The following is a 124,636-nucleotide window of genomic DNA, read 5'->3' as shown; positions in this document are numbered from 1 at the left end:
GGTACAGGCAACCGGAGGCGGAACCATCGTCGAGTGTCAGATGGAGGAGATCAGCCAGACCACGCAAGAGCACCAGAAGTCTGTGACAAAGAAGAGACGGGTAACGTATAAACAAGGACCTAGACTAACCCCCCATTGACCCACAGACCATAGCTCAAATATTGCGAGGATGGCGATATCACTGCTCACCTTAAATGTCGGAAGCTTGAAGGAAAGGAACAGACGGGCCAGCAAAATGAGCTTTCTGGCAGAGCACAGCTGTGATGTGTGCTTTGCTCAGGAGTATGGAATACTTCTTTATTTTATTTTATTGTTCATTTGCTGTATGACTGGTTGTGAGGAATTCGACCATCTACATGGGGAGTGTGCACTCGGCTGGGTTGTTTTGATATTTTTTTAAAGAAATAGAATGATGGGAGATCATCCTCAGAAAATGTGTGAGGCTAATCCGCACACATTTCCCAGTGCTCATTGCACAACAAACACATTGTCAAGTGTACTTTGGGGGACACAGACTACCTGCACAGTCCTCCTGTCATGTTCAGCTGGAAAGTGACAGCAACAGGCACATCAAAGCATCTCAAGAAGGGGGGAAGGCAACACCTTTCTCCAGGCATGGCCAGCCTAATTAAAATATCAAAGGCTCCATGGAACTTCCCTGCCTATTGTTAAGTTCTGTGTGGTGGCAGCGCATACTGATGAGAGTTAATTGAAGCAAGTCTGTGAAGAGGCCTGTTCATAGAACTAACAAAGGGCGGGAAACCCCAAAACCTTTTTGATATGCAATGTGTCAGCCTGAAGCTAGCTCCCACCCCTCTGTATGAAGGGCAGTGAATATCATGTCTGGGACAACTGTTTACAGTAGGCAACCCTTGCAGGTAACACCCTTTCAGAGGGAAAAAGTATGTGATTGGATGGAGACAGAAAGTCTGTTCTCGCCACAAACTTCAAGGGAGACCTTCACTTTGATCAGGAGTCACAGAGAGCTCAATTAACCAGAGAGACACTTTTATCCATAACAGACAGGAAGATGGGTGGGACCTAGTAGTACATGTTGTCACTCCTTTCCTTTTCTGTTGCAAAGCACTCTGGTTATGAACTCACGCATAACAGAAGACTGTTGGTGGGGAACCAGGATTGGTTCATTAAGGTAGGGTTGGCCTGCACAAATCACAGGGGCCCATTTGGATTTAAAAGAGATTGAGCCCCTCTTTTGGCAGATCATCCGATGACTTTGAAAGGAGTAAGAAGAGGACTAATTTCGACCCTGGCTGAAGGTAAAGTCTGCCTTACAGCTTCTGCCAGTGAAGGAATGCCATGATTTCCAAGAGGCAAGCAAGATCCCTCCCCTAAACATCTCCCAGGGAACAGAGGAGATACCGGACTCAGAGGACCCATCCAGCAGCTCCAGAACCGGTACCCAGCCAGCACACAGTGTGCCCTGCTAGGTCCTGCCAGCAAGTTTCCTAGGTGGGAAGTGCCAGAGAGTCTCTGAACAAAGGACAAGGATGTTGCCTAAAAACACTCTCCTCAACTTTGGGCCATCTGCCTTAAAGGACAACACAAACAAGCCCTGCAAAGAAGCTAGGAGGAGTACCACAACAAGCATCAACCAGCATCCATCTTTTAAAGACATTTTAGAGGCAGTCGAGCCCTGGAACCCCGACTGGCTGCACCACTGACTGTTGTCACGCTGCAGTTACTATAGCCGTCTGAGACGCCTCGAACAGCGTTCCAGATCCGCCAACCAGCACAGAGACAATGATTCTTGACAACGAGTCTCTGTGTAGGGCAGCCTGCAGCTACGTCAAGTCTCGCTTGCTGAACTGCCTGCCGCCTCATACCCGCAGCTGTCTCCCATCTTGAACTCTGTCGAAGGAACTGCAAAGCGTCCTGGAACAGACTCAACGCTGTTGAGCATCAAGATAATTTCCAGCACCAGGTACATTGTGTACATACAGCGACCACAGAGCACTTATAGAAGATAATTGCATCAGAGAGGCTGACGAACTGTCAAAGAGTTCCCCCCTTCTCACCTGGGTCCGTTCTTTGCTGGAGTCCTTGGTCTCTGCCTTCTTGCGGATGGACCTGGTTTTGAACAAGGCTGCCCGAGTCTCTTCAGACTCCAGAATGCGTTCAGTTTCCAGGACGCGGGTCCAGGAATCCAGGGAACTAGGAAAGGTGTAACTAGTACACGAGTCCAGGAAAATAAGAGGAAAGGAAGGGGCAAGGAACGGGTAGATAGACAGGTACAAGGAAACAATACCACGAGCTACGGGACACACGTCGGATCGCTACTTTGCAATAGCATTGAGACGCACGGAGCCGTGGAAGGCGTGGTCTTTTAATAGAATACGTTACGTCCAGCGCATGGAGCGAGAAAGGGGTTTCACGCTGGACGACCATGTTGGGGTATTATGGAGTGCAAGCCCCATTGTGACAAGGACCATGAAGTCCAAAAGGGGCGTGTTCTGTAGTTCATGACAGCATGCCTCCTCTGAAGACCCTTTCCTCCAGGTTTGCCGGTGTGTATGAGATGAAATCTTCTGAGCAACCGAGGGGCCTTGATATTAAAAATAGGTTCCCAGGTTCTTTCACTAGGAGGGTATCCTTTCCATTCAACCAGGTATTGAAGCTGTCCCCGTTTATACCTGGAATCGCAAATCCAGGATACCTCATATTCCAGTTGGTTGTCGACCAGCAGAGGAGGAGGGCTACATGATTTCCGGGAGGATGGAATGTAGGGTTTCAATAAGGAGGTATGAAAAACTAGATGAATTTTCTTCCAGGAGTCTGGTAGCCTCATTACACGGACGGCAGTAACCATGGCGCTATTAGCGCCATGGTTGCCGCCGGTATTTTACCGAGTCCGCCCTGGTGAATGGCGGAATTACCGTCCTATTCCAAGGTGTGTGGGGGCAGTAATTCCCCATTCACCATGGCCCTTCCCCATTCCCATTTTTGCCCCCAAATTGCGGTACTGTAATTATCTCCTAGGTCCCTTTGCGGGTCCCATCCTTAACGGCTGGTAAAACCAGCCGTTAAGGTAGGGTCCCACAAAGGGACCTCATAGTAAGGCGGTAAGGGTTTACCGGCACTGGTACCCTTACCGGTACCGGTAAACCCTTACCGCCGTCTGTGTAATAAGGCCCTGGTAGTTTGATCCGGTATGAGACGGGGTTAATAATTTCCTTGATGGGAAATGGACCATAGTACAGGGGGGCCAATTTGTTTGGTCGTAGATGTCGGGGTAGTAATTTTGATGACAACCATACTTGGTCACTGACTGCATAAGAGGGGCCTGGCCTTCTCTTGGAATCTGCATATCTCTTGGTCTGCGTTCTGGCCTTCTCTAAGTATTCCTTGGCCTCCTGGTGTATTGTTGATGAGGGTTTCGATCCAGGAGTCAACAGTAGGTACCGGTGTAAAATGAGGAAGAACAGAGGGTAAAACCGATGGATGGAACCCTTGACTAAGATGAAAAGGACTGGTTTTGAGCGCTGAATGTTCGGAGTTGTTGTAGGCGAATTCAGCTACGGGTATCAGGAGTGACCAGTAATCCTGGACCTTGATGGCAAAACATCGAAGATACTGTTCCAGGGTCTGATTCGCACGTTCTGTGGCTCTGTTGGTTTGGGGGTGATACCCTGAAGAGAGGGCACGTTGAATTCCCAGAATTCGACAGAGATGTTTCCAGAATTATGAGACGTATTGAGGTCCTCTATCAGATATGATCTTGGAAGGAAGTCCATGCAGGTGGAATATGTGTTCTAGATAGATTCCAGCTAGTTTGGAGGAGGATGGTAGTTTACTGAGGGGCGTAAAATGAGCCATATGAGTGAACAAGTCTATGGTAACCATGATAGTAGTGTATCCTCGAGATGGTGGTAGTTCCAAATGAAGTCTGTAGCAATGAATTCCCATGGCCTAGTTGGTTGCAGTAGAAGACCCGCTGGTCTCTTGTTATCATGCTTATTTTGAGCACAGACAATGCAAGCTTGGACGTAGTGCTGTACGTCAGTCTTCATCTTAGGCCACCAGAACTGTCTCTGTATAAGACGGAGGGTATTGGTGATGCCACGATGCCCAGAGTGAAGTGTGTCATGACAGAGGTTTATTATTTTCTGTTGTAATTTCTGTGTAGGAATGAGTAGTGCATTGTCCTTGAATAAATATTCCTCCTTGGCTCTTAGATTCCATTGATTTTTCCTTGACATATCCTTCCATAACTCAGAGGATTGGGTTTGCGCTCGGATTTCTTCCAGGAGGTTGACTGCTTGAGCTACGAAGATCTTGGGGGAAAACATCTTAGGATATGCCTTATCTTCAGTGGTTATGTAGTCAGGACGTTGAGACAAGGCGTCAGCAATCAGGTTATGTGATTCGGGGACATGAGTGATGTGGAACTGGTACGGGGCAAAAAAGTAGGCCCAACGCGCCTGACGACTATTTCTACATTCCAATGACTGTAGAATCTGAAGATTCCGATGGTCCGTACGGACTTGGACTGGATGTCTAGCTCCCAGAAGTAGATGCCGCCATTCAGTGAAGGCTTGGCGGATGGCTAACAATTCCTTTTCCAGGACAGAGTAGTGTGTTTCACTCGGAGTCAGGGTTTGTGAAAGATAAGCAATGGGGTGTTCCAGCTTATCTTCTAATTTCTGTTTCAACACTGCTCCTATGGCGTAATTAGAGGCATCAGTTTCCACTAGAAATGGTCGGCTTATGTCTGGTTGGGCTAAGATAGGAGCTTGTGTAAACTCGGTCTTCAAATGCTGGAACGCTGTGTCTTGCTGTGTGGACCAGATAAAAGGGGTATCCTTCTTTAAGAGAGCAACGATCAGTTGAACAATCTCAGAAAAGGTGGATATGAACTTTCGATAGAAATTGTCAAGCCCCAGGAAGGATTGAACTTGTTTCACGGATGTAGGAGCAGGCCATGCCAGAATGGCCTTTACCTTTGAAGGGTCCATACCAATTCCCTCTGGGCTAAGGATAAATCCTAGGTAGTGAACAGAGGTAACGTGAAATAAGCATTTTTCGGGTTTGGCCAAGAGTTGGTGTTCGCGGAGTCTTTGTAGTGCTGCCTTTACGTGTTCTTCATGCTTTTGAGGGTCTTTGGAAAATATGTTATCCAGATATACAATGACGAAGAGGAACAACATGTCAGAGAACACCCTATCCATGAAACATTGGAAGACTGCTGGGGCATTAGCTAGTCCAAAGGGCATGACCAGGTATTCGTAATGGCCAAAGGGTGTTCTAAAGGCGGTTTTCCACTCGTCTCCTTCCCGTATACGGATCAAATGATAGGCACCCTGGAGATCCAACTTGGTGAATATTACCGCACCTCTTACGGCTTCCAGGATATCTGAAATCAAGGGTAGTGGGTCTCGGTCTTTGAGGGTGCATTGATTTAGGCTACGATAATCGAGGCAGGGTCTGAGTTCCTGGGTATCCTTTTTGTGAACAAAGAATAACAAAGCTCCTGCTGGAGATTTTGAAGGTTTTATGATGCCATTTTCAAGGTTGGCATCCAGGTATTCTTTGAGGGCCTTTTTTTCGGGTTCAGAAAGGATGAACATTCTGCCGAAGGGAATCACTGCTGAGGGTTCTGTTTCTATTGCACAGTCTTCAGGCCTGTGTGGGGGTAAGGGCTGGACTATGGCGGTTGAAAACACATCAGAGTAACCTTGGTAGGCCTCAGGGACTTGTATGATATTGGAAACCATGGGTGGTATTTCTTGGTCTTTATGCGGTTCCTTAGGGGGTGTTAATGAAGGTTCCAGGAATAGGCAGTGAGACATTCAAAACTCTGACCCTAGGAATAGTGATCCTGCTGTCCAGTTGATATACAGATTGTGTTTTTGTAACCAGGGCATACCCAGTACCATGGGGTAGTGGGCTGACTTAATGATGTCGAACCTATTCAGCTCTTGATGGTGATTTATTGACAGCTGGATCTCCTTGGTCTGCAGGCTTATGGGCCCTGAAGTGAGGGGTCTTCCGTCGATGGCTTCCACAGGCTGCAAGGTACTTCGTGTCTCGTACAGAATCTGGTGACTAGCAACCCAATCGTGATCAATGAAGATCCCCATAGCTCCGCAGTCTACCAAGGCCAAAATGGGATAGGTCTTTCTCTTGGAGGGTGATAGAAATGCCTGTAGTATGACCAATTTGTTTTGTCCAGGAGAGTTCAAGGATGGAATTGATGTGGAGCAAACATCTCTCTCCCGAAGCTCTGCTCCATCTAGGATCGGGAGCTGGCGTTTCCCGAACGCCGAGGGGGGGCTAGAGGACATTCCCTAACCAAATGTTTGTCCGAAGCACAATACATACACAACCCCGTATTAATCCTTCTCATCCTTTCTTGCGGGGATATGGTTCCACGGAAGGCTCCTATCTGCATGGGTTCTGGTTCTGTGACTGAACCTGGGTTTGTGTCCGTTCTGACGGTGCTCTCAAAGGACACCTTCGAAGAATTTCCCCTGGATTTCTTCTTTTCAGCCTTTCTTTCCTGGATACAGAAGTCTATTTGCATGGCAAGGTCCATTAGTGCCTGGAATGAGTTTGGTCAAGCCACTCTGGCCAACTCATCCTTAATCTCATCATTCAGTCCTCTCCTGACCAGGATGAAACTCGCCTCAGAGGACCAATCAGCTTCCTTGGCCAATTGTTTGAATCGGGTCACATAAGTTAGCATATCCTGGGAACCCTGCTGAAAGTCTAACAGACGTTCCTGGGCCCTAAAGACCTGCTCAGGGCGATCAAACATGTTCTTAAGGGCCTGTATGAACCCATCATAGTCATCTAGGAGGGCATCGCCGGAGTTAACGAGGGGTGTAGCCCAGGTTAAGGCATTACCGGAAAGGTGGGAAATTATGAACCCCACCTTAGTCCTGGGAGTCGAGAAGTAATAAGGCTTGAATGTAAAGTGGACCAAACATGAATCCAGGAATCCACGAAGGGTTTTTGCCGACCCATCGTATTTATCAACAATGCCGCCCCACAAGACGCTTTCTTTTGTGGCCGAATCCCGGGATAGGACTAATTGTTTGAGTGCAGCGTTTTCCGCCTTTAGGTTTTGGACCTCGGTTGATAGTTCTTGCATGCGACGCATCAGGTCCTGAACAGCGGCTTCCATGTCGGTATCGAGTTCGGTCGGGTGGCGTCTCAAACTGTCAAGGAGTTCCCCCCTTCTCACCTGGATCCCTTCTTTGCTGGAGTCCTTGGTCGCTGCCTTCTTGCAGATGGACCTGGTTTTGAACAAGACTGCCCAAGTCTCTTCCGACTCCAGAGTGCGTTCAGTTTCCGGGACGCGGGTCCAGGAATCCGGGGAACCAGGAAAGATGTAACTAGCACATGAGTCCAGGAAAATAAGAGGAAAGGAAGGGGCAAGGAACGGGTAGATAGACAGGTACAAGGAAACAATACCGTGAGCTACGGGACACACGTCGAATCGCTACTTTGCAATAGCATTGAGACGCGCGGAGCCGCAGAAGGCGTGGTCTATTAATAGAATACGTTACGTCCAGCGTGTGGAGCGAGAAAGGGGTTTCACGCTGGACGACCATGTTGGGAGTATTATGGAGTGCAAGCCCCGTAGTGACAAGGACCAGGAAGTCCAAAAGGGGCGTGTTCTGTAGTTCATGACACGAACAAGCACAAAGACATTGCCTGGATGGCCGTCCAGGGGGATCTGACGGTGCGAGCCTTCATGCACGCCAGAGGACTGAACCGCTTCATGAACTGCTTGAGGGGATGCACAGCAGACCAGACTGAATACCACCTCTTCTGGGACTGCACCTATGCCGGAGAACTGATGACGGACTTATCCACGCATCTGGGGGGCCTGATCTCTACAACAAATATCACTGCTGAGTCAGTGTTGTACAGTTTGTTCCCTTGACCCATGCACAGCGAGATATCCAGGCCTCCTGGAGAATCCTGTGCTACGTTAAAGATATGTTCCTCTTTTCCAGGAACCACTTGATGGTGGGGAAGAAGGAAACTTCGACCGAATCCTGCCGACAGATGAGGCGTAAAATTGACCAGATCCTCCTGGCGGAAGCTCCACAGCCTCCTGAGGGGACCAGCGGTGGAATAGAAGGTGACAGAGACAAGGAGGGGTGAGTAATGTACACTTTCATTACTGTTTGTGTGTTTTCTCTTCCAGGACCCACCTAAGGGTGGCGAAGAAAGAAACATCAACTGCTCTTTCGGTGTTAAGATGAGGATGTGTAAGTAATGTACACCTAACATAACAAGACCTTTTTCTTTCACAGGCAAAAGGTCAACAGATTAGGCTTGTTCACATGTTTTCTTGACTATTCTTGAGACTGATGAATAAAGTGGGCGATTCTGAAAGTGACGATTTACCATATCTGAACGGAACGTTGACCCCAGACAAAAATAAAATGTGCAGTAAAAGAGAAGTGCAGACTATATGGAGGAAGGGAAGTGCCTGCTATGGTGGCAGGGCCTGTGAGAAAAGCAATTGCTGGGGGGAAGCCAGGTGGACAGAGCCAGGGGAAAGAAGAGAGTGCAAGGAAAGGAAGGTCCATGAGCTAAGTGTGAGTTAATGGGCTGGAAGGGCTACAAAGGTGTGGGCCCAGCTAGGCTTGTTGTGCAGGGGGAGGGGCCCAGAAGGGCAAGTGCAGGTTGAGGGAGGGTGGGTCAGGGTTGACCAAGCGCAGGGGTAGACTAGATATTGAGGGGCCAGGTGCCCTGTAAGACTCTGAAGGAACCAGGCAGCCAGTCAAGAAGCAGACATGGACATAAGCAGGGAAGGGAGTGAGGGAAGGAAGAAGAGAAAAGGAAGGTTTTGAGAAGCTTCCGTAACTTAAGGAGTTCCGGCTCAAGTCTGAGAGGGGCAGGGAGGCCATTCCAGAGTGAGGCACCTGCAGAGGAGTGAGATTGTCCCCCCACTCTCTGCTTGGAAAACCATCTGATCTGCAGAGAGTTAGAGCTAGATGACCAAAGGGTTCTAACAGGGAGGTATTTAGTGAGAGAGAGTTGGACGTAGAGGGGGCCCAGACCCCAGAAAGGATTTGTGGATAATGCAGAGGTCTTGAACTTGATCCCCACAGCAACCAGGAGCCAGTGAGGAGATTTTAGGGCTGGAGAGATGCGATCCCTGGGCTTGATGCCAATGATAAGTCTTGAGGTCCTATTCTGGATTAGTTGTAGGGGGCAAAGGGAGGAGTTAGGTAGATTAAGGAAGAGGCTGTTGTAGTAGTGCAGCCTGGAGAGAACCAGAGCTTAAGGGAGCATACCTCTGAGGAGGTGTAGCTGAAAGTGGGCCTTCTTGGCAACGTCCGTGATGTGAGTAGAGAAGGAGAGAGGCATCGAAAATGATATCAAAGTTTTTTGCCTCACAGGAGGGTGAGGAGAGGAGACCCATGGGGCAGCCAGAGTGTGGGAGGAAAAGAAGGAGCAGTGGTCCCAATGAGAAGGACCTCTGTCTTACTAGCAGTAAGGCACAGATCAATTTAAGTATTTATACACTTGCAATGCGGACACCACAAACAAATTGCAAATACATGCTGTGATGCCTCAATTATATGTGGTAATCTTCATTTATACATGCAATCTAGGCTTTATATCCTAGTCACTTCCAGCACCCACACCCTCACAGAAGAGGGCATACCTTACATCAGGGGTGACTCATAAGTGAATGACATAGCAGGGCTAACCCTTACTGAAGCCCCCCAAAATGTGACATTCATCACATGTTATGCCTCCCAAATAATTACACAATCTTTCTGATTTGAATACACATGGTCACTTTATTGGAGTCATCATAACAAGCAGTCCTTCCATTCTAGCGAGAACTGCCAGGCCAGTCACTCCCATAAACTTGTATGGAGCGAGTCCAGGGCCACTCAAATCAGTTGTTGAGGAGTCCCAACAGTCCCTAATGGTCTCAGTGCCCGTCGAACCCCATCCTGGCTCATGCAGCCAGCGGGTATAGCTCACGGCAGCATCTGCAGCGTACCTCCTTCTCTAGGACCGCCCTTGTAACTCCACCTGTGACAGAAAGAAGCATCTTAGAAACACTGCAAAACATCTCTATTTGAAAAGAAAATTCTGTTAATGCATGCAACAAACAATCCTGCTCAACCTTCATTACCTGTAACACTCAGCTGGGAGGGAGGGAAGGTGGCTGCTGCTGCCCGGCTGCAAAAAGGGTGACCTCCTGCAGCCCGGGCCTTTTTAAGTGCCTTCCCAGGGCCTGCTGGTTCCAGCTAGATACTGGGGGCATGACCCTTCCGCCTCTCTCAGAAGAGGGGATGCAAGCTGGATACAAGGGGTCAGAGTTGAAGCCCTCATTGACAACTGTCCCTCTAGCACCCCCTGCGTGGGCTGAGGCAACTGCTTAGCAGGGCTGGCCCCTACTGAAGCCCCCAACGCTTAACATTCATCACATGTAATACCACCCAAATAATTACACAGACGCCAATTTTCCATATTGGAATAAATATGGTCACTTTATTGGTGTCATCCTAACGGGCGATCCTAGCCTACTCAGCCCACAAGTGTGCCTGGCATACAAAACACCTCCCAGGGTTGGCCCTCGCCATTCTCAAGTTCTCACAAACAGGTGAGCCCTCCTAAGTGCGGTTTGTCACATTTTTCCGGGTGACACGGTCACTTCCAGTTTCCGGTCTAGCGAGAACGGCCCATCTCTGGTTTGCCAACTGCCAGGCTAGTCACTCCCATAACAGTGTATGCATCATGTCCCGGGCCACTGCAATCAGTTGTTCAGGAGTCCCAACTGTCCCATATGGTGTCATTGCCCATAGAACCGCATCCTGACTCATGCCGAAAGTGGGTATGGCTCGCTATAGCATCCGCAGTGTACCTCCTTCTCTAGGACTGCCCTTGCAACTCCACCATGCTTTTGGGGGGGGGGTGGCCCACTCGCGACCCACAATGCCTCCACCTAATTCCATCCAATCTACTCACCATAGCTCCTTAGGCACATCCTGACACTTTTAGTGCTGCAAACATATCCAAGAGAAAACATTGTGCCCCTTGTCAGACAAGTGAACCCTGTCGATAGCAAAATATACTGATTCTTTTTCGAACAACATCATGTGCCTGATGCAACCCAATCCTTCCATGTGCATAAACTTCTCCCTATTTCTGTTCACCCTCTTTCTATATTTCTCTGTGGCCGAATTGGTCCATGCACTTTGCCACACGTTCTGCGGCAGTACCTCTAACCTGAAAATCTCAGTCTTTGGAAGCATGTGCCCCAAGCCCTTGACGCCCTCCTGCACTTCCTTTATTAACCGTCCTCTTCCCAGGTCAGTGAGGTTGTCACCCCCAGAGTGTACTATCATTAGCCTTGGTCCAACGATCCACACTAACTGCCTGCGCACAAGGGGCAGTAATGCATGCCTGTATGCCCGGCATATACAGCCATACCACCTCGGTGCTCCCCAGCCACATGTTATAACACATACCTGCCGCAATAATGGTCACCCACCAGCTATAAAACGGTCACTCCATCTAATAGTCAATTTACGGGCGATCCCTGCACCACCTGTTACCCATGAACAGGCTGTAAGCCATTGCTTCCGGGTGACCCTTTGTCATTCCTGTTCATCCACTGCCAGGGACACCTGTCACTTCCACCTTACCTACTCCCAGGTGGCACTTACCATTCCCGGGAGGTTACTCCCATTAACTATATGGAGCACAGCCCCGGGCCACTTAGCAGTCATTGAGGAGTCCAACTGCTCCCTATTGTTAAAAGTGCGTGTCCCTTATCCTGTACTCACTTCTGGGTGGCCCTCGCAGCCCATCGCTAATCTTATCGTCTACAGACCCCCACCTTCGAGAACGTAATGCTGCTACGCTGGTACCTGGACCTAGCTAAAGGTCCCAGAGCCTCTGGTCCACGTCACCAGCTGCCACCATTCCATCTTGAACTGCTCCCTTGTCTCCCAACTCTCAGGATAGACTTCTGGAATTTCTCTATGCAATATGCATCTCTCACCTGGAAACTACAAATAGACCCTTCTTTGCAGTGAGCATTGTTCACCTGGACCATGCAGATATCTTAATGTAACCTGCTATTACAGCATACATGGGCCCCTTCTCCACACATGCGAACCCACCATACCTGGGCCACTCAGCACGTGCTCTCATCAATCGTCCACTGGGCTGTTACCTGAAACAGAACCTTTGTTTGCCGATGCTCTCGCTGGTCCTTGGTTCCTGTGGCATAACCGACAAAATTAGCAGTTTAGTCATTACATTCACAACCTCAATCCCATTGACCAGGTCATGCTGCTATTCACCGTTTTACAGGGGGCGTTCCCACACTTCACAAGTTCCCTCACTTCACAAATTTCACCTGGAAAATCACCATCAACCAGTTCCTGGACTGGTACGGTCCTTATGCCCAGTGACGCAATTCACAAAAAACATGCGCACATTATCATCACTCTTATGTGCTCCCGAACTCGGCACGGGTAAACCGATGCATCGGCTGCCGCCCTTTCACTGCAACCAAGTTCCTTTAATTAGTGTAATTATATAATTCATACACAACTTTTTGCCAATTCAATATAGACCATTTCTCTCTACACAGACTATTATACAATCAAAATCGGTATTTATTGTCTACTTTGGCAAAATGTAAGGCTGAGTCAGCCGTGCCCGTGATGTTCTTTTTCTTTTTTTCATTTCTGTTATTGGTTATTTATAATGGGCCTATACATCACATGGTGTTTCAAGGCACAACAAGACAAGGGGTTGGGGGGGACAGGGACAAAAACAGAAACGGCCCTACTAGGCCTTGAGTCATTTGGATCGTGCACGTGCTGTAATAAGTACAGGGGAGGGGGTACGTGAAGTGCAAGGGAACAGGGGCAACACAGCGCAAGGCTGGCAAGGTAGAAACATTGGAGTGAGTGCATAATTGGGAACGCCTCACCTCGGGGTGCAGGGGGCAACATCAATATGCAGGGAGAGGCGGGTTAGATGCAGAATTGGAAAGTCAACCTCAGTGAAGGGGCAGCAACAATATGCATGGACATGTAGGTTGGATGCAGGGTTGGAATGCCAAGCCCAGCGAAGGGGCCACATCACGTGCAGGGACAGGTAAGTTAAATGCAGAATTGGAAAGCCAACCTCAGTGAAGTGAGAGTCAAAGCAGCGGTAGCATGTTCAAACCTGTGACCTTGAAGTCACACATGGATTTCAGTTCCACGGTTTTAACTTGCTGAGCTACCTTACCAGGAAATTTGCCATGCAACACTACAGGAACTTTAGGCAATCCCCCCAATATGTACACATTCTCCATTGACAAACCGGCATTCCAACATGTGCTCCTGTGAGTGGTCTTACTTCCTGACAAACGCGTTCATGTTGCCCTGAGCTCTCCCGTGGCCCTGAAACTCGGGCATTCCCCCTACACCATTTTAAAGCACTCCTTTCCTGGACTCTGACCCCCCACCCCCCATCCCCTCCCGTCGAAAGGCAAATTGCTCGGCAATCCTTCACTTACCATGGTTTCACTTATACCTGCCCACACATTAACACCATCGACAATACAATCAGGCTATCCCCATAATCCCGTTTCAGTGATGAGACCCAACCGCTCCTAGTATAATACACGTCTTTTGTTATTAACTGCAATGGGCGTCCTGCAATTATAGTTGCCAAAGCTGTTACTGCCATTCAAGTGAACCTATAAGCACGCAGATTTACTGCTCACATTTTAGAAAAGGTATTTACCTATTTCCGCCCTCTCTTTAACCTTGATGCCACTGCTGCGACCTACAACACAAAAGGGTACACGCTTCTGTCCCCGAAATCATTAAATGTGACCCAATGTCAGTGTGTTTACCCCCTCGTTAGCACTTAACCGCCTACAAGCACCCCCCTGCCCGCAGCTACTTCAGTGTGAGAAATCGCAATAAGGCTACAGAGTGAAGCAGGAGTTTAACCGACTGCGCCACTGACGCGCTTGCCGTCAGACCTTCCGAACGTTATGTATTGCCCCAAATATTTTCATTTCTATTTCCAGCCCTATCCTAATGCTTCCTAAAGCTTCCTTGCCACATACCCAATCGTGGTAACGTGATAACCTGTAAATCCGTATTGATAACACGCTCTGCTAAAATAACACCCGTGCAGCTTTTTTTTTAAACATACTGAAAAGAAAACTACGTGTCCCAAAATGTAAAGTCCTGCACACCTGACACATTTATAAACCTGCACTGTCTACCTTTGAGCAGTGGCGTAACACAAAATGTGGGGGCCCCCCTGCGAACCATGCTGAGGGGGCCCCCCCATCTCGGCAACAAATCACGGTCGTGCCACACTCTGGGCCGGCCTAGATTATCACGCTTGCACAATACGCATGAACGTGCTGCTGAAGGGTATGACGCACACTGTCCTAGGAGAAAGATATAAATATGTGTTTTAATGCAATATACAGCACACTTTCTGAGAATAATTGGCCAAAAAGCCAGAGTGTTTGCAATTGTTTTGTAGGGTAACACCAATCCAATATATGCAGGTCACCAACGGTGCACAGGAACATTAATGTTTTGCTATTAAAAATGCCATGCCACATTGAAAACATATCCCACTGGCTGCACAATGTAGACCAGTGTAGACGCGTTATGAAATTACAGTAAAGCATGCCAGGCCACATTTATACAGACCTAGACTCGATGCACAAAAATGCCAGTCGAAGCAATAACACTCATCAAGAAGAGAGCACACATCGAAGCCCGGGTCTCTGCTGCGTCGAACAACACGGCCAAACTCTTAAAAATCTTCTCTGAACTGGTCAATCCTGTTGCGGTCTCCACCTCTCCGGTTCCCTCCCAGGCCCTCTGTATGGCTCTGGCCTCTCACTTCTCAGCTAAAACTCAGGACATCCTGTCCACTATCTCCTCTTCCTCCCCCTCCTCCTCTCTCGGCCCCCCTTTGGCCATCTCTACCTCTCCTCCTCCTTTCACCTCTTTCTCTCTGACAACACCTGACAAGGTTTCTAGACAAGTCCGATCCATGAAAGTGTCGTCCAAACAGGTGCTCCCCTGCTCCTCCAGAACCATCAAGGGCCATATTGACTCCCTCGCTGCACCTAGGCCAATTTCTGTAATCACTCTTTCACCACTGTAACGTTCCCCTCTCCCCTTAAGCACTCCCTTGTGCACCCACTCCTCAAGAAGCAGTCTGCCGATCCTACCTGTCTGGCAAACTATCGCCCAATCTCCATCACACCTTTCCTGGGAAAACTATTGGAAAAAAGCTGGCCATCTCCCAGCTTACTCTCCATGTTGAATCTGTTGGTTTTCTCCATGACCATAAGTCTAGCTCCAGAGCTGCCAGAGGCACAGAAACATCTCTCCTGAATACCTGTGATGATCTGCTCTCTAACCTTGATTCCAGCATTCCTTCTGTCCTAATCCTCCGTGATCTTTCCTCGACTTTCGACACAGTCAACCACGCCATCCTGATCAATCGACTCTGTGAGAACCTGGGCATCACGGATCAGGGTCTGGAGTGGCTGACCTCCTTCCTCTTGGACTGCCCCTCCCAGGTCCAACTTGGTCCCTTTTTTTCCATCACCTCTCTCTCTCTACTTGTGGCATTTCCCAGGGCTCTATCCTCTCACCCTGGTTTTTCAACCTCTACTTGGCCCCTTTTTCCCACCTGATCTCTACCTTTTCCTCTAACTTTCAGTGTTATGCAAATGGCACTCAGCTTTCCTTCAGGCTCCTCTCATCTCTTGCTCATTCCTGACTGTCTATCCGTGATTCAGGATTGGTGGACCTCCAACGATATCGACGTTAGTGCCATTAAGACTGAGATCCTTCTCATTGGGATCCCTGCCCCTGCTTTCCCTCTCTCACTCTGGCCACCCACCTTGGGCCCTCTTCCCTCGCCTTCCTGCTAGGTAAAAAACCTTTTGTGTCATCTTCAACTCTACTCTCTCTTTCTCTCCTCGCATCTCGGAAGTCGCCAAGAGGTCAAACTACCTACCAGCTGCTCCTCCTCAAAGGGACCCTTCCCTTTCTCAATTTCCCCAGAAGCTCACTGTGTTCAGAGCCCTGTTTCTCTCTAGGCTGGACTACTGCAACAGCCTCTTTCTCAAGCTACCTTCCTCTACTCTCCGCCCTCTGCAACTTATCCGGAACAGGACAGAGAGACTTGTCCTTGGCCACAAGCCCAGGGATCATATCTCTACAGCCCTGAAATCTCTCCACTGGCTCTCGGTGGTTGCAAGAATAAAGTTCAAGGCCCTTTGCATTGTCCACAAGGCTTTCTGGGGTCGGGCCCACACTACAACCAACTCTCTCTTCCAAAACACCTTTTTTCTCTAGCCCTTCAACCGGCTACCTCCAACTCTCTAAGGGCTAGATGCTTCTTCAGGCAGGGAGTGGGGGTGGTAGATCTCTCTCCTCTGCAGATGCCTCCCTCTGGAATGGCCTCCCTGCCCCTCTCAAACTTTAGCGGACCACTTGATGTCCGGAAGCAGCTCAAAACATTCCTCTTCTCCTCTGCTTTTGCTCTCTTCCTCCCCTGCTGACCTACCTGACCTCCCTGACCTACCTGTCTGATGTACCGACTGGTTGCTTGGCTACCCTCAGAGTCTCACTGAGTCCAGGCTCTTTCTTGATCAGTCACCCTTGCACTGCCGATGGCCTACCACGCACTTAGTGACTGTAACTGTAACCCTACAGTCCCTTGTTCTCCTTGCACTACCTAGAGCTGCACTGTCCTGGCTGCACATACTCAGAGCATTACAGCCCTGTTTTCCCCGCCCTTCTTCCTTGCACTCCCCCCTCCATTTCCCCTTGCATTACTCATTCTCGCACTTGCACGATTTGAATGACACAAGGCCTAGTAAGATCATTTGTCTTGTCACTCCCTCTATCTTCACTCCATTGCTTGTCGCGCCAAGAATCACTTGTGTACAGGCGTGTTATAATAGACTTCTATCATATCATTTTATCACAGATGCTCAAAAAAATATACAATGCTGCAGTAAGGAATGGCTAGACTGGCAGCACCCAAATGACAATCTAGCCATGTAATTACACTTAGCAGGACTGCTTTATCAGAAATGCACAGTTAAAAAAAGGTCATACCAAATTGAAGAATAACTAGACTAGCTGCACCAAAATGCCCCTCTAGCCACTAATACCACATATCATGCCTGCTTAGCCTGGACATGGACAACCATTATGATTTATCGCACAATCCCACCTCCCACACATGCCCTCTCCCTCCAATGCCCTACCCCAACCTCCAAAATCAGTTCCTTGGCCCAGAATTACCTTCACGTCCCTCATCCTTGTCCTAGAGCTTACGTTTGAGGCTCCTGGCCTCATAGGTAAGTACTGGGATGAGAAAGAGTGGGATTAGGAGTAATGAAGATACAGGTAGCTAAATCAGGCATTACCTCCATGTACGTCTACCTCATCCCAGTGCTTGTGTATGAGGCAAGTACTGCCTCATACACAATTACAGAGACAAGGAAGAATAGGGCTAGGAGTAATGACGATTACCAATAATTAAGGCAATAAACACAAGTAGGGTCTTAACAATATTCAGTTGAATGGGCTGCAACACTCGCCCCCAGTAATTTTGGGCTATGTTGACTCAACCTGGCTGACCTTCAGAGCAGTTGCCGGACAGAACAGGACACCAATGTTAAACGGCACCTGGGTTAACAAGGGCCAAGCAGTTACTAACGTAAAGCATTTCACTGTTAGTACCTGCATTCAAATGCCAAATCTTTTAGGCAATTGAAATTGTGATGTGTGTTTAGCACTTTCATGGCAGGGAAGTGATTGGAAGTGTAGAAATGGAACAGGAGACCATTCATTCTCACAACAGTTCATAAGTGGGTGCTTTCACACTTAAAGGAGAGAGTTAACTGCTTGTAACATTGAAGCTGCACTAGAATAGTCTAATTAAAATGCGTAAAGAAATTAGATGACCCCACACAAAAAAGTTTGCCCCCCCCACCACCCGTGAAGTTAGCGCCTCCCCCAACATTTGAAGCATCAGCCCCCTGAAATGTAGGTTTTGTTGCGCCCCTGAGCACAAGCACAAACACCATTCACCGTATACACGCATGCACACCAGCCATCCTTACATTTAAGTGTGCACCCTTTCACCATACACTCACACGTCATAGGGTTGAGGGGAGCCCTATTACTTCAAAAAGAAATTGGGCCTCAGTATAAGTTTGCCGGTTCGGTAACAACGGTACCGGTAAGCTTGCCGGTACTGTTGTTACCAGACCGGCAAACTAGGAGTTCTGCTTGTGGGTGCCTTCCCGCCTGCCAGGTCTGACCTGGCGGGCGTACCGGCACCCGTGAGCAGAGCATGTCGGGTGCACCGGCACCATTCTGAATGGTGCCGGTGCATCCGATCTCCTCATTCCCATTGAACCCTATGGGGATCAAATGGGAATGGGGAGCATTTTTTTTTCCGCTGCCCGCAAATAGGCAATTACCAGGTCCAGCGGGGCCGTAACGACCCGGTAATTGCCCATTCGCGGATGCTGGAAAAAAGCGCAAGTTTGGCGGCAGCCTGGCGGTTTTACCGGCAAGTCTACAGCCAAACTTGTAATGAGGCTGATTGTTTCTTTTTGAAGTCACTCTGACTTCATAAAGACATTATTTCTGTTACAGCAATAATTTCTTTATGAAGGCAAAGTGATTTAAAAAAGAAATGAAAAAAAAAAGATTTGGAAAAAATATTTTTTTTCATTTTTTTTCAAGTGGGGCCCCCTCCCAGGACATGTGCTAGCGGGCCCCCCCCGCACCGCGGGGGCTGCGGGGGCCCCTGTAGACGCGCACTGACAGATGTTTTGCACTAAACTCAGTCCTGTACGGATATTGCCCGGCTTCATTTTTCATCATGCTCCTTCTTTCCACGAGGATGCAGCAATGGCACCACATCCCCGTAGCAGTAGTGGTGCCTTTAGGATACAATGCCCCATTGACAACCACCTGTGTGCTGGAGAGAGGGATCAGAACATGAACCGGTGACCTTGTGGTGGCCCCCCTCACCCCACCACATTTAAACATTGAGCTACACCCCCACCATCTGATGTTTTTAAAATGTGTCCTTTGGAGCTCTCGCCATACAAGCTGCCCTTGCTGCCGCCCCCAGGGGGCAAACCGAGGTGCCATCTCCTCCCTTCCCCTTTACCAATTGATCCCCACCGCCACCCCTGGCTGATAAAGGGATGTGTATCTGTGGGCGAGGCGCGTGTCAATATTCATCCAATGGTACGTTCGTGAACTATTCGAAAGGGGTGCTTATGCCAGACCCTAAGAACTCCTCTTACGTTGGAGGCTTGCCCAAACGTCATTAGCCGTACACTGTGACAGACACACAATTGCATTTCCCTTTCAATTCACCAACGCTGCGCCTTCAGCAAACACCTGAGACAGGCTTAAATTGTTATGCGCAGGGACGTGCCCGTGTTAGGTCACCATTGTATAAACTACATGCACCTGCCAACTCTATCACGCCCTTCGTTGCCAGCAAATGGTTGGCGCTAATCAATCTGTGCTGACCGCAATGAGATGAGAAAACTCTGTCACACCCTAGGGGAAGGAGGCCCTCGATTTACCACAAGCCTTGCCTACAAGGCCAACGCAACAGCGCCCCTATACTAGTTGTCCAAACGTAGTGTGACTGGCCATACCTTAACTGAACTAAGTCACATATTCACTTACACAAACCAAGCCCCCTGTAATACCAGTGAGAGGCATAATTATTGTAACACATTCATTGCAACCATTGCTGGGTGGACGAGAGCCACCAAGCTTTCTATAGACACACATATTGTTGTGTGAACAATAACCCGTACAACTATCTCTGCACCGCCCCGCAGGTCCTAGTTCAAATCCACATCAGCTTATTGGGCATTAAACATAAACAATATTTCAATGGTGAGGTACCCAGTTAGTGCGCAATTAGGCAACACACGATCCTAGCGGATATATTTAAGGACACCCTTACCCACGCAATCAATGCCATTGCCCCTCTTGAAGATAAGAAAGAAAAGAAGTCCTCCCCTCTAATTCCTGGTGCACAGAAGACCTGAAAACCCTACGCAATAACAAGCGACTGGCGCTCAAAAATTGGCAGGCAAACCCCTGTAACACCACTGAAGACAATTTTAAAGTCACGGCCAAAAAAAACAAAGACGCCATATTCAATGCCAAATCTGAAGCATATAATCGCCGAATATTGGAAGCCAACTCTCAATCCAAAGACCTCTTTTCCAACTTTAATGAACTTACAGATCCGCCGATTTCCACTAACGAGATCGTTAAAGATGAAGCTTGGTGCAATAGAATTCAAGCTACCATGCTCCATAAAATAGACCTCCTACAAAACAAAATCCGAGACCAGTACAATGCCTTACTGAACCAAAACCAGCCTATACAGACCCATCACATCAAGGAAAATATCAACAGCTCCAAATTCACCTTTAAACACATCTCTGAGTCAGAAGTCATAGACATCCTCAGACATCTGAAACCATCGTGATGTATGCCCCCCTAAAATCATCAAGGAGTGTGCCAAGCCACTTGCTCCACTACTGACCACCTTCATCAACTCTTCCTTTAAAACAGGCATTGTCTTAGTCAGCCTTAAAGAGACATGGGTGCGTCCCCTCTTAAAAAAGCCTACCCTAGACCCCTCCCAGCCGAACAACTATCGGCCCATAACAACCATCCCATTTCTTCTCAAATTACTGGACAAGGCTGCTCACTGCCAGATCCAACTCTACCTAGAAACCAACTCCATCCTAGGCAAAAGACAGTCGGGATTCCGTAAAGGGCACGGAACCGAAACCGCCTTGCTGGATCTAAAAAAACAAATCACCAAAATCCTTGACAATGGCAAGCCTGTACTCCTCCTCCTCCTCCTAGACCTCTCAGCAGCGTTCGATCTTGTGGATCACAAAACACTCACCACACACCTCACGCATGCAGCACACTTTTCCGACCAAGCAGCTTCCTGGATCACTTCCTTCCTAGAAGGAAGAGCAATGAAAGTCTTCTCTAACACAGCCAATGCAGCTCCCACCATCATCCACTGTGGTGTCCCACAAGGATCATGCATGGCTCCCACACTATATAATCTCTTCAAAAAGCCCCTTTTTGATAAACTCGATACACTTGGGATCGCATACACAAATTATGCTGATGATACCCAAAAGCTCCTTCCCTTAACCGCTGAATATCACCAAGACGTTAAAGCCTTAAGGCAAATTTACTCCACTATCCAAGCGTCGATGGCCACTTACGGCCTATGCCTTAACGGGGACAAGACAGAGATTCTCATTCTTGGTCAAAAGGCCACTCTAGCCAAGCTAGACTGTCTTTACTCCAATTTCAGCATTGAGAACTGCATCATCCTAGTCTTATCCTCAGTTAAAACTTCAGGGGTACACATTAACGTTACCATGTCTATGAACAAACAAGTCAACGCCATCGTCTCTGCCTCCACCCTAAGTACTAAACTTCTTGCGCCTTGAAACACTTGTGTATAGGCGCGTTACAAATGCCATATCATATCATATCATAACTTATCAACGCCATTAAACCCTCCTTAACTAAGGAAAACTGCCTCTCCATAGCTAGAGCCACCACAGGGGCTAAGCTCGACTATTGCAACGCGCTCCTAGCTGGCACCTCCATAAAAAATTTAAACCGACTCCAAATCACCCAAAATAACTCCCTAAGAACTGCATTAAGTATTCCCAAGAGAGACCGCATTTCACAAGTAAGAAAGTCGGTTCACTGGCTCCCAGTCAAAGACCGCATCACATTCAAAATCCTCACGACCACTCATAAATGCATTAACTACACAGCACCACCCTATCTCTCAGACACGCTATCCAGATCCATCTCAAGCAGGCCTACTAGATCAAGCTACACCAACCTACTCACTGTACCGCGCATTAACAGGGCCAAAGCAGGAGGGATAGGCTTCACATACATAGCACCTAACCTCTGGAATGCACTCCCCACTGCCATCAGAGCAGAAACCTCTCTCCCTGCCTTTCGAAGAAACCTTAAAACTGCTCTTTTCAATTAACCTGCCTCTTCTTTCCCACTCCTCACCCCTCCACCCCTTCTACCTGCTCTCATAAACTGTTCCATGCAAAGTTTATATCAACTGTGCCTGTATGTTTCTGATATGTAACTAAGTGATGTTCATTCAAAGCGCCACAATGGCCCTGGCCTGTTGTGCGCTCTACAAATATGAATAAATAAATAAATAAATCATCCTTAAAAGACCCCAACTTTAACATTAAAGTAGTACACAACCCATATATGGGTGGCTCCTCCACTCTAAGGACCCCATTCGTAGAAAAGTGTGCATTGATCCCGAAAGTCCCCATGCTGAAAATTAATTTGTGCATCCTTTTGCGCAAAGTTTTCTATGAGCGCTCCGCGTATTCATGGATCCCAAAGTGCAAATCAACCGGACCCCCAAAGAAAACCAAGCTACGTGAGGAACGCCAACAACACGCCCTTATGCATACCAAAACCCGAGCCATAGATAAACCTTTGTGCAAACCTCCGCGTCTGCCACTAACCGACCATCCAGAACCTAGGTGGCACTGCACGCTGTCCACTTTAAGTCAAGGCAGAACCCCTGTGAATCTGAGCAAGGTCCTCCGTAAGTAATGGCTGCACCCCAGCGAAACTGCGTGAACTCCCCCGTAAGCATCGGCTGCACCACTGCAAAAATGCACGAGGTCGCCGCTAAGTAACAGCTGAACCCATGCAAATCTGTGCAAGGTCTCACTTAAGTAACAGCAGCACCCCTGAGAAACTGTGCAAGCTCCCCTGTAAATAATGAATGCACTCATGCAAAACTGTGCAAGGTCCCCCTAAGTAACGGCTGCACCCCTGAAAATCTGCGCAAGGTCCTCCGTAAGTAACGTCTGCACCCCAGCGATTCTGCGAGAGGTCCCCCGTAAGTAACGGCTGAACCCCTGCTAAACTGCGCAAGCTAACCCATAAGTAACGGCTGCACCACTGCGAAAATGCGTGAGGTTGTCCCCAAGTAATGGCATCACCCTTCAAATCTGCACAACGTATGCCCTAAGTAACAGCTGCGCCCCTTCAAAACTGTGAGAGCTCCCCCATAAATAATGGATGCACTCATGCAAAACTGTGCAAAGTGCCCCCTAAGTAACTGCTGCACCCCTGCAAATTTGTGCAAGGTTTCCCCGTAAGTAATGTCTGCATCCCGATGATTCTGCACAAGGTCCCCCGTTAGAAATGGCAGCACCCCAGTGAAACTGCTGAGCTTAGAGCCCTTTGGATAGCATGCATGGAATGGATGGGATGCAGAATAACTCTGACACCAAATAATCAAACCAACTCAGGAAGATGGCAAAGTATTTCTCTTTTATTAGCAACTCTCTCTAAAACAGGGAGTTGCAACGGACATCAATGGACGTTCGCTGAAACTCACAGTACATTTTACAAAAAATCACATCTTTATACTAAAAATGTGTCATAAGTGACGTCATACTACGTGGCAAATTAGAAAATGAGAAAAACCTACGAGGAGTTTTGATAGGCTCAAGAGGAATATCTAAGTATACATTCTATAAGGGGTGAGGTTGTGATTGGATGTCTACTGTCAGGTGGACAATTTATGCCTACCTCTAGTGCAAGTCATCTTCAACACTGTATATCATTGGCTCTCAAACTACAAGGCCCTTCATCATATGACCCTCTACAATTGGTTGGCACGCTCGTTCCATGTCTGGAATATTCGGTTCACTTAGCAGCACATAAGCTAATACCCAGGTGCCAGGAGGTGGACTCAACTTTACCCCCTCATCCAATTAGCCCAACGTCTCTCATCACCTATGCCTTCTGCCATGAAGATTGCCTTTGAACTTGGCCTTGCAAAGTATTCTTGTCTCGGGGAATATAATGGAGTGCGATCACACAATATCGCTGTTTTAGAACTCCAAGCTCAACTTTATTTCCATCCTTGGCTCACGTGACAGGAGACCACAATTTGGTCCATTTTGTAGCATTTAAATGTCTTAATTGAATAAAACTTGGAACAATTGGTGTTCTTTCTTTGCACCTAACAAGGGATGTTTCAGCGTTTCACATTCACTGCCTTGAGAATAGATAACCGGCCTTGGCTTGCTCCAATTTTGATACCAGGCCAGACAGCTTTGCCATTTAAGTCTGCGATTTCAGCTAGTTCTTGCTGCGAGACAGCTCTCAGCCTTTCTTCTCCGTGGGTCAGGGCTTACTAAATTCATGACACCGATGTCCAGCTTCTATACAATGGTGGCTTCACCTGGAGTCTATTCACTATGTATAGCTAGCTCCTATTATCACTTAGTCTACTTGCGTTGCTGCATCTCTACTGTTATTGAATGGCTTACATTTTCTGCAATGCATTACACGTGCACAATCGTCTCTCTGCTTATGAAAGTTTACTTGATTCTTTACTTCGTCATCAGTTTCTATACGGTCCAAACATTCTCTTCAACCAGTCTTCTCAAGGCGTCACTTTTGTCTTTTGTGATGTCACTAGCTCCTCTTTTGCTCTTTTTCATATTCCTTTAGGGGGAGCTCCGCCCTCAGATTGTCGTCTCTTTGGGAATACATTTGGTAGGGCTTCCTCAGAGGGTACCTTTTTTCGAATATTCGTCATGCTATGGTCACAACTGCTGGTGTCAAGCATGGCACAATCTCTGGCTTCCAACATACAGGAGGTAGGGGGGGCAGGATTTCTTGCATAGGCATGCAGCTGCTCCTCTCTACTCCCCCCTCTGGTTGAGTCATTGACCAACTCTTCACCAGTTTCCACATCTTGATATTTTCTCTTGAATAAGTACTTCTTTGGAGTCCAGATCTTCATCACCCCCCTCAGGGTGCTGGCTGATTTAACATGTTCATCCACACTCCAGATCATATAGCTGCACTGTCGATTCTGGTTAAAATAAACCCATCATCCCACATACTTTTTATGATTCTTCAGATACAGGAACTTTGTTCCTTCAGGTGCCACATTGCTGGCCTCTATGTATTTTCTGACATCTTCAGCAGTCAACTCATTGGGTCCAAACCATGATTGGACATCGATCATGATCTTCATTCGTACTGCTTTCTTTGTGGTCTTCTTACATTGGGCAATTATTATCTTGATCGCACAGAATCCAAACATCTCCATCACTAATACTGCTCCAAGAAACTTGAAGATGTTTGCCATCCACTGGGCAATCCATGAAAATATGGACGCAAATCACAACTGTCATCTGCAATGTCCTCTGTTTCATCTTCCATCTGGTTATGCAGTTTTGTCAACAGCGTTATGGCTTCTCTCAAGGTCACATTCTCTGCATCATGAGAAGGTATGAATATGCAACATGATGGCCCAATTTTGGCACAAACTCCTCCTTCCATCACCGTGATCATGTCAAAGACATATCTTTTCTGTAGGATCATCAGTCGTACAGCCCTCAGCTCTTCCGTGATTTAAGGTGGTGTTGATTGTTTGCAGAAGCTCCCATCTGTTAATTTGCAACCATTTGGCATTGGCCATCGTCTGGATCCTAGGCATGAAGATAGTCGTGAATATTGAGGCAGTCTTGCCAAACAATCTGTGTTCATACGGAATGGATTCAAAGGCTTCTATAGACTTGGCTGAGAAATAGTTCTCCCTTCTGGTTCGATTGAGAAATTCAAGTGCTCTTCTCTTTCTCAAATGGGCATCTACTTTCGGAAATTCTCCAATGTTCAAGTCACTCTGAGAAATCACTAATGCTGTAACATGAATAAGCACCAAGGAACACGTTCCACCCCAATCCTTTGGCAGTTTCATGTAGGCTCTAGGCCCGCAAGCCCAATAACGATCCATCAGGATGGCTGTCCCTGCTCCCATCCTGGAAACATCAACTGTAGTTTTGCAGCCTTTATCATCTCCCACACGAGTTCTTCCTTCTCTTCGGAAGCACAATGTCGCATTCGCCAATGGAATCATAATCATTGGACCCAATTCGTCTTTTACCTATGTCAACAGTTTGGCATGCTTAGCCCATGACTTCAAACATCCGTTGTTTACTCTCTGTACCACTTGTACATATTCTGACTTCAGTAGATGAGCTGCACAGGACATCAGCCCTCCTTCCCATACCTTCTTGGACTTCACTTGTCCATAGATTAAGACTTGAGTTCATTCCCAACATCCAGGTGATCCAGCTATCTCCGTTATATCAGGACATTCCATTCTCTTCATGTCTTTCACAACTGCCTCTTCCTGTCCTTCTGCAGGATACACATGCATCTTGCTCTCCCATCCAGGTTGCTTTTCCATCTGTGAAGTCTTGGTATAATCATCTTGAAACGAAAATGACCATTTCGATCTCCATCGCAAAGTAGCCCAACTTCCCTGGAATTGTCCTCTGGTCATACATGCTGCAAAATGAACGTGGCATCTTGCATCGTGTTCTATAACTTCTGTAGAGATAAGTTTGCGCTGCATTCATGGCATGAGAGCACAGACGTAGAAACTCTCCTTAGATGTCTTTTCTCCCACATTTTTCATGTGCTGATACCACATGTTATTACCCAAGTGTGCTGCATTTTCTAGACAGGTATTTATCCCCTCATTATCTTCCTCTGCACTTTTTTTATATATCTTCCAAATGTAAACGTTGTGTAATACTCCTGAAGCAAGTCAAAAGCAGTTCTCCTAATGGGGGAACCTGAGGGGCCTCTGTGTTGAAGTAAATAAATCAAAAGCAGTTACTGTGGTTGGGGGAACTATAAGGGCCTCTGCCTCAGTGGGAGTAGTAGTATGATAAAGACTGTAAATGCAGAATTGGAAAGCCAGTCTCAGTGAAGGGGCTACAACAATATGCATGGACAAGTAGGTTACATGCAGGATTGGAATGCCAAGCTCAGTGAATGGGCTGCATCAAAGTGCAGCGACAGGTGATTTAAATAGCAGCTTTAGAAAGCCAACCTCAGTGAAGTGAGAGTCTAAGCAGTAGTAGCATATTCATACCTGTGACTGTTAAGTCCCACATGGATTTCAGTTCCACGGTTTTAACTTGCTGAGCTACCTTACCAGGAAATTTGGCATGCAACACTGCAGGAACTTTAGGCAATCGCCCCCAATCTGTACATATTCTCCATTGGCAAACCAGCATTCCAACATGTGCTGCTGTGACTGGACTTACTTCCTGACAAACGCGTTCATGTTGCCCTGGGCTCTCCTTTGGCCCTGAAACTCGGGCGTTCCCCAACACCATTTTCAACAACTCCTTTCCTGGCTCCGACCCCCCCACCCCACGCCCCAAGGGCAAATTGCTTGTCCATCCTTCACTTACCATGGTGTCACTTATACCTGCTGACACATTAACACCATCGACGTCAACAATACAATCAGATTTACTGCTCACATTTTAGAAAAAGGTATTTACCCATTTCCGCCCACTCTTAGCCTTGATGGCACTGCTGTGACCTTCAACACAAAAGGGTACCCGGTTCTGTCCCCGAAATCATTAAATGTGACCCAATGTCGGTGTGTTTTTCCCCTCGTTAGCACTTAATCACCTACAAGCAGCTACTTCAGTGTGAGAAATCGCAATAAGGCTAAACAGTGAAGCAGGAGTCTAACCGACTGCGCCACTGACGCGCTTGCCGTCAGACCTTCCAAACGTTACTTGCCACACATATTTACCTTTCCATTTCCAGCCCTATCCTAATGCTTCCTAAAGCGTCCTTGCCACATCCCCAATCGTGGCAACTTGATAACCTTTACATCCGCATTGATAACATGTTCTGCTAAAATAACACCCGGTAGCTTTGTTTTAAACATACTGAAAAGAAAACTACGTGTCCCAAAATGCAAAATCCTGCACACCTGCCACATTTATAAACCCACTGAACTGTCCACCTTTGAGACACGCACTGACTGATGTTTTGCACTAAACTCAGTCCTGTACGGATATTGCCCGGCTTCATTTTTCATCATGCTCCTTCTTTCCACGAGGATGCAGCAATGGCACCACACCAGGGACGTTATTTAGGGGTCGCACCTGCAACCCCCAGGTCTCCCTTGCTACCCCTGTGGTCTCCCTTGCTACCCTTAAAGAAAAAAATAAATTAAACTGAGGATCCTGGGCTGTGGCCAGCAGCATGTGGCTCTTTGTTTCTGGAGTGGCTGGTTTTCTGATAGCAATAGCTAGTAAGATAGCTCAGCGTGTTGAGCACTCGCTGCTGCAATGTGTGTGTGATCGGTTAAACCCCCGACAAGGTCAACTCAGCCTTTCATCCTGCTGAGGTTGATAATTTAGTACCAACACAGGTTGGGTGATATTGAATGTATATTTGTTCTATATGAAGCACTTAAGCGTAAGTTCTACATAATAACACATCATTATCGTTTGGTTTTGGACGTCTGCTTGCGTTCACAGTAATTTGGTAATATGGGCCTATACGCTCTTATATTAATGATACATATGGTGATCCATTCTTGCATACATTCATATCACTTTGCAGTGCTATCGTAACCATATTTTCCAAAGTGTACTTAGAAACAATGCTTTGTGATGCCAATTCATGTTTTGTCACGAGGTGAAAGGTTGTGTTCCATCGCTTCCAGTGATGTCACTCCGGACTGAGGTCAAATTACATCACTTCCTGTGATGTCATCAGGGGGTCAAGGGTCGTGTGATGTCACTCCCGCTATCCCTGGCATTTTGGTGAAATGACGTCCCTGCACCACATTCCCTTAACAGTAGTTGTGCCGTTATAATACAATGCCACATTGATAACCACCTGTGTGTTGTGCGAAAATACTTTAAGATGGGAACCAGGACATGAACCAGTGACCTTGTGGTGCCCCCCCCCCCCCCGCCACATTTAAACATTGAGCTACACCCCCACCTTCTGATGTTTTTAAAATGTGTCCTTTGGAGCTCTCGCCATACAAGCTGCCCTTGCTGCCGCCCCCAGGGAGCAAACCGAGGTGCCATCACCTCCCTTCCCTTTTACCAATTGATCCCCACCGCCACCCCCGGCTGATAAAGGGATGTGTATCTGTGGGCGAGGCGCGTGTCAATATTCATCCAATGGTACGTTCGTGAACTATTCGAAAAGGGTGCTTATGCCAGACCCTAAGAACTCCTCTTACGTTAGCGGCTTGCCCAAACGTCATTAGCCGTACACTGTGACAGACACACAATTGCATTTCCCGTTCAATTCACCAACGCTGCGCCTTCAGCAAACACCTGAGATCAGCTTAAATTGCTATGGCAGGGAATCGGCCGTGTAAGATCACCATCGTATAAACTACATGCACCTGCCAACTCTATCACATCCTTCGTTGCCAGGAAATGTTTGGCGCGAATCAATCTGTGCTGGCCGCAACGAGATGATAAAACTCTGTCACACCCTAGGGGAAGGAGGCCGTCAACTTCCCACAAGCAGTGCTTTAAGTGTGCCGGGGCTAGCTGGGGCCAGGCCAGGCATTCTATAAAAAGTGGGACTGAGCCGGGGCCCTCCGTGCCCCCCCCCTCCCACCATCATTTTGGCAGGACGCATTATCCCGCCACAACCGCGACGGGAGATGCGTCCGCCATAATGTCAGGCAAGCTGGGTGGCACTTCTGTCAGTCACGGTAACTTCCTCTGGTGACCCCTTGCGTGAGGAGTCACCAGAGGAAGTTACTGTCCCTTTGTTTCCCCAAGTCGCAGAGGGAACCTGGGTATTCCTTTAAATATTTCGAGGTTTATAAAACCTTCTTTTATAAAGCTTGCCAACGGACAAAGACGCCTCAGGCTTTGTCCGTCGTCAAAGCTTTATAAAAGATGGCTTGAATTGTGCACTTTTCAAGCCATATATTATAAACATGGAAATGTTTAAAAAAGATGGCTTGAAAAGTATGCAAACCATAAGGTACGCACACAAATATATAAATAAATGTTATATATTTGTGTGGGTATCTTACTATGGTTTGTAAAGTTTTCAAGCCATCTCGAAGTACACAAAACATAGTAAGGCACGTAAACAAAATATAAATGTAAGCATTTATACATTTATGTGCGTACCTTACTATGGTTTGTGTACTTTGCAAGCCATCTTTTATAAACAGATATTTATAAAGGATGACTTGCATAGTACACAAACCATAGTAAGGTATGCATACAAATATATACCTGCTTGCAGGCATTTAAATATTTGTTTGCGTACCTTGCTATGGTTTGTGTGCTTGTTTAGGCCACGCCCATCCCATAAGCCACGCCCCCAAATGAGGGCCCCTCTTGATTTCTTAACGACTTAAAGCCCTGCCCAGAAGCCATGCCTGCAAGGCGAAAGCAATAGCGCCCCTATACTAGTACAATGGTGTGACTGGCCATACCTTAACTGAACTAAGTCACATATTCACTTAAACAACCCAAGCTGCCTGTAATACCAGTGAGAGGCATAACTATTGTAACACCTTCATTGCAACCGTTGCTGGGTGGACAAGAGCCACCAAGCTTTCTATAGACACACATATTGTTGCATGAACAATAACCCGTTGAACTGTCTCTGCACTGCTACTGATAATCACAGAAAATTGGGCAGGCAGTGTGCGCTACATGCGGCAAAACAATACATTTATACAAGGCAGATGCCGTAGCGCCGACCACAGGCCCAGTCCAAATGCACATCAGCGTAAGTCTGATCACATTAGTAATGCCAGAAGGGAGCTTCATTGGCTCAAAGTGGAAGACCGGGTCCTGTTCAAGGCCATGACGCTGGTCCACAAATGCCTTGATGGGAAAGCACCGGAATATCTCAAAATGTCCATATATGTTGCAGGGCGCCCAATAAGATCTGAACACAGTGGCCAAATCACAGGAGCCACTCACAAGAGATCCAACGGAATGGGTAAACCCTTCCCCATACCCGCAGCTGTCAAATGCAATAGTCTGCCTGTAGACCTAAGACTAGAAACCAACCTTCTGAGCTTCAGAAAAAAGCTGAAAACCTTCTCCTTTAAATAACTCCCAGAAGTGACTTAATTCACAGTTCCCAACCATTTTGTTCTTTTCTACACTGTCCCGTCTCCACGCTAGTCTCTTTGTGTCTTTCGTGTCTTCATGTAGCGCCCTGATGTCTGCGGGCGACCGGCGCATTATAAATAAATAAATAATGGTGAGGTACCCAATTAGTGTGCAACTATGCAACACGCAATCATCCTTAAGAGACCCAACTTTAACATTAAAGTAGTACACCACCCATATATTGTTGGCTCCTGCACACTAAAGGCCCCATTCATAGAAAAGTGTGCATTGATCCTGATAGTCCCCATGCAGAAAATTACTTTGCGCATCCCTATGCGCAAAGTTTCCTGTGTGCGCTCCACATATTCATGGATCCGAAAGCGCAACTCAACCCGACCCGCAAAGAAAACCAAGCTGCGCGAGGAACGCCCACAATGCGCCCCTTCGCAACCCAAAACCAGAGCCATAGACAAACCTTTGTGCAAACCTTCGCGTCTACCACTAACCCACCATCCAGAACCCCGGTAACACTACACGCGGTTCCCTGTAAGTCAAGGCAGCACCCCTGCAAATCTGTGCAAGGTCCTCCGTAAGTAATGGCTGCACCCCAGCGAAACTGCATGATCTCCCCCGTAAGTAACGGCAGCACCACTGCAACAATGCATGAGGTCGCCCCTAAGTAATGGCTCCACCCTTGCGAATCTGCGCAAGGTACCCCCTAAGTAATGGCTGCACCCCAGCAAAACTGCACACGCTCCCCTGTAAATAATGGATGCACTCATGCCAAACTGTGCGAGGTCCTCCTTAAGTAAAGGCTGCACCCCTGCAAATTTGCACAAGGTCCTCTCTAAGTAACGTCTGCACCCCAGGGATTCTGCATGAGGTCCCCCGTAAGTAACAGCTGCACCCCTGCAAAACTGTGCAAGCTCCCCCATAAGAAATGGCTGCACCACTGCAAAACTGCAAGAGCTCCCCTGTAAATAATGGATGCACTCATTCAAAACTTTCCGAGGTCCCCCCTAAGTAACTGCTGCACCCCTGCAAATCTGCATGAGGTCCCCCGTAAGTAATGTCTGCACCCCGGCGAAACTGCACACCATCCCCCCTACTCCCAAGGCACCCAAACTGCTGGCCTATACCCCTACTGCACAGCAGCCCCCTCAAGCCCCGACACCACCCACCAGCACCCCTCACCTCCGACACTACTCCAGGCAGCCCCCCAAGCCCAGACACCACCCACCAGCACCCCTCACCTCTGCCAATACCCCCAGGCAGCCCCCTCAAGCCCAGCCACCACCCACCAGTCCCCCTCACCTCTGCCACCACTCTAGGCAGCCCACTCAAGCCCAGACACCACCCATCATCTCCCTCCCACCTCTGCCAATACCACAGGCAGCCCCCTCAAGCCCAGACACCACCCACCAGCCCCCCTCACCTCTGCCAATTTCCCCAGGCAGCCCCCTCAAGCCCAGACACCACCCACCAGCCCCAGTCACCTCTGCCAATTTCCCCAGGCAGCCCCCTCAAGCCCAGACACCACCCACCAGTACCCCTCACCTCTGCCAATACCCCCAGGCAGCCCCCTCAAGCCCAGACACCAGCACCCCTCACCAACAACACTACTCCAGGCATCCCCCTTAAGCCCAGACACAACCCACCAGTCCCCACGACCTCTGCCAATACCCCTAGGCAGCCTTCTGAAGCCCAGACACCACCCAGCAGCCCCCCTCACCTCTGCCAATACCCTCAGGCAGCCGCCTCAAGCCCAAACACCACCACAGCATCCCTCACCTCCACAAATTCCCCCCAGGCAGCCCCCTGACAGTCTGCAACCCTACCAGTCCAATGTGCAGATGCAACTCACCTGAACCTCTGTGGTCTGCCTCAACCATGAAGCAGACCTCCAACCTGTCCACCACCAACACGATTAACTGGTAGCACTTGTATTGAATCCAGGACCAGAGAATCTCCTGTCACTCCCTGGCAGACCTGAATCTGCACCAGCTCAACAGGACAGCACAATATTGCACAACCAACACTGTGGCCACCCCATCTACATGTGACATGTGACTGCAATGCAAAGTGGCATGTGCACATTGGCCATGTGTCATTGCAAAGGCCTCAAAGCACAGCAAGTGAATGCCTGTTGAGAACAAAAGCACACAGAATCATAGATTGGGCATATACACGAATAATGACTGGGTGCATTACAGCCTGTGCATAAGTAGCACGGGCGGTAGGGTTGGCAAAGTCGCTGTCAGGAATGAAAACATGACAGGCCTGTGCATGGGTGATGGGAAGCCAGTGAGAGAGTGTTTGACTCAGTGAGACAGGAAATGTGTGCTGCCACCCAGAAACAGCAAACATCAGACACAACTGCATTCCAGTGGCAGAGGTGGAGCATGACATGAGAGCAGGCAGTGTGTGACTGCAGATGTTGGTGGGTGTGTGAGCATGACATGGGAGTGACATAGCAATTAAATATCAAATGCACAAGTGATGTGTCCACCCCACCCATCCACAGTGAACTCACTTCCCACCATAGAACCTACAATGATAAATACACACTACAGTGAATAGAGTTTGGGCACATACACAATCCCAAGCATGAGCAAAGGGGCCACATGAACAACAGTGGACCTGAAATGAAAACAATGCAAAGGCGTGCAAATACACATGAACAAGCGGCAATCAATCACCAATGAAAGTCAACAAAAAATATCATAAGACACCCACACATCACCACAACCATATGCATATGTACATTCTCACACACGCCAACCACATTGACACACTGATGGCAAACACGCAGTGACACTGCAAACGGAATGGAAAATGAAAATCATCCAGTGCAGCCTTAAGTCGTCTGATGGCCTCATCTCCACATGTCAGGCACATGTGCACCCCTCCACCTGCAAACATCACAGCATCAACACACAGTAACACCACAACACACATGATCTGCAATGAACAGATGCAGTGGGAGAAATTCAAACAATCAAATGCGTAGACAGACAAATGAAATGCATGAAGCGTGGAATGATCTAATGGAAAACCTGTATTGGACATAACTATATGCATGAAAAACAGGTAACAAATGTCTTTGAAGTCCAGGGAAAAAGAAAAAACTGAAATGAAACCTATTCCTATATAACTAGATACAAAGGCAGCAGGATAGTCCTCTCCAATTTCTGACAACATGTCCACCATGGCTGAGTCACAGGCCATGTACTCCTCCCTCAGGCGGCCTCCGTTATTGCCTGGAGGTCTTGCAGGGTGGCCACCAACTTATGCTCTGCCTCCTGTGCCAACCTGCAAGTTACCTCCAGGATGGCAGCCCACCTCCGCGCCCTCCACAGCGCTGCTTCAGCCCTGGCTACCATCACTTGTACCTCCCGTGACTGCTGCCTCTCTGCAATCAGCTCCCTCTGATATCACTGGAACATGGAATACACAGCCTGCAAGGCCACCCTATCTTCCCCCTGCCTCATATGTGCCACCTACCACCTCAGGGTGGTTTTCCCTATCAGAGTCTGCCTCCTCACAGTTGTCATCTGCTGCCACCATGCCCAGTGCAGGCTGTGTTGGTACGCCCTCCGACGTGATGACAATGCACTGCCCTGAGGTGCCTGCTGACCCTCCATTGCCTGTGGCTGCGTTGGTGCCTGGGTAGGCATAGTGACCACCTCATCCTTTGTTGATGGGACTCCCACCTCGGACCGGGACATTAGCTCATAGTAGAAGACAGGAAACATCATAATTTGTTTTGAAAGTGGATGGCATATGTGCATCATGTGCACCATAATTAATTTGTGTATTGTTCCACTTTTTAGTATTTTAAATTGTGTTTTTTGAATAAAATGTGTCAAAATTGTCACTGACCTTGTTGGTCTGCTTAGCAATGTGAAGTAGCCCTATTTTGTACTGACTCAGTGCCCAAATTCAGAGTGTGAAAAAGCAAGGTGGCTTTTTGTGGAATCTGTTTGCTTAGTAAAAACACAGTCCATGAAGCTTTCGTTACATGCTGGCCAAGAATGGCAAATGGCCTGGAGGAAAGGAAGCTCATATTTGCACATATGAAGATTCCCTCTTTTTTAATGGACTATAACTTATGCCTTTTTCTCAGCAACCATAAGTTGTACTGCCTTTATTTCTGTGTCACTTTTTAGATAGTTTCCAGTTTGTTGAAATAAAATTCCTCCACCTGCGACTTAGGTAATTGTAATGACTAGCTAAAAGGTGTTCCTGGCTGCTCTGAACATGTTCCTAATTTGAGAGTTGGCGAACTGCTGGAGGTTAAAATTAGGAATGTGGGGAGTAAATTGCATGTTCCGAACGATTATGCGTTTTGTAAAAACTGCGGAAAACTGCCAAATGCCCGTACCAAATGATGTAGACCCAGTTGTCATTTTATTTAATTCCCCATGATTAGCTGATTCGCAAAATATATACATTATGGCAGTTACTAGTAAAGCCCAAAGTTTTGCCACATAACTATTTTTTTTGTCAAAAAGTTGACATGGAAACACAAGGGGATTTCAAATGGTAGTTGCCATATGTATGTTCCGGACTCCTAAACCAATCCTTAGAGATAGGCTGCATTTGGAAGGTGAGAGAAGGGTAATTGTCCAATCCTGGTTCTGAGAACCTTTGCAGGGCACTGCCCAATATTGAAATGTTAATGGTGTCATCACTGGTATATAAAGTGGATGCACTATGAGAAAAGGGACAGAGCTGCTGAAAATTACCACCTGACAGGTGCAAGGAAACACCAGAGGAGATTGCTAAGATTATATCTGGGTGGAGCTGGCTATTGCTGGGGAGGCCTAAAAAAGCTGACTGGGCCCTATGGTGAAGATCTGGGGACCATCCTTGAGAGTGGAGTGACCAGGCCCCTGCCCTGTCCTCCAAGAGGGTCCTGAAATTAAGCTGGTTTTCCTGAACTTTAAACAAATACCTTCAATGTGACTAGAATTGAGCTAATTGAGACCAAAGGTTGGGAAGTCTGCTTGCCTTAAATCCTTTCCCTTTATAGTGGACAGGGTGGGGGGGGGGGGGTGAGGGGTCACAACTGTGTAGATCCTTAGCCTATTTAACAAAACATATGAATTTATTTAATTTCCCTTGGCAGAACACCACAGGGTGATTTTTGTTGAAATTCAAAATTAACAAAGCTCATTCCCAGTGTGCGCTGAAAACTATAGACTGTAATTTAATTGGGTAATCACATTGGTCCAGCTTCCCCAACACAGGCCTTAAAGTGGAGGGGGGTCTGAACTCCAAAATACTCAAATCATCCAATGTTCTTCTGTCCAGCGTGCCCAACACATGTCTTTAAGTGGAGAGGGTCTGAAATACAAAATTCTTTAATCATCCCAATTTTTCTCTCCACCTTCCCCAACACACACCAAAGGGAGGGGGCTCTGAAGAACAAACTGTTGAATCACCCTGTATTTATTTAAAAGCAAAAGTTTGGGTGAAATAATAATTGCCATATGCATTTGTCCCAATCTGTAAACCAAACTGCTAGCCCTTCAAGCACGCAGGAAAAAGGAAATTGCACAGCAATGCATATGTAATTTATTTTGTTCATTGAACAATTTGATTGTTTCTTGAAGTGAAATCTGTAGAAAGTCAAGAATTGTGATTTGTATTTTTCCCAACCAACTTGTGACTTATTTGTGTAACAAGAAGTTTAATTGTGAGCCACAAAGAAGGGGGCGTGTGTAGTTTAGTGCGATCTCTATTACCTATCATTAAAATAAATACAAATATATTTCCTGTACACCAGCCTGGTTCTTGGCTCATTGGGAGTTCAGGGGGAGAGATACAAGGGGTATTAGATGAAGCAGAAATAGGGCTGAACAAAGAACTGACATTCATTTATTTATTTGTACATTTATAAAGCAGTGCATAAAACCTGTAGGCATCCAGGAGCTGGTTGCATAGAATAAAGAGGAAACAGAGAGGGGGAATAGGTAGGGGAGAGGACCATTTGATAGGCATTGAAAGGAGATGGACGAAAAATGGGGGGCAGTTACAAAGGTGTGGAATGTCAATTGAACAAGAATGTTTTAAGGTTCTTCCTGAAGCAGTTGTAGGAAGGCTCTCATCACAGGTGGGGGAAGCGCATTCGAGAGGGGTAGACTCGCACTGGGACACTGGTGCCCCCCGCTTTTTTGGTGGACTCATGGTGAAGTGAGGCGATGAACATAGGCAGATCTTACTGGCCTTGTCACAGAGTGCTTCTTTATTTTGTGGGAGAGGTAAGGGGGAGCATCATTCGATAGGCATCGATGGGTGATGGACAGAATCTTGAAGTGAATTCTGTCCTTGACAGGGAGCCAATGGGCAGATTTTCTGGCTTGTGAGATGTGTTCCTGTCTGCCAATGTCAAGGGCAGCCCGGAGGGCATTGTTTTGTATGACTTGTAGTTTGTGCAAATTCTTTTCAGTGGTGCCCCATAGGAGTTACAGTAATCAAGTTTGGTTCCTATGAGGGCACGTGCTACTTCAAGCCATTTCTTGGGTGAAAGGAAGGGTTTGCTGGCGTTAATGAAATTAGTGGCGTAACCTGAAAAAGCCACAATGTGGTTGACTTGGCGGGTCATGTTTAGTGCGGAGTCCAGGTAAACACCCAGAGTCTTGATAGTGGCAGCTACTGGGATGGTATGGCCTTCGATGGTGAAGGCTTTGTAGGCTTGATCGAGTTTTGAGAGGCAGGCTGGTGGGCTGATAAGAAGGAGCTCCGTTTTTTTGTTGTTGAGACAAAGGCTGTGTTTGGCCATCCAAGGTTGAATGGCTACGTAGATAGAGAATATTCTGAGCGAATCAGATAAATAAATTGAACCATTTGTTGTGTTAATTAAACCATTTGTTGCGTGACACCTAGATTGGGGAGGGAAGGAAGTCCCTGTGTTGAAGGTGGCCTCTCAAACCATTACAAATCGGGGGCTCATGCCGTGATTTGGCCTTCTATTTTTGATTCATGACAAGTGCATTGTGACAGACCATACCATTTTGATATAATTGCATTAAGGTGCAGGGAAGGTCATATTTGCTTTGTTAAAGTGGCAGAAGGACTTGACCCCTGAGTTCCAGGGCGTTGTATAGGTGAAAAATTAAGATTGAGTAAGAATTGATTTGGGATTGTGAATGGAAATTAAGTGGGAACAGGGTGATGTTGCCCCTGCGCAAAGGAAATTCTACAATAATTGAAAAAAGGCAATTTTTAAAAAGGAATGCAAATGAATTAGATGATGCCAGGAGACAGTGCTTTAAGTGGGCCGGGGCCTGGCGGGGCCGGGCCCCGGCAGTCTCCAAAAAGTGGGGCTGAGCCGGGGCCCTGCCGGGGCCCCCCGGCCTCACCACGCCATGGCAGGACGCATTATCCCGCCGCGGCCGCAGCCGCGACGGGAGATGCGCCCGCCACTTTAACGTCAGGCAAGCTGACGGAAGTGCCAGTCAGGCACAGCGTTGCTGTGACTGGCTGGCACTTCCGTCAGTCACTGTAACTTTCTCTGATGACCCCTCATCTGAGGGGCCATCAGAGGAAGCTAGAGTCCCTTAGTTTTCCCTCGTCAGGTCACTGACCCTCAGCGAACCCGCGGGCTCCGTGATCTAATCTGCAGATTAGATCACGGAGCCCGCGGGTTCGCAGAGGGTGAAAGACACCTCGGGCTCGGTGATCTCTGCTCTAAGCAGAGATCACCGAGCCCGAGGCGCCTTTCTGCTTTGGCAAGGCTTTATAAAAGATGCCTTCAACTGTGTACGTTTAAGCCATCTTTTATAAACGTAGACATATTTCTATGTTTATAACAGACGGCTTGAATCGTACACAATTCAAGGCATCTTTTATATAGCTTTGTCGACGGACAAATCCACCTTGGGTTTTGTCCGTCCTCAACGCTTTATAAAAGATGGCTACGTTTCAAGCCGTCTTTTATAAACATAGACATATGTTACAAATGTCTATGTTTTTAAAAGGCAGCTTGAAAAGTACACAAACCATAGTAAGGTAAGCACACAAGTGTGCGTAACTTACTATGGTTTGTGCACTTACAAGCCACCTTGTATAAACATAGAAATATGTAACATTGCTATGTATATAAAAGAAGGCTTGAAAAATCACAAACCATAGTAGTACGCAAACAAATATTTAAATGCTCAAATACATTTATATATTTGTTTGCGCACCTTACTATGATTTGTGCACTTTTAGGCCACGCCTGCAATGGAAGCCACGCCCCCAAACGAGGGCCCCCCCTCAATTTTTTACCCCACTTAAAGCACTGCCAGGAGACATTTCCTTACTAAGCCGTTCAATTGTGGTGAGTGGACAGAGGCAGATGAAGGGAGCTGGCAAGCTATAAGATGTTACATCAGAAGGAATTGGCATCTGGTGTGAAGGTGGGATATGGCACAAACCATTAGAGGCCTTTTATGTGACCTGAAATGCTCAAGAAGAACTGAGTCAGATGGCTCAGCTCACATCTTAGCTATACTTCCACTTGGAGTTCGTGGAAGAGCGAGTGCAGAAGAGTGAGGCCTGTGCGCAGAGTCAGACTGAGATCCTAAATGAGGCCCAGAAAGAATTAAAACAGTTAGAAGATCAAGCACAGCAGAGACATAATTCCAAGTTAAAACATGAAAGCTTCATGGAAAAACTCGAAAAATGAGTTAAAACCCCCCCAGGAAGAGAGTGCAGAGCATGAAAAACACAGTTCTCTGCACTGCAGGATGCACATAATGAGACTGAGGAAAATATGTGCACACTGCAACATAAGGTCAATGATAAGACTAGTTATAATAGAGGGCTACAACACAACTGAACTATGAATGGCTACTGGTGCCCTTTCAGAAGCCTTGCGCCAGTGCAAGTCGCGCTTCCCACAAACATCAGTATAACCCGGAATTAGCAGGCAAAAAGAAGACACTAAGGGCAACCATACGATCACTGAAAAAAATCGTCTATCCTGGAAATCTACTAAAAATCAAAAAAGCCAATCAATCCTATATTAATTCGAAGAAATCACATTTAATCAAGATGGAACAAAACAATGCTGAATTGATGCTGGCAACGTTCAGAAATCGTAACCTGAGAGATCTCTGGTCCCTGCTGAACAATAATGCTCAATACCAACACCAGCTAGTCTCAAATGTCTCAGAAGAGAAATGGATTGCTCACTTGGCTACCATATATAAAAAAGAACCAAGGGATGTGGATGAACCAAACCAGTTACAAAATTGGAAACTTGAATGGGCAATTGATGATATCATTGAAACAATACAGCGCCTGAAAGGGTCACGGTCCCCTGGACCTGACGGCCTGTCTAATGCAGCCTTAAAACAGGATCCTGTAGCTTGGGCAAACATGATGGTGCAAATCCTGAGGCTGATTAACAAATTACACCAGATCTCGTAATCATGTAACAAAGCGACCCTGATCCCTATCTTCAAACAAGGCTCACGTGACAAACCAGCAAATTATCGGCCTATAGCCCTATTGGACCATTTGGGCAAACTATTTGTGTCATTCCTCCTGAAGAAATTACAGGTCTGGGCCAAAGAATCCCACCGCCTGGCAATAAGGCAGACAGGCTTCACAGCAAATGTAGGCACCAACATTAATCTTTTGACATTAAATCTCATTAAGCACAAAGCTATTACATCAAAGACTGTGGTCCATGCAATCTTTGTCGATCTCACAATGGCATTTGATTCCATAAATAGGCAGAAACTGTGGTCCAAATTGACAGTGTGGAAGTGTCCGGCAGATATAATGGAACCCAACAAGCTGCTGTATACAAACACATCAGTAACAGTAAGACTGTCAAAAAATGGGGTAAAATCTGCGGCAATTGAAACATGGAATGGCCTGAAACAGGGGTGCCCATTGGCAGCCACATTGTACAGTCTATTCACAGGGGACCTTGAGGACAACATCAGCGATCCCGCTCTCAACCCCCAAAAATTATTTGATCCCAACACCGATCCTAATTTACGCAGATGACATTATATTGATGGAGAAAACAAGTTCCAGTATGAAAGTCAGCCTCCGAATATTGGAAGACTATGGGCCTCATTCCGAGATTGGAGGTAGCCATGGCACTATTTGCGCCATGGCTGCCTCCAATACCGGGTCCGGCACCGGTCTGGTTGAATGGGGACTTACCAGGTCATTCCGACCCTGGAGGACCCGGTAAGTCCCAATTCACCAAACCAGTCCCCATTCCCATTTGAGTCCCTATAGGGCTCAATGGGAATGAGGCAGGCACTCATAACGGGCCCGCGAATAGCAGGCCTGTTATTAGCGCCCTGGTCCTTTAGCGGGACCCGTAAAGGACGTGTGGTCAGACCACACGTCCTTTACGGTTGCCGCTAAGGGACCTCGGAATTGGGGGGTAAGGGATTACCGGCACCGGTCTTCTTACTGTTGCCCAGTATCCCTTACCGCCCACCTCGGAATGAGGCCCTATATGTCCTCCAATGGATTAAAAGTCAATCCAAGAAAAACTAAATGCATGCCTTTGGCAAAGCAGCAGCCAAGGAAGAAAAAGCACTGTAAATTCTTAATTGATGATAATATAGTGGAGGAAGTTTCCACATTTAAATACTTAGGGGTCCTAAATAACCAGTTTAAGAACGAGAAGGAATGGGCAGCTGATATCGAAGGAAAAATGCAGTCGTTGGCCCGTCAAGGGTGTCTGCTCCTAAGAAAATGTGGCATATTTTCAATGAAACCAGTGATCACCTTCTATCGTCAAAAGGTGATCCCTATTTTTTTTTTTTGTGTTTAACTGTGTCAACAATTTTTACAAAAGAAGACGTTTCCTCGTTAGCTTTGCATTATTTCTTCGTTTTGTTTCTTTAGGTTGGTTTGCGAGGGCTAAGTCCTTTAGTATTGCGTCTTCTAAGATAGGGAATCCAACTCGAGGCTGTGCAGGAAGTTTCCCATTGCTATGACTGGTCTTCGACTTAGCCTGTTCATCAGGAACGTCCACCAGTAATCTTCATCCAACCTTGAAAATTCTGAATAGAGATGGCCAAGATGGGTTTCTCTGTTGGAGATTAGACCTGGGCACTCAATGATCAGGTGTTTCAAGCTTTCAATTGTGTCAGGCGTCGCACAAAAGCGACAGGAATTAACCTCTGTTTTACCACGAATTCCCAGTATCTCATTTGTTTTCAGGATGTTTAATCTTGCTCTCAAGAACGTTGAGCATGTTTTCTTGTTTGGGAATTTCAGTAGTTAACTGATGGGCTCATTTATTTTCTGCGCAAAGGGGGTAAATGAGCTGCAGACTTATAGCTCAGTGCCTTTGAGTGTGTATCACACCAGTCTGTTTCTTTGAATTTTTTTTGCAGTCTTCGTTGGATTGTTCAGGAGTTCCTATTATCAGCTATGGGAGTGAAACCATGCTAGGTGCAGACACCGTAAATTGGCAAAAATTGGAAGCCATATTTTGGAGAAAAATTCTGCAACCGCCAAAGAACTTTCCAATGCCTTGAATAAGGCATGAAATTGCAACCCAATCCCTGGACTCCATGGTTTGTTGGAAACAATTCGACCTGTTGCGGAAAGTGCTGACTGATGAAGCAACACCAGCCATCCAATTACTACGAAGCTCGAAGGATTCTCTGAATAACACGAAACTGAAGTTATGGATCAAACAAATGAAGTCTAAACTAACAAAGGAAGATATCGCTTTAGACATGCTACTATATCGTCCACAACACGCAAAAATAAAGATGCAAAGGAATGATTGGATGGAAACTTGTCAAGACAAATCGAGATACGCCATGAACATGCATTGTGATGCTGATTTAAGAGCTATCAACGAACCACCACTTATGCCTATTTCCAGATCCAAAAGTCTGAGATTTATTCTTAAGGATCAGACTGAATCTAATCCCGACCCGCGAAAGATGAATTGAAATCAGACAACTTGCACCTAAAGAAGGCTGCTGCCGGTTTTGTATGAATCCAGAGATGCCAGAAACATTGGGCCTCATTCCGAGATTGGAGGCAGCCATGGCGCTAACAGCACCATGGCTGCCTCCAATAATGGTACCGAGTCTGCCCTCATTCAATGGGGACTTACCGGTCTAGTTGGACCTTTGCGGGACTGGTAACTCCTCATTGAAAATACCATTCCCCATTCCCATTTGAGCCCCCATAGGGCTCAATGGGAATGGGGAAGGTGCAAATAACGGTACCCCAATTTGCGGTACCGTTATTTGCTCCCTGGACCCTTTGCAGCTCCCGCTAAGGCCGCCTGGTAAAGCCAGGCGGCCTTAGCGGAACACGCAAAGGGACCTCGGAATAGGGCGCAAAGGGATTACCGGCACCAATGTCCTTAACAGTGCCCGGTATCCCTTTGTGCCCACCTCGGAATGAGGCCCATTGTATCATCTAATTATGATATGCACAGCATTAAATGAGAAGTGAGCTCTGTTCAGATCCTTGTTTGGAATTGGAACGTATCAATTAGAGCCTGCTGCAAGATGGGCCCGATTGATGATTGGGCTCGATAAAAAATCTATCTTTACGCTCACGCAATTCATTGGTAACATACTGGACTAGGACACGAATGAATCAAATGTGGCTAAAAGTCTATTTATACAGCAAAATCGCGATAATGATGTAGAGCTGATTCTCTTGCACCTTTTTATTTTTTTCGTGTTTTCGTTTATTTATTTATTTATTTATTTATTTATTTATTTATTCTTTTCCTTTTTTTAGGTAGGAAGTACTTCCGAGGATAATTAATTTCTTGTTTAATTATTTTATGACATGTAAGGTAATGAATGGATAAATGAAAAGTTTATTGTAAACTATATAATTTAAAATAAAAAATAAAAATAAAAATAAAAAATAATAGAGGGCTGTTAGATGAATTTATGGCCTTTCAATTAAAAATGAAGGAGTTGAAAATTAAAACAGTCAGTTAATTATAAAAGGGGTTGATTACCACAATGACTTTGATCAGATATAGCACAAGGTACATTCTTTAAAACAACAGAAAGTTTGAGACCACCGGGGCGCGGAGCATGCAGGACGTGTAAGCATCGCGCTCCTGAAAGCACAGCAGGGCCTAGTGGACTTTCCTAGTCCCCAGCCTGGAGTATGAGTCTGAGCCAGAGAAGACCTGTCCCCTGATCAGAGGGCCCTACCCTGAGAGTACCGCCGCAGTGAGGGCCGGGCCCTGGCTCTAGAGGTGTCCTGAGAAAGTGCACACGAGCGACACCGGACACCGCCGCCCCCACAGCCCCGCGAAGAGGCCCCACCCCCCCTGTCCCAGAAGCATATTTCACAGAGGTGTGCTGAGGGACTCACCGCACCGTGGGGGACCTGCAGTGGGGCGTTTGCAGACGCGCCCCCCACGGACACAGTGAATCCTACGAGAGCCGAGTACCAAGGAGGACACGGCCCGGGCTCCCCTCCCGCTATCAGCGCAGCGCAACGGGTGCAGCACAGAGGGGCGCCCACCAATATACCGGGGCCTTGAGCTCGTTCCTGGCTCACACCCAGCGCACGGAGGCCCCCTGCGACCGGCATCGGCCCCGTGGACACCCCAGAAGCGCCTTGGCCTACTCAGCGGAGCCCTGCACAGTGACGGGGAGAAGTTGGAGGTGAGGAGAACGTGGGGGGGCAGGGACAATCGAGTGGATGAGCCACCTGGGGGCAGCCCCCCAGGGCCTTCTCCTTGGTTGCATGCAGATACGCCACCCGGGGCGCGACGAAAAGAGCACGGGCCGCCCGAACTCGATGGATTCTACTAGGCCCATTACCGCCAAGACTCTTCCCAGATCAACAGGCCCCACCTAGGGCACAGCGCTACTCACGGACGCACGTGCCCTCACCGTCCGAGTATCCAGTGGCCCGGCCACTGTGGGGGCCCTGGACCTTCGACCCCGACACCGGCCCTCATAAGGGGTATAGCGGCACCGCCCTGAGGTGCACTAGAAGGCTCGGACCCTGGAGCGACCCCCAGTACCCAGGGCGATCTCATCTCTCCAGCGCTTCCGCCGACCACTCGTGGCCACGGGTGCGGCCCCCAGGGACGCCATAACCACCATGCCAGCGGGTGGCGATCCCCCTCCCGCAGCACTCACCAAAGAGGATCTCAAGGACATTCTCCAAGAGATTAAGGTGATTCGTACGGACATTCAAGCCTCCATAGTGGATCTCAAGGGGAGGGTGGAGACCCTGGAGGATAAAATGGAAGGCATGGAAAATAATCACCTCCAGGCAGACCTGCTCGACATGAAATATGAGGCTAGGCTAACAGACTTGGAAATGAGATAGGAGGACATCATTTTGAAGATGGATGATCTTGAAAACAGAGAACGCCGAAACAACCTGCGCATCATGGGTGTGACTCAAGAGAGAGGTGAAACTGCGGCGGACGTGGGGAGGAAGGTCCAGGGCCTGATAAATCAGCTTTTTACTTTGGAGGGCGGCAAGGAAGTCCAGCTGGAAAGAGCGCATCGAGGTGGAGGGGGTGCGGGCGGGGGACCGAGGTCCATTGTGGTGCGGTTCCTCCGTTATAGAGAGGAAATGGAGGTCTTGGAGAAGGCAAAAAGACTGGGGAGCTTTATCTTTGAAGGCGACACAATTAAGATATTCCAGGACCTATCCTCCCTCACGCTCACCCGCAGAAGAGACTGTCGTCCATTCACCCAGTGGCTCACAATCCAAGACATAAGATACAGATGGTCCTTCCCCTTCGCCCTTTCCATTGAACGGGCTGGGGTAGACTATCGAGTGATCAGTGGCAAAGAAGCCTCACAAGTGCTACAAGTGCTCAAGGGGGAAGCCCTGGGAGGGGGAAATATGATGGAGACCCAAGAAACAGGCGATACGGTGAGAGAACCGGCGGGTCCCTGGTCCACGAAGAAGAAAACAAAGGGCAGGAGAAAATTCAGGAAACCTAACACGCCGACGTCAGAGGCTGAAAGGGACTAGGAGTGTAAAGATAGTTTAACGGAAAAATTAAGTCTGGCTCGTAGGCGACCCCGGCTTGGGACACAGGGCTTATTAAGAGAACTGCGGTGCAGGAACATGCACACACCCTGGTGGCTTGCCCGTTGGCAGGCGTCTTGGACAAAGGAGGGAGGAGGAAGGGGGGAGGGAGGGGAATTGATGTTCATGGGCTCGGGACACAATATCCACCGCACTTCAAACGGGCTCAGGGCAGCCCCGACATGACCGGGAAGACAGGATACGCAAGAAGGGAAAGCAATGGCAGTCAATGAAAAAAGGGGCTGGGTCGAGTCACTCAGGGTGGGCTCGCTCAACGTCAAGGGGCTCAACTCGCCGACGAAGCGCTCCCTTCTCGGGAGGGAAATGAAAAATGGAAAGCTGGACATCTTGTTTGTTCAAGAAACCAGAACAGTGAGGGGGGAGGAGAGGGCCATTCCAGGATCTCACGTTGGTCAGACCTTTTGGGAATCAGGTCGTGTAAAGAAAGGCAGAGTGGGCATCCTACGCCAAAGGAACCAGAAACTGACGGAGGTGTCCTGGTGGGAGAGGGAGGATGGCAGAGCCTTCGTAGTGTCCGGCAACCTACATAACTCCAGAGTCAGCCTAGCAGTGATATACTGCCCTAACGTGGGCCAGAGGGAATTTGCTCAAGTGGCCCTGGAGGAGGTGATGGCTAAAACGGAAGCGCTCTTGATCCTGGGCGGGGACTTCAATATGTGGGCAGATCGAGAGCTGGACCATAGTGGGAGTTCGGCCACATCAGGCAACAGAGGAGCTGATCCCTGTGGTGGGTTGCGGGAATTAATGTGGGAGCAGGGATTGGTAGACATATGGAGGGAGCTGCACCCTAGACGTAGGGGATACACCTTCTACTCCGCAGTCCATGGCACCAGAACCAGGATAGATGACCTTTTCATGGGGAGTCAGCACATGAGCAGCATAGAGGCCTGTGACATCCGCCCGGTCAGCTGGACAGACCATGACATGGTCTGGTCAGATGTCAGCATAGCGGGGCTGAAACCCAGGGAGTCTCTTTGGAAGTGCAATGACTTCCTGCTGAGGGACGCGGTCTTCAAGGAAGAAATGTCCGCCGCAATTAAAGAATTCTTTGAGCTAAATGACACAGGAGAGGTGAGCCGGGAGTTGGTGTGGGAGGCGGCTAAAGCGACTTGGAGGGGAAGGTTGATCAGCGAAGGGGCATCCAAAAAAAGAACTAGGACCCTCTTGACCCATAGGTTGAGATCTGAAATAATCCACCTAGAAAGCTCGGAGGGGAAAGTGGAGACAGAGAAAGAAAGGGATCTGAGCATAGCGAGGGAGAAGAGACTAGAATTGAGGGAAATGGAGATGGGGAAAATTGTAGCGGGGCTCCAACATCTATGTCAGAAATACTATGAGAAGGAAGACAAGGCTGACGCTATGCTGGCAGAAAAATTGCGAGGCCAAAGGGCTGATAGATGGGTGGCAAGAGTGGTTAGCGCTGAAGAGGGGGAAAGATCGGATCCGGAAGGGATAGTCAAGAGTTTCGCTTCTTTCTATGAGAAGCTCTACGGGAGAGAAGGGGAGACTGAGAAGGAAGAGAGAGAGGTCTATCTCAACGGGGTCACCCTCCCCTCCCTCGATCCCTTAGAAGTGTCGGCCCTAGATGCCCCCATAACTGAGGAGGAGGTCCTTAGAGCCATATCGGGACTTAAACTGGGCAGTGCCCAGGGGGAGGACGGGTTCTCGGCAGGTTTCTATAAGGCTTTTTCGGACCTCCTGGCGGGGTTCCTTGCAGACCTTTTCTCGAATATTATGAGAACGGGGAGGGCACCCCCCTCCTTTGGCAAAGTGCTGATCACGGTGATTCCGAAGGAGGGGAAAGACCCTGCGATTGCCGCTCCTACAGACCCATCTTCCTCCTGAATGTAGATGCGAAGCTATTTACCAGGATTATCGCCTCGAGACTGGAAAGCTACATGCCGAGGCTAATCCACTCAGATCAGGTGGGTTTCATACGGGGAAGGCAAGGTGCAGATACACTGCGCAAGATGTTGGACCTGATGAGAGAGGCAGCACCGAAGGGTGAGAACCCCGTCCTGGTGTCCATTGATGCTGAGAAGGCATTCGATCGGGTTGACTGGGGGTTCCTTCAGGGGGTAATCAAGAAGCTGGGCTTCGGGGTGGGGATTAAACAAGCCGTCAAGGCCCTATATGTGTCCCCCACCACCAGAGTTACAGTCAACGGACTCCTGTCACAAGTCTTTCATCTCCAGAGAGGTACGAGGCAGGGTTGCCCCCTTTCCCCTCTCCTCTTCGCCATGACAATGGAGATTCTTGCGGAGTACCTCAGAGGGGCCTCAATGGTGAGAGGAATTGAGGTGGGCGAACGCACCTTCAAATTAGGCCTCTATGCAGACGACATCCTGCTCCACCTGCGGGATCCGGCAAGATCGGTCCCAGCCGCTTTGCAGGTGATTCAACAGTTTGGCCACTTCTCCAGGTTCAAGGTAAATGTCAGCAAGTCCATGATCTTTCCCTTCGCACCTGATGCAGATAGAGACCTTGCGGTACTCGTCCCACTGGGCCTCCGAATCTGTTCAGAGGAGATAAAATACTTGGGGATCAACATAGTCCGTCCCGACGGGGATCTAGGCCAGGCAAACTACCCCCCGCTCTTTGACAAACTATTCAGGGACATGTAGGCTTGGGGGAAGGGGCAGATCTCCTGGATGGGAAGAATAAACGCCATAAAAATGAATTTGCTCCCCAGGGTGTTGTACGTCTTCCAAATGCTCCCCTTGGAGGCTCCTGAATCATACCTTAGAGAAGCCAAGAGGCGCATAGTGAAGTTCATATGGGAGGGCCAGAGACATAGGATTGGGTACGAGACTCTCACCCTCCCCAAGGATAGAGGAAGGGTTGCCCTCCCGGACCTTAATGCCTACCATAGAGCAGCCCAATTTAGGGCCCTGGCTCCCCACCTTAGAGAGGACACAAATAAACAATGGGTATACATTGAAAATTTCTACCTACGCCCGGTCACGGTGGGGGAATGGCTATCGGTCCCACTGAAAAAGCTCCCCAAAAGAATTAGGGACCACCCAATACTGGGCACAATGTGGAAGGCACTAGCAGGGAAAGGCTCTAGCGAGAAAGTCACCACATGCCCCTCTCCTCTGAGCCACATCTGGTCAACGCCAGTCCTCGAAGAAATTCCGGGCCACGAACACTATCAGACATGGTTTGATGCGGGCCTGTGTAGAGTAGGCCAATTGGTAAGGGAAGACACTTTCATAAGTATCAAGGAACTCGAAGCGGCTCTGGGAATCGCAGGCTCTCCCCGCTCCTATACCTGCGCCTTAAGGGCGTCCTAATGAAACCTAGACTAAAATCATGCTTACAAAGAGGGCTGACCCTGGTTGAGAAAATCTTAGACTCCCACACGGAAATGAAGGGCCTCATCTCCCTCCTTTACAGAGCACTGTTGACCTCCCGCGAGGGAACGACTAAGAGCCTTAGAGGGAAATGGGAGAGGGACTTGGGCAGTACCATCGGGGATGGGCTCTGGGGGAGGCTATGTAGCAGGGCATTTAAGACTTCTATCTCATGCCAGTACAAGTCCCATGCCATCAAGATTCTCCACAGATGGCAGTACGACCCGATCTCCCTCTCTAGGATGTTCCCAGACACTGTCCCGTTGTGTTGGCACGGATGTGGGGAAAGAGCCGACTACTGGCATATGTGGTGGTCCTGCAGGAAAGTACAAGTCTATTGGTCAGAAGTGCTCAGCTGGCTCGAGGAGGCGGGGGAGGGGGTTTACCCATCAGACCTATTATTATTGATATTTGGTCTCCGCTACAGGGGCGACCACTCGGAGAAACTCCCAGACCTGACACACTTTTTGCTATTGGCAGCCAGAGCTGTACGGGCCAGGACTTGGAAGAGAGCATCTCTCCCCTCGAAGAGGGAATGGGTGTTGGTGGCCAAAGACATTTATTTCATGGAGAGACTAACATCAGCATTACACGGCTCCTGCACGCAGGTTGAGACTGATTGACTGCAATTTATGGAAGCGTTCGCCAATGTTGTGGACGATACGGGAGCCTAGCGGAGGTACCCCACCCGGCCCGAAAACTGGTTGTGGTAGGAGACTTTTTGCACTTCCTCAAGTAAAGTCCATTTATGTGAATTCCTTGTATGCCCGGTTGGAGCTGCCCGAAACGTTTACTCATGGAGATGTGGATCGTGTGCCTCATCGTTAGGGGTCTTGTGCGGGAGGGGGGAGGTAGGGTGTATACAGCAGATGTTTTCTAATCGAAGTTGGCTCCGGCCGGTGCCCAGTTGCCATTGTTTGTATTAATGCTTTGTTGCCTCGAAAAACCAATAAAATCGAATAAAAAAAAAAAAAAACAACAGAAAGTTCAACTGGTGATGGAAAAATACCTCTTGAACCAGGAGAATAGTGTCCTTGCACAGGAGGTGAATCAGTTGAAAAAGGATGCTGAGAAGAGTCAGGAACTGACTGGAAATAGCCAAGAAAATGTAGAATTCATGGAGTGTGTGAGGCAAGCTGAAACTGACCTGTTACAGGCAGCGCAGTGTAGAAACATGCAAGAGAAAGAGATTGGTCTTTTGAAAGAAAACCGCTTTGAATAAAATGCATGCAGCAAAAAACATAAATGAGTCAAGTCTGAATGAAATCCGGGAATTGAAAGATCAATTAATGGCCCAGAGTAAAGTGCTTGAGGCCAATCAGGCCCTGGTGTCAGAGTTAAAAAGCCAGCTATCTGAACACCATCAAGAAATAAGGACACAGAGAAGTAGGCGTGTGAGTTTGACAAATGAAATTGAAAATTACAAACAGAGAATGAGGCACCCTGACCAATCAGGGTATGGGAATGGGCCCTCTGATCCAGCGGTGATGCCCTCCCCATCAGGAACCTCTTGCCAATTAACCACAACTTCCTATGGCCCGAATGCGAGTGACCTCATGCTTTCCACCGACAAAGCCCAAAAAACATGAGGTACCTAGACTTACCCATGACTAGCCAAACTGATCCAGAATGCCAGTCCTCATCTGAGATTGAGGAGTTCTCACCTCTATCACACAGAAGGGAAGGAGGCCGGACAAGTGTGTCCTGGGAAGTTAAGAATAATCCAGTGAGTACTTCAGAGCATGAAAACTCCCTTGATGAGAAAATGAGGGAACTGGACTTAAAAAAACTTAGATTGCATAGGGACCACCTAGCTCGCTTCGCTGGAGAAGAACATTCACAGCTTCAGACCAGGAGGGGCATATGAAAAACCTCCTTAACATTTAGGGGAATGGGTGCATTTCCCAAAACTATCTGCGAGGGGGAGACTGCACAGTTGAGTCAGTCTGAGGAAGAGACTGAGCATTATACTGTTCCAAAAGGTGACTACAGGGGATATGACACTGAGGATTCCCAGCAGCACAGGCAAGAGTAGTCCTGACCATGTGGTTCTGGGTGGTATTCCCAGCCTCTTACAGATACGGAGCACCTGAAATATAGGGAATGGAAGCCTAGAAAATGCCTCCAGAAATACTATGCCCCCTAAAGGTGGGGAACCAAATAAAAGCGAGGAATCTGTGCCACACGAGGTAAAAATATCTAAAAGAAAAGAAAAAAACTAAGAAGAAAAAACCGGAGTGCCGCTAAAGCCTCAAATGTGTCCTCACGGAAGTTCCTGCGTTGCATGGATCTACATGAAGACATCGAGGATTATCAAAAAGGATGATAACCTTGATATTTTAAAACGTGGGAAGCCTATTAAAAACCTAGACTCTCATGTGGCTAAACCGCTACAAGGTGGAAAGCTCGATGTGAACACCATGAAGCAGGGTTAATATTCTGAGGGTTCCATAAGTCTTTCTGACACATTAAAACATAAAGAAACTACTGCAAGAATTGATAGGAACCTCAAACTGATGGAAAGTGGGGTTCTTGATATCTTTGATATATTCAAGAACCCAAATGCACCGTCTCACTGCAATACCCCGACATCTGTTGGTCCTGAAGTTACTATACCATCCACCAACCTAAATGATAGAACAGTAATTTGTTTGGATGATTTTAAACCTCTTGCTGAGACAAGTAATATAATGAATATTGGTGATAAAGGAGTTCATTCTGTGCAATCCTGCTCTCCGGTCACAATTGTAAATGATCTCAGCAATAGGTTAACAGCTCCAAATGAAGGAAAGAAGGTACCGTTGGCCCTTGGTGAAATAGCAAATGGGTTATCAGAGGCTTCAGTAATTCAGGCATTCTGATTGAAAACATCCTGAATAAAAAATGTCAAGAGACAAAACTTCATATACCAGGAAATGAGGCCTTACAGGTGGGTTTGTGAAAAATTATGAAAACCCTATATTGACCAGAACGGAGGCATGTGTCATGGATAATAATATTCATAGGGCAAATAATCAACATGGTGGTGGTACTGTGTGCAGAGATCCAAACACTAAAGAAGGAAGTGTATTTAACCATCGTTCAGTGATGCTTCCAAGTAATAGGGAAGGACTGGTTGAGTGTTTGAGGGCACCTGTCTTTCCTAATGAGGAAAGCCGAATACTATATTATGTGTTTGAGGAAGGGGGCCCCAGGGCACTCAATAGGCCATATATCTTAAATATGTTTGGCGACATTAAAGAACTTAGCCCGATTACCTCGGCGGATATACAATTGGTGGATTTTATTCATAATTATAGGTATGATTATGTTAGGCTGGTAATCTTTTCCCCCTTGGTTAAGGCTCTAATTATGAAGGAGGCTGGATCTTAACAAAAGAGGGGGTTTGACATAAGTTCATATCCATATAATACAAGCAAGAAACATGAAAGCAATGGGAATATGGTAAATACAATTAGGCAAGAAGTATTAATCCCCAAACAGGATGAGGGATCTTCAATTGTAGCTGACGCAAGAACACAATTAAAAGACATGCAGGAATGGCGATGGTTGGCTCTCTCTTTGAGAGAGTCAAATGAGCAGCTAAAATTAGTAAATAAACCTCTTTAGCGCTGATTGTTAATACTGGCTTGCATGCTGGAATTCAAGGGGTTGTATGCAAATTGTATCAAACAGTAAACTATGTAAAGCTTTTGACCAGTTCGATTTTATTCTGTTGCAAGAAACCTGGGCCATAGGCAGCTTGATGATGGATGGTTTTAGTTGTATTTGTTTACCAGCTGGAAAGGGGGCAAAGGGAAGACCAAGAGGCGGTTTGGTCTTAGCATATCAAAATGATACCTCTATTGTGTTGCAGAATAAATCTATGATCATGTATTGCACTATTGCTGACAGCTTTAAAATTAACAGTAAAGACACCACTATACCTATTCTGATATTTAATATACATTGGAACGCTGCTGAATTATCTGATGCACCACTATCAAACTTGTTTGATAGGTTAAACCTACGGATAAATACATGGCTGGATATTAATCCAACTGGGGCTATCTTGCTGGCTGGGCACTTTCATCTGACGCTATGTAGTGGCTCTTGGCTACCTATCGGTCTTCATTACAGGCAGTAATGAACAAAAGATATAGAGGGAGTATATGGCTGGAATTTGGTGCGAGTTGGGGGTTGCATCCAATGTTTAGCATAATACCTAGCTGGCATGCAAGAGGAATAAGCTCTATAATAGTTCACATTTTTGGGAGTGAACATCTGGAGGGTGGCATGAGCAATCTGAAAGTAGAGTGTCTTCCTGAAAGTGATCATGCATTGTTGTCTATTTGTTTACCATGGGAAAAGTTTGTAAAATATGTGGTTTGGTTTACGGAGAATGTAGAAGTGAATAGTTCTGGTACACGTGTCAAATGGACTTCTCATAAACTTGCGTATCTTAATTCTACGATGTTACATGATTTTAATTCATGCCCTTTTGAAACTAAGTCAGAGGGTTACTCAGTAAAATCTTTTAATGCTTATTTAGACTCAACCTTGCAACAATGTAGATTACTAAATTGTTCCCAATTGGGTGCGAGGAAAATTCACAAGCACGTATTTGATGTAGATATAAGAAATAGGAAGACCAAACTTAGAAAATATGTTCGTCGGTTGATGTATGGGCAAGATATTACACCTGAAATAATCAATAAGGTTAAACAATGCAAACAATCCTATAAAAACTGGGTTGTAGCCTATAGAGCAGTAATTGCCCAAAAAGATGGTGAACAAATGATTTGGGCGATGAAAAGGTCTACCTCTCGTGAATATTGGTCCATCATAAGTAGTATGGAAACAAGTCAGATTCAACTGATGACGAATCCGATTGATCCAATAGTATGGACAGATTACTTTGAGAGTTTATATAAGAAGTCGTTGGCTGAGTTTAAAAGAACTCAAGACAACTATTTATTATGGTCTCTAGATACCTCTGTATCTAATATCTTACGTTACATTCGAAAATCTAAATCGACTATCACCCGAGGTCCAAATCACCTATCATTTGCAAATTTTAAAAATAACGCTAATATGTGGGCCATTCTCCTTCACATATTGTTTACGGATATCTGTAAAATTAGGAGGACACCAGAGTAGTGGAAAATGTCATATGTGCTGCTAATATTTAAGAAGGGCAACCGACAGTGTCCAAAGAAATATTGCTCCATTACACTGATGAATGTGGAGTCTAAAACATTTGCGGCAATTGTCTTGGAGAATTTGTCCTTATGGATTGATGAGTACTCCATTTTAGACTGCAGACAGATTGGTTTTCGGAGAGCAATGAGGGGGCTATTGATGTCCCAATTACAGAGTTTAGCTAAAACACAACTGGCAGAGCCTTTATATGTAGCCTCAATGGATTTAATGATGGCGTTTGATCTGGTTGATAGGCCCACCTTATGGAAAACCATGTGTTATTTGGGAATTGATAGAGGTCTGGTTGACATAATAATATATCTGTCCTCGGACACAGTGATGAGATTGAGGTTGAACAATAAGGGTCTCTTATCAAATGTAATAACAACGTACAATGGTTTGAAGCAAGGGTGTAGACTTGCGGCTACCCTTTTTAACCTATATGTTTACCAAGCTGGCATTGTATTAAATAAGAGTGGTTTACTTTCCCCTAAAATTGGAGGATTGTTTGTAAAATGGGTTGCCTATGCAGACGATTTCTTGCTATTCATTTGCACGAAGATTGCTCTCCAAAGACTGATTGTATCATTTGAGAAATTTATTGTGGAAAGAAAACTGACCATAAATCCTAGTAAAACAGTTATATATTGTGTTGGTCAGAAAACTATTAGACCCTCAACTCTTTCATGGGGGTGTGGGGGCCATAAAATCAAAAATGAAGCTGTACTACATTACCTAGGATATGTATTTACCAATTCTCAATCGCATGTATTTATCAAAAATATTCTTTTAATGAAAGCTAAGGAATCAGTAAACCAAATTAGGGCAATTGAAAGGAAATATGGGAAATTTACATTGGCTCCCTGTTTTCAATTTTACCGCTTAAAGGTGATACCTAGATTATCTCATGGTTTAGAGTTCTTACCTGATGCCCTGACGCCATGCCGGAAAACACTAGAAACTCTAATTTGGCGAAACATATTGTATTTTATTCCAAAATGTATTCCGTTTGAGAGGCAGACCCCTTTTCTTACTGGGCCCAGTTGCCCCCTCGGGCCCGCTGCTCTCCTCCCTCGCCGGGAGCCACCGGTCGCCGTTCCCCATTCCGGCTCCGGATTCCCCCGGAAAGGGATCTTAGTGTCCCCATGGTCTTCCCCCACTCGCTGAAACCCCCCCTTTTGCCCCCTCAAAAGCAGAGTGGGTGGGATGGGAACAGACTCTGGGGTGGTTTGGAGTGCTCCTAGGTGGTTGTGCAGGAATGGCAGCGACAGTCAAGCAGGACGAGGCACAGACTATGCTCTCTTCATCCTCCAGGGGCTCTACTTAAGCCCCCATGACTGGCAGCATAACGCCCGCTCCTGCCGCCAAAGCCCACGGAAAACTGCCTTGCCAGTCCCCGCTAGGAGCCAACTTAAACCAGGCATCTGCCTGCTCCTTCTCCCCTGGCCGCCCCCTGCCCGCCCAACCCGGCAACCCTCTAATAACAGGGTTTTGCCTTTGTTAGTTTGTTTGTTTGTTTTGTTTGTTTATTTGTTTATTGAATTTCTAATGCGCACCATACCCAGAGGTAACAGGGCGGCGCAGCAAAAAGAATGTGCAAAGCTTACAAGTTACATAGTGAGAATCACAGTGACATGATAGTAAATATAGAAGACATAAAGGTAGGTGCATTTGCAAAGTAGATACAATGGTTACAATCATAGTTTTAGTTAGAGAAAAAGTAGAATATCATATTTACAAAGGCAAACAAGTAGAGTGATCAGATACAGACGGTTATGCAGTAGTTACATAGGCAGTAATGCCTTTTGGTTGAGAATGCCACGAATCTTAGTGGATTTGAATCTGGGTACCACAAGACAATTGGCATTGATGGTTCTAGTGGGCCTGGTGGAGGATCTTCTCGACAGTTTGTCAATTAGGTAGATAGGGGCAGCATTATGTAAAACTTTGTGAGTTAAGGAGGCAATTTGTAGTTGTATCTTGTCTTGTGTGGAGAGCCATTTGTGTTGGTGTCTAATGGAGGTCATATGTACTCTTTTGTTGATGCCTAATGCTGCTCTGAGAGCATTATTTTGTAAGATTTGGAGTTTATGGATGTTGGTTTTGTTGGTACCACAGTAGAGCGCATTACAATAATCGAGTCTTGATAAGATTAATGCTCTAGCCAGAATAATGCAGTTGTCATTGGACAAGAAAGGCTTGCTCGCTCTGATCAACTTGCATGTGTATGCTGTAGTTGAGGCCAGGGATTTCACTTGTCTATTGAAGGACATAGTTGCATCCAGATAGAATCCCAAGGTTTTTACTTCGTTAGAGACTTTGATATTATTGCCATCAATGATGAATGAGGTGTATGCACGACCTAGTTTGATGATATTGGAAGGGGTACCCATAATGATCAACTCTGTCTTATCATAATTCAGGCAGAGGCCGTGAGTGGCCATCCATGCCTGAATGATGAGATAGATTCGATTCACCAGTGCCACGTCCTTGTCATGATCCCCAGAAAGCTGGAGGAGAATCTGTGTATCATTAGCATAGTTAGTGTAGGTGATACCCAGAAGGTCCAGATCGTCGAACAGAGGCTTGGTGAATATGTTGTAGAGGGTAGGTGACACGCAGGAGCCCTGAAGCACCCCACAGGTGATCGGGGACGGGTCAGCCTCTGCTGATGGGGAGAACACTCTTATTGTTCTGTCGCTCAGGAATGATTCTATCCACCCAACTGCTTCGGCGGAGAAGTGGGCTGCTGAGTCCAGATGCCTGCAGAGGACCTTGTGGTCCACCAGGTCGAATGCCGCTGAGAGGTCTAGTAATAGGATAAGGGCAGTTTTCCCACTGACTCTCAGCTCATTGATTTGGGTTTTTGGGTCTATCAGCGCCGTTTGCATCCAGTGTAACAGTCAGAAGCCTGATTGTCTAACCCCTAGGAGATTATGGAGCTCAAGGTATTTTTGTATCTGCACGTAGGCAGCTTTGTCCAGGATTTTTAGGAGAAATAGTGCCGTTGTGATAGGGCGATAGTTAGTAGCGATGAGAGGGTCTAGTGTTTGCTTTTTCAGAAGTGGGAGTACCCAGGATTGTTTGAGGTTGGCTGGGACAATTCCAGTAGAGAATGAGCTATTAATAAGTTTAGAAATTAATGGGTAGAGGTCTCTGGCCGCATCTTTTATAATGTGTGCTGGGCAGACATCACCCTTGCAGTTCGAGGGTTTAAGTGATAGAATGATTTTTTCTACCTCTAGAACAGATATTTCAGTGAAACGGAAGCTGTTATTTTGTGCCGGTGTTGTGCCATTAGGTGGCAAGGAGTTAGTCGGCTGTGCTAGTTTTAGATCATCCTTTTTGGCTTTTATTTTATTTTGTAAGGTTCTTATTTTGTTAGTAAGGGCTTGTTGAATCTCAGAACACCAGTTTTTATTTTTAGTGCATACATCAGGTGTTGGAATGGGTGACTCCAATTCTTTTAATATGGCAAATAGTTCTTTCATACTCGAGTTGGCGTTGGCCATTCGTTCATTGTAAAAATTTCTTTTTGCCAGATATATTTCATTTTTGTATTGTGTATAGATTGAGGATAGCTTGTATTTGTTCTCGCTAGATGGGCAGAGTCTCCAGGTGTTTTCACACTTTCTTTTCAGTGTGCGTAAGTCCTTTAGTTTAGGCGTAAACCACTTGTTGAGGTGTGCTTTATTTTTGCTCAGTCTCTATTTAAGTGGGGCAATTTTGTCTAAGGTGGTCCACATGATATTATTGTATTCCTGTACTAGGGTACTTGGGTCAAGGTTGTCTGGCAAGGCGTTTAAAGTTGGAAGAATATTGGGTAGCAAGTTGTCTACAGTGATAGTTATTTTGTTTCTGGTCAGACAAGGTGGCACTGTTTGTGAGCCCAGTGGTTGAGGTCTAGTGGGTGATAGTGTGATAGATACAAGGGAGCGATCTGTCCAAGATTAGGGGGCGATGGAGGTAATCGCCACTGTGCAATTGTAATTGGCTACCCAGTCTAAGGTTCTACCCTTCATGTGAGTGGGCTTGTTTACTTTTTGAGATAGTCCCAGGGTTTCCAGGGCGTTGGCAATTTCCTGGGCATGTTTATCTGCTGGGTCATTGAGACCTAAATTAAAGTCGCCTAGCAACAGAAGTTGGGAGGTAGGCTTGAGGTTATTTGCGAGAATATTATTCAAATCCTCCTCAAATGAGCCTAAGGGACCAGGAGGTCTACAGATTACGTGCATGGTAAGTGATTGGGAGTTCTTTAATGGTACTTTGGCAGAGAGGATTTCACAGAAAATAATAGTTTGATTAGGGATTCTTCTGATAGAGAGGTTTTCTTTAGATATAATGGCAATTCCTCCGCCATGGGCATCCTCCCTATCTCGTCTAGAGATGGTATAGCCTTCTGGGATGGCAGTCGTGAGCGCTGGTCCGGCGGCTTTATGCAGCCAGGAGTCAGTGATGGCCAGGAAATCCAGGTCATTTTCAGTGATTAGGTCAGATATATCAATGGCATGTGCTATGAGGGATCTCACATTGAGTAAAGCTCCTTTAATGTGGTGATCCTCTGGGGCTTTAGTCGAATATGTAATGTGGGTCTTCGGGGTCAGATGTGTCATCGGGGCTATATCTGATGGCGTGGCCTGATTGCATAGTGCAGATGGTGGGGGGATCTATTGGTGGAGTTAGGAAATCCACCATCAAGAAGGTTTGTTTTCTTGTTTGTAGGTGGAAGGGACCTAGTTAGGGGTTCGTACAGTTTAGGAAGTCTGGCACGCAATTTGAGGTTTCTCATAGCTGTGGTGGAAGGGGCTGAGGTATAATGTCCAGTGTCCGTGCACATAACCATGTAGGTATTGGTGGCCATGATTCGGTTGTTATATGGGGCTGCACTGGAGATCTCTATTGTGTGTCCCTTAGAGTTTTTTATGAGACTAAAGATCAGGAGTAGTAGTGCAGCGAAGGTATGGTAGATGAGACTTGGGCCTGTCATGGTCTAGCAATAAAGAAAATGCAGGCTCTAGATAGGTATAAGATAGAATGCCAAGGCTGTCAATGATCAAGCGGCTGACTCAAATAAACTGCAAACTTCAGCACAGGATAGATAAGTAACAGCGGTGCAACCACAGTGGGCTAAAAGCGGTGCAATCACAATGGGCTGAAAGCGGTGTAATCACAATGGGCTAGATTCAGTGCAATCACAATTGGCTAAACGCGATGCAATCACAATGGGCTAGAAGCAGTGCAATCACAAAGGGCTAGATGCAGTGCAATCATCTCCTCCCATAGCGTCAATACTTACTGCACCCATGAGGCGAATTTAGTACTCTGTATGTGTACCCACTGGCCCTATCACTGGAGTCACATTTAGCCACTCATGGCTTCTTTTGTTATGTCATCAGCACTTTGCCTAATGGGATGACTTGTAATTTAACTTTATTGCATTATAAATTTAAGCCTAAACACCCCATCATTCAGAGTTTTGTTGGATAAAAAGTAGAGAATTAAAAGTTCGCTGATGACATGAGGCCGGCAGCTGGCAATTACGGAACACAGCATAATCCAACATAAATCCTTGCTTCTGAATCTGCCAGTGGAGTGGATTGTGTAAAGCGGATACATAGGCCCCGATTCATGGAAATATTTGTGCGGAAAATCAGGGACTTGTACACGGAATCGCACGCAAGTCACCATTCGTTGATTCATGGAACACAATGCACGGGGCTTACCTGGGACTTTGAAGCAATCCCTGCAGGTCCAACACGTCACTGCGACACCACGAAGGCTGTGCGCGAGTCTCCCAGTGAAGGGCTGGCTGGGCCTGCACAGGCACCTAAAAAGGGGGCGAAACATGTGGAAGGAGGAAGAATATGTGAAAATGTGGGCGTTATGAGGGACGTTCCACAGTCAAACAATCGTACCGCCCATACACGTGCAAAAAAAAACATATTCATGGAATTGAACAAGGCTCGCCCACGTGCAAAGAAATACATGCAAATCCTGAAACACCTACGTCACGCGATAGCAGGCGTAAACATCAACGCGCACACAAACAAATGCATAAAAAGCATGCACGATCAACAAACACACGTATACAGCCATGATGAATTCACCATTTGTTGCAGCAGTCATCCTGGGACACCGCAGGAGGAGGAGGATGGTCAGGGCCCAGAACTTCCACCCAAGGACCTGCCATTTTGGGATGCCTGATAACCAGGTCTATGGCAGGTATAGGCTCCCCCCCATATCATCCTAGACCTGGTCACAGAGTGGGAAGATGACCTCACATCACCCACCCTGTGCTCCCAAGCACTGGGCTCCTTGCAAAAGGGGCACACTATACTGCTTTTATTGGCCACTAGCTCATTCCAGCAGACCACTGCCATTGTTGGAGTTATTTCACAAGCCACACAGTCACGCTGCCTACAACAGCTGTTGGCAATAATAACAGCACGTCCTTCTGTGTGCTGGTATATCCATATGCCCAGAACACCTTTGGAATGGCAAGCAGTGGTCCAGGATTTTTATGGGGTGGCGCACATCCCAAAAGTGCTAGGTGCCATTGATTGCACCCATGTTGCTTTACGTCCACCTCGAGCAACAGAGCACATCTAACGCAACCGGAAATACTGGCACTCCATCAATGTTCAGGTTGTGTTTGATGCCAAGGGCATCATTACTTCAGTCTATGCAAACTATCTTGGCAGCACCCATGATAATTACATCTTTACGATGTCCCCCCTACACCGGGCCCTGGAAGCTGGGAAGCATCGCAACATGTGGCTCATCAGTGAGTAGAAATGTGCATGCGCATGCATGCATGCATGTTGCACACAGATAAATAGACACCATAACAAATGACAATGACAACTATTCTCACCTCTACAGGGGACAGTGCCTAGCCTCTCAGCACATACATGACGACGCCAATACGCAACCCCAAGACACCTGCCCAGTTAAGATACAACACTGCCCATATTGCAACTCGGGGCATAGTAGAGCGCACATTCTGAGTGCTCAAGTCGCGTTTCCGCTCCGTTGACCCCTCTGGTGGTGTGGTGCTATATGCACCACCAGTAGTATGCAGGATCATTGTGGCAGCATGTGTCCTGCACAATGTTGCAACACAGCATGGCGTCCCGTTGGTGTAAGTGATTTCAATCTGGCACACACCCAAGTCAATGCCTAGCGTGTAATGCACAACTGAAATCCTTATTTATTTTTGTCTAAAAGTTATTTTATTCTGAACGATGTACCACTCATATCAGGCCCCTCTGCTGGAACTCCCCCGGTCACACTGAACCAGGAATCAGGCTGGTTTGCAAAGTTAAAATATTTATTTATGTATTCACAATTCAATCACACTATGTTTTAATGGGTACACAATAATCACCAATGAGGTGACGTAACTCTAGATAATCTTTTTAATACACAAGGAGTAATAGAGAGCTAAACAATTCAGCACAGAAATAATACGTTTGTGTGTGTGTTCAGAACAAATAGCAGTGTGGTTACTATTTCCCCCTGGATACCCCTCAACCCCCCAATAGGCAATGTAAAGAGATAGGGAGAGAGAGCAGGTATTCAGGAATGGCAGAATTCAAACAAAATATCAATCCCAATTTCCCCCCAACAACACAAGAGAAAAACAGAATTGATTGGTAAGCGGTCAGAATGGTTTTAAAGTTATTTTGAGAATGGATTGGGTAGAAACACTAAATATGGTTTAAATTGCTGAAATTGTTTAAATTCTTATGGGAGCCGCTTTGGATAGTTGCACACAAACATTAGCAATGATTTGATACTAAGAAACAATTTGAAATCTTAAAATTAAGGTCGGAAGCAATCAAAAGCTGTTTTACACGTGTCAGAATGTACCCAAAATGAAATTCGCTGCAAACCTTTCAGTGTGCGGTAATCACGATTACGGGATAACCGTATGGATCTGGGACGCAGTTTTAGATGTGAATTAAAGCTGTGGGTGTTAACTACAAGCAGACGTTTAACCTTTGTTTCTAGCACACGAATTGAGGACGATATGGATGTTTTAGTGGAGGTCATTTTTCTCAGATAGGCACAAGAATGGGAAACAAGAATGCACTTTTAAAAGACAAATGGGATTTCTTACACTAGATTATGACTATAGAAAAATAGAATGCCACACATGAATCTCCACAGTTCCTGGCCAGGGAAGCCTTCATGTGGTGGATACTCAATTTCTTTCTGGGATTCACTTTATTTACTTACAACACTACTGACTTGTGATTTTAGAAAACAAATAAGAGAAACTCAGCGCATGAAAAGTTCTGACAATTCAACAATACTCCTAACAATATCAGGTTCTGAAGACAAGATAGGGTGGGTTTAAGATAGGGATTAACTATGCACAGTACATATGGTAGTGATAGAGGTCTATCTATAGATACTCACTAGATATGTTTTGAAACAGAACCGTCAGGATTCTGGTCCATCAAGATTTCTGGTTAGGGAAGGGAATCTGGTTCTGGGATAGACAGCTGGGCACATCGGATTGGACTGGGTATATTCACAGCACAGCACCGGACTGGATCGGATCTGCAATGGCTCTGGTCACAGCGCGGCACAGGACTGGATTGGATCTTTTGGTTCTGATGATAATTAGTTCATCAGGCAAGCAGTACAGCACAGCCCAGCTGTATTTTTTGATGCTTCTCTTAGGTTTCTGGGGTTGGTTCTGGTTCTGGAAATGTAAGGCCTAGCTGAGAATGGGTCAGCTATGCAATGGGCCTTTCTGCTTTGCCAAGTTTCTGGAATCTGGAGCAAGTAAGATGGATAGTTCTGCAGCAGCGTGCTCTGCTAGCATTTGGATAGTGGGTGAATCTGTCTGTCTTTTTCTGCCCTCTGCTGTCTCTATTTATGCTTATGATAAATGGGTGTGTTTGCTGATTTATCCTAAGCTCGCCCCTTTGACAGGGATTGGGCAAGGCCTCCTCTCTTCCTTGATAGGAGGAGTAAAACAGGGTGTCACCTTTATGGTGTGGGTTTATGAGGCCTAGAGTCCACCCCTAGCCTCTTTGGATACAATACATATTTCCACATGTGCAACCTCTATAACAACCATATATACAGATTACATATTTTGTGTAGCAGATACTCCTTCAAGCCTCGTCGCTGTGGGATCTTGTGTCTGCTTTCCACAGAATTTTGCCCTTTTCATCCGGAACACAATGTCCAATGTAGGCGCAAATTTCTACAAATGTGCGCGTTGAACATGGGCATACATGTATAAAGTTTCATACTTCTATCAGAAATACATTTTGTGTAATATCACATTTTCCCCCGTTTGCTCCCAGAACATGTCACAGAGTTCTGGCGCCTTTTCACCCGTGCATCCAGAAATTACATTAACAATGCCGTTATTTCTATATTTTGCACAATTTTACATAGTAAGTTATCAGTCTTTTTAAAATGTGTCTTTTGTCCTTGTTAAGCGGCAAATGGTTGTTGAGCTCCACCCCTTTGGTCTCTCCCTGGGACCCAGGAGCATCTCCTCCCTGTTTCTCCTGGGCAGAGGCCATTTACGACCCTTCACGCCTCGCATTTCCTTTAGCTGGAGGATGTCCATTGTCTTCTTCCCCACTTCAGACCAAATTCTTCCCCCACCCTATAATCATCACATAGGTGTGATTTCCTGGTGGAGAGGACTTGAGGGAGAGGCCTTGACTGTGTGGGGAAAGCTGTTATTCCAGTTTGCATGGCTTTTACCGAGGCTTAAATTTAAATGTTAATTCTGTTGCATTTTTTCTTAGCTTACAACAAACTTGTGGTTTCAAACTAGCAGCTAGAACACTTATTCCAGATTCTAAACCATTGGCTCAAACAATTACAACATAGGTTACTCTCAGGAACAGGCTACTTAGATTGCAACATTTGATTTCAGTTTAAACAGGTTAAAGTGTATCATGCCAGCTTCTGACAGCTGTCATTGAGGCGGCCGAGGGTACTGCGCTTAGATTTTGACAGATTCCACAGGCAGGCAAATTTTGCTATGGATGTTTCTTTATACTCTCAGCTTTTCAGGATATTAAGTTCACAATGATTTCTTGAACTAAGTGAATTGTAGCACCCACCAAGCAATAATTCTGGATGTTTAAGGGTGCTTTCTACTGGCATTCTGCAGTTTCAGCAACCAAGAAAAAGGATTTAAAGCAAGATTTTGGGGTTTCCTTTAGCAGAGCCCTGCTTTTCCCTCTGTACTCCGTTTTCATTTGTGGTGGAGCCCAGTGATATGTTCCAGGAGTGAGATCTCTGTTCCACCACTGACAACATGCGTGGTAGATTGGGCAGCCATCTTTTTGTGCTTTGCATAGCACGATTTTCAGAGGTTTTGGCGCGCACAAGGGTTTACCGGCCATTTTGATGTTACTGGCACCATCAGAACACAGTGATGCCGCATAGCAGAGCAAAAGTGGGTTGAATCATCCCACAGAGCCCACCCTCACGATTTCAGTTTGACCACCCGTCAAGGGGAAGTCGGGAGATTGGGATGTTCTTTCTTTCTTTGGTCCAGGTAGAGAAGGTCATCTGCTTCTCCCATCAGTGCTGGATCAACAGGTTCTCCTCACCGGTTCTGGATGGGAGGATGGAGCGATACCCCAGGCCCCTTGGGTCTTTCCTGAGTGGTCCTCCTTGGTACTTCAAATCCTTGGTTTCAGTGCTATGAGACAGAACAGAGCATGGTTATGGAATTTACCCCACTACTATTCATGTAGTGGGGCAGATGCACACATTGAATATAGTTTACAATATCCTTGCCTATATTTCCTAATGATTTTGACAGGTGGAATGGTTTTAAAAGTTGGAATTTTCTAGGGGACCGGAATGTCCCCCTCTGTGTTTCCAGTTGGCTCCTCTATTTGCCGCAGAGTATGCCTGGGATGGCAGCTCTTCAGCTGGTTGGTGTGGACCCACTTGTCTTCCCCTTCTGCCAAACTGCCCTCGGGGATGCAGATTTTGTAGGCGACTGGTGAGATTCTGTCTACAATTTCAAAAGGACCCCGCCAAGGAGGGAGGAATTTGAGCTGTTTGGCTTGGTTCCTTTGGAAATTGTACAAATAGACCCGGTCTCCTACTTGGTATTCTTTTTTAGTTGTCTTAAGGTCATAGTGGGTCTTCATACTGTCTGCAGATCTTTCTAGATTCCGCTGAGCATAGGCAAAAGCATGTTGAAGGTGTTTTCTCAGATTCTCAACATACTCATGAGTTGTGGATGCATTTATCAAGGTCTGCTCTTGGGTTCTGTAGAGCAGATGCTGGGGAAGTACCATCCTTCGTCCAGTCATCAGCTCAAACTGAGACATTTTTGTTGCAGAAGAAGGGGTAGATCGGATGGTCATGAGCACAAGAGGTAATCGAATGTCCCTACTTCGCCCAGAATCTGCCACAAACATTTTAAATATGCTCACAATTGTCTTGTATCTCTCAACTCCACCACTAGAGGCTGGCCGGCAGGCAATGTGTCGTTTCCGTTTGACCCCAAGTATCTCCCACATCTTTACCCTCGGGAGGATAGCTCAGTGGCAACGGGCTTGCCTTGGAAGCAAGACGACACAGAGCACTTTAGGTTCGATTCCGGGTCCGCGCTTAGAAACCTCTGGTTATGAAGCGCGTTATAAATAACCTATCAGATCATATCATATCTTTGTCATCACTTCGCTAGTGAAGTGGCTACCTCGGTCTGACTCAATCCTTTGAGGTAGTCCAAAATGCGAGAAGATGTGGTTGATCATCTGGGCAGCTGCTGTTTCTGCCTTGCAATTTGGGGCCGGGAGACATTCCACCCATTAAGTGAACAAGCATGTCACGGTCAACATGTACTTGTTCCACCTAGAGGTTCGAATCACGGGTCCGATGAAATCGACTTGTAAATCTGACCAAGGCAGTGTCATCCCCTTCTTTTGGAGGGGAGCACGGTGTGTGAGTGAGGGTGGCTGAAACTGTGCACACACAAGACACCCCTTCTAGTATTGGTCGAGGTCCTGCCCCATGTGTGGCCAGTATGCAACCTCTCGCAAGATTTCTAGTGTCGTATGAAACCCCCGATGACTGGCTGTGGCCCCATCATGGGCGTGACTTAGCATCAAGCTTCGTAATGGGGTAGGGACCACCCACTGGTCATGGCCAGCTATGGATCTCCTCACCACCAAACCGTCTTGGATTCGGAACATTTTTGGACATTTCATCAACACTCTGAGGTCCTCTTTCCCAATGTAATCGGTATCCATCAGGGGAAAGTTCTCAGGGTCCTCAATGTGTTGATAAAATGTACTGATTTTTTAATCCCCTTTTTGAGCCATAATGCAATCAGCATCTGGGGTCTCCATACTCCATTGTGCAGTTGAGAGTTCATTGTGAGCATTTGTCTGGGACCTTGTGATAGCAGTGACCCTAACAGGGACTCGATCTTTAGTAGATCCCCTTGGATGGCTCTGGTTTTGGCCATCTGATCAGCTAGGTCATTTCCAGTTTTGTCTGGTCCCTCTACTTTAGAATGACCCTTGATCTTATTCCAGTATATGGTCATACCATTCGAGGTGACCAGACCATCAATATTTCGTATTAATTTCCCATGTTTCAATGGTTTATTATTAGCACATAGCATGCCTCTGGTTTTCCAGTTAACCAAGTGCTCCACAAACCCGTTCCATACATAATCCGAATCAGTGATTATGACCAGTTTGTGGAGTTGGTGTTGGACAGCAGTGAGGATGGCTTGATGCACAGCCATCAGCTCTGCCACTTGACTACTTTGGGGACCGATTTTGTACCCAGCGGAGGGTTCTGGAGCATCATTCACCCATGCATTCCCTACGCCGGCCACAAGTTCCTTTTCCCCGTTGTTGTTAACATGGTAGGAGAACCCATCCACATAGACAATGGGCATTCCCTCACACTAGTCTTCTTCATAGACTTTGTGTGGGGAATTAAGGTAGGCCTCCATGTTGTCCTTGATTTTAAGACTTTCGTCCTCGAGACAGTTTTCTCTGGCACAATCATGCAAGTCAGCCAGACCTTGCGCGAGGGGACTCTTCTTGTTTTGGCCATATCTGACCTCCACAGGAAAGCCTTGCATTGACAGAATCCAGGAAGTAATTTGGGAATTACTCACATTTCCGGCCCGGATTTTGTCACTTTGAAGATATTGCAAAGGTTGGTGTGTAGTGTCCACCATGATGTGTTCCCCCTGGATAAACTGTCAGTAATTCTTCAATGCCCACACCGTTGCCAGGAGTGCCTTCTCACAATCATTGAATTTTTCCTCCACAGAGGATAAAGTCTTACTCGCATAGGAGATTACTTTATTGATCTTGTCATGCTTTTGATATAATACTGCAGTCAAGCATGTATTTGAGAACCCTGTCTCCAAGAAGAGCTCCTTGTTTTTGACAGGGTAACCTAGGCAAGGCGCTTGTGAGAGGCTTTGTTTGAGTTGTCTTACTGCCTCGGGTTGTTCTGGACCCCACTCCCACTTGACCCCCCCCTTCAAAAGATGGATCAGGGGTCTTGTAATCTCTGCGTAGTCCTCAATGAACTTTCTGCTGTAATTAGTTAGTCCAAGGGGGCTGCTTAGTTCCCGCAGAGTTGTGGGGGTCTTTTATTTTCTGGAGTGCTTCCACTTTCTTTTCCTGGGGACAGAGACCCTGCAGAGATATCTCATGCCCCAAGAAATTGACACGGGTTCTGCACCACTGTGCCTTTTGAAAGGAGAGTTTTGCTCCGGCAGCCTTAACTGTGCCAGAACATAACGGATCTCCGCTATGTGTTCCTCCACAGTTGAGCTTTTGACTAGAACATCGTCTACATAGGCCAGGTTACCCCTTTCACCCAAGTAGGGCATGGCCTTGTGTAGTAAGATGTTAAATTCATTGCCGGAGTTGATGTATCCGAAGGGAGTCCGGGTCCAAGTGTACTGCTGCCCCCCAAAGGTAAAGGCCAGCTTTTATTGGTCCTCCCTACTGACTGGTCAAAGTGCTGATTTGGACTGATGGCTTCAGGTGGGGAAGGCAGTCCACGTGGACTTGAAAGATCACCTCTTCCCTCCTGAAGTCACAGGTCACATATTCCTTACCATAAGGGCAGGAAGAGTACACCAGAAAATTCCCCCCATGCCGGGTGAGATCCTGTCTGGTGTTGTGTCATCGTCGCTATCACTGTCAAAACAGTCCTTGGGGATTGGTCCTAACAGTTCAGTACCTAAATCTATGGAAAAATGTTGGTCATCAACTGCCATTCCAATAATGGTGCCTGCGGCCAGAGTGATACTCTTTAGGTCGCTGTTATCCACCTCTATTGGAATGGTGTCGTGTTGTAGGTTGACTAGTGGTGTTGGGTTTACCCCCAACCCTTGCTGTTGGAAATGAGTATTGAGATGGGCATAGGCATTAGGGTTTTTCAGTTTCTGTCCTCTTTTAATTTTTACTTCCAGTGAGAATTGTCGGGTCCATTCTGGGATGGTGACTTCCTCTCCAATCTGAATTTCAACTGCGTATGGCAGCAGTTGTGCTGACCGAAATGCTTTGTCTGGGTCATCAAAGTCCATGGGATCAGCTGCTAATCAGGACCAAGCTTTGAAGTTTATTAGGTCCAAACTAATGGCAAAGCGATTGCGAATGTCACTGCCTAAGTAAAATGCAGCAGGGACATCTCGCATGACCCAACAATTATGGGCTATGCTCTTGTTGCCTAGGGAAATTTTGAGCATACACCTGCTAGGCAGGAGATGTTTGGAATTGGGTGTTTCCAGGTCCATTTCCCATTTGTCTAACACCCAAACTAAAGACCCAAACTACAGCTAGTCCTACCCTACCGAAGATAAACAAACCTAGCCTCAAGGGCGGCCTAATAAACTCTAGATCGCTAGTTGCACACGCTACAGAGATAGCAGACATCATCCACTCTGAACAGCTAGACCTCCTAGCAGTCACTGAATCTTGGCTACATGCCGCAGCAGGACCCGCCCTCTCACTGGTCATACCAAACGGATATACCATATTGCGATCAGGCAGAACTGATACTTGGGGTGGAGGTATTGCACTCATAACGAGAAACAATCTACCTTGCAGGCTTGTGCCATCCCGGTCATCAACTCATGTGAGCTCATGACAGCCAAACTAAATATTAACAGCACCCAGACTCTCACAATATACTTGGTCTATAGACCTCCAGGCCCCATTGGGACCTTTGAAGATGACATATCAAATATCATCTCGAATAATCTAAAAGATTCCTCTCAAGTCCTACTACTTGGCGACTTGAACTTGGGCTATAACGACCCCAAAGACACACATGCATCTAATGTGGCTAATATCCTAGCGGAACAAGGATTTACACAAAGAGTGCTCACCCCCTCACACAACAAAGGCAGAACCCTGGACTGGGTAGCAGACTGCAACTGCAACGCCGCGATATCCTCCATATCCCCCCAGATTTGGAAAGATCACCACCTCATAACCTTTACCCTAACTACTGCCAAACCTACCCCGGCACCTACACCTCTAGCTCCTGCCATTCCTACCCAGAACAAAAAAAACATCACCTGTGACAAACTTCTACCCCTCATCCTCCCTACACTCAACGATATCCCGGAAAACCTGGACCCCAAATCTATGGTTAAGGAATGTAACCACATCATGACCACATCTCTAGACTCTATTGCACCACTCAAACTTAGACAAAGCAAACTCGAAGCCCATCTCAATTCATGGTACACCCCATACCTAAAATCATTACTCAACAAAAAAAGGCATTGTGAGACATCCTGGCGAGCACAACCTTCTGACGAAAACAAAGCCAACTTCAGCTCCATCACAGCCTTATACAAAAAAGAAATCATCCTAGCGAAACTTACAAGGCTAGAATTGCCCAAGCCAACTCTAGCACGAAATAACTCTTTGTCATCCTCAAAGAGCTAGAATCACCCGTCCCTGTGCCAGACAACTGCATTAAAGACCAAATCTGGTGCTCCAACATACAGCAAGCTCTAGCCAACAAAGTCACAACCCTTCAAGCAAAAATTGGCAAGAAAAAAGCCACACTCTCCGGCAACAAACCCATTAGCATCAACCTAGAGCAACCAAGTAACTCTACCAATCACCCCAGATTTAAGTTCTCCAAAGTCACCATAAAAGAAACAGAAAATACTATACTATCTCTCAAACCCACCAACTGTCAAGGCAACCTATGCCCCGCTCAACTTCTAAAGGATGCAGCCAGAGACCGGGCCCCCTTTATCACAAAACTTATCAACTCGTCTTTCTCCACCAATACCATCCCATCCAACCTCAAAGAATCATGGGTGCTTCCTCTATTGAAAAAGCAGTCCCTAGACCCACTAATACCCACCAACTACCGCCCGATTACAACAGTGCCTTTTCTCTTGAAGATCTTAGATAAAATGGAATACTCCCAGATTCGAAAATATTTGGAAACCAACTCTCTACTAGGAACTAGGCAATCAGGCTTTCGGCCCCAACATGGGACAGAAACAGCCCTCATAGACCTCAAGTCACAGATAGATGGACTCCGGGATGAAGGGAAATCAGCCCTCCTTCTACTCCTGGATTTATCAGCTGCCTTCAACCTGGTCGACCACAGAGTCCTATGCAGCCACCTGGACTCAGCAGCTCACTTCTCTAAAGAAGCCATAGCATGGATACAATCGTTCCTAACCAAGAGGACTATGAGAGTCTTCTCTCCCATGGCAGCAGCTAACCTCATCCCCATAACATGCGGAGTGACCCAGGGATCTTGCGTTTCACCCACCCTCTACAATATCTTTACCAAACCCCTTTTCTATGATCTGAACCTTCTGGGTGTCACCTACACTAACTATGCAGATGACACACAGATTCTCCTACCGCTTACCAGTGATTTCGACAAGGATTTGGCCTTGGTGAACAGGATATATCTCATCATCCAGGCATGGATGGCCACCCATGGTCTATGCCTGAATGACGACAAAACAGAGATCATCATCCTGGGCACTCCCTCAACCCTCAAAAACCTCAGCCCCAAATACTCAGCGTTCAACATAGACAATAATATTATTACTGTTGCCAAGGAGGTTACAACTCTGGGCTTCTATTTGGACTCCACTCTCTCCTTCAACAAGCAGGTCAATGCCTTGGCCTCAGCCACGGCATATACATGCAAGTTGATTAGAGCAGGCAAGGCCTTCCTGTCAAAAGACAGTTGAATCACCCTAGCCAGAGCCCTCATCTTATCCAGGCTTGACTACTGCAACGCTGTATACATAGGAGCCAATAAACAAACCATCAAAAAATTCCAACTCCTACAAAATAATGCACTGAGAGCAGCCCTAGGAATCCCCAAGAGAGAACATATCTCTAACACTAGAAGAGCAAACAACTGGCTCTCCACACATGATAAAATAAAACAAAAAATTGCCTCCCTCACCCAAAAATGCTTGAATAATGCAGCACCCTGCTATCTATCCAACAGATTCACTTTGAAGCCTGCCACAAGAATCACCAGATTCGCCAATACCAACTACCTCTGGGTCCCCAGATACAAACTTGCCAAAATCGGAGACAGCAGCTTCCAGGTCAAGGCAGCCTACTGTCACGCACTCCACACACTCACCCCTCAGTGTCCCTAGTGTTCCCCTTGCCCGTCCTCGCACCTCCATCCCATCCCGTCCTCTTGCCCGGTTCTGGGACTCACTTGTGCTTTCCCCGAGTGCCCATGTTCCACCGCGCATGGTTCGACATGCTGCCTACTCGCGGAGACGCCCGTTCCATTGGCGTGTCCCTTGGCGATTGCGAGACCGGCTTCTTCTGCGTCACATGACCAGCATCTCCCGCTCACGTGTTTCTAAGTTACGCTCACGTGATGCGGTTGGAACTCATGTGACCGGAAGGTAATAGGCAGCGCCGGTATTTAAACAGCCGCATCGCAACACTTTGGTGCTTCACAGCTGTTTATTTGGACACCTGTTCGGCGCTACACATTTTCGCACAATGTAAACATCGCAGGGGTCGTCCTGTGTGTCTCCTGCTTCCTTTACCTGTCCCTCCTAGGCCCTGGCACACCTTGACCATGGATTTCGTCACCGATTTGCCCCGGGTCCACGACTTTGATACCTTGTGGGTGGTCACTGATTCCTTTTCTAAGATGGCTCATTTCATTCCCTGCAAGGGCATTCCCTCCGCTCCTACACTGGCCAGGCTGTTCTTTGAGAACGTTTTCTGTTTCTTCGGGCTTCCTTCGGTTCTCATCTCGGATAGGGGTTCCCAATTTACGTCACGCTTTTGGCGTGCTCTGACCAAACTACTTGGTATGGATGTCTGCTTCTCCTCAGCATATCACCCTGAGACGCATGGCCAGACCGAAAGGCTCAACCAGACCTTGGAGCAGTATCTACGCTGTCTGACCTTGCAGATGCAAACATCCCGGTTGAGCATTCCTCCACGGGTTTCTCCCCCTTCTATGTACTGTATGGTCAGCACCCCTGTGTTTTACCCTTCGCGGACCTACCCTCCTCTGTCAACCCGGCTGCCGCTGCTTGTGTTAGGGACCTGTCCTCCATCCACGCGCAGGTCTCGACCCACCTCGTCGAGGCTCAGGCGTCAATGAAGGCACAGGCAGATAGGAAACGGGTGATGGCCCCGTTGTATTCCGTGGGGTCCCGTGTCTGGTTGTCTACTCGTCACTTACGGCTGGTGGGTTGCCGCAAGTTTTTGCCTCGTTTTGTAGGACCCTATGTAGTCACCCGGGTTATCAACCCTGTGACCTATCATCTTGCACTCCCGGGGTCCTGGCAGCTTCACCCAGTTTTCCATGTCTCCCTGCTCAAGCCCTGTCGCTCCTACGCGGCTTTGTGCCCCTGTGGCTCTGGTGTCTCTGTCCACCCCGGATGTGTTCAAAATCTCTGCTATCCTGGGCTCCCGTGTCTGTAGGGGTTGTCTTCAGTACCTTGTGCACTGGTCGGGGTATGGCCCGGAGGAAAGGTCCTGGGTCCCTGCTGTTGATGTCCATGCCCCCCGCCTGGTGGTACGATTCGATAGGGACAATCCTGCGTGCCCACGGGGTCGTGGGCCTTTGGGTGGGGGATCTGTCACGCACTCCACACACTCACCCCTCAGTGTCCCTAGTGTTCCCCTTGCCCGTCCTCGCACCTCCATCTCATCCCGTCCTCTTGCCCGGTTCCGAGACTCACTTTTGCTTTCCCCGAGTCCCCATGTGCCACCGCGCATGGTTTGACATGCTGCCTACTCGTGGAGATGCCCGTTCCATTGGCGTGTACCTTGGCAATTGTGAGACCAGCTTCTTCCGCGTCACATGACCAGCATCTCCCGCTCACGTGTTTCTAAATTACGCTCATGTGATGCGTTTGCGACTCATGTGACCGGAAGGTAATAGGCAGCGCCGGTATTTAAACAGCCGCATCGCAACACTTCGGTGCTTCACAGCTGTTTATTTGGACACCTGTTCGGCGCTACACTTATACCTTCGGATTACTTGGACACTGACCTCGGATTACACTACGGACTGCTATCGGATTTCCCCTGGCTTCTGGCTTCTGCTTCATTGGATTCCTTGTTACGATTCACGGACTGCCTTCTGGACATTCTACTTACTTAACCCTTTGGTACTACGTTCCGCTCAGCTTCCTTGTCCGGATTTTGGCATCAGGTGGGCCCGGCACACGCAGCTCAGTCTGATCTACTGCCCTGCAAAAGGAAACGGCCTTGCTGGGTCTTGGAACCTCCTCTATAGGTGCAGCAGATACACCGCGGCCACTTATTGGTAAAACACTTCCTTTTGTCTGGTTTGTTATTGCTGTTTTAGGCTTATTACTTAACCGGTGCTTTCTTTACAGTGGTTCGGGGTTCCCAGAGGTCCACGGTTCCGGAAGATCATCTCCCACCTGTGGCCTCAAAGGTTGTACAGAGAGTGATTTAGATTCTCTCTGTGCGGCACTTGTGGACAGAGGACTCTTCTGACCACACGACAGTCAAGACACAACACCCTCCTATGGAACTCGCTACCATCCCCTCTAAGAATCAATCAAACCTATCAAAAGTTCCACCAGAGCATCACTAGTTGGCTCAAAGATGCTGACATCTAGGCCTCTACCAAACGTTTGCGAAACTGACTAACTCTTCTGCATACAGTCACCCACCAGACATATTGCTGACTATGCCCGGCACCTCTCCCTACACTGCATGCACCAACCTACTTTGTGAAACTATGCATGTCTTCAATGTGCCTGCCTGTACATATCGCAACCTCATTTTGCCTGCATGTAACCAACCGGCACCTGCACCTAAATGTATTTTACATGTTGTAACCAAGCTTTGCGTATCCTTATGCCTTGCGCCCGAATACCCCCGGGTCTGGAGCGCATTACAAATAATAAACTAAACTAAACTAACAGTTTAAATGTGGGAATGGCTCGATCTTTTGGGAGTTTGCGGAACATGGCCTCGCTGATGAAGCTCTTACCGTTGTTCACACACACTCGGGCAAGAACAGAGTCCTTCCCCTCATTTAACTGAATGGGAATGAACAACTGCTCTCCAATTTTCTGAATATCCGCCAAGCTTTGAGCTGATTTCTCATCTTTTTGGACTATAGGAATGGGATTTTCTGATTGTGAATTTGTATAGAATTTCAGAGTGTTTCCTTCCAGTGTGGAATGCACTTTAGACTGGAAGGAAGGTTGATTTTCAGAAATAGAGAGGACTGCGCATCACCAGTTGTTGTCCCACTGCAATTACTGTCACGTCTGGAATCTGATTATTCTGGAAGTGAAATTCTATTTGGTCAGGTTTTTGTTCAACCATGTGGCATGTGCCATTTAAACTAACATGGTTGACACTCTGTTTCAATTTTATTGGTCGTTTAGTCTGAGTCCAGAGGACCTTGTTTACACAATCTATGAGGGGAGACAATCTATGCAGGATGTCATTCCCTAGCAAACAAGGTGTGCCCTCTGGAGTTACAACTATGACCGGGTGCTTCACCTTGTGTCGACCAATTTCAATATCCAAATCTGCAGTCCCCTCGACAGGAATTTCCTTCCCGTCGAAGTTCTGAAGTTGTCCAGGATGAGGGGTGAGAGGAATTTGGTATTTCTCCCCCCTTCCCGAATTCAGTTGATCAAAGGCCCTTTTTGACAGAAGGGTGGGTTGGGATCCAGTGTCCACCAGTGCCAAAATTGTACATTGCCCCTGTATTTGGACCAGGGCATAAAATCCTCACTCCTTTTCCTCAAATGGGCAAAGATAATGCACATTTTTGGTCAACTGGTGGGTTAATTTCCTTGCTTTGGATACTGACAGAGAGGTGATTTGGGCTGAGTTTTGCTTGGGGTTTTAGGAACCTGTAGGAAAAAGGTGACAGCTAGATATGAGGGAAGTTTTGGACTCCCCTGGATCTGAATCTGGGCCCCCCCCTTTTTGGAGGCAGTCACCAGGATGGGTTTGAACCAAGGGATTTTCGTGCTGGTCATTCCGGGTACTGATGATGGGCGGTTTTAACTCGGTCCCCACATCTACCCAGTCTGGATTTGGATCCTTTGGAACCCATTTTTCTTTGGGAGGAGTTCCCCCATCCCTGAAGGAGAAGATCCTTTTCCCTGGATCCTCTGAGGATCCCTCTCCTTCAAACTGGAAGATTTGCACCTCCTCCACAAAATGGTTTTTTTATGCTCTTGATTTCTCCTACCCACCCTCTGTTCCTTGGGTTGCACACTTTTGGGGGCAGGAGATTTTGGTTCCGGTTCCTGGGTTTCCAGGGGCTTTCACAAGTGGGGAAGGAAGCTTCCTCCAAGGCTTTACACCCCTCTTCCTCTTGTGCCTCCTCCTTGGGAACCAGTGGGTTGTCGGGGTTCTTCCCCGTCATTGTTCTGGAGCACCAGACCGTGGATTTGAGGAATTCTGAGCCGTCATGCTCATGTGAGGGTTCTGTTGAGCCCTCAGCATGCGGCCAGATCCTGTGCCATATTCTGGACCTGGCGCTCTAGTTGGGACACCCGCTCTGGCTGGTACGGGGTCCTCCGGTCTACCCTGGGTTGATCCCGGGAAGGGTAAATATCCGTTCTCACAAAATACCCCTGATTAGGAAAGTTCGGGTACCCCTCCACCCTTGGCCTCCCCTCTCCCAGATTGGGCTGTCTGGGCTCAGGAAAGTGGGGAAAGAAGGATGGGTTGTTTTGGGGGTTGAAGTTTGGCAGGTACCGGGGAAAGAAATTTGGTCCGGCATTTGGGGGATTATCGACCTCCTGGGGAAAGTGAGGAGGGATGTTTCCTGGGTTTCCCCCTTGGGCTGGAGGAGTCCACACATAGCCCAGGATGGGTCTATTTCCCTTGTAGTGTGGCCTAATGTAGTCAGGGAGTTAGGGGTGCCATTTGTGGGGTTACCTCCCTGGCTCCCTGTTTGGGATTATCCCGAGGGCCTTCTGGGTTTGGGGTTGGTAGGATTCTGCGCAGGAAGGTCCTTAGGCCCCCCCCATCTCCATATCTAAAATGGGGGCAATCTTCACCTCCGCCACCTTAGCAGCAGCAGGGGTGTTGGTTGTTTTGGGGTTTTTGCTACTATTTTTATTTTCCAGCGGCTTCTGTACTTCATAGATGCACATTGCTTGTTCAATGACCCAGTCTAGTGATCTTTTTGTAACGCTCACCTGATTCCCGCAGAGGCGCCGGTCTTGACTGGGTGAATGCCGTATCTTCAAAGGTGATGTGTAACACACGGTTGGCTCTTTGGGCTGGACCTCTGTGCACTGTATGTCTGACTCGAAGAGTAAGATGTCTGCAGATAGAAAATATGGGATTAATGGACTGGGGTTATTGGGTGCCTCTCTCCTCTTCCCTTTCTCTTCTCCTGTAGAACCCCAAAGGTTAACGCCCTCACCTTAGGTAAGTGAACGCCGAGCTCTCCATCTGCCTCGGGGCAGGGTGCCGTAACCAGTTTCTTCACTGGATAAGGGTGCAGGCCTCTTGACCTCAGAGGACTGCTGTCCGTCGTTAACTGCACGAACGGTAAGTTCTGGGCACTTCAAATGTCTTAAAAGTCTTTTGTAATGATATCTCTTGTTTTGCAGGGTTCCGGCGATGGCTGATGAGAGTTGAGGATCGAACCCGCGTGAGGAATAGAAGCGCCTGGAAGCACGTAAGTAAGCGCTTGTAGCCTGCTTCACGATGCGCACTGACTGTCCCTTTTATCTTGCAGGTACAAGTTCGGAGCTTTAGAGAAGCTGAAGGGTGCTGGAATACCCACTGGATTCGGCGTGGGAAGGAGTAATGGCACGTGAGTAATAAAGTTGCCCAATGTCTTTAAACGCACCTTCTTTTGTCTTTCAGATGCGGGATGCAGCGCCGAAGGCCTCCGGAGCGTGCGAAGAGCTGGTAAGCTTTTGTCTTTCAGATGCCGGAATGCAGTGCGAAGACCTCTGGAGCATGCGAAGAGTAGGTAAGCCTTTGTCTTTCAGATGCCGGAATGCAGCGCGAGGCGTTGGTGACAGCCGATGGACCAGGCAAGAGATGAGCTGCCACTGAAGACCGTAGTGCTAACCTGTTCTTTCTTTGTCTTTACAGGTGCTGCTGAAAACTGGATTCCAGGATGGTAAGCCTTTGTTCCCTTAGGCCCAGGATCAGAAGCAGAAGACACGATGAGCGTTCTGCTGCAGAGAATGCAGAATAACGCAAAGCAAGATTCATCCATTGGGTGTGGTTTAAATAGCCTCCTGTAGTGCTTAGATGTCTCCTTCCACAGCCACGCCTAGGTAAGAAAAGAGTTCCTGCTTTCCAGAAGAGTTCCAGTGTTCTGAACCTAGGGAGTGGCTCCTGCCCCACCCAACAGGAAAAGTAGTCCCAAACAGAAGAGGATCAGGGGTTCAACTGGCAGGTAAGTAAGCAGCATGGTCTGCTGCAGGTAAGTCCACCCAAACATTATGAGCCCGGCGCTTCCAGCGCTGGGACTGGGCATCTTTATGAGCCTGGTGCCACTGGCGCCAGGACAGGGTCCAAAAGGTCCCAATTGGGACTGGCTGGCACTCGGAACCGGGGTTATGGGTCTGCTTCCAAGGGAGTCGGGCAAGTCCTGATCTTTTGGAAGCAGAGATCATGACAGCACCCCCCCTCAAGGCCCCTCCCAAACCGGGCTTCTCCGGGGGTTTGGGCTTGTTAGGAAATGTTCGATGAAATCTTTTGATTAGACGAGGCGCGTGGACATATTCTGCAGGTTCCCAGGATCTTTCTTGGGGACCGTAGCCTTTCCAGTCAATCAGGTAAAATAGTTTAGATTTGGAGATCTTGGAATCCAGGATGCTTTTGACTTCAAACTCGAGTTCTCCATCAACTAGAATAGGTTTTGGAGATGTAGTTAGTCGGGTTTGAGGTTGCACGGGTTTTAATAGAGAGACGTGGAAGACCGGATGTATCTTCATGTGAGGGGGCAAGTCCAACTTGACCGCTACTGGATTTACTATGGTAGTGATGGAATAGGGACCAAGGTATCTTGGGTTGAATGTGCGTGGTCCTTTTAGAGGTAGATATTTGGTGGATAACCAGACTTGATCTCCTACTTGATATTGGGGGCTTCCTTCCGATGTTGGTCTGCTCCTTTCTTGTATTGTTCTTTAGCCCTTTGAAGGTGAGAAACGGCTTCCTTAAAGGCTTGGGTGATTGTAGAATGCAGGTGGTCTACTGCTGGTGTTCCAAGATCTTGGAGTGGATCCAACTCCGAGGTTCGAGGGTGACTACCGTATAAAAGAAAAAACAGGGTCTTCCCAGTTCCCGAGTGGACAGAGTTATTGTAGGCATATTCGGCTATCCAAAGGATATCTTTCCAAGTTTTTTCAGTTTGTTGTAGCATGCAGCGCAAATACTGTTCCAGAGTTTGATTGGTCCTCTCGGTTTGTCCGTCGGTTTGAGGGTGGTGGCTGGTCGAAAGTCTCACATCAATTTGAGCCGACCGACAGCAACTTCGCCAAAAATGAGAAATAAATTGACTACCTCGATCCGAAATTAGAACTGAAGGAAAACCGTGCAGTCGGACGATGTTTTCGAGAAATTCTCGGGCCAGAGTTGCTGCTGTTGGTAAGCCTTTGAGTGGAATGAAATGCGCCATCTTGGAGAATAGGTCCACGATTACTAGGATTGTATTGTATCCGGAGCATGGAGGTAGATCGGTGATGAAGTCCATAGAAAGCGTATGCCAAGGGCAAGGCGGGATGTCAATAGGGCGTAAGAGGCCGGCTGGTTTTTCCTTTTGACTCTTGTTTTGGGCGCATACTCCACAGGACATTATAAAGTCTCTGATATCTTTTTTCCAAGACGGCCACCAGAAGTAGCGCTTGATCTTTTCCGAGGTCTTGGTCATACCGGGATGTCCTTCCATTAAAGAATCGTGATAACAAGAGATTACCTTTTTCTGTAAATCTGTGCTGGGCAGGTGTAACCGTTCTTGGAAATATAATAGGTTGTCCTTCACCGTAAAGTCCTTTCCCTGCAGATGCCAATTCTGTATGTCTGCTGGAGTTACCAGTAGCCTGGCTTTATCCTTAACTTCCTCTATGGATTGTGTGGCGATTACACCTAGAATGCTTTGTTCGGGAATGATAGGTACAGGTTTAGGATTGATCAAATGTTCTTCCACTCCCATCCGAGAAAGGGCATCAGCTTTACCGTTTTTTGTACCAGGTCGATAGATAATTATGAAGTCAAACTCGGCAAAGAATAGTGCCCAACGGAGTTGTCTAGAGGATTGAGCTTTTGCGGTTTTCAAATATTGCAGGTTTCGGTGATCTGTAATCACAGTAACGGTGTGTCGGGCCCCCAGAAGATAATGCCGCCAAGCCTTAAAGGCGGACTTGATAGCTAGAAGTTCCTTATCAGTAATAGTGTAATTGATTTCAGGAGGCGAGAATTTGCGGGACCAAAATGCCACGGGATGCAACTGATTGGTTACTGGGTCCTTTTGTGATAGAACTGCCCCCATGGCAAGGCTCGAAGCATCAGTTTCAACGATGTAGGGGAGTTCTGGGCGAGGATGTTTTAAGATCGGTGCAGAGATAAATCTAGTCTTCAAATTCTGGAAAGCTTGTTCCGCCTCGGTAGACCATTCAAAACGTTTGTTTTTCTTTAACAAGGCGGTGATGGGCTGGACTATTCGAGAGAATTCGGGGATAAACCTGCGGTAAAAGTTAGCGAAGCCTAACATGCTTTGAACACCTTTTACGGAGGATGGCGATGGCCATTTGAGAATTGCATCGACCTTCTTTGAATCCATACGCACTCCGCTAGGTGATAATATGAATCCCAAGAATTCAACTTCAGTCACGTTGAAAACACATTTTTCCAACTTAGCGAAAAGTTTGTGTTGACGCAATCTCTCGAGGACCATTTTCACGTGTTTCCGATGTTCAGTTTCCGATGAAGAATAAACGAGGATGTCGTCAATGTAAACAACAACACACACATCTATGAGCTCTCTGAGGACATCGTTCATAAAATATTGAAAGGCGGCCGGGGCATTGCAAAGTCCGAAGGGCATGACCTGATATTCAAATAGCCCATACTTGGTGCGGAAGGCCGTCTTCCATTCATCGCCCTCTTTTACTCGTACCAAGTGGTAGGCTCCTCTAAGATCCAGCTTTGTATATATGCATGCTTTTCTGACTTGGTCCAGGAGTTCAGGGATCAAAGGTAACGGATATCTATTCTTAACGGTGATCTGGTTCAGGGCGCGATAATCTATACAAGTTCTAAGGTCCCCTTCTTTTTTTGGAACGAAGAACAAAGCTGAGGAAGCAGGGGACTTGGAAGGACGAATAAACCCATTTGCTAGGTATTGATCCAGGTATTGTCGGAGGTGAAGATTCTCAGGCTCGGTGAGGGCATAAATTCTACTACAAGGAGGAGTAGATCCAGGTATCAGGTCTATCTGGCAGTCATAAGACCTATGAGGAGGTAGATAGTTAGCCTGATCCTTCCGGAAAACATCCTGGAATTCTAGGTATTCAGGAGGTAACTGGGGAGCCTCCGAGGAAATTGCTGCCAGTGCAACACCAGGTCGAGGGTGACAAGTAGACACACATTCTGGAAACTGAACCGTTCTTGCTCGCCAATCGATCTGAGGATTGTGCTTCTCTAACCAAGGAATTCCTAGAATAATCTGGAACTGAGGGGCCTTGATCACATCGAACAAGATCTTCTCATGGTGTCCATCTGGACTTACTAGCGTCAATTCTTGGGTGGTATGCGTTACTGGTCCGGAGGCTATCTCCGTACCATCCACCGTAGTAATGACGTCCTTTACAGCCTTTGGACAAAGAGTCAGATTCATCCTCAAAACCATTTCATGATCCACATAATTGCCGATGGCACCGCTGTCGACGTTAGCTTCAATCGCATGTAATCGATCCGGATGTTCAGAGCTAATGAGGACCATAGGTATCACGAAATGCGAGGTCACGGAACTGGTTTTAACGCTCGGCAAGAGGACCTCTATTCTTGTCGGGCGAGGTCGTTTCCCTGCTCAGAGTTTGTGACCCTGGTAACTGCAGCGCCTACTGCCTTCTTGGCTGGTTTCACCGGACAGTCTCGAAGAAAGTGCCCCGAGTTTCCGCAATAGAGGCATAATTGCAGCTGTTTTCTCCTTTCCCGCTCCTTTTGTGTTAGTGGTCCTTTCAGGCCCCCTATTTGCATGGGTTCCCCGGAGTCTACTCCTTTGGTAGGAGTTGGTGGTTTGGAAAATACTCGAGCATCAAATTTGGAACGATCGGCCTTCCTGTTCTGCAGTCTGTGGTCAATTTGAACGACTAAGTCAATATAGTCCGAACAGTCTTGCGGGGGATTCACTACTTGGGCTAACACATCTTTGAGCTCTCCACGTAGACCTCTATAAAACAGCGTAATCCTTTTGTCCTCAGGCCATCGAGTTTCCACTATCAGTCTGTTGAAAGACGCAATATAAGCCAAAAGGTCTTGATTACCCTGTCGCAATGAAAGGAGCTCATTGTCCAAGGCCTGCCCCTGTGAATGTCTTGCAAACAGTTTTTCCATACTGAGTTGAAAAGCTTGAAAATCATGGAGAACCGGATCATCTTGATTAACTAGAGGGATCGACCAGTCTGCCGCATTGCCACTAAGGTACGAAAGCACGAAAGCTACCTTAGCTTGATCAGTTGGAAAGGCTGCTGGCCGGCATAAGAAGTGCAACCGGCACTGATTAATAAATACTGCAAACCTCTTTGGGTCACCAGAAAATCATTCGGGCGGAGCCAGAGGTACATTCCCAGGTAGGTTGATCTGCACTGGGTTCGTAGAGGATGTTGAAGGAAGATTTGCCCCTGATGCGGGTAACGGAGTTTGTCCGGCTTGTGACTGTAGCAATTGTCTAGCGAGATCGTCTGTTCGCTCCTTGGAAATAATCAGTTCCCTTCTTAGAGCATTCGTTTCCTGACGGGCTGCATGTACTTCTGCTTTTAGTTCCCCAAGTAACTGGGCTAGCTGGTCGGTATCCGAGGTTTCCATAGCGCCTGGGTGGGAGTTTTGCGGTAGGCTTTGCGTTCTGTAACGCTCACCTGATTCCCGCAGAGGCGCCGGTCTTGACTGGGTGAATGCCGTATCTTCAAAGGTGATGTGTAACACACAGTTGGCTCTTTGGGCTGGACCTCTGTGCACTGTATGTCTGACTCGAAGAGTAAGATGTCTGCAGATAGAAAATATGGAATTAATGGACTGGGGTTATTGGGTGCCTCTCTCCTCTTCCCTTTCTCTTCTCCTGTAGAACCCCAAAGGTTAACGCCCTCACCTTAGGTAAGTGAACGCCGAGCTCTCCATCTGCCTCGGGGCAGGGTGCCGTAACCAGTTTCTTCACTGGATAAGGGTGCAGGCCTCTTGACCTCAGAGGACTGCTGTCCGTCGTTAACTGCACGAACGGTAAGTTCTGGGCACTTCAAATGTCTTAAAAGTCTTTTGTAATGATATCTCTTGTTTTGCAGGGTTCCGGCGATGGCGGATGGCGGGCTGATGAGAGTTGAGGATCGAACCCGCGTGAGGAATAGAAGCGCCTGGAAGCACGTAAGTAAGCGCTTGTAGCCTGCTTCACGATGCGCACTGACTGTCCCTTTTATCTTGCAGGTACAAGTTCGGAGCTTTAGAGAAGCTGAAGGGTGCTGGAATACCCACTGGATTCGGCGTGGGAAGGAGTAATGGCACGTGAGTAATAAAGTTGCCCAATGTCTTTAAACGCACCTTCTTTTGTCTTTCAGATGCGAGATGCAGCGCCGAAGGCCTCCGGAGCGTGCGAAGAGCTGGTAAGCTTTTGTCTTTCAGATGCCGGAATGCAGTGCGAAGACCTCCGGAGCATGCGAAGAGTAGGTAAGCCTTTGTCTTTCAGATGCCGGAATGCAGCGCGAGGCGTTGGTGACAGCCGATGGACCAGGTAAGAGATGCGCTGCCACTGAAGACCGTAGTGCTAACCTGTTCTTTCTTTGTCTTTACAGGTGCTGCTGAAAACTGGATTCCAGGATGGTAAGCCTTTGTTCCCTTAGGCCCAGGATCAGAAGCAGAAGACACGATGAGCGTTCTGCTGCAGAGAATGCAGAATAACGCAAAGCAAGATTCATCCATCGGGTGTGGTTTAAATAGCCTCCTGTAGTGCTTAGGTGTCTCCTTCCACAGCCACGCCTAGGTAAGAAAAGAGTTCCTGCTTTCCAGAAGAGTTCCAGTGTTCTGAACCTAGGGAGTGGTTCCTGCCCCACCCAACAGGAAAAGTAGTCCCAAACAGAAGAGGATCAGGGGTTCAACTGGCAGGTAAGTAAGCAGCATGGTCTGCTGCAGGTAAGTCCACCCAAACATTATGAGCCCGGCGCTTCCAGCGCTGGGACTGGGCATCTTTATGAGCCTGGTGCCACTGGCGCCAGGACAGGGTCCAAAAGGTCCCAATTGGGACTGGCTGGCACTCGGAACCGGGGTTATGGGTCTGCTTCCAAGGGAGTCGGGCAAGTCCTGATTTTTTGGAAGCAGAGATCATGACACTTTTCTCATTAAAGTCCCTCACTAGCTGGGTCATAATATACTTAGGGAGAGCATGAAAGAATGTGTTCACAAATTCCTTACTGTCAGTGAGCACCCTTGTAGTGGTCTGCGCAAAGGCGCGTTTCAATTCCTGAACAAAGTTGTAGGCTGCCTTGCGAGCCTCTTGAGGGTTCCTATGAATGGAAAAATGTTCAGGATGGCTGCCCTATAGGTGGACCATCTGGAATGGTTCTGATCCGCCAGCCCCGCAAAGAAGCTGGAGTACTCAAGAGGAAATGTCCACTTTACATACTGAATACAGCTTTGGCTGTCCTTCAGATGGAAAGTCTCCATCATCTGCTCAAATAATTCAAGGTGCTCCCAAACCGGATATTTAGCATTTTTGTGGTAGGGCGTGATGACACTCCTAATAGCTTTTATTTGTTTCAGGGGATCCTTGAGTAAAGCCCTCTTGCCTTTGTTGGCCTTTTTAGTTCGGGTCACCCTGGTCCACTCATCCTCTGACTCAGAGGCACTGCTACCAGAGGTGGCTGTCTGGTCTTTTAGATTCTCCCAGATTCGGCGAGCTTGGGAATGGCTGGCAGAATGTGGGGGCCTAGTTCCTTGGGTCCTGTGGCGCTCAGAAGAGTCTTCTGACTCTTCTTTGCTCCCCGGATTCACTGAGTACCACCCCATTGTCCTAACTGGGAAGAGGTTTTTAGTATGCTCTTAGTGGGCCTAATCTCATGGAATTCCCCACCAAATTTCACTGCCTGATCTCTTGATGAGTTATATTTCTGAGGATCCATTTCTCTGATTCTCCCCTCACTGGAGTCTCCCTGATCAGAGAATATGGCCCTAGCACTTGGGAACCTGTACATAGATGCCCGCCCATCCATTTCTGGGAGGCGCTGACCTATTAGCCCCATATTCCCCATTGGGTTGAAGTCTACCATCCCTGTGGCCCTTGGTTCATGTAAGCCAGTGGACATGGGGGTGGCAGAGTCCATGGAATTGAATAGATTAAAGTCTCTGGTGCCAGGGTTCCTGAGGTTATGCTCAGGGGTTTCCCTCTCCCATCTGACCTCATCTCTCTCAGCCCCTACTCCCAGATGGCATGCACGGATCTGACCCTTTGTTCTTCTATTAAGGCATTACTGGCCTCTATTAGTTGTTCCTGCATGGCTATTTGTCGATGGAGCCTGTCATTGTTTTCACAGAGAGCCTCATTGTCTCTCTGTGTTTCCTGTCTGATTTTGGAGTATTGGAGCAATTTTTGCTGCGGTAGGCTCACCTCCTGAGTTCTGTCCTTACTGGCCTTGTCATTCTTTGCCAGAGCATCTTCCACCCTCCTGGTATGCTCTAACGGCTTTTCATAGTACATTTTGAGTTCACCCAGTCGCTGAAGGGCCAGGTGATTTTCTTCCACCTTGGTTTTTAAATAGTTGACTTCCTGGCCTAAGGCGTCCCTTTCCTATAATTAGAGTACCCCTCTGTGCAGCCAGGTCGTCCCTTTGTTTTATGAATGCACCAGCTTTCTGGAGCTCTTCATCAAATTCTGTTTGGGATTCAAGGTCTTTAAGAATTAATTTATTATTTTCTTCTTTTACTTGGTCTATCTGGTGTTGTAAGACGTGGAGCTGTTCTGCACAGACTCTGTTAAAAGTTAATTGTTGCAGCAGTTTTTGTTAGCTCTGTTTAAAGAGTCCAACCTTTCTTGACACTCTTTTTGCAGTGTCAGTAATTTGGTGTCTTGCTCTACCCTCTCTTGCTGCAGGAGATCCAGATCTTCTTTTACTTTTGTCAGGTACTATCTGGTTTCACTCTCTGATTCTTGGCTCTTTTGTAGCCTTTGCTCTGCAGAGTCCAGATCAGTTTGGGTCTTCTCTAGGGATTGTACTTGTCTTTTTGCCAGGTCTAGGTTTTCGTCGTATTTTTCCTGTATTTCTCCAATGCGAAGGTACAGGTACGCCGCTATTTTGGCAATTTTACATTGCTCTTCTTTTACCCTTGGGGCCATATACAGTTCACTAAGTGCCTGATGTAATGGACCCTGGTCTTGCCATGTATCTAATTCTGTGGCAGTGGCTTGTTGTTTGATTTCCTGAAGCCAAACATTCTCATCCTGCTCAACCCATTCACCCCTGACAAACAATTTGTGCAGTAGGTGTTCTTTTGCCATATTAATTTCCACTGGGGTTGCCATTCCAGAAATATTAATTTACTTCTGACTTATCTCAGGGTTACTTTTACCTTTGCAAAACAGGCCCAACTCCTTTGAGTATTGCTATTGAAGGGTGTTTTTACAGTGTAGCACAGTATGGTATCCCAACAAGGTGTATGTACCCCGTCAGTTAGCACGCTGTGTTAGACTGTCACAAGTGGTATGTCTAATTCAGGATCTTGTGATGAGCCCCCAATCTGTATGTGATTTCAATCCGGCACACATCCAAGTCAACGCCTAGTGTGTAATGCACAACTGAAATCCGAATTTATTTGTGTCTAAAAGTTATTTTATTCTGAACGATGTACCGCTCATATCACGCCCCTCTCCTAGAACTCCCCCAGTCACACTGAACCAAGAATCAGGCTGGTTTGCAAAGTTAAAATATTTATTTATGTATTCACAATTCAATCACACTATGTTTTAATGGGTACACAATAATCACCAATGGGGTGACGTAACTCTAAATAATCTCTTTAATACACAAGGAGTAATAGTGAGCAAAACAATTCAGCACATAAATAATACTTTTGTGTGTGTGTTCAGAACAAATAGCAGTGTGGTTACTATTTCCCCCTGCACACCCCTCAACCCCCCAATAGGCAATGTAAAGAGATAGGAGGAGAGAGAACAGGTATTCAGGAATGGCAGAATTCAAACAAAATATCAATCCCAATTTCCCCCCAACAACACAAGAGAAAAACAGAATTGATTGGCAAGCGGTCAGAATGGTTTTAAAGTTATTTTGAGAATGGATTGGGTAAAAACCAGTGGTGGAAGTGTACGAAAAGAAGTAGTGGAACTATGTTCCCTGCTGGTCTGCCCCCCACAAACCCCTTTGCTGTGCCCCCTCCCACACACAATACAAACCCCCAAACAAAGACACCTACTATTTATGGTAATGTGCAGTGCAGCGCACTGAAATGCAAGCTTCAACTTCTTCCTACACTTTTATTTTAAAACTAAACCATTCCAGAATGGCTTCTTTTTAGAATAAAAGTATAGGAACGGTGAAATTTCAAATTAAAAAGTATAGGAGCACTGCTCCCGACAGCTCCCACCCACTTCGAGCTCTGGTAAAAACACTAAATATGGTTTAAATTGCTGAAATTGTTTAAAATCTTATGGGAGCTGCTTTGGATAGTTACACACAAACACTAGCAATGATTTGATACTAAGAAACAATGTGAAATCTTAAAATTAAGGTCAGAAGCAATCAAAAGCTGTTTTACACGTGTCAGAATTTCCATAAAACGAAATTTGCTGCAAACTTTTCATCGCGCGGTAATCGCGATTACGGGACAACCGTATGGATTTGGGATGCGGTTTAAGATGTGAATTAAAGCTGTGGATGTTTCTAGCACAAAAATTGAGGAAGTTATGGACGTTTTAGTGGAGGTCATATTTCTCAGATAGGCGCAAGAATGGGAAACAAGAAAGCACTTTTAAAAGACAAGTGGGATTTCTTACACTAGAGTATGACTATAGAAAAAGAGAATGCCACACATGCCACACATGAATCTCCACAGTTCCTGGCCAGGGAACCCTTCATGTGGTGGATGCTCAATTTCTTTCTGGGATTCACTTTATTTACTCACAACACTACTGACTTATGATTTTAGAAAACAAATAAGAGAAACTCAGAGCAAGAAAAGTTCTGACAATTCAACAATACTCCTAACAATATCAGGTTCTGAAGACAAGATAGGGTGGGTTTAAGATAGGGATTAACTATGGACAGTACATATGCTAGTGACACAGTTCTATCTATAGATACTCACTAGATATGTTTTGAAACAAAACCATCTGGATTCTGGTCCGTCAAGATTTCTGGTCAGGGAAGGGAATCTGGTTCTGGGATAGACAGCTGGGCACATCGGATTGGACTGGGTCTATTCACAGCACGGCACCAGACTGGAATGGATCTTTTGGCTCTGCAATGGCTCTGGTCACAGCACGGCACAGGACTGGATTGGATCTTTTGGTTCTGATGATAATTAGTTCAGCAGGTTAGCAGTACAGCACAGCCCGGCTGTCTTTTTTGATGCTCCCCTTAGGTTTCTGGGGTTGGTTCTGGTTCTGGAAATTTAAGGCCTAGCTGAAAATGGTTCAGCTATGCAATGGGCCTTTCTGCTTTGCCAAGTTTCTGGAGTCTGGAGCAAGTAAAATGGATAGTTCTGCAACAGGGTGTTCCGGCAGCATACGGATAGTGGGTGAATCTGTCTGTCTTTTTCTGCCCTCTGCTGTCTCTATTTATGCTTATGGTAAAGGGGTGTGTTTGCTAGTTTATCCTAAGCTCGCCCCTCTGACAGGAATTGGTCAAGGTCTCCTCTCTTCCTTGATAGGAGGAGAAAAACAGGGTGTCACCTTTATGGTGTGGGTTTATGAGGCCTAGAGTCCACCCCTAGCCTCTTGAACACAAAATCTACTTTCGGTACAATACATATTTCCACATGTGCAACCTCCATAACAACCATATATACAGATTACATATTTTGTGTAGCAGATACTCCTCCAAGCCCCGTCACTGTAGGATCTTGTGTCTGCTTTCCACAGAATGTTTCCCGTTTCATCCCGTACACAATGTCCAATTTCCTACAAATGTGCGCATTGAACATGGGCATACATGTATAAAGTTTCATACTTCTATCAGAAATAAATTTTGTGTAATATCACATTTCCGCCGTGTCTTCCCAGAGCATGTCACAGAGTTCTGGCGCCTTTTCACCCGTGCATCCAGAAATTACATTAACAATGCCGTTATTTCTATATTTTGTACAATTTTACATAGTAAGTAATCAGTCTTTTTAAAATGTGTCTTTTGTCCTTGTTAAGCAGCAAATGGTTGTTTAGCTCCACCCCTTTGGTCTCTCCCTGGGACCCAGGAGCATCTCCTCCCTGTTTCTCCTGGGCAGAGGCCATTTACGACCCTTCACGCCTCGCATTTCCTTTAGCTGGAGGATGTCCATTGTCTTCTTCCCCACAGCAGACCAAATTCTTAACCCACCCTATAAACATCACATAGGTGTGATTTCCTGGTGGAGAGGACTGGAGGGAGAGGCCTTGCCTCTGTGAGGAAAGCTGTTATTCCAGTTTTGGTGGCTTTTAGCCAGGCTTAAATTTAAATGTTAATTCTGTTGCATTTTTTCCTTAGCTTACAACAAACTTGTGGTTTCAAACTAGCAGCTGGATCACTTATTCCAGATTCTATACCAATTGGCTCAAACAATTACAACATAGGTTACTCTCAGGAACAGGCTACTTAGATTGCAACATTTGATGTCAGTTTAAACAGGTTAAAGTTTATTATGGCAGCTTCTGACAGCTGTCATTCAGGCGGCCGAGGGTACTGCGCCCAGATTTTGACAGATTCCACAGGCAGGCAAAAGTGGGTTGAATCATCCCACAGTGGACCTCGTGGTGACACCCCCTCCACACTCACAGGCCTGTCGCTTGAGTATGGCTGGGCAAAGTGCATGTGGAGAGGATGCACGTACCCAGCTTGTGCAAGCGTATTTCACATAAAATCCCTCCCCTGTGGAGTGCACACAACCCCGCTACATCCCAGGTGCCATTCAATGATAACAATGGGCCAATCCTATGTGCCCACAAAACCACCCTGAGAAAGTCCCCTTGGAAGTGGTCCATTGTGTGCACCCCTTAGAATTAAAACACATTTCATCTTGTGTTTCCAAAAGAAACACATTGAAGAGGGAATACACCACGACCACCATGCCAACCATTATTATAAATCACCTCTGTTTCACCAAAACTATCCCATATGTAAGGTAAAAAGAAAATTATACTGTGCACCATACCCACTGTAGTCGTCCCCTTCTGCCCTTGTGGATCTGAGTAAGTAACATACTGGTCAAATGTGTAGCATTGATAAATACAGAAACATGTCTGTGCTGCAAGCTATACACGGCCTCAGCCATTCACATGTACACAAACTGCACCAAGCACAATTGGTAACATATGCACATATGTCCCAGATGGTGCATGATGTGCACAAACATGTCCCTATTGTGGGGTGTAGAAAAGAAGTGCAGTTTTAACCCACAAGTGTCTGAACATTCCATAACGATCAATATAAAAGAACGTCTTACCTGTCCCCCTGGCATGCAGTTGAAATTCAAATAGCATCCTACGAAATAGCCATCATTCCCTGATGGAAGGATCTGCAGACAAAAAATAAAATTGAAAAATAGTACAGCTAACGCATACATGCCCCAAAGAAATTAAGACACAATGGCACCCCTCAGTGACATACAACACATGCAGACAATAACTCACAAGACAACCATCAACATGTGTACCAACACACATGCACAAACACCGGCACACTGAATGCAAATCAAACACACAAAAAACACACACACTGACTAACAACAACATCCCCCGCACTGCCTATCACCCTAATGACATGCAGCAAATGTGCATGTAACATATCCACATTCACTAGACGATGGCACATACACAATGCATGCATCAGTCAACTTGCTGCATGAACATGTGAAAACATCATACATGCAGATAATTGATCACACAAAAAAGCTGGTACACCCCTGGAACACTACCAATGACATGATAAGGCATGCCATCACCTGCGTAGCATTGGAACACTGCACTGAACACAGTCATGGGGGCACATTATTAATAAACCCATGTATTGGTCATTTGTCAGGCACTCCTACAATTACCACAATTGTTTCTGTGTGCACACAGGGCAACAGGGCAGGGACAGGGTAAGTTAGCCAATCAATTACTGACAGAGATAAATAATAGAATCAATATTATAAAGAAATAATTTCAATAACTGGGAGTGGAGACAAACCCACTATGCCTTGTGAGTGTTCACAACGTGCAAGTGTACATAGGAGGGTGGCAAGGGAAATGGTTTGGATTTGTTCATGGAGAACTGCTTGTGGTGAAGTGCTAAGAAAAGAAAAAGAAAAATCTAAGTGCAACCTCCCGTGTTGATGTTGAGCGTGAGCAAGTGCAGTATATACACAGTTGCTCTGATGATGCATGTGGGGTTCTGGGCCGCGAGGACACGTAAGGGCCCTGAACATCAGGCACTCTACTGTATCATTAGCATGGAAGAGAGGGGGATAATGAAGAGGAGAAGATAAAGGAGCTGAGGCTTATTGTGAACTTATGGAGGTCCTTCTCAAGATGCAGCGGGAGAGTGAGGCTATTACACAGAAGCCAGCATGCAGAGGAAATGGATACACCAATAGCCCTTTCTATAGCATACTGCTTCACATGCAGGTAGTTGTTGCCAGAGGAATGCAGGAGTCTAGAAGGTCAGTATTGGTCGATGACGCTTTGAAGACAGAGCAGTACCCACCCACAGATAGCCTTGTGGATGATGCACAAGGATTGCAATGTAATCTGTGCTGAGACTGTGAGCCACTGAAGGCTTTGTAGTGCATGGGAGATGCAGTACATGGGCCTGAGGCCAGTGATAAGTCTTGCTGACAAAATCTGTGTAAGCTGGAGGGGTCACAGTGTGGACCCAAATGCAGTAGTGTAGCCTCGAGAGAACCAGAGTGCGGGTAACATTGATTCTCTGGGGTAAGGTGTGGAAGGATACAGTTACTAAGAGAAGGAATAGCTGAAAGTGGGACTCCTTGATAATGTCCAGATATGAGGTATGAAGGAAAGGGGGAGTCAAAGATGACTGTAAAATTTCCGCTTCGTATGAGGGGCAGGAGGTGAGCCCATGGAGGAAGGACACAGTGATTGGAAGAAGGAGGCTGCATGTGATCAAATAGGGAGAATTCTGCTTCAGATGGCGTACAAGCCGAGGTCCTTTGCAGTGCACCAAGCCACGGTGGCGGAGAGGCAGTCTGGGTGAATGAAGGTGCAAGTGTGTCAGTAGGAACTTTGCAAAAGAGTTGCGTGATGTCAGCATAGCACTGCAAATCGTGAGAGAATGAGGAATTGAAGTGTTGTAGCAGGGAAATGTAGGTGTTAAAGACGCAGGGCAAAAGAATGGAGACATGCAGGATGCCACAGGTGGAGGAGGAAGTAGGGTAGGAGAAAGTGCACAGAATGGTTTTGTCAGAATGTTTTGATTCGAATGAGCAAAGCCAGTCCACTGTCTGCTCATGGAGCATTTTAATGTTGATGGAATGCTTCACTGTGTCAAATGAAGAAGAGACATCAAGGAGGATGTGGACAGCAGGGGATTATTAATTGAGAGATGCTAGTAGTTCTTCATGGGTGTTCAGGAGTGCAGTGTCAGGAAGGTTTGAATCCACACTGGTGTACATGTACACCACCAAGAAGTACATCATGGGCATCCATTTGGGGGAGGTCAAACATCTAAAGCAGTTTCCCAAGGAAGGTGGTGATTGAAATGTGGTGGTAGTTGGCTGGGCAGGAAGGCTCTGCAGATGGTATTGTAAGGATGGGGCACACAAGGCAGTGCTTGAGGGAGGATGGAAACAAAACAGCAGCAAAGGAGTGGTTACAGAGATCAGCAAGAGCAGGGGCCAGAGAGGAGATGTTGCCCTTCATGGTAATGGATGAGCATGGGCCCACCTGTTTGGATGATACCCTCATGGAGTTGTCAACTCTGGTAACTTCTTCAGGGGGGGCAGGAGCGAAGGAGGAGAAGGAGGAATGAGGAGGGTGAGTGGTAGGTGGGGCAGAGGGTGGAGGGTTGTGTTGCAAGAGCCTTTCACAAGGATGTTTAGTATCAGGGGTCAAGTCCTCAAAATAAAAGTGGGGGGACTCATCAACAAACGCAATGGGATGTGACATTGCCAGAAATCAGAATATCAAGTTGAAATATGCACATTTCGTTAAATTTACTCTGTATAACCACCGAAATTGCACAGGACGAATGTCATTTGCCTTTCATAAATTCAACAGACTCAAAACCAAGAGAGGATATTTTCTTCTAATAGTGTTTTTGAAAACTCCAAGAACCAATATAAATGTTTTCCCTGGAACATGTAGTACCGAAATGAGACATTTCACCTTTAGTTGTGTGTTTTTTTTTAATCAGGTTATATAGTGCAGTGGTGAAGTGTCCAGCCTACAAACCTGACGATTGCGGTTACATTCCTGAGGTCGGCTTAAATTCAAAAATTCAAGGAAGACTTTCAATGTTTCTCATTTTAGCTGGGGAGGGACTGAGTCCACCCTCTAAAAAAAAGTGGGTGGACTATGTCCACCCGAGTGTACCCTGGACTTTAGTCTTGTTTAGTATGTCCTGGCTTCTAGAAAATAAATGAGATGCAAGTGCATTGCAAAGGGACTGTGATGTCCACCACTGCAAAGCTCATGGCCTTGAGATGTTGACTGAACACCTCAAGGATAAAAAGAAAAAAAGAATAAAAAACAAGGAACGGGCAACTCAAAAATAAAATGGCCATATCCGGCGATGGGGTGAACAAATGTATCCCAAAAACAAAATTAAAAAAAACATATAAAAATCAAAAATGTCCATCATGGACCAGGGGGTTTAACCCAGGAGGGGAGAGGGGCAGGGTGCATGGCAACTTCCACATGGGTGGATGTTGAACAAAAAAAAATAACTCCCTGGGTTCACAGGCTGCACGGCTATGTTGGACCGGGAGGCATGTCTCTGCTGGCACCAACATCCTGGGTTGGATCTGAAGGTGGTAATGGTGCTGCCTGCAGACCACGCAGTGCCCTGGCCTGGTCCTCAGTAGCAGCGACCATGCGTGACACTGCTGAATGCACAAGCACACTGAGGGCTTGGAGGTCACCATGCACAACATCACGGTATGCACGGAGTTCCACCAAGACATCCTGCCTCAATGTCTGCATCTCTGTTTGGAACAGTCTCGTGGTGGCTGCCTCATCCTCATGGACTGCAGATCTGTGGGCCAACAACTCTTGCCTCAGGGCTTCCCTGTGTGCCTGACCCTCTGCAAGCAGGTCTGCCTGCAAAGACCTCAGATCCATCCGTCGGCTCCTGCTGTTGACTTCCATGCTCAGCTTGTGGGAATGGAATGTATACCGCATGACCTGCAGCTGTTGTGCCACCTGTGTTGCTGGTGGGATCATGGAACTGGCCATCCTATCTATGCCCTCAGCCAAACTCTCTAAGGCAGCAACCGGCGGTTTGCAGAATGCAACATCTGCTGCTCCCACTTGGTCTGCCCAGGCTGCACACATACCCCACGTGTACGGGGCCCACACCTGCCCGACCCAAGGCAGCATGGCCCTTGCAGTGATGCCACTGTGTCTGGCTGCAGGACTGCAACCCCGCTTGGACATCATCCCCAGGACCAGAAACCAATACATGGGAGCATGGCCTTGCATCTGTAACCACCACAGATGGCCCTGACTCACTGACTGGCCTTGTGAAGGCACATGACCCCCTGCAGACTCACTCACGGGCCCCAGCTGTTCCAACACTTGGTGCACTTACCTCCACCAGCGTTGAGGACTGCACATCTGGCTCTGCACCAAAGCTACTAGAGTCCAAAGAGTCAGTGTCATATGTCGTCATCCCCAGGATGGTCTGTAGCACCAGTGGATTCTCCTGATATGCCACATACTCCACTGGTGGTCTGGACTGGCACAGACTCTTCTTCCTCCTCCTCTGCATCTGGTGTCTCCTTACCTGCACAAGGACAGAGAAAGACATGAGGAGTCATGTGAAACATGTCTACAGTAAACATGTGTATAACATTGATGTCATGCAACAAAATGCATGGCATGTCACCAGGAGAGACGCATCATACACAGACTATGAACAAGAAGCCATCTGATCATGGCATATGCAGACTGGATACAACATTACAGATTCAGACCCATGCAGCCAGTGGACACATTAGCAACAAACATGGTTCTTAGCCAGCACATCATGGCATGCGGCACTGCAAATTATTGATGAATACCTGTGCAACTGATGTACAACACATGGGTTGTATCCACTCTTGAGTACAATGGACAGGAGTCAGTACACTACGTCATGCTTCACCCAGGGCAGTCATTCAAATGCTGGCAGAAGCGCAACGCAATCATACTTCTTTGTTATCTTTCACTACATGTACTCAGGATGCACAGTCTTGGTAACTCATCAGATGTGCCCTCATAATCTGGCGGGCCTCCCACGCCTTGCACCTGCTCCGGTAGAATGAATTGACTCATAGCCTCTTCATTCAGGGTGAGCACCTCCTCCTCTGGTGACCCCCTCCAGTTGCCATAGCAGAGGTGAGGTTGGCACCCATCTTAGACTTGGCGCGATGGTAAGGTCATTCCAGCACTTCATGACCTGAGCAGCAGTGCACTTCTCATACCCTAAGGGGTTTATGATATCCGTGACATGCTGCAAATGCACCAAACGCTGAGCCGGTGTATGTGTGCTCCTTGGTTGCAGGCACATGTCATGGTGGTGCTCTGTCATGTAGTCTATGAGGATCTGGAGTTCTTCATCTTCAAAGTTCCTCTTCCTCAATGTGGCAGTGTCCTGTGCTGTACCATGTAGTTGAGCTTGTTCCTGCTGTGTAGGCTTTGTCTTCATGGCACATGGTGTTGACGTTGACCCTGTGTGGCTGGGACCACTATGGGCCCCACATGCTGGACCACTAGTGGCCTGGGGCATGGCATCACCCACCGGGGCTGGGCCAGCTGCTTGTACCTTACCATTTGGGCCTGGGACAGCAGCTTCCACTGCACGTACCTGGACCCTTGGGCCTGGGACAACAGCTTCCACTGCACGGCCTTGACCCCGACCCCCACCACCTCTGCCACCTTTCCCTCTTGGGGCCCTTCCACTCATGTTCCAGGTGTAAGTGAACAATGGAAGGCACACCAAGCAATTGTCATGGGAAATTATAGTGAGGGTGCAGTGTACGTGATGGAAAACGTACTTCTGTGGTCCAGCAGACTCAAATGTACACCAGGTGACATAAATACAGGATGTGTAATGCACAGGTACCCCAAGAAATGGGAAATAGCATACGCAAGACCTCCTGAAAAAATAAAATGCTTCGCGATACGCAGTGGCACCCAGGAACATAAAAAATGCGTGTCGAACCCCGGAAAGCTACCGTTAAGGTAAGAATAGAGGTACCCAATACACAGGGGCACCCAGAGTAGGAAAATTGCGTGCGCGACTCACTGTTAGCCTCTTAAACATTAAACAGTGTATCCTCACTAATTGCGCTGACTCCTGTTTTTTATAAAATGTTAGTTGTATAAGTCAGCTGTGCACTAAAGGTATTCATGATAACCAGGTTGAACAATCAATATTCAGAGTAACATATCATGGAAAAAGGAGAACTACACAGACACCATTTTAGTTTGTCTAAGAGAACGTGTATTACATCTCAACAAAAACACATACTATTCTTAATCCATTTAGTGAAAGCAAAAGAAAATCATATTGGTAAATAACCACCAATAAAGTAAATGAGAAACTAAAAAACGCCAACACGTGTTTCAACCCTCTTGGGTCGTCTTCAGTGCGTATAAGTAGTTGGGTTACTGAAGTCCAAACATAAATATTAAAGACAACATCAACACATCAGTTGTTTAGAATGAACAAGAAGGAAACATATGTAGCAAAATAAAGTACATCCAGTTTCAGAGAGGGCGAGAAAGGGGAGTAAGAAGAAGGCGGGATAAAGGAAAGAGAGAAAAGAAAACACTGATATTAGTTATAATGTTTAGAAACCATATTATGAACAGAGAACTGAAACTTTAAACATTTGCATATAGTTAGTCAAGGGTTAGTTGGATCATTCCACATTGTGGGTGCTATGCCAGTGATTTGCAAAGGTAGCGGGCGCCCCTCTCTCGATAGAACAAGGCTTGATAACCTGTTCAGTGGTTATTAACCACTTGAGAGTTCGCAGCCACTGCTTTTTCTCACTGTGCCTTTCACAGATGGGAAATATCCATTTGCATATCAGTCTTTGTCCTGCCCAGGGGCAGTCCAGCACCGAAATGCAATGGCGATTCCAACCTGAACGAGAGTACCACCAGCAACCCCATACACGTGTTTCACCCTTGTTGGGGATCATCAGTGAGGTGAAGCTGATGCCTCTCTAAGCACAGTGAGAGGGAGACCACGTCTGGTTGCCCCAGGAGACCTAGGGTTACCAATCCCAGGTTCCTTGAAATTTGGTTTGCAAAGGTAGCGGGCGCCCCCTCTCGATAGAACAAGGCTTGATAACCTGTTCAGTGGTTATTAACCACTTGAGAGTTCGCAGCCACTGCTTTTTCTCACTGTGCCTTTCACAGATGGGAAATATCCATTTGCATATCAGTCTTTGTCCTGCCCAGGGGCAGTCCAGCACCGAAATGCAATGGCAATTCCAACCTGAACGAGAGTATCACCAGCAACCCCATACACGTGTTTCACCCTTGTTGGGGATCATCAGTGAGGTGAAGCTGATGCCTCTCTAAGCACAGTGAGAGGGAGACCACCTCTGGTTGCCCCCAGGAGACCTAGGGTTACCAATCCCAGGTTCCTTGAAATTTGGTTTGCAAAGGTAGCGGGCACCCCTCTCTCGATAGAACAAGGCTTGATAACCTGTTCAGTGGTTATTAACCACTTGAGAGCTTGCAGCCACTGCTTTTTCTCACTGTGCCTTTCACAGATGGGAAATATCCATTTGCATATCAGTCTTTGTCCTGCCCAGGGGCAGTCCAGCACCGAAATGCAATGGCAATTCCAACCTGAATGAGAGTACCACCAGCAACCCCATACACGTGTTTCACCCTTGTTGGGGATCATCAGTGAGGTGAAGCTGATGCCTCTCTAAGCACAGTGAGAGGGAGACCACGTCTGGTTGCCCCCAGGAGACCTAGAGTTACTAATCCCAGATTCCTTGAAATTTGGTTTGCAAAGGTAGCGGGCGGCCCTCTCTCGATAGAACAAGGCTTGATAACCTGTTCAGTGGTTATTAACCACTTGAGAGTTCGCAGCCACTGCTTTTTCTCACTGTGCCTTTCACAGATGGGAAATATCCATTTGCATATCAGTCTTTGTCCTGCCCAGGGGCAGTCCAGCACCGAAATGCAATGGCGATTCCAACCTGAACGAGAGTACCACCAGCAACCCCATACACGTGTTTCACCCTTGTTGGGGATCATCAGTGAGGTGAAGCTGATGCCTCTCTAAGCACAGTGAGAGGGAGACCACGTCTGGTTGCCCCCAGGAGACCTAGGGTTACCAATCCCAGGTTCCTTGAAATTTGGTTTGCAAAGGTAGCGGGCGCCCCCTCTCGATAGAACAAGGCTTGATAACCTGTTCAGTGGTTATTAACCACTTGAGAGTTCGCAGCCACTGCTTTTTCTCACTGTGCCTTTCACAGATGGGAAATATCCATTTGCATATCAGTCTTTGTCCTGCCCACGGGCAGTCCAGCACCGAAATGCAATGGCAATTCCAACCTGAACGAGAGTACCACCAGCAACCCCATACACGTGTTTCACCCTTGTTGGGGATCATCAGTGAGGTGAAGCTGATGCCTCTCTAAGCACAGTGAGAGGGAGATCACGTCTGGTTGCCCCCAGGAGACCTAGGGTTACCAATCCCAGGTACCTTGAAATTTGGTTTGCAAAGGTAGCGGACGCCCCTCTCTCTCGATAGAACAAGGCTTGATAACCTGTTCAGTGGTTATTAACCACTTGAGAGTTCGCATCCACTGCTTTTTCTCACTGTGCCTTTCACAGCTGGGAAATATCCATTTCCATATCAGTCTTTGTCCTGCCCAGGGGCAGTCCAGCACCGAAATGCAATGGCAATTCCAACCTGAACGAGAGTACTACCAGCAACCCCATACACGTGTTTCACCCTTGTTGGGGATCATCAGTGAGGTGAAGCTGATGCCTCTCTAAGCACAGTGAGAGGGAGACCACCTCTGGTTGCCCCCAGGAGACCTAGGGTTACCAATCCCAGGTTCCTTGAAATTTGGTTTGCAAAGGTAGCGGGCACCCCTCTCTCGATAGAACAAGGCTTGATAACCTGTTCAGTGGTTATTAACCACTTGAGAGCTTGCAGCCACTGATTTTTCTCACTGTGCCTTTCACAGATGGGAAATATCCATTTGCATATCAGTCTTTGTCCTGCCCAGGGGCAGTCCAGCACCGAAATGCAATGGCAATTCCAACCTGAACGAGAGTACCACCAGCAACCCCATACACGTGTTTCACCCTTGTTGGGGATCATCAGTGAGGTGAAGCTGATGCCTCTCTAAGCACAGTGAGAGGGAGACCAGGTCTGGTTGCCCCCAGGAGACCTAGAGTTACCAATCCCAGGTTCCTTGAAATTTGGTTTGCAAAGGTAGCGGGCGCCCCTCTCTCGATAGAACAAGGCTTGATAACCTGTTCAGTGGTTATTAACCACTTGAGAGTTCGCAGCCACTGCTTTTTCTCACTGTGCCTTTCACAGATGGGAAATATCCATTTGCATATCAGTCTTTGTCCTGCCCAGGGGCAGTCCAGCACCGAAATGCAATGGCAATTCCAACCTGAACGAGAGTACCACCAGCAACCCCATACACGTGTTTCACCCTTGTTGGGGATCATCAGTGAGGTGAAGTTGATGCCTCTCTAAGCACAGTGAGAGGGAGACCACGTCTGGTTGCCCCCAGGAGACCTAGGGTTACCAATCCCAGGTTCCTTGAAATTTGGTTTGCAAAGGTAGCGGACGCCCCTCTCTCGATAGAACAAGGCTTGATAACCTGTTCAGTGGTTATTAACCACTTGAGAGTTCGCAGCCACTGCTTTTTCTCACTGTGCCTTTCACAGATGGGAAATATCCATTTCCATATCAGTCTTTGTCCTGCCCAGGGGCAGTCCAGCACCGAAATGCAATGGCAATTCCAACCTGAACGAGAGTACCACCAGCAACCCCATACACGTGTTTCACCCTTGTTGGGGATCATCAGTGAGGTGAAGCTGATGCCTCTCTAAGCACAGTGAGAGGGAGACCACGTCTGGTTGCCCCCAGGAGACCTAGAGTTACCAATCCCAGGTTCCTTGAAATTTGGTTTGCAAAGGTAGCGGGCGCCCCTCTCTCGATAGAACAAGGCTTGATAACCTGTTCAGTGGTTATTAACCACTTGAGAGTTCGCAGCCAGTGCTTTTTCTCACTGTGCCTTTCACAGATGGGAAATATCCATTTGCATATCAGTCTTTGTCCTGCCCAGGGGCAGTCCAGCACCGAAATGCAATGGCAATTCCAACCTGAACGAGAGTACCACCAGCAACCCCATACACGTGTTTCACCCTTGTTGGGGATCATCAGTGAGGTGAAGCTGATGCCTCTCTAAGCACAGTGAGAGGGAGACCACGTCTGGTTGCCCCCAGGAGACCTAGGGTTACCAATCCCAGGTTCCTTGAAATTTGGTTTGCAAAGGTAGCAGGCGCCCCTCTCTCGATAGAACAAGGCTTGATAACCTGTTCAGTGGTTATTAACCACTTGAGAGTTCGCAGCCAGTGCTTTTTCTCACTGTGCCTTTCACAGATGGGAAATATCCATTTGCATATCAGTCTTTGTCCTGCACAGGGGCAGTCCAGCACCGAAATGCAATGGCAATTCCAACCTGAACGAGAGTACCACCAGCAACCCCATACACGTGTTTCACCCTTGTTGGGGATCATCAGTGAGGTGAAGCTGATGCCTCTCTAAGCACAGTGAGAGGGAGACCACGTCTGGTTGCCCCCAGGAGACCTAGGGTTACCAATCCCAGGTTCCTTGAAATTTGGTTTGCAAAGGTAGCAGGCGCCCCTCTCTCGATAGAACAAGGCTTGATAACCTGTTCAGTGGTTATTAACCAATTGAGAGTTCGCAGCCACTGCTTTTTCTCACTGTGCCTTTCACAGATGGGAAATATCCATTTGCATATCAGTCTTTGTCCTACCCAGGGGCAGTCCAGCACCGAAATGCAATGGCAATTCCAACCTGAATAGCAAATGAAAAATTTAGTATGTACCATAAAAGTGCGCCGAATTCTATGTCCAACTTAATGGTATTCAAAAGATGTCACTTGACACACGCCCCCCCACTCTAAAACACTGTAGGAAAAACGTGAAAGTTGATACCTGACCAATTCGGACGGGTGGAATAGTAGATTATATTATGGTTCCATTCAAAGTTATGAAGCGCTTACTTTGGGTGTGTTTCTGGGTTGAACAGTCATTCAATGCACCTAAAAGCATAGACAATATTTCCAAAGATCCATTTGAAGTAAATACCCAATTTTAAAGCTACTTAGATCATTTGTGTTACATTTCGGAAATCCTAAAAACCAAGCAATTGCTTACATGCTTTTTTATTCCCGTGCTGTAAATGTTTTAGGTACACAAGGTAAGCAGATTGCTGTTGCGGATGTATCTGGTACAATGTATGTTAAATTATAGATGTGCCGATTACATCAGTCTTCTAGAAGAAAGTTATATGTATATTTATAATAAAGTACGCGTTCACATTTGTAATACAAGTATGATTTGGTAAAATCAGTATGAGACAAAAACAAGTTTAGACTAATTTGTTTGGTTTTTAATTGTTATTGTTAAGGAAAAACATGGGCAATGGATAATAGCCTAACAGCGCTCACCTATTTAGTCGCATCGTTGTGAGCAGATGAAAATCACTGCTTAGTTGCAGTTCGAAATGGTCCGGTTTCTAGGCAAGGGGTGTTGGCTCCTGTGAGCCTATTAGAGGTAAGAAGACAGAAAATACTTCTGGTCACGTGTCGTATCACGTGACGGTGTGTTGCATAGCAACACTCTGAAGAGCTGGTTGCCAAGCAAGTGTAATGTGTTAATTGAGCGAATCCCGTTAAATAAAAGTGACCGCCATATAAGCTTCTCGGATTAAAAGAAATGGAACGAGTGGAACGTTCTACTTTACTATCTCAGACGGAAGCACAGAGACTTAGAAAAACAAAGACTTTTTCGGCACATGTCAATTTCATAACAAAATTCTCTCAAGATTCGAAATTCCTGTTCCAGATTTTGCCTAAACACTGGCATCTACTATTACTAGATCCAGACCTAGCTCAATATATTCCTGAGAAACCAAGTATAATCTTTACAAAAGCACCAACTCCGTGAAACCTACTCAGTCCCTCTTTTTTGAGATCTGCTTCCACCAGACAGCACAACTGGTAATCAGACAATACCAAGCCTGTTGGGTTTCACAAATGTGGAACATGTCATTTTTGTCAGTTTGCACTATGACCCACCAAAGTTTTTACCTGCCATGGCGGCCTAGATGTCAAGATCACTGATTTCATCAATTGCCGTTCCAAATATATTATCTATGGGATTCAATGTGTATGCAAGAATATCTATATTGGCAGTACCATCCGCGAATTGCTAGTGAGCATTTGAGAACATTTTTCTAATCTCAATAGCCAGGATGCTAAACTTCCGTTTGCGTTACATTGGCAAACCCAACACCAATTGGATGATCGCAAGGACATAAAATTCATCGGGCTTAAACAAATTAAACAACATGCGAGAGGAGGTAACAGACAACTTACCTTACGTCAAGAAGAAGCATGCATGGTTTGCAAATTACAGTGTTTGGAACTTGGTTTAAATCAGGAACATGAACTCCATGTATTTTTATGATTTTCAACTGGTTTTTCATGTGTTACAACTATCAACAAGTGTACCTGTTCTTACCATATCTGTCCTACTTTAGGTATCAGAACATAACCTGGTATCAGTATGATTCTTTTAGTTAGATTTTGTTCTTTGGTTCTTTAATGTTGATGGTTTTATCAATCTACCATTTGCTTGGGTATTCTTGTTAAGCTGGTATCTCTGCAAGTTCTGGGTGTTCATGTCCCAAACAAGTATGCATCAAGCTATCCAGCAAACAACTAGAGTGACCATTTGATTTTAGATGTCACTTGGATCCGTTCCTCCACCCTCACACCAGTAGGTATCCCCTTTTCTCACATACTACTTAATTAGCTTTCATTTGATTGTTTGATCTTTAACCACACAGTGCCACCACCCACTAACACCTATCTGTACATGGGTAGAGGATGCACTTCTCTGCTACCAATTAGCATAAAACATGGCTATTCAAAAGGTGCCTTGTAACCAAATGTGAATTTCAATTCTCACTGGAGATCCGGGGGTTGCTATGTAACATAATGCTATTTGACATGTTACGCAACCTTTAAATCACATTTCTTAACTTATATGTCATCAAAATGAAATAATAGCAGAATATTGAAAATCATCTCATTTTTTGCAAATATATATTTTATTAACGTTACCTTGCATTATTATAATGCTGCATACAATCAAATCGGTCAGCAGATATACTTACTAGCTGCCAATTAGCATGGTATATATGTATAAATATATATATATATATTTATATATATACCAGCCAGCCTTTACAACCCAAATTTAATTTTGCGTACATAACCTCAGGTCCGAGTGTTGCTAAGCAACACTCTGTCACTCGACATGACACGCAAACCTTGTTACCATATATTTATATATTTATATTTTAATCGCTATCAGCATTTACAAGACCGGTAGTATGTTAAATTTCATTGCCATTTCAGGTCCGAGAAGCTTATATGGCAGTCACTTTTATTTAACGGGATTCGCTCAATTAATACATTTCACTCGCTTGGCAACCAGCTCTTCAGAGTGTTGCTATGCAACACACCGTCACGTGATACGACACGTGACCAGAAGTGTTTGCTGTCTTCTTACCTCTAATAAGCTCACAGGAGCCAACGCCCCTTGCCTAGAAACCGGAGCATTTCGAACTGCAACTAAGCATGATTTTCGTCTGCTCGCAACGATGCGACTAAATAGGTGAGCGCTGTTAGGTTATTATCCAATGCCCATGTTTTTCCTTAACAATAACAATTAAAAACCAAACAAATTAGTCTAAATTTGTTTTTGTCTCATACTGATTTTACCAAGTGACATCTTTTGAATACCATTAAGTTGGACATACAATTTGGCGCACTTTTATGGTACATACAAATTTTTTAATTTGCAATTCACTGGCATAGCACCCTCAATATGGAATTATCCAACTAACCCTTGACTAACTGTATGCAAATGTTTGAAGTTTCAGTTCTCTGTTCATAATATGGTTTCTAAACATTATAACTAATATCAGTGTTTTCTTTTCTCTCTTTCCCTTATCCCGCCTTCTCCCTAATCCCCTTTGTCGCCCTCTCTGAAACTGGATGTACTTCATTTTGCTACATATGTTTCCTTCTTGTTCATTCTAAACAACTGATGTGTTGATGTTGTCTTTAATATTTATGTTTGGACTTCAGTAACCTAACCACTTATACGCACTGAAGACGACCCAAGAGGGTTGAAACACGTGTTGGCATTTTTTAGTTTCTCATTTACTTTATTGGTTGTTATTTACCAATATAATTTTCTTTTGCTTTAACTAAATGGATTAAGAATAGTATGTGTTTTTGTTGAGATGTAATACACGTTCACTTACATACACTAAAATGGTGTCTGTGTAGTTCTCCTTTTTCCATAATATGTTACTCTGAATATTGGTTGTTCAACCTGGTTATCATGAATACCTTTAGTGCACAGCTGACTTACACAACTAACATTTTATAAAAAACAGGAGTCAGCGCAATTAGTGAGTATACACTTTTTACTGTTTCCAGTTCTTTTTAGGGGATAGTGAGAAGTATCCCCTTGCATTCTCACTTCTGCTGCAGACCACACAGCACATTTTCCTTCTTGTATCTATCTTTGTTACTGAGGTTTGCGCACACCCAGTTCAAGGATATCTTCTCACACAATTCACATTACAGACGTGTATGTGCAGAGGCAAATCCCCACCAAAATAAGAAGTTTGCACAGTCCCAGAAGTGAATGAATTGCGTGGCACCACAAAAATAGCAGTTTTCCAATTGTCCGTCTACTCCATTTCACATGCACGGTTGGAGTAGCTTCTACGCGTACTTATGTATCCCCGAATCTGGCATACTCAACGCATTTGTGTAGCGCATGTCACGTAAGTTATGCACTGAGGGTCTTTCCTCGGATTTAACGTCTCCATGCTAATTAATTTCAAACGCCCAAAGTAACCATCGCTCTGTTTCCGGCTGCCAATGCATTATACGCGGAAGACCCACGCTCCTGCCTCGGAGCCTTTTAATCTGTCTCCTACTGCCCTGAGTTGCCTCCTACCGAGCCATCTGCTGCTGCCTGCCCAGGGTGTGTGCCTGCTCTCTGCCCACCTGCCCTGCATTTTGAGTGCCTGCTATCCAGTCATTGCCAATGCTCCTGTCCTTGGCCCTGTTACCCCCTCAGCTGATTCACTGGACTCCCACCGTGCCATACCACCAACACCACTCCACAGCCCATCTCCAGGACCACCTTGCCCATCCACACCTACCTCTTGGGTTGCCATGTCAGCACCATCATCCTCTGACCAGAGTGGCAACCCCATGGCAGCGAGGCAGAGGGCTGTCAACTTCACTGACAGGATAGTTGACATCTTGGTGGAGAAGGTCCTGGAGAATTATGATGCCCTCTTCAACCGATTGATGCAAGTCGGCAAGGAAGGACATCAGCGGATCTGGGACGGGATAAGGGATGCCTTCAACACCAAAGGGGTGGCATCCCAGAACGTGCATAAGCGCTGCAAGGACCTGAAGTCCAGGACACACAGCAAGGCCCTGCGCTTCATCGAGGCCAGTGCACGCAGGTGCCAGCTGTCAAGTACCAACATGCGGGTCCTGGATAGGTTTTACCCGGCGCTACACACCCAGGTGTGCGAATTGCGCCAACGTCTGGAGTCGACTGGTGAGTATCCATGCCTTGCGATGCTCTACAGTGCATGTGGATGTTGCTGCATATTGTCAGTGAACCCCTTAGGCTTGCAGCAAGTATGCCTATGAGACAGATGTCTGCGTGCATGCTCCAGACATTGTTCTCCATGTGTTCATTGGACCATATGTAATTTGAATGAGATGTCAGTTGCATTGTGTGTTGTACTGCTGCCTTTGAGACCGTGCACATGTTTTGTCACTTGTGTCTGAGATGTGCCGGTGTGACAAGTGTGACAGTTGATGTAATGTTGGCCGCGTCATGTGCATGCATTATGTGCATGTGTATGTGGCAAAGATGGGAATGTGTGACTGGCCATCACTCAAAGCTGGATGCAACACAGACATTTCAATGTCTGATGTAGTCATGTAGAAGGATTACAGTTGACTGGATTCTGATGTGATTGCTCATCACACTGCTTGTGGTCTCTCTGTTGATGTGTGTGCATGACATGTGTAGGTGCATATGATGCATGTGTGTTTAGCATACGCAATTGATTGGTCATGAGAGTGGCACATAGCCAGATGTGAATGTCTGGAGTAATGGACACGCATGTATGTGCATGGATGTGGATTGCATGTCCATGTGTGTGGGTATGGAGGATGATGGTTGTTCCCTTGACTAGTCAACTTCATGTGAATGTTTGTATTGCTACGCACACATTGGTGCAGTACACTGATGTTCCTGTTCTGTGTCTTCTTTTCCACAGTTGCATCGGAAGAGGGCGGAAGCAGTGCTGTGGAGCATGGCAGCAGGGATGCCTCCACCAGGCACAGGCGCAAGGCACAGCCACGCCCCCATGAGAGCTCATCCATGGGGAGCGGGCAATGCTGCTAGGGGTAAGTCCAAAAGGGCGAAGGTGGGAATGGACTCCTCAGCAGCAGGAGGGACAGGTGATGCAACACATGGGCCATGCATTGCGGAAGACGCCCCAGAGTCATCCAGGTTGGCGGGAGCGGAGGGGGAGGAGGTTGCCATTAAAGCACAGCCCATGGGGTCAGGTGGGGGTGTTGGGGTGGGCGTGACTACTGCAGTCCTGTCCCTGGGGCATGAGGCTGTGCAGTCCAACCTGGAGGTGCCTGTGCAGAATCTTGTCCCTGGACCAGCGGATGAAGCTGTATGCACCTGCCGGGATGCCTCCACCCAGGCGCAGGCCCAGCCCCTGGTGTCGGATGTGAGCACACAGACCAACACCCCATTAGCATCTGCTGCTGCCATTCAGGACTACGTCATACCCCTGCAGGCCGGGGAGGCGAGGCGTACCGCCATCAGACATGAGGATGTGCAGGCTTCACGTAGACTGCTTGCTTGCAACATTCCTGGTTCAGTTTGTGCTGCGTGGGCTGTTTAATAATGTAACCCCATTTCTTCCTCATATGTGTGCCAGTCATCCTCCGGGGTGCCTTCTGGCCCAGATACCATCAAGGCCCCCTGTGCACCTGTACCACCCACATTGCCCAGTCTGGTGGAGCCAACATCCCTGCCTGAGTTGGGAGTCAAAGGTCAATTGGCTGAGGTGGTCACTGTGCCTACCCAAGCACCGACAGGGTCACCGGTAAGGGAGGGACAGGAGGCACCCAGAAGCAGGGCATGGGCCGTATGCCCCCAGGTATCGTCATCAGCCCAACGGGCGTACACACGAAGCAGGCACCGGGGCCTGTGGCAGTAGCAGGCTATAAGGAGGAGGCTACACGTCTCAGCGACAGCCATTGCAAGGGGGAAGGTGCACAGTGTGAGAAAAACGTGGACCTAAAACAAAGGATGTCTTCGTGTTCAGGCGCTATAGGCAGCAAACAGGAGCAGAGAGGAAGCGGGCTTGGGAGGCAAGGGTTGTGAAGGCCAGGACTGAGGTTGCACTGCGTCAGGCAAGGAGGCGGGCTGCCATCCTGGAGGTCACTTGCAGGGAAGTGGAGGTGATAGAGACACATATGCTGGAGGCCCTGCAAGCCCTCCATTCAACAACAGAGGCCCGCCTGGCGGAGGAGGACGTAGCGCTGGACGATGCCCTGTTGGAGAGACTGAGTGAGATTGGGGATGAGGAGATGGACTAGCCCGCTGCCTGTGAATATATTTATTTAAGTGTAGGTTTCCTTTATTTATTTTTTCTTTTAACAAGAATTTTCAGATATTCTTTCCCCTTTTTTACAGTATATAGTTATTTAGGTGTAGGTTTCCTTTATTTATTTTTTATTTTCACCAGACTTTTCGGACATTCCTTACCCTTTTTCACTGTATATAGTTATTTCGGCATAAGGATTATATTTTTTCAAAATTTAACATGGACACCTTTATGTTTTATTTGTAAATTGTTGCTGTACATATTTTTTGAATTTATATCTTTTTGTTTGTAAAATTCCTCGCCTTGTGCTGTTCGTTTGTGTGTCAGCCTGTTTGCTAGTTCTATTTTGAGCCCGTGCATCTCTCCATTGGAAGTAATGTGTCTGGTTGCATGCATGCTTGTATATTGTTGTTGCTGGAATGGTTGCGAATGGTAGGATGCACAAGTGCCTGACATGTGGTAGTATGTCAATCAGATGGATGGGTGTGCACTGTCTAATTGGATTTCCATTGACCTCTGCTGCATCACTCTGTTTTTGGCATCACTGTGGTTGGGGTGGAGGGAAATGGGCTCACTGTGGGAGTGTTCCATGGTCACTGTCATAGCACATGGCTTTGTTATTGCTGTGTAAAACACGTAGTACATACACCTTCAGCAGCATGTGGTTTCACACAATGCCTTCTCTCAGGTGTTGGTCAACCTCTACCGCTTGAATCCAGTTGTGGCACATTTTTGATATATCCAGAGTGGCTGCACAGTTCACCAGTCTCTGTGAGTCATGCTCTCTCTGACTGCCATACCATCACCCATGCATGGACCAGTCACGTGATAGTTCCCTGACAGGTATTTTGCCACCCAGCTCACTCATGCTCAGGCTGTGATACGTTTGGCCATTGGCTGTGGATCTTGATACAATTTTTGATATGTTTGCTTCTGTCGTGGGCACACATTCTGTCACTGTGCTTTGATGCCATGGCAATGTCGCATGTGCCGCATGCACATGTTTTTGCAATCACTTGTCACATGTGTATGTTGGTGGATGATTAACGTCTGGAAGAGTGTTTGAGCAGATGCTCCACTCATGAGTGGACCTCTAGTGATTGCAGTTGTTTGGATTTACAGGATACATGTTCATGTTGCAATTCATGGTGCAGTCACATCACGGACCTTCAGGTGAGCAACAGACATTCATTGCAGTGGTGATGTGTCTCACTGTCAGGGTACTGCCTGCGGGGGATGTCCCTTCTGGAGGGGACTGCCTGCGGGGGTGTCACAGGTGAGGGGGTTTGGGGGCAGCGCCCCGTCTGGAGGGGGCTGCCTGTGGGGGGTGTCACAGGTGAGGGGGGCTGGGGGTGGGGTCCCATCTGGAGGTGGCTGCCTGCGGGGTGTGTCCCTTCTGGAGGGGGCTGCCTATGGGGGGTGTCACAGTTGAGGGGAGCTGGGGATGGTGTGTGGCTATAATGGTCCATGTGCAGTAGGGGGTATGTGGACAGGGTGGGTGCTGAGGGTGCATGGGGAACCCATGTTTTGTAAGGGGTGTAGCCTACACTTACGAGTGAGCATGCAATTTTGCTGGGGTACGGGCTGGGCTTGCATGGGGTGCGGCCTGGGAATGCGAGGTGTTGTCATGCGTTTTCTCTGTAGTACAGGCTGGGCTTGCGAGGGAGGGCACACATTTTCTCTGGGGTGAGGCCTGGGTATGCGAGGTGTTGTCACGCAATTTCACTGGGGTAGGGGCTGGGCTTCCGAGGGAGAGCATGTGTTTTCTCTGGGGTGCGGCCTGGGATTGCGAGTTGTTGTCGCGCAATTTCTCTGGGGTATGGTCTGTGCTTATAAGGGAGGGCATGCGTTTTCTCTGGGGTACAGCCTGGGATTGCAAGGGTTTTTCATGTGATTTTTCTGGGGTATGGCCTGGCCTTGCGAGGGAGGGCACGCATTTTCTCTGGGGTGTGGCCTGGGTATGCGAGGTGTTGTTGCGCAATTTCGCTGGGGTAGGGGCTGGGCTTCCGAGGGAGAGCACGTGTTTTCTCTGGGGTGTGGCCTGGGCTTGCGAGGTGTTGTCACGCAATTTCGCTGGGGTAGGGGCTGGGCTTGCGAGGGAGAGCATGTGTTTTCTCTGGGGTGCGGCCTGGGATTGTGAGGTGTTGTCGTGCGATTTCGCTGGGGTATGGCCTGGGCTTGCGAGGAAGGGCATGCTTTTTCTCTGGGGTACGGCCTGGAATTGCAAGGTTTTTTGCAGGATTTCGCTCTGGGATTGCGATGTTTTGTCATGCGTTTTCGCTGGGGTACGGCCTGGGATTGTGATGTTTTGTTGCACATTTTCTCTGGGGTGCTGGATGCTGGGCCAGGGATCCTGGGGAGGCATGCGCCATGTTAGTCCTTTAACTTGCTTTTGGTGTGTGTGGGGGTGTTCCTCACACAACTTGTTGTTACTTGCGCAACGGCTAGTAATGCTTCTTGAAATCCATGAATACGCGTGCCGCGCAATTATTTTTCTGTGCCACGGCTCGCGCATGTTCCCATCCCCGCGCGCAGCACTTGTGCCATTTCTGCGCCCGATTCCATGAATCGGGCCCATAGGCCTACATATCTGCCCTCTCTCTCTATCCATACCAATAGATGTTGTGCCACTTGTTGCTAAGGCGACACCTATGAGCCAAAACATAACAATGATAGGGCCTGTTACTTAGTGTGGCCACGTGAAAATCTCATAGTTTTCAGGAAACTGCATTTCTTCATATAACATTGACCTTTTCCCTTGATTTTCTCCCAACATTCAAAATTACGCAATGCACAGATTTTTTTTCAAATTGTATATTATTTGGAAAGTAGGTAAAATCTTCACGTTTTCAAAAAGACTAGCATTTTTTGTTATGGAATTCAAAGTCCCAAGACCAAGGAACAGATTGCATAAACTTCTCTGGAATGGTGCATGGCTGGGTGCGTGCTGTGCAATTCTTGATCTGGCCAGGAAGTCGCAAAACACACCCTTTTTTGGTGCATATTTAGAAAATGAAGTAATCTTTAATAAAGTTTAAAACAAAAAAGGAAAGTTAAAAATTAATTTAACATTAAGGTGCATCACAAACTTAATTCAAGACCCCAGAAGCAAGATGTTTTTTGTTTTAGAGAGAGTGCAGAATGCACAGAGCAGAGTCGAGGCAATTGCCTTTTGAGGCCGGGTCGGTAATATAGTACGGGTGGGTTTCAATATGAGTGGTGGCTGAAAGTGGAAATATTGGGCCACTGCCAGTTACTGCGCTATCAGGCGCACCCTATTTTGCGCAGAGTGTATCTCAGGCACTCCCTTTCTAGATTAGCCCTGCGTCTGGAATGCGGGGAGTATGTACAACGCCCTAGAAAGCGCTGCGAAGCAAAACATCTGAGCTTTTACTGGTATTTCATGCACAGAACCTGTAGAGCGTCCTCATGCAGCCACCTCTGCCTGCTGCTGACTGCCGGCATCCCCTCCCGAGAAGGTGCTCTGCACTGTAACTCTGCCCGTGCCAACCTCCCGCAACCCTGACATGCTCCATTCCCTCAGTCTCACAATGGCGTGCTTGCTCAGCGTTTCACACCAAGATATGCACCATACAGGATAAACCCAAGAACGCCTATTCAGATACAAGCAAAGGTTCGATTCATGTCTCAGGGGGATAGCCCAGGCGTAATGTGCTCCCCTTGGAAGCAGGACCACGTGGAGGAGCAACAGAGGTTCGATCCCAGGGTCGCCTTAGAAACCTCTGGGTATTAACACTCATGGTGCTAGGGCCGTGCGCAGGGACGTCATTTCACCAAAACTCCAGGGGTAGCGGAATTGGCATCACATGACTCTTGACCCCTGATGACAACACAGGAAGTGATGCCATTTGACCCCACCCCGTGATATCGCGGGAAGCGACAGAACACGACCTTTCACCCGTTGACAAAACAGGAAGTGGCATCACATAGCATTTTACACTACGAAAAATATGGTTTTAATATCACTATAATGTGATACACATTTCATACAAGAATGGATTGCAATATGTATCGCTAAGATCAGTGTGTATAGGCCCATATTACCAAATTACTGTGAATGCAAGCAGACGTCCATGACCAAATGATAATGATGTGTTATTATATAGCACCTACGCTTAAGCACTTTATATAGAAAAAATATACACCCAATCTGTGTTGGTGCTCATTTATCGACCTCAGAAGGATGAAAGGATGAGTTGAGGAGTTTAAGAACAGACTAAATCAGTGACTCACTCCCCTGAAGGGTGCCGGAAATAAACCTTTAATGAGTCTAGCAATTATTGTACGGAATTCCAGAAAGACACATTATTTGGTATTCCTATTCTTTGCTCTTTAAGGTCAGTGCTGAAAGTGTTAGACTTGTGGCACTCCTGATATGATATGATAGGTTATTTATAACGCACTTAATACCCAGAGGTTTCTAAGCGTGACCGGGGATCGAACCTGTGGTGCTTCATGTCATCTTGTTTCCATGGCTTGCACCTTGCCCCTGAGCTATCCTCCCGCCAGACGAGGATTGTCCTGTTCTCATTTTTCTTCTTTTCTTTAAGGGGCCTGAAAAAGAACGCCAGCCACTCCAGAAGTAAAGAGCCACATGGTGCTGGCCACAGCCCGGAGCTTGAATAAAAAAAAAAAGAATACATTTTTTAGAGGTCGCAAGGGAGACCTCAGAGGTCGCAGTTGCGACCTCTGGTGACCCCTAAATGACGTCCCTGGCCGTGTGCAAGTATTCCTCATCTGGTATACAGAAGCACGTGGAACACACGAGCAGTGCCCCATGAGCACAGAGTGGCACATGGGCCTAGAGCAGACAGTGAAGCTCCTTCACTGGTGTAAAGGGGCCTAAGAAACCCCGTAGCAGTGTGCTCCATGACCCCTTTGACAGTTCATGGGGAACCAGGGGAAGTATATAATTATCCTGATTGTATTTCTGCAGGCTTTTTGATTTAGATTTCCTGATTATAGTTCTCCTGTCTAAACTTCAAGACTTCCTTTCATGTCCATTATTTTCTTATGCTTGCATCGGTCATCGCAGTTAAAGACCGTCCCCGGCTGCTGCTTCTAAAGTGCCATCACCATTTAAGATCTGAGTATCTTTCTCGTGCTCTCAATACCCTATGGCGTGGCCCCAGTGTGTGTTAACAGGCAGGCCGCATTAATAAGGACAGACACCAGTGTTAAGAAACACAATCTCTTTATTCTTCTAACAACGAGAACTGCCTTCCTTCGGCACCTCCTCCCAACTCGCCTCCTCCACTGCGTCACTTCCTCGCTATGACGCTTTCTTGGGAGGGCTGCCTTAAAGGGGCAGTCCCCCTCAACAACACCCCCGGGCAAATGTCCTTACAAGGAATTTAACTCAAAGTTCTTTAACTGTGACTTAACACTCTTCAACGAGTTGTGGAGGTCTCTTAATGACCCTCTGGGGTCGTCCTCGTGGCTCTTGGCTTGAGCCATTGTCAGTATTGCCATTTGGGTCCAACTGACACAGATCCTGTGGTTCAAGGGGAACCCACTCCTCAACCTGTACGTCATAGTGTTCTGGGTCCGGGTTGACAGTTAGAGGTCTCTCATCTTCTCCTCGCAAGACATGCTTCAATAACAAACTACTCCTGGTCACTTCCTTTAGGTCATTTTCTGCCATTATCATTGTCCCTTTTACAGCGACCACTTGTAGCAGCGTCGGTGCAAACTGTGAGTCTGTTTTCTTGTTCACGTTTTGTTGGACCCAGACTTCATCCCCTACTTGAAACTCCTTTGTTTGAGCTCTCCTTCTTGCGTCCGTCTGAACTCTGGCTTTCTGTTTCCGTTCGGTGTGACTTCGTATGACCTCCCGATCCGGTGCAGGCCGGGCTATTGGGCTGTTTACAATTCTTGTTCTGACTTGGTACTTCATCATGAGTTCAGCTGGGGTTTGGTTGGTGGCCTCATGGGGGGTGATCCGATAGTCTCTCAGCATTCTGCACAACGCTTGGTGGGGGTCTGACCCCTCGATTCATGCCCTTTGCATCGTCTTTTTGATTGAGGCTATGAATCTTTCTGCCATCCCATTGGCTTGGGGCCAGCATGGCGTGGTCCTTTGATGAATGAATCCCATGTGCTTTGCAAATACTCCGAACTCGTGTCCACTGAAGGGCGGACCATTGTCCAATTTTATTGCGTTCGGGATCCCCATTCACTGATGACTTCGTCAAACGTGGCAGCTACGTGAGCGAACGCTGTGAATTTCACTTTCTTTACGATGGGGAATCTGGAGTGCTCATCAATGAAAATTAGTAGGTACTCTCCCGACTCCAGTGGGTGATAGAAGTGTACCGTGACTCGTTACCAAGGGTGATCTCGGATTTTGGTTACTCTGAGTGGTGCTGGGGGTTCCGCTTTTGCGGTGTATTGACAGGCCGTGCAGTTCTTCACCCACCGGTCGACCATATCGTCCATGAAGGGGAACCAGACATGGCATCAGAGCTGCCTTTTTGTGTTTTCGGCACCCCTGTGGCCTTCATGGGCCGTCTTGATGACGTCAGCCCTAAGTGTCGCTGGTATGACTAGCCAGCATCCCTTCAGTAGGATGGTTTTGTCTTGAACAGCTAGCTCTGTGTGTATTCTGGCAAGCCTCTCAAGTTCATCTCTGCACGTGCCCGGATGCCTGTGGACTGCCCGGCAAAAATCTTACCACTTGTTGTTCTCTATCAGGCTTATGGCTAAAGCCATGGAGGGGTCGGAAGCCGAGGCAGCAGCAATGGTTTCAATGTAAATGGCCGGGAGTAACGCGTTGGCTGTTACGTAGCTTACATATTCAGTGTCACCAGGGTGCCTGGACAGATAGACAGTGGGGTTGTTCTCACCCCTTGGTCGGTGGATGATTTAGAAATCATATTCTTGTAGGCGAATTCCCCTTCGTTCGATTCTGTTGTGCATTTTCGTTCTTGGATTTCCGAAGAGAGATAGTAGTGCCTGATGGTCCGTGATGAGTGTAAATTTCTTTCCTATAAAAAACTTGTGAAAATGTTCACAGGCCCAGACATCCGCCAAGTGTTCTTTCTCCACCTGAGAGTATGCTGATTCAGGGGGAGCTAATGCCCTGCTGGTGTAGGCTACTACATGGCTCGGGTAGGTATCCAGGCGGCTGGTTTGCGCAAGGATAGCTCCCAGGGCCACCGGGCTGGCATCTACAACAAATTCAGTGTGCCAGTCAGGATCAAAGTTTCCGGGCTTCAGAGAGGGCTTGTTTAATGGTGTCAAAAGCACTTTGGCATTCGTCTGTCCAGGCAAATGGGGCTTCCTTTTGTAACAGGTGTCTTAAGGCTTCAGTGATGGTGGCAAAGTGGGGTATGTAACGGGCGCAGTATCCGGCCATCCCTAGGAATGATCTTACGTCAGCCACCTGTTCAGGTTTCTGCAGATGGAAAATGGTCGAGACTTTGTCTGGATCAGGGGTCATCCCGTCAGCTGAGAAGATGTGTCCAAAGAATTTGAGTTTGGATTTACTGAATCAATATTTCTCTAGATTAAGGGTCAGTCCCTCGTCATGTACTGCTGCGCAAGCCGCACGTAGTGGGTCATCATGTTCCTTGCGAGTCTTCCCGAACACGAGGATGTCATCGTTGTAATTCAAAGTTCCTTTTACAGGCTGTATGATCTGCCTGATGGTTTCATGAAATATTTCAGCTGCTGATGATATCCCAAAGTTCAGTCGTTTATATCAAAATAATCCATCATGGGATGCAAACGTGGTGATTGGTTGCGAATCGGGATGTAGTACCAACTGGTGGTACCCTTGGTTCTAATCTAATTTTGAAAAGAGGACAGCTTTGTTCAGTTGAATGATCATGTCTTCGATCTTGGGACCTGGATGGCGTTCCCTTTGGATGGCTGTGTTGGCCACCCTCATGTCAACGCACAGCCATAGGCGACCCCCTTCCTTCGGGACGATTACAAGCAGAGAGACCCATGGTGTTGGTTTGGTGGCCAGTTCAATAATGTCATCCTGTAGGAGTTGGTTGAGTTCCTTTGAACTGCTTCTTGGAGGTGGAACCCAACTCTGCGCAGGTTTTGTGGGACTGGGCGAACTGCTGGGTCAATGTGTAGCTTGACTGGTGGACCTTTCATTTTTCCAAGGCCTTGACATAAACTTGCAAATTCTTTCAGAATGTCATCTTTCATGATGGTTGGGGTCATGGGTGGTGCCTGAGCCACATTGTATATGTGTCCTCTGGTTTCGCATCAAGGTGGCGTTGAGCTGATGGTGTCACCTTCCTGTACATGTATTTTGATTAAGTCCAAACAGTAAGCCATTTTGTAGCTCAGCAGCGATCGCCCCTTGGTCGGGCTCCTGATAACGTGTATTATGGTGGTGGTTGATTTGTCACCATGGGTGAGCTGTCTTTTGAATGACCCAACACAGTGTAGAGGAGTGTCGGCACCCCATTGGAATATCCTAGAGGGTGTCTTTGTTAGTAAGGGTTTGTTTTGAAGTTGTTGGAATTCTTTTTCCCCCAAAATATTTACAGTGGCCCCTGAGACAATGAGAAAACACAACCGTTTGTCACAAATATCTACTGGTATCCTTGGTGCTTCTCGTGCCTCATCTTCATCCATGATGAGGTTCACAAATTCGTCCTGTGCATACAGGTCATAATGATCACTCTCATAGTCTTGACTAACTTGTGACATGGCGGGAAGCTTGGTCGTGATGGGGCTGGGCTGTTGTATTCATCCCGAATCTGTGGGCTTGGCTTTGATGGCTCGTACTCCGAGTTTCGTCTTCCGGATAAAGTTCTTCTACTACTCTCACATACCTCCTTGGCCCAGGTTGGTAAGGGCGTATCTGATACGATTGACTTGGAGGTGCTCTTTGGAACGATCTGTACTGTGGTGATGGGGTTGTTTGTGCCGTCGGAAAAGGTCTGCCTTCTCGACAGACAGATTAAAAGTGTCCTTCCCTGCCGCAATTTCCACACTTCTGGGTGAGTGCAAGGCATGACCCTGCATGGGGAAAAGTCATTCCGCACCTGTAGCATTGTCTTTGCATTCGTGGGGTAGATGCGTAGTTTGATCCACTGGGTGTTTCGTTTGCTCTGGTACCACCTGTGTGGATTGACGCTATCATGTTGTTTCACTCTTGCTTGAGGGTTGTCGTGTTGGTCATCTGGGTGGCTTGCTTATCGACTCTTTCGAGGATTCTGGCCATTTCGCTCACTTCTGAGAAGGTGAGGTGTTTCTTGAGGAGTTGCTTTTTTAGTGTGGGCGAAAGGCACCCTTCTATTACTCTTAGGCGAATGACCTCTTCTAGAGAAAAAGTGTTGAATTGGCAGTGTGCCCCCTTTATTTGGTGTCAAGTGATGAACTCATCGACCGTTTCGTTGCTGCATTGGGTGCATTGATTAAACATATACCTTTCATAGTCCCTGTTGGGTTCTATGACAAGTCTTTTGTTCAGGCTTGTTATTAAGGCTGAAAAATCATTGTGTTCTGCTGGCGGGATGGTTTTGATTAGTGTTTTTATTTCTGTGCCGGCCGTGTTAATAAACATGCTTCGTAAGAATGGGGAGGACTCCTCGCCTGCAGCGGCTATGAAGTTGTTGAAGTCCTCGAGCCATTCGACCCACCTCAAGCCTTTGTCTGCTTGTGGGATCATGGAGAAAGGTGGACGCATGCGCCATGCCATCGCTGTTGACTGCGTTACTGGTGCAGGGGGCTGTAGAGCTTAGCCGGCACGATCGGGGACGTGCTCATGGTGGTGCCAAGGTGTATTTTGGGTGAGAGTTCTTATTTGGGTTCAGGTCTTTTCACAGCATGCTGTTGTGCACTCACTGTGTTTATCTACTGTCAAAATCAATAGGCACATTAATTTGGTCCACTGGGGGAGGGGCGGCACCCACCTGCTGTGGTCGTTGGCTGGACTTGTGGTTCTTTTGTAGCTGATTGTGTGCTTCTCAGGCCTGGATGTGTGCGTGTCAGATGGGCCCAGATGCTTCTGGGTGGCCCCTTTCGGGACTGATGGACTGCAAGGCCTTGGGTGAATGCAGCTCGTGGATGTGTATGGTGCCCGGGGTCACTGCCGGACTGATGTTATCTTGGGAGGCTGGTGGCGAGCGCAGTGGGATCACTGGATCCGCGTTGCTGTGGAGGAGCTGGAGGGCGGGTGCAGCGGGATTACTGGCCCCGTATTATTGTAGAAAGGCTGGTGGTGGGTGAAGCGTGATCGCTGGTCCCGTATCGTTGTGGAGTGCTGAGAGTGGGTACTGTAGAAAAGCTGGGGGGCGGGCGCAGCGTGATCGCTGGCCCCCACGTAGCAGCAGAACACTGCAGAGCGGGTGTAGCGGGATCCCTGTCACCGGCAGGCAGGAACGCCTGCGTTGTGTGGAGGAGGACCGCAGTGGATTGAGCAGCGGGATTGCTGTCTCACGCGGGGAAGCGCACAGTGGGATGACCGGCGCACAGCAAAGGAGGACCGCTGGTGACTGGGAGTGCACCTCATCGCCAAATGTTAACGGGCCAGGCCACATTAATTAGGACAGACACCAGCGTTAAGAAACACAACCTCTTTATTCTTCTTACAACGAGAACTTATTTCCTTTGGCACCTCCTTCCAACTCGCCTCCCCCACTGCGTCACTTCCTTGCTGTAACGCTTTCTCGGGAGGGCTGCCTTAAAGGGGCAGTCCCCTGCAATAGGGTTCCAGAGCTTAACATGGCGCAGCGGCTGACGGCCCCTCTCCTCAGGAGAATGGGCAGGAAGACGGGGTCACCTGGCTGCTGACCCCAGAGGAAGAGGAAACTTAGGGCAACAGGGATTTGGGGGCAGGGCCGGTCCTAGGATTTGGGGGGCCAAGTGCAGCTAGTTAAGTGCGAGCCCCTTAATTTGCGTGGGATGACATAACAGGAAGTGACTGTTACTTGCCTGTAAACATAGCTCTTTACAATTTGAATACTGCCTCAGACTGGGAAAGAGCTTTTTGTGAGAAGTTAAAACTGCATTCTTCTTTAAGACTCAAGCAAAACCCCTTGACTAGCCCAACCTAAGAGTTCCCTGCATGTTGATATCTTTAAAATAACACTTGAGCAGACTTGAAATCTGTAAGGTAGAAAGGCATGGTTGATATTTTCACAACGCCTTAGTTACTTTCCTTAGGTGAAATCCTGCTGATGCTCTAATGCAGCCGGTTTACATTGTTATGCCATTTCATAAACATGGTTAAGCTCAGCCTGTATTTATTGTGGATTGTCCTGTAACACTGATTTAATTTGGTGTGTGGGGTACAGCATGAGCTCTAATGCACCCTGCAACCAGGTGTATACAATAGACAATGCTGCTCAGGTCTGGGCAATAATACATGTTTAGTCCTTCTTACCAGAGGTGTTCTGGTCCCGAGTGACTGAAAGAAACCCTGCATTATAGGCTCTTGCTTCTAGAAGCTGCAATTATGTAAGGAAAATATGATAGAGGACCCACTCAAGTCTTTCATTGGGATCTAAAGAAATCCAACAACAAATATAGGTGAGAACATCTGTTGCAAATGGGGCACCTGTGTTACAGTAATCTATACATATAAAAAACATGCTAATGAAGTGTTAACAAAATGCCCTCTTGTGTTTGCAACGTTAAAACATGCAGCACTCACACAAAGTGTATTCTTGCACCCACGTATGCTGCTTTCTCCTTGAAACCACAGAAGCTGTGAATACAATTTCATGAAGCAAGGTCAGAGAAAAGGAATAATAGAGAAGACAAGCATTGGCAATGCCAACAGTTTGGGATTTTGTGTAGGCATGGTAAAGGCACTTGCCAGGCACTGACGTACTGCTATTAACTGGCTATTGATGGTAGACAGTGCAAAATGGTGTGAGTACATGTGCAGCTAAGAGCAGCATCTGGCAAATGCTTAATACTTATACACTGTTGGGACAAACTCCCAGGTAGGTTTGAGGGCTACTAGGAGTTTGCTAACTCACGGAAGGCCCAACACCTTCCCCCAAAAGGAACGTAGACCCAGCCAGACAGCAAATTCAAATTGCAGTTTATTACAGCCAAAACCAACAGGGATCAGTACAATGATAGATGAAAATCCTGGAACATCTCAGCGATTTCAGGCTCGCAGGCCAGTTTTGTGGGCACATTACTTCATAAGGACGTCACTACCTGGGCCCCTCACCAGAAAACCTATCTCCATCTGGGAATGGGTGTTGAGTAATAGTCACCCTATAGCGGACCCTATACATGTTAGTTTACTGGCTCTCCAATGTCAGATGTCATGCCTGGCCCATCCCAATATTGCTATCACTAAACAATGTTGCAGTGTGAGGGTCTTGCCATTGGTTCTTTCCCATTGCTACCCACACCTAGGATACTGGACTGTGGTTGGCAAGAGCTGACGTCTCCAGTCCTGGGATCCGAAATGATCTCGAGGTGTACCTTCTCAAGGCAATAAGAAAAATTAGGTGTCTGCATTGTAACTTGTGTGCACCACCAAAATCTAGGAGAGTGCCCGTTCATATCATGCAACACTCGTCTCTTGCTGTAACGACTTTGTTGCAAGCTTCTGTATATCGATGTGAGATTGCTTCTCTTTCCCAGTGCCGGTTTCGATTCATCCTCCAGCCTGTCGAGTCACGTGTTCATAGACCGTGTTTTGGGCTTTGGGAGCTTATGTGGATTTATTTGTATTTATTGTAGCTGGTGTTACTGCCGTTCAGGGAATGGAAAGTTGCTTGTATCTTGGTGGCCTTGGCAGCTGGCCCTGTCCCATACAGTTGCCCTCCTGTTCAGTTGGAATTCAGCTTAGCTTAGCTCTTACTGAGGCATTTGTGGCCTACTGTGATTCTCCCAAGCCATGGGATGGCTTCTACATGTTTGTGTTATTCTATAGTTATCCATATGCTAGTAATACATTGGTACTATCAGGTCCCATAGATGCTCCTGCAGTTCCATAAGGTTATTTACATGTAAGCATCTGCATGCTTGCTCAGGATCTCTTGCTTCTTGTGGTTTCTGCATTACTGTGGTTAATCTAATGACAAAATAATAAAGCAAAGGCAGTATGTATATGTATCTGTCCTCTAACTTATATAATTGTTCCAAATGTGTTCTTCATGTATTTGGTGTGTGAGTGTGTCCCGATGTGCGGATGGCATGTGTGCTTCATGTCTAATGCTGCAGTGTCGTGGTGTTTCTAACGACGTCAGTAGCGTAGCTATTTGGCGCTTTAATCAATACTGTCAATTGGAGTCTCCTTAGTTGCAGTTTGAGGTACCTCGTCCACTCTGGGTAATGTTTGCACTGCTCCTGGGCTATAGGGTTGGCTGAGTGGCTACCTCTTGACATACTTGTCTATCATAGGAGCACAAGGAATCGGTCCGAAATGATATGGGCGATCGTGGTATCGGTGGTTCTTCTTCCGGGTCATTTATCTTATGGGAGGGGGGAGCAGATGTATGATTTGACCATCCCTTTTCAATCCCCCCTCTGATCAACTTGTCGACCAAATCTCGATAGGGCCACCTCTTTTTTCTGGGTCGCCATATATTCGTTATTCCTCCAAGGTGTCCATACTAGTTTGTGTGGTCATCAAAAGACCAGTACATGTAACAGCATACTCCTTCGGGGTTGAACCAAACCCTCTCACCTTCATAAACGTTTGGATCACAGGGATTGTACACCTTTATTTTTCCTGCTGGAAATAAGTGACACTGTGCAATCTTCTAACTCAGTCTGTCTATGTCTCTCACAATGTCATCATTCATTCTCTCTATGTTCACGTCCATCAGGATTTGCATCCCAATTGCCTCTTCTGTTGGTTTTTTGCACCTTCCTACACATATCTTTATTCTGCATACTGATGCTGCTCCCAGTATGAGTGCTCAAGCTATCACCTTCAATCCATCAGACAGCCATGATGGCATCCATGACCATAGATATGCTAGCCAGCTCTTGTCCTTTCCTGTCCCACGTGCTTCGTCTTCCATCTTCACATGCATTTGTGCTAATTCTGTAACTGCATCCGAGAGAGTTCCATTCTCTTCATCGTTAGCCAGTATCAATGTGCAACAGGAACTCCCTATTTTTGTGCAAACTCCTCCTTCGATTGCTTTGAGGAGATAAAGACTGTATCTATTATGGAGGGTCACCAACCTTATTGCTCTGAGCTCTTCTTTTATGGTGTTGAACCCATTTGTGTACGTCCGCATTCCTGGTGTCAATGATGCAAAGAATATTTGTGTTCTGCTGAACACCCTGTCTTCTGCTGGGACCTCATCCAGTGCCGCTTCCAATTTTTCAGAGAAGTAATTCCCCACTCTTCTCACTCGGCCAGCTTCTCTGCTTCTCTGGTCTCAGTTGTTGGTGCTTTCTCAACTGACCTCTTCCTTCGTCTGTTGTTCTCCATCTTTGGGAACTCTTCGAGCTTCACATCCTTCTTGGGTATCACTGACAAAGGAATGTTGATGTGTACCAGGGAGCATACTCCTCCCCAATCAGGTGGCAGCTTTTTGTATGCCTTTGATTCGCACACCCAGTAGTGATCCATTATTACTGCCATTCCTACGTTCATTGCTGGAAGTTGTTCAATCGCCTGGCATCCTACATTTTCACCAATTTCGTCTACATGGGAATTATTGGCATCGGTCCAGCTTCATTCTCCACCTATGTCAGCAGATTTGCGCTTATATTCCATTCTTTTAGGAACTTATCATTTTGTTCTTGCACTTTGTTCACTGCTGACTGGGCTAAGGTCAGTGCTTTGCTTCCCACCACACCATCTTCCAATCCATCGTTAGTGTACACTCATCCATAGATCAATATCTGTGGTCTTTACCAGCATCCAAGCTCTCCTCCTATCTCCTTTACCCTTGTCCAAGGACATGGTAACTCCTTCAGTGTGATAGTCTTTGTCTTTCCCTGCTCAGATACATCAGTGATGTGCTGCAATCCTTCATTTAGCTGCCAGTAGTTGTTCATCATGTCTAATGTCTTTATGTAATTATCTTCATAGATAATTGGACATTGGACATCCATCTCGATGTTGCTGTCTTTCCTTGGAATCTTCATTGTGTCTGTTCCATCACAAGAAAGATCAGGCATTGCTGCAGGTATTTCAGTTGCAATGAACATTCGAGAAGCATTCATGGCGGAGGGGATTAAAGAGCAGACATAACAGCTCTGCCCAGTGGTTTCCCTACCTACTTTAGACATATGTTTGCTCCACATATTGTTTGTGACTCATGCTGTGTCTGTGAGGTACATATCAACTCCCTTCCTGTCTGTATCAACACTGCGCTTACCTCTCCTTATTTATCAGCAGTGTCTTTTCTTCCACCTGACATGATAGTTCACCCTGCCTGGGTCAGGGAAATGTTAGTAGAGGACACAGCGGTAGCATCATGGCCACGTAGAGCTGCCAGAATACTATTCCCATCACTCCACTGGGAATCAATAAACACACCATGATAATCATATTTTGTATTGTCTCTGTTATGACCACTTACGCTGCTTGATCCTTGCAGCCTGATGAGATGGTAAAGTTGCCCGACTGAAAATCGCAAAGAAAGGCATTAATTTGTTAGTACTTGTCAGTACCCTCAAGCTCTGCGAACTAAATAGTCGCTAATGGCAAAAGCGAAAACCTCCTCCCAAACCTTCCTTACTGAGGGATCTCTTAATGTGGGCAGAACAGGGATGCACTTTGTTCAAGTTGTGGTTATGCTTGGACCAAATATTCTACAAATACAAGGAAATATACTGCAGGGGATTGGGCTCTGAATCATCTGGGTGTTCTTATACAGTGCACAAATTGGTTGGAAAATGCTTTAGGGTGATCGGTGGGAGGTAACATCAGGGCAATTCCCTATACAATTCTAACAACAG

The 124,636-nt window shown here is 47.0% G+C and overlaps 1 long non-coding RNA gene across 1 annotated transcript; it reads right to left on the bottom strand.

Moving 5' to 3' along the window:
* Window positions 1-9,792: 9,792 nt before the first annotated feature.
* Window positions 9,793-60,474, bottom strand: LOC138481733 (uncharacterized). Its single transcript, XR_011274365.1, has 3 exons — window positions 60,369-60,474; window positions 12,182-12,228; window positions 9,793-10,029 (listed from the first exon to the last, which is right to left on the bottom strand). It is a non-coding gene; the product is annotated as an uncharacterized lncRNA (long non-coding RNA).
* Window positions 60,475-124,636: the final 64,162 nt, after the last annotated feature.

The sequence above is a fragment of the Ambystoma mexicanum genome, chromosome 5p (genome assembly GCF_040938575.1).
Source record: "Ambystoma mexicanum isolate Mex_15411 chromosome 5p, UKY_AmexF1_1, whole genome shotgun sequence".
Lineage (NCBI taxonomy): Eukaryota > Metazoa > Chordata > Amphibia > Caudata > Ambystomatidae > Ambystoma > Ambystoma mexicanum.
This window is presented reverse-complemented; position numbering and strand designations above follow the sequence as displayed.